The following is a 121,896-nucleotide window of genomic DNA, read 5'->3' on the forward strand; positions in this document are numbered from 1 at the left end:
TAGCGGCTAGCGCGCGGGGCAATTTAGCGCGCGCTATTCCACGCATTACGGCCCTAACGCACCTTCGTAAAAGGAGCCCTTTGTCTCCACCACCTCCACCAGGAGACTATTCCACTCATCCAGCACCTTTTCTGTAAAAAAAAAAAAAAAAAGTGTGATCTTAGATTATTCCTGAACCTATAACCTTTTAACTTCATACGACATTGCATACGTCTGTTTGCATTGTCTAAAACTCTCGTTTCTGATGTATAAAAGTCTTCTCTTTAATTCCCTCTGTTGTAAATCATCAAGATTTTTCTCCGCACCAAAAAAAAAACATTTCTGTAAATCATCCGTATCAGCTTGTAAGGAGCCTTGTCGTTGTACATCCTTCTCCATTTTTTTTTTCCTAATAAAGTCCCCATCTGACCCAGAAACGACTCTTTTCCAAATGGAATATGCCTGCCCATAAACTTTCCAAAGAGAAAATTTTAGGTCTTACCAATATAGAAACCAGAGGCTATAATTCAGGTTCCGCTGTCTGCAAAGAGAAAGCGGGAATCACCGTGATTGCCTTCATCCTCATGACTCCTCAAGGTTTGAGGTGTACCTAGGGTATGTGACACCCAGGACCAATCATTTTTTAACACTCCCCACATGAAAAAAAACCTCCCTGCACCCCCAACCCCCTTGGTATGCCATTGCCTGAGGAAGGGGATTTTGGTCTCCAAAAGTTAGTATTTCTATTTTCTATATATAAATGTTTATCAATACAGCTACAATACTACTTTATTCTAAACCTAAAACAACAAAAAACAATCTCTTTTCTAGCTTTTGCCATCTCTGGGTTCTACTTTCCTCATCTTCTTTTCACTCTCCATTCCATCCATCATCCTTTTTCTCTTCCCCTTCCATTTTTCTCTTTCTGGCTCTACTCCCTCACCCATGCTCTGGCATCTCTAACTTCTTATTTCCTTCCCTCCTTCCCAGTTCCCACCCCAACTCACCCTATGGTGTGACATCTACTTCACTTCCACCATGCTCTGGGATCTCTCTTCTTTCATCTCTTCCTCTATTCTCTTGCATCTCCTTTCCCTCCTTTCCTGGTGGCCTTGTATTTCAGTCTCCTTCCCTCCCCTGGCATCTCTCTCCTCTCCTTCCATCTCTCCCTCCCCCTCCATACTCTAACATCTCCTCTCCTTCCTTTCTCTTCCTTCCCAATGGTCTGACATCTCTGTCTCCTTCCCCCATGCCCTGACATCTCTGTCTCCCTCCATGTTCTGGTATCTTCTCTCTTTTCTTTCCCTCCATCCTTTTTCCCTGGTCTGGTATCTCTTTCCCTTCCCTGGCCTTCCTTCTCCCTCCCTGTCCTCAAATGGGTGCAGCATGTCTCCCCCCCCCCCACCTTTCTCTCTTTGTCATCTCCCAGTCATCTTTCCAGCACCGGGTCTTCCTCTCTGCAGGGTCCCACTATTTCTTGTTTCCACAAAGGTAGGATCCGGCAGAGAGGAAGGCCCGACACTGGCAGAGCAGCAAATTCTGAATGCAGCCACTGCTGGAAAAAGTTCCCGGAATTGGACCATGACACTGGCCTTCTCTCGGAGCACCCTCTTATGGGCTGCACCCGGGGTGAACTGCCCCCCATCCCCTTGGTATGCCACTGCCATTTAGTGTGGCGGAGCTGAAAAAGTTTGAGAGACACTTATCTATCAAGTTAGTTACTTCTCCCATTAAAGGCCCGGTTGAAGAACTAAGCTTTCACCTGCCACTTGAAGTGCAGATTGTCTTGTCTTAAGTGAAGTCTTTCAGGGAGTGCATTCCAGAAGGTGGGGGCTACTCTGGAGAAGGCTCCCTGAAAGATATCTCAACACAACAAGAAAGTTGACCCTGATTCCTCCACAAAAGGAAACACAACCGAAAGCAAAAAACTTGTGGAGGGTTGATGGCCAAGATGAAGGCTTTATTAGAACAAATAAATAATCCACATAAAAACGTCTAGGGCCTGAATCACTGGAAACATATGGATCCAACACAGTCCATGTTCCGGTTGAAGAACTAAGCTTTCACCTGCCACTTGAAGTGCAGATTGTCTTGTCTTAAGTGAAGTCTTTCAGGGAGTGCATTCCAGAAGGTGGGGGCTACTCTGGAGAAGGCTCCCTGAAAGATATCTCAACACAACAAGAAAGTTGACCCTGATTCCTCCACAAAAGGAAACACAACCGAAAGCAAAAAACTTGTGGAGGGTTGATGGCCAAGATGAAGGCTTTATTAGAACAAATAAATAATCCACATAAAAACGTCTAGGGCCTGAATCACTGGAAACATATGGATCCAACACAGTCCATGTTTCGACACTATTGTCTTCCTCAGGGGTCCCTATAGGTCCTATAAGCAGGCTTGTGGATTAAATAATAACAACGAAAACCTCTGCGCTGGTGTCAAAAAACGGACCGTGTTGGGTCCATATGTTTCCAGTGGTTCAGGCCCTAGACATTTTTATGTGGATTATTTATTTGTTCTAATAAAGCCTTCGTCTTGGACATCAACTCATCACATTGTGATGTCCTCTGGAGATTAGGGTTGCTCCTTGGGGAGAGCTTAGTGACCTTGGAGGTGTGTAAGAGATCCTGTTCGTCAAGTACTCCGGACCATTTCCTTTGAGGCTACATGTTAGCCGGTGTCGCATAAACCCGGACACGGGCCAGCATTCAATATTCGGGAATAGCGCCAGCAGCACTTAGCAAAACGCTCACTACCTCCGATTGAATATTTATCCCATAATAACATAAATTCAGCAATACATAAATTAATACACGGTGTGTGGACTGAATCATCAGCCGACTCTAAGGTACCAGGGACAGATGGGGCGAGTTCTGGTTTTTACTCCCACTGCCTCCGTACACACGTAATTCCAATTTACCCCTAAAAGTTCCTTACAAGATTAGCTAAAATCCAAAGGCCTGGCTTCGTCCTGCAGAAACCAAACACCTGACATTGACCCTGGCTACAGCAACACAGCCTGGGCACCTCCACCCCTGTCTTCTCAGCAGTAATGTGAAGAACCGCGGGGGGAGGGGGGAAACTATGGTATGATCTCTTAAAATGTGGAACCCGAGAGCTCAAAATCATCTCTGACTTCCAACTGACCCCTACATGCAATTCCCTCTGTCCGCCTGGTTCCTTGAGCCTGTCAACTATTCCTCGTTCCTCGAAGCTTGGGGTGGTTTTGTTTTGCCATATACAGGTCAACTGATCCTCCCTGTTGTTTTCCTGCTCCGGGGAGGCGGCTGCATCGTGTCGATTGCTGATAAATTTTGCCGTCTCTGGAAAGTTTTTGCAAGGAGGGATGCACGGTTGAGCAAGATAGCGTGTTATCCTTGTAACAAGATATGTTTGCATGTAAATAATAGGCCAGAAAAAACCCAAAAGGTTGTAAAGTTCACCAGCCGTGGCTTCTGAGGTGATTCCACGTACTTGTGTATCAAGGACAGCGAAGGGTGTGGGCGCTTTATCTTTAATATAAAGTAATACAGCGTAAGCCATAGTTCATGTGACACTGGCTAACACTTAGCCTCAAAGGAAATGGTCCTTAGGCTTGATGAGTCTCATCTTGAATCCTTACTCCAGGCAGTCAGCACACCTCCCTTGACATCATGTCTGGTTGGTAGAGGGGTGCCTCTGTACTAGAGAATGACCTGTGGATAAATTTTCCCCCGTCTCCCGCGGGAACTCATTTTCCCATCCCCGTGATTTCATTTCCTGCCCATGCCCCATTCCTGCGAGCGTCGTCCTCATCTGCACAAGCCTCAAACACTTTAAAATCATGTGTTCGAGGCTTGTGCGGTTAAGGCAGAGTGTATGGGAATGGCACAGGGACAGCGGCAAAACTTGCGGGCACAGGACAGGGACATGGGCTCCTGAATCAGGCCCTTGAAGACAACGTTTGGCTATGGGCAGCCAGTGAGCCCACGATAGAGCGGGCATTGAGGATTTGTAGAAATCCGATTGCTGCGTACATATTAGAGCATTCAACCAACAGATACAATGCTAAAGCAGTTCATATAATACAACAAAACATCTTAATGGGTGGCCCAGGGGGCAAGTGCTGTTGAGATATCGTGTTCCCCCAAAATAAGTGTCATATTAATTTTGGGTCCAAAAAACACACTAGGGCTTATTTTCGGGGATGTCTTATTTTTTCATGTACTACAATCATCTCTCCCTTCCTCTCCTCTACCCCCAATTCTTCCTCTTTCATTTTACCTCCCCCCCCCATCATTCCTCCCCTCTCACCCATCCCTTTGTGCAGCAGAACCACACCGACCCTCCCACCGTGAGACTGACATACTTCCGCTCCAAGGCCTCCTAAAGCAGCAGGGGTAGGTCCGATTTTTTTCAGCAAATCAAGCAGCACTAGTGTCGGGGAGGGTGACGGGACAAAAGTGCTCCAACGGGTGATGGGGAGGAATCCCCCCCACTTTACTTCATATGCTTCTCTATAAAGTGGGGGGTTGCACCCCCCAACTCCCCCCAACGGCAGCACGAAGAAAATGAAGTAAACTGGGGGGGGGGGGGTTCCCCACTCAGACCCCCTTGTCGGAGCTCTTTAAAAGTAAGTTTTCCTGTGGCGCGCTGGTACCTTGCGCCGAATTGTCTTCACTCCAATGTCGGCGTGCTGATGTCTCGCACGCGAATGACTATGAACCGTCAGAGAGTATTGAGGACATTTGGGGGGAGGGGGTCGATCTTAACTAGGGTTTATTTTCGGGGTAGGTCTTATTTTCGTGGAAACAGGGTACACTATACACAGGACAAGATGGAGCATGGAAAGTCACTGGGATAAACAGATGGGTGGCTAAGCTGAAGGCAAATTATATGTACAGTTGAATAAGGGATGAAGAACTGGTCTAAGTTACAGGATGTGCAGGAGTGGAAGTTTAATGACCACATCAGTGGCGTAGTGGGGGTGAGAGGCGCCCATGGCGGTGGTGCCCCACCCTCTTCCCCCATCCCCCCGCCTCCACACGCTCTTTCCTCGCCCCCCTCCTGCCATCCATCCGCAACGTTCCTGGCACGAGCAGCAGCTCTTCCCATGACGTCACTTCCTAGGTGTGGATCCAGGAAGTGACGTCGGAGGAAGAGCCGACGCTGGTGCCACAGCAGGTTGAGCGTTGCTGCTCGCACCTGGAATGTTTACAGAAGTGCGGGTGGGGGGTGGGAAATGCTGTTAAACAAGTCTCTCCCGACACTCCCCCCCTCCCCCAGCATCAGGAAGGATGCCCGCTCCCTCCTGCCATCCTCCCGACACTACCCCCCTCCCCCTGGCAGAAGGAAGGATGCCCGCTCCCTCCAACTGCTGCTGTTAAGCAAGTCCCTCCCGACATCCCCCCTTCTCGGCAACAGGAAGGATGCCCGCTCCCTCCTGCCATCCTCCCGACACTACCCCCCCTCCCCCGGCAGAAGGAAGGATGCCCGCTCCCTCCAACTGCTGCTGTTAAGCAAGTCCCTCCCGACATTCCCCCTTCTCGGCAACAGGAAGGATGCCCGCTCCCTCCCGCCACTGCTGCTCTGGACTCTGAAAAGAAGCAGTGGAACTCCATTCCAGGCTGTTCCCCTAGAAATGAAGCCCTGGATGGGACACCAAAAAGCCTTTTGCCATGAGTACAAGAAGGCTTGGGCTGATACAATGACAAGGTAAAAAGGACACATAGCGAAAGACCCAGGCAGGATAATGGGGGAGGAGGGGGGAAGAATCGCCTTACCCTCCCCCTCTTCTCCCCATCATTCAAATCCAGCCCTCATCATCCAATTTCTTGAGGGCCGCAAACAGATCGGTTTTCAACATCTTTAAAGAAAATGCACGAGACCGGGTTGCATGCACCGAGGGAGAGGTTTGGGAGCCCCATCTGGTCCCTGAAACAGGCAGCAAGATGAGCACCCTCGCACGTTACTCCAGCCTGACTCGAGCCCATTTGAATCAAGCGAAGCGCGGCGCTTCAGTGATTTGGAGTGATTTCAGCCACGGTTTTGATCGGGACATTTGGCCTTCATTATTTGCTGGCTCTGCTTTCGTTAAGCTGCAGAGCGGCTCTTTTGAGCTACTCATAAGAGCTTTCAAACCCACTCTGAGGGTGCTCCCACTTTAAATATTGAAATTTTAAGTTCTGTTAGTGCGGAGACCGGGGAATTCAACTGCTGGTAATGCCCTAGGGGAAGGGTGTCAAAGTCCCTCCTCGAGGGCTGCAATCCAGTCGGGTTTTCAGGACTTCCCCAATAAATATGCATGAGATCTATTTGCATGCACTGCTCTCATTGTATGCTAATAGATCTCATGCATATTCATTAGGGAAATCCTGAAAACTCGACTAGATTGCTGCCCTCGAGGAGGGACTTTGACACCCCTGCCCTAGGGCATACCCTACCTGGGGTTGGTTTTTTTTTGCATCTTTTAAATACTTTATCAGGCTTTTTTCTTGGAGCTTTTTTGCACCGACGTTTGGCTAAGCACAAAAGTTTACCGCATGGAACCTATGATGCAATGTGGCTTGGAAGGCAGCTGTTGCAAATAGCATTTGCCATATGCTATGACTCTTTAGTGGTCACAGTTTAGTATTTAGGGCAGTGTGATTGCTGAGCCTGAGAAGCACATTTATTTAGCTACTGTGCTCCATAACACTGAGGATTCCTAATCATAACGATTGATCTTCTGTAGTGGTGCCCTTCTGTACACAGCTGGGGTCATTTTGACCCCCAGCCCGACTTCATTTTTAACTTCAAAAGTTGTTTTTTTAAATTGAAAAGCTTTTCATAACAAAACATTTAAACAGAAGAATATATATCAAAACAATTCTTACAATATTTTTAACATAAGCAAGGGATGCACTTGTAACTTAATAACTTTATTTTTATACTAGTGTTTAAGCCCATTACATTAATGGGTACTAGAATATATGTCTGTCTGTCTTTCTTTCTTTCTGTGTCTCTCCCTGCCCCTGTCTCTTTCTTTCTGTCTCTCTCCCTCCTGCTGTCTTTCTTTCTTTCTGTCTCTCTCCCTCCTGCTGTCTTTCTTTCTTTCTTTCTATCTCTCTCCCTCCCACTGTCTGTCTTTCTTTCTTTCTGTCTCTCTCTCCCTGGCCCCCTTTGTCTGTCTGTCTTTCTTTCTTTCTATCTGTCTCTCTCTGGCCCCCTGTCTCTGTCTTTCTTTCTGTCTCTCTCCCTGCCCGCTGTCTTTCTGGGTGTCTGTCTTTCGTTCTCGTCTCCCCCTCCCCAAAGCAAACCAAGATTGTTCCCTGGCCCCCTTTCCCTCTTCCCCCCACTTCTTTGTGCAGCATCAGCATTCCCCCTTCCTTGTGCAGCAGCAGCATTCCCCCTTCCCTGTGCAGCAGCAGCATTCCCCCCCCCACTTCCCTGTGCAGCAGCAGCATTCCCCCTTCCCTGTGCAGCAACAACAGCATTCTCCCCCCTTCCCTGTGCACCTACCCCTTGCCTGCTCCCCCTGTCCTGCAGTAGCCCTTTTCCCTTCCTTTTTCCTCCCCCGTCCAGCAGTACCCCTTCCCTGCTCCCCCCCTGTCCTGTAGTAGGCCAGCCATTAGTAGGTGCTAACTAACAAGAGACAAACCGCCACCACACGACACCCTTCTGCCGTTCCTCTAGGTGCCAGCTAACAGGAGACAAATGCCACCGCACGACACCCTCCTGCCATTCCTCTAGGCGCCAGCTAACAGGAGACAAATGCCACTGCCCGACACCCTTCTGCCATTCCTCTAGGTGCCAGCTAACAGAGACAAATGCCATCACACAACACCCTCCTTACCACTGTTGAAATCGCTGCACGCACTTCAAGATGCCGCACGCACCACACATAGAACATGGTCACGGAGGCAGGGATCACGCTGTTTCAACAGCGCATGCACGGGTATGGGTTTTATTAGGTTAGATACTGCAATACCATTAACAGTTCATGACCCCTCCCACCCTGATTTCAAATTCCAGGTTCCTTGTCGATCTTAACAGGCAATGTGTTTCCTGTCATCAGCGATAAATATAGCTTTTGAATTCTGTTGTTTTAACCTAGTTTAACATGAGTATACCTATTATACACACCTGGGGTCAAATCGACCCCACAGGTTTATGAACGCAGCATTGTCAGAATTCTTTGTTTTTGCTCAGGTAAGTTCACGTTCTGCTTTATAAACGGTGTTTACAAGAAGACAATTTTATAAACTTTTGTCTGTATAAACTGACAAGAAGTCAACAAAATTCATGAGTGTGCTGAATTAAGAGAAGAAACATTACAGGAACGTCACCGGTTGTGTTGTAGGCCTAAATATGCATTTAATAAACACATAAACGTTTGACTTGAGTGCCGTGACAGTGAGAATTTGCTAAATTATTAAGCTGAAGCAACTTTCACCCCCTCTTCTACAAAACCATGTTAGCAGTTTTTAGCGCAGAGAGCCACGCTGAATGGCCCCGACACTCCTAGGAACTCAATGAGCATTGCGAGCTGCACGGGCCATTCAACGCGGCTCTCTGCGCTAAAAAATGCTGACACGGTTTCATAGAAGAAGGGGAGTCAGCGCTTGTAAGCGATGAGGTCGATAATTTAACGTATGCATGGAAGGCAGCCAGTTTGTTGTGATAGGTTTTAAACAGTTTCTTCTCTTAATTTTAGAACTTTGCATGCAGAATATAGATGGATATAGGATTACCAGATTTTCCCACGTAGAAACCCGGACTCGTGACCCCGCCATGTTCCACTCCTAGCCCACCTTGTTCCGCCTTCATCCTCCGTCCCATTATGCCCCCCAGCCCCGCCCCCACAAGCCTCGTCTTTCTTCTCGGACCTCCGGGCCGTGCCTGGAGGGCCTTGGAGCATGCACGGATACGTATGATGTCATCTGCATATGCTCCAGATGCGGCCAGAGGTCAGGGCTTTCCAAAACCCCGACAAACTACCCGGTTTTGGAAGGAACGTCTGGGCACCCAAACAGTCCTCTAAAAAGAGGACGTGTCCAAGGTTTTCCCAGATGTCTAATAACCCTAGATGGACAGCCCTTGGGGCCCCTTTTAGCCATGGTAGCAAGTACCGGCGTGGCAAATGTGATGCAGCCCATAGGAACTGAACAAGCTGCGTCACATTTCATGCGCGAGAATCATTACCACAGCTTTGTAAAAGGGGCTCGTGGAGCTGCTTAAACGACCATAATGAAAAAAGCCATTTCAGGAACATTTCAAGGCAATCTGCTGCCTTGAGAGATAAGATAGCAGGCCCCTCACCCCCAACTGTTCCATTTAAGCTGAGCGGGAGTCCTCCAACTGCATTGCTGCCAATAGGAAGTGCTGTTTCAATACTGTGTTTTCATTTGTTAGGGTCAGGCAGGTTCCCTGTTCCTCACCATTGAAAATATAATAGTGAAACAGCACCCCCCCCCCCATGGGCAAGATCCTTGCAAGTCATGGTGAGCCCCCCTCAAACACCCCCCCTCAAACCTACTATACCCACCTGTCTACAACCCCAATTGCCCTTATGGCAGTACAGCAGGATTTTGGCTTTTTTTTGGTGGACTCACATTTTTCACTATGAACGCAGTGGTTAGAGTGGCTTATGGGCCTGGGTCCGCCTCGCTATGGTTCACTAGCCTCCCTCCCAAACTATTTAAGCCACATCTGGCAGCTCTACTAGGCTTTCCTGTGCCAGGTGCTGACGTTCTGGAGGCAGATATGTACGTTTTTATTCCTATTTGCATGGAGTGTGTAGGGGTCTATATTTTGTCCCTGCAGTGGTTATCTGGTCACTTAGGATACCTTCTGGGCATTTATACCTGTTTTTTTAGATCGCCTAAGTCACAACGTATAAGTTCCGTCCAGTGCTCCCTCTAAGCGGGCGGGTGGTGTGAGCAAAATTTTTTCCCCGTGCGCTAAAAATATCGGGCGCCAGCGCCAACTCGCCCGATTCTCCTCTCGCCGCGGCCTGCCATCTCCGTACGCCGTGCGCTGTGACGTGACATTGTGCGCTGCGAGGCAATATTTTGTGCGCCAGCGCACGCCAGCGCAGCTTAGAGGGAACACTGTCCGTCTAGGCAGTCTCATCAAACTTTCGATTAGCGCTGCAAGACGACTAAGATTGATCAGCCCACATCCCACCCTAACCACTCCTTGGAAAAACGTCCCTTTTCGCTCTGGACGCACAGCAGCAGTCACGAGGCCTACGATGTCTCTAGATACGTCTTTTAGGTCATCCAAGTGCTGATTTAGGCAGGTTTGTAGACATATTTTCATTTCGATTATGAACCTCATTGCGTCTACGGTAAATTGTAGTGCCCAGTTACAGAACTGCCTCCTGAATATCTGTGTAAAATCGATCTGTACTAATTGGACTGGATTCATTTTTCTTTTCAAGAGAAAGGAAACTGGTAAAACCAGAGGACATAATTTGAGGTTGAGGGGTGGTAGATTCAGGGGCAATGTTAGGAAATTCTACTTTACGGAGAGGGTAGTGGATGCCTGGAATGTGCTCCCGAGAGAGGTGGTGGAGAGTAAAACGGTGACAGAGTTCAAAGAAGCGTGGGATGAGCACAGAGGATCTAGAATCAGAAAATAATATTAAATATTGAACTAAGGCCAGCACTGGGCAGACTTGCACGGTCTGTGTATGGCCGTTTGGTTGAGGATGGGCTGGGGAGGGCTTCAATGGCTGGGGTGGTGTAGATGGGCTGGAGTGAGCTTTGACGGAGACTTCAGCACAGTACTGAGTAGAGCTTTGGATTCTTGCCCAGAAATAGCTAAGAAAAAAAAAATTAAATTGAATCAGGTTGGGCAGACTGGATGGACCATTCGGGTCTTTATCTGCCGTCATCCACTATGTTACTATGTATGTTACTATTTTCCAGTAGGTATACTGATGCTCCAGTGCCCACTGCAAGTCTTTTGGGGCTGTATGTTCCTAGATGGGCCCATTTTGTGAGACTCCCGAAGTTAGAGGTTATTATGGTATGGGAGAATCGCTCTATAGGTCCTGAGTGACATTTATGCCTGGTACTGGATTTTGGATTTTACTTTAGATCGCGTCTTTCTCAGCAGTAGCTGAAGGCGAGTTACATTCAGCTACAGTAGGAATTTTCCAGTCCCTGGAGGGCTTACGGTCTAAGTTTGTGTCTGAGGCAATGGAGGATCATTCCCCTCTGCAAAAGGTATATCCCGCGTAGGAAAATTAGGACCATCCCTCCCCTTTAGAACCACAGAACTCTGGAATAACCTCACATCCCCGCTCAGAGTTTCAAGTTCCCTCCAATCCTTCCGCAAACACCTGAAAACTTGGCTCTTTTCAAAAATCTAACACCTCCCGCTCTTTGGTTCTTTATCTTCCTAGCTCCTTTTCTGTAACCCTTCATTGTAGCTCCTTTTCAACCTAACCCTGTAAACCGTGCCGAGCTCTACGCTTGTGGAGATGGCGCGGTATACAAACCTAAGGTTTAGTTTAGTTTAGTTTAGGATGAAAGTGACTTGTCCAAGATCTCAAAGAGGGAGCCCTGGGATTTGAACCTGGGCTTCCCTGGTTCTCATCCTCCTGCTCGTACCATTTTGGTTCACTAATACAGAAAATGTGTATTCCAAACATGTTTGGGAACTCAGCAGAAAAAAGGCCAGCATTTGTGAAGCCCGGTAGCTATATGTCAACCTATAAAAGAAACTTGACAGGCAAATAATTTTATGGCTGCCAGTAAACACGAGATTTCTGTTGCAGTGCAGTTGAACATCACTGTTCACTTGACTCCACAGAACGATGCTAGGGCTGATCTGCATTTATTTCCAAAATACTGCAAATACTAGTCTTTTTTTTTTTTTTTTTTTTTTAATCTTTATTGATTTTCAAACTTCAACAGTGCAGTACAATTAATTGAACATAAAATATTGCGTAAAACACACTATCAACTTCACAATACATAAAATAATCATTTTCTCCCATCCTTCTCCCAATTATTAATACAATAAGACATATGATGTGATTACAATATTATAATTAAGTAATTTAAATCCTCAGAATACACTTCTGTTTTTATGCATTGTATTATTATGTTGTGCATTATTTTGGTCTTTTGGTACATAATTAGGGTTACCATATGGCTCCAGAAAAAGGAGGGCGGATTGAGACATCCAGGTTTTACCTCTACTGAAAGCCATGGAAGTAAGGAGGACAGAGAAAGACATCTGGAATTTACTTCTAAAGATACAAATGGAAGTAAAATCCGGATGTCTCAATCCGTTCTCCTTTTTCTGGAGCCATATGGTAGCCCTATACATCAGGGGTATGGAACTCCGGTCCTCGAGAGCCATATTCTAGTCGGGTTTTCAGGATTTCCCCAATGAATATGCATGAGATCTATTTGCATGCACTGCTTTCAATGCATATTCATTGGGGAAATCCTGACAACCCGACTGGAATATGGCTCTCGAGGATCGGAATTCCCTAACCCTGCTATAGCAGACTCTAGTCTTTCCTCGTACGAGAGGAGTTCCATCCCATTTGCCATCTTGGTCGCTCTTCTTTGAACCTTTTCTAGCGCCGCTATATCTTTCTTGAGATAAGGAGAGCAGAATTGAATGCAATACTCCAGATGAGGTCGCACCATGGAGCGATACAGAGGCATTATAATATCTTTAGTCTTGTTAACCATCCCTTTTTTTAAATAATTCTTAGGATCCTGTTTGCTTTTTTGGCCACCGCCACATTGGGCGGAAGGTTTCATCGTATTGTCTATGATGACACCCAGATCCTTTTCTTGGGTGCTAATCCCCAAGGTGGACATCAGCATCTGGTAACTGTGATTTGGGTTATTCTTCCCAATGTGCATCACTTTGCATTTATCCATATTAAATTTCATGTGTCACTTGGACGCCTTGTCTTCTAATTTCCTCAGGTCTACCTGCAGTTTTTCACAATCTGCATGTGTTTTTAACAACATTGAACAGTTTAGTGTCATCTGCAAATTTAATCACCTCACTCGTTCCAATTTCTAGATCATTTATAAATAAGTTAAATAGCACCGGTCCCAATATAGATCCCTGTGGCACTCCACTGTTTACTCTCCTCCATTGAGAAAAATGACCATTTAACCCGACCTTCTGTTTTCTATCCGATAACCAATTCCTAATCCACAACTGAACTTTGCCACATATCCCATGACTCTTTGTTTTTTTGGGGGGCTTTTTAAGTAGGACGGGGGAGGGTATTAAAAGCAGTGTCAGATTGGGCTTGGGGGAGAGCTTATGGGGCCAGAAACAGAGAGAGAGAGATGGTGGGTGATGTTCTGAAGGGAGAGAAGTTGGATCTGGGGTGGTATGGAAGAATAGGGAAAGAGATTCTTGAAGGGAGAACTGTTGGGAAGAGAAAGGGAGAAATGGTGGACCTGGGGGGAGGGATGGAGGCACACAGACAGGGGGAGAGATGGGATGGAGGCAGTTGGGAAGAGAAAGGGAGAGAAGTTGGATCTGGGGACAGAAGGGAGGGAGAAATGTTAGATATTTGATATTGCGTTTACATCAAAATTTAAGTTGAAACTTGACCTGGAGGTGGAAGGGAGAGAGAAATGCAGCATCTCTTTTTTTTCCTTCCATCTCATTGTTCAGCATCAAGGGGGGAGGGAAGAAGAACAACAGAAAAGAGAGTGAACAAAATGTTGATCCACGGGGAGAGAGGAGGAATGATGTGGTAATGGAGTAGATAGAAGAAAATGGGAGACTGGGAAAGGAGTGAGATGGGAAATGGGAGAGCTAGGGACTAAGAGGAGATGGAGAGTTGAGAGGTAGCCAAAAATTTAAAAAGAAGGGTGAGAAAGAGGGCAAGATTTGAGTGGACAAAGACGAAAAAGTTAAGAAAGCTGAATGGGAAAAAAAATCAATATGTTGGAGACGGGCATAAGGAGGGAATGGAACGAGAGAACAGGAGAAAAAAATGGACAGCAGACACTGGAAATAGAATTAGTAGAAGATAGACAAAAAGCAGAAAGAGAAACTGGGACCAAGATGATGGGGAAAAAAATGATTCAACAAGAAAAGGTAGAAAAAATAATTTTATTTTCTATTTTGTGATTACAATATGTCAAATTTGAAATGTGTATCCTGCCAGAGCTGGTGTTAGACAGCAAGCGTGAACTAGGACCTAAAAGAGAGGAAAAGTCTCTTTTTTATCTGTTTTGTTTACACCACAGAGCCGGCGTGGGGTTGGAGAGGTTGTAACCCTATACTTCGACTAAGGGGTCCTTTTATTAAGGTGTGCTAAATGCTAAGATGCCCAAAGGAATATAATGGATGCCTTAGGATTTAGCGTACGCTAATCTTAAAATTTTAGAAATGAAAGTTCACTTCGAATAACTTGTGGAAGGTCATTCCATAAGAATGGAGCTAATAAGAAAATAGCAGAATTAACTTTGGGTGTCATTTGCCGAATCAGGTCCTTAGTGCACTCTTGTGCTCGTAGAAAAAAGCGCTCAGAGTTGCTTATTCACGTAGGGCTCCTTTTACTAAGCTGCGAGAGTTTTTAGTGCCCGCGCTACGCAGCTAGAACTAACACCAGCTCAGTGATGGCATTAACGTCTAGCGTGCGTGACAATATAGCACGTGCAGAATTTTAGCGCATGCCAAACCTGCGCTACGCAGCTAGAACTAACGCCAGCTCAGTGATGGCATTAACGTCTAGCGTGCGTGACAATATAGCACGCGCAGAATTTTAGCGCACGTTAAACCCACGCTACGCGGCTAGAACTAGCGCCAGCTCAGTGCTGGCATTAGCGTATAGCGCGTGCTAAACCCATGCTATGCGGCTAGAACTAACGCCAGCTCAATGCTGGCGTTAGCGTCTAGCGTGCGTGACAATATAGCATGTGCAGAATTTTAGCGCACGCCAAACCTGCGCTATGCAGCTAGAACTAACACCAGCTCAGTGCTGGCGTTAGCGTCTAGCGTGCATGACAATATAGCGCATGCAGAATTTTAGCGCGCACTAAACCCACGCTACGTGGCTAGAACTAATGCCAGCTCAGTGCTGGCATTAGCGTCTAGCTTGCGTGACAATATAGCGCGCGCTAAACCCATTCTATGCGGTTAGAATTAACGGCAGCTCAGTGCTTGCCTTAACGTCTAACGTGCGTGACAATATAGTGCGTGCAGAATTTTAGCGTGTGCTAAACCTGCGCTACGCGGCTAGAACTAACGCCAGCTCAGTGCTGGCGTTAGCGTCTGGCATGCATTACAATATAGCGCGTGCAGAATTTTAGTGCGCGCTAAACCCACGCTATGCAACTAGAACTAACACCAGCTCGGTGCTGGCATTAGCGTCTAGCTTGCGTGACAATATAGCGCGCGCTAAACCCATGCTATGCGTCTAGAACTAACGCCAGCTCAGTGCTGGCGTTAGCGTCTAGCGTGCGTGACAATATAGCATTCTCAGAATTTTAGCGTGCACTAAACCCACGCTATGCGGCTAGAACTAACGCCAGCTCAATGCTGGCATTAGCATCTAGCGCGCGGGGCAATTTAGCGCACTCTAAAACCACTAGCGCAGCTTTGTAAAAGGAGCCCTTAAATTCTCATTTTCTCTGCATTGACAGCTTGAGGGGCGTTTAACCACGTCCGCTTAGTTCTACAATTGCCGTTCATTATATCCTTGTGCTCGTTCCCTGAGCCATTCAGTCCTAGAGATGGGAGGTTTGCATCCGGTGCCTGCCCCCCCCCCCCTCTCTCCTGGAAATGGCTCCTGGGCTCCCTGATTTCTGATTAATGCCACCTCAAATAGCACGCGCAATGGGCATGGCTGTTCTTGCAGTCTTGCTTCATGCTTGTTTGCTCAGTGTGGACTTTACCCAGCTCTTGCAATCTATGCTGGCGTAAAGTTCATGGAAGCACAGGCAGAGCTTCTCTTTCATTCCGTGACGAGTTTCAAGTTTTATTCAAATTTATTGCGCCGCCTTATCAGATTTCAAGGCGGTTTACAGAAGGAAAATACATACAAAATACATTAAGTGCAAAAACAAATCTATATAAACAGGATATAATGTCGTACGTACTTATTGAATTTTAATATGTTTAATAGTAGTTTTGTTAGTTATGGTATGTCATGTTATGTATTTATTGAAATTTTAATATGTTTAGTAATAATTTTGTTAGTCATGTTTGTTTCCCTCGATTTTGTAATTTTTAACTGTACATCGCTTATAATTTGGAATAGGCGATTAATCAAAACTTATAATAAACTTGGAAACTTGGATATATATATATATAAATTAATTAACTATATATATTTATATATATATAAGTAACAATACAACAACATGACAGAAACAAAAGGGGAGAGGGAAGAAAGGAGGACGAAGGGAGGAACAGGAGGGAGGGAAGACAGAACGACCAGACGTCGTTTAGAATAAACGGCAACGACACAGGGTCTGGATTAAAATCCCAACAGGAGAATTCTCCGAGCCCCTTGCAAGAGTAATAAGAGTTTTCCAGTGGCAACACTGAAGTCCCTCTAGCTTCCCCCCCCCACCTTTTTTTTTTACAAAATAGTCGCGCAGTTTTTATTGCCGGCCGTGGTGGTAACAGCTCTGAAACTCGTAGAATTCCTATGAGCGTCGAAGCGGTTACTGCGTGGCCGGCTCTAAAAGGCTTTGTAAAAGGCGGGGTTAATGAATAATTGCTACGCAGAAAGGGAGAATTTTAAACAGACGTTCTGCTTTTCACCATACTCTCCAAAACATAGCCGGGAGTATGAGGCTCTCTAGAAGTCTTACGAATTGTCTTGACTGTGTCTGTTTGTCTGACTTGTAACTTCGGGAGCTTTTTTTGCTCAGGATTTCACGTGTTCCCAACCACAGGCCTCCTTTTAGCGCTCACTGGGCTTGGATAAGGAGGAGAGGGGGAGATGTGTAAATGCTCCAGGGCCTCAAGTAGCACACCCAAAACTTGGCAGGACAAGACGGCAATGTGTATGATATATACACATAGAAACATAGAAAGATGACGGCAGAAAAGGGCTATAGCCCATCAAGTCTGCCCACTCTAATGACCCACCCCATTAAGTCTGAGTGCTAGTGACCTAGTTCCTTAACTTGACCCTTGTAGGGATCCCACATGGATGTCCCATTTATTCTTAAAGTCAAGCACGCTGGTGGCCTTGATCGCCTGCACTGGAAGCTTGTTCCAGTGATCTATTACCCTTTCTGTGAAGAAATACCTCCTGGTGTCACCATTAAATTTCCCTCCTCTGAGTTTGAGCCCCTTGTGACCGAGGGTCCTTTGAGAAAGAAGATGTCGTCTTCCACCTCGACACATCCTGTGATGTATTTAAATGTCTCAATCATATCCCCCCCTTTCCCTGCGTTCCTCTGGAGTGTAGAGCTGTAATTTGTTTAGTCTTTCTTCGTACGAGAGACCCTTGAGCCCGGAGATCATCCTAGTGGCCATCCGCTGAACCGACTCAACTCTAAGCACGTCTTTACGGTAATGTGGCCTCCAGAATTGCACACAGTATTCCAGATGAGGTCTCACCATGGTTCTGTACAGTGGCATTATGACTTCAGGTTTACGGCTGACGAAGCTTCTATTGATACATCCCATCATTTGCCTTGCCTTGGCCGATGCCTTTTCTACTTGTTTGGCAGCCTTCAATGTCTGCACTGATGATTACTCCCAAGTCTTGTTCTTCTGAAGTCCTAGCTAGTGTTTCTCCACTTGGGTTGAGCTGTGGATTCTGTGCCTGCAGAGAGCGATATGTCTAAGGGCAGAGGAGTGTGTAAAGGTACTACATGACCCAGGTCAACCCTGATAGGCTGATCGGGCCCTGGTTTCGTTCTATTCCATTCCTTGTTTTTCTTAGAGAAATAAAAACAAAGGCGAAACCCCTCCCCCCCCCCCAGAAGTGACATAGATCAGGTAGTACGGAGGCGTATGTATGGGGAGAGTGGGGCGCAGTGGTTAAAGCTACAGCCTCAGCACCCTGGGGTTGTGGGTTCAAACCCACGCTGCTCCTTGTGACCCTGGGCAAGTCACTTAATCCCCCCATTGCCCCAGGTAATTTAGATAGGTCGTGAGCCCACTGGGACAGACAGGGAAAACTGCTTGAGTACCTGAATAAATTCATGTAAACCGTTCTGAGCTCCCCTGGAAGAACGGTATAGAAACTTGAATAAATAAATAGTGTGACAAGTTTCAGCCTATGATAACCGGAGCTGGTATTGTGATGTCATAATGCCTCATTCCACCAATGCCTAAGAGCCAACCTCATCAGTGATGTCACAATGGCTTCACTGTCTTATACCTGGCTCACTTCTACTACATTTTGATTTCTAGAGTGGCGCAGTGGTTAAAGCTACAGCCTCAGCACCCTGGAGTTGTGGGTTCAAACCCACGCTGCTCCTTGTGACCCTGGGCAAGTCACTTAATCCCCCCCATCTCTGAGCTGTCCTGGGAGAACGGTATAGAAAATTGAATAAATGTATGGAAAAAAAATCAGAGCTTATAGCTTTAATTTAAATTGACATTTATATTCCACACCATTCCTACTACGAGGGATATAAACGGTATTTGCAAAACTTAAAAAAATAAAATAAAACAGAAAAATCAACAATACAAGAAATTTATACAGATTTGATAAAAATACATTTTAAACCAGTTATTTTAAATCAAGTTAAATAGTATAATAAAGAAAGTCCATTTTAAATTATTACTGTAACAATTAATAGATGAGCCCTGCAACTAATCATGTTCAAATACATCCTCATGTCCTTGCCCCCCACTGGTGTTTGAACGACAAGCACAAGAAAAGAGAAAGCGCCAACTCGGAGCTTGACAAAAGAAGATAAGTTACAACGGGGGAAATCGAGTTGGGAGAGAGATCAAGCCCGCGAGTGATCACTCGAAGCCCAAATGATGAAGTTATGACTGTCCCACCAGCGGAAGAGAGAGAGAGATCGCTGGAATAGGGACATCATGTTCGGGGAGATCGAAGGAACCGGGCGATAGAGGGCGACCTGCAATCAGATGGCTGGACACGTTGGAAACGGCCATGGGAATGATCCTGAGGACCTTTCCGGACTAGCAGAAAACCGATTTCTTTTTAGATCCGCAATTCGTCAAGTTGCAGCACACAAAACTCGGGGCCGCGGCTGGAGGAGCTCAGGACATGATGACATCACGTGCATGTGTGATGTAATTACGTCGACGTAAAGGCCCTCCAGATGGGGCTCTGAGCATGAAAGAGAGACGTCCTACGGGAGGCACATCCTGTAGGTAGTCAGCTAATACTGGCACCTCTCATCCTTGCCGGCATCTCACGGCACACCCTGAATCTTGCCGCGGTGCACTAGGATGCCCTGGCAAGCAGTTTGCGATACACTGCAGTGTATGAATGGTGGGATTTAGAGCTGCTTCTTGGCAGCCTCAGCACCCTGAGGTGGTGGGTTCAAACCCCACCCTGCTCCTTGTGACCCTGGGCAAGTCAGTGACAGGTCAAAGGCGCGCGCCGACAACCCAGCGCAGACAACTGAGCGCAAGGTGGAAGTGCGCCGAAGAAAAACAGTATTTTAAAGGGCTCTGACAGGGGGTGGGGGGAACCCCCCCACACACACTTTACTTAACAGAGATCGCGCAGGCATTGTGGGGGGCTTGGGGGGTTGTAATCCCCACATTCCCTAAAAAAGAGGGAAAAAGTTAAGTTTCCAGTAAATGAGGGGGGTTACAACCCCCCAAACCCCCCACAACGCCGGCCGATCTCTGTTAAGTAAAGTGGGGGGGTTCCCCACCAACACCCCCCGTCGGAGCCCTTTATAATACTGTTTTTCTTTGGCACGCTTCCGCCTTGCGCTCAGTTGTCTGCGCTGAGTTGTCGGCACGCCTTTGTCTATGAACCAGGCAAGTCACTTAATCCTCTACTGCCCCAGGTCCATTAGACTGTGAGCTTGAGTAATTTAATTTTTAATAATTTAAATTCCGCATATCCTACAATTCTCTGCGGATTACAAATTATTCAGATACTCAGAGTGTGATCTCTCAAAGGGTAACTAGGGGGGAGGGTCAATAGAGTGGGCAGACTTGATGGGCTTTGGCCCTTTTCTGCCGTCACTTTTCTATGTTTCTATGTTTCTCAAGTGTTTTTCCCTAACTGTCCCGGTGGGCTCCCACTCTAACGGATGTACCTGGGGGCAATGGGGATGAAGTGACTTGCCCAGGGTCACAAGGAGCAGTGCGGGATTTGAACCCACAACCTCAGGGTGCCGAGGCTGTAACTCTAACCACTGCCCCACACACTCCCGCTCGACCTGATTTGTAACCAGTTCTGAGCTTCTTTAGGAGGGCAGGTTAAAAAAAAAAAAAAATCAATCCATCAATAAAAGCATCTAATTTTGAGTCAATGGATTCATCCCAGTTAGGGTTTCATAGATAGTAGCAGCAGCCTTTCTGAGTGGATTAAGAGAGAATATAGATTGAGGTTGGCAGGTCTATGCTATGCGGTTTGACATTTCAGCAGTTTCTGACCTGGTAAATCACAATATTATGTTTTCCAGATTGAGTGATACTGGAGTTAAAAAAGTTGTTTTAGAATGGTTTAAGGCAGTGTTCTCAAACTCAAACCCTTTGCAGGGCCACATTTTGGGATTTGTAGGTCCTTGGAGGGCCTCAGAAAAAATAGTTAATGTCTTATTAAAGAAATGACCATTTTGCATGAGGTAAAACTCTTTATAGTTTATAAATCTTTCCTTTTGGCTAAGTTTTAATAATAATATTGCAATAAGTGGGGAAAAAGGACGGCAGGGCTCGCGAGCGACCACTCATCCCCATGACGTCACCGGAAGTCGTCGGAACATTTATCTACCGACTCCATTTTTGAACTTGGCATACCAATCACGAGCGATTCTTTCAGCTATAGCACCCACTATATACACAGCACAAATGTTGCGAGCAGCTTCTGCGGCCTTAAAACCTTGATTAAAAGCATAAAGAAGGTGGTGTCGAAAATGCTCATTTCTCTCAACTTGACATTCCATTTTAACGATCTGAAAATTAACCAGTGCTGTGGAGTCGGAGTCGAAGAGTCGGAGTCCGAGGAAATTTCGGGTACCTGGAGTCGGAGTCTGAAGTACAAAAAACTGAGGAGTCGGAGTCGGAACATTTATCTACCGACTCCACAGCCCTGGGTAATATATTAGTCTCTTAATTAATATCCACTCCATATTCCTGAGATAAGCAACTTAAAATCTACTCATTGGGGATCTTGACTGGCACTTGTGACCTGGTGGGTAGGCCACTGTTGGAAACAGGATGCTGGACTTGATGGACCTTTGGTCTGTCCCGGTATAGCAGGGGTGTCAAAAGTCTCTCGAGGGCCGCAATCCAGTCGGGTTTTCAGGATATGCACGAGATCTATTAGCATACAATGAAAGCAGTGCTTGCAAATAGATCTCATGCATATTCATTGAGGAAATCCTGAAAACACGACTGGATTGCGGCCCTTGTGGAGGGACTTTGACACCCCTGCAGTATAAGGTACAGTTGTGAAAAATGTTTTATATAACTTGAGGATGGTCCATAGGATCAAAGCTTTCTTTGTATCTAAGTACCTATAATGGTTATCTATTGAATTTAGACTACTGTAATAATGTGTTACTGGGTCTTCTTGAGCAACAAACATGCAGACTTCAGGTTCTGCAGAATGTAGCTGCAAAAAATGAGCCTGGGGGAAACTGAGCCACTCCCTTTTTGATCCGATTGCACTGGTTTCAGTGAAAAGCAAGGACTATATTGAAACTTCTGTTGACATTTAAAATGTTATGTGTTCTGGCTCCTGGATATTTGTCCTCTAACAAAAAACAAAAAGGGAAACAAAAACCAAAATGAAAATGCCTTTGAGCCACAAAGGTGCTCAGAACCAATATATGGTAAGAAAGTGACCAAACCAGGGCAGCAACCCCTGTAAGGACTTTCAAAGAGTGATTTGTGAGAGCGTATGGGGTTTGAATTCTTACAATGGTTTGTCTCTGCCTTCTTTCGTTAGGAAGTTGTTGAACTTGATGTTTTAATTTAATTTAATTTCTTATATACCGCTATACCGTGAGGTTCAAAGCGGTTTACAATAAAGATGCATTAAAGATACAATTAAATAAAAATAAATAAAGATAGGTACTTGGAAGTTCTCTAACTGTCCCGAAGGCTGACAATCTAACTAAAGTTACCTGAGAAAACAATATTAAAAATGGTAAAGATAGAAAAGAAAAAAAAAACAAAACAACATAAATAGAGACAAGATGTGAACATTCCAACAAGAATTCAGTGAATAAATTAAATTAGGATTAAAAAACAAATAAAATGAAAAAATGTTCCATCCAGCATGGGGGGTTCTCTGAAGAAGCCTGTCGGCGAAACGCGTTAGGACCCACCTGTACCTGCAAGTTGGCTTCCTAAACTCTCGCAGCTAAGTTTTGCCTATTTTGAGGATCATAGTTTTCACTTATGCATTGGACATTTTAAATGGACATTTAATAGAAAATAAGAAAAATAGTACAAAAAGACATTCACCGAAATTTAAATACCTTTCTACCGTTTGAGGATGGTGCTATGATGGACTCTTTGAAAGTCCTTACAGGGGTTGCTGCCCTGGTTTGGTCACTTTCTTACCAGTAGTATATGGAAAGGCACCATGGTATTGAGGAAATATTTATCAACTCGATCTTTGCGCTCAGAATCTTCAATGAAATTAACACTTGAGCATGCACATGTCTGGCGCTTGCTCCTCCTCCTGCTGCCCTGTCGAAAAAGCAGCCCCTGCCCTCCCTGCCTGCCGGTACAGCTGACTGGGCCAGGGGATTCGTCCATCATCTGAGCCGTCAGGACTCCCCAAAGCCGCCGCAGCTTCGGGGAAGTCCTGCTGGCTCTGTTGATCGTGGATTCTCCTTCCCCCAATCAGCTCAACCAGCAGGCAGGCAGGGGTTGCTCTTTTTTTTTTTTTTTATGGGCACAGCTGTTGTGCTCACACAGCTACGCCCAAAACTGGGACCCCTGACCCCACCAAGCCCCCCCCCCAAACACACCTTCCAATCCCCCTGCCCCCTCCCACCACTCCAAAACAAAATCCTAGTGGTCTAGTGGACTGGATCAGGTCAACCCTCCTCCCCCCCAGCTTGAGGACCCTCCACCCCCAACACCGCCCGCTGAACCTTTTGTTGACAATCAGGCAGGAGGGATGCCCACTCCCTCCTGCATTGAAGGGCTGCCTCTTCAAAATGGTGGCCCTTCCCCCCTCTCAGTGAATCCTTGGGAGGGGCCTGGGGTGACTTAGGTGCCAGAGCCAATCGGGGCCTTAGACCCCTCCCAGTGCATCACCGGTATGCACTGGGAGGGGCCTAAGGCTCTGATTGGCTCAGGCGCCTAAGGTTCCTCCCCAGGCAACCAACACTGGGCATGAAGAATTACACCTACTGAAACCTGGTATAAATCCTCATAAGAACATAAGATTTGCCGCTGCTGGGTCAGACCCAGTGGTCCATCGTGCCCAGCAGTCCCCTCACGCGGCGGCCCTTAGGTCAAAGACCAGTGCCCTATTTGAGTCTAGCCTTACCCGCGTACGTTCTGGTTCAACAGGAACTTATCTAACCTTTTCTTGAATCCCTGGAGGTTGTTTTCCCTTATAACAGCCTCCGGAAGAGCGTTCCAGATTTCTACCACTCTCTGGGTGAAGAAGAACTTCCTTACATTTATACGGAATCTATCCCCTTTTCACTTCAGAGAGTGCCCTCTCGTTCTCCCTACCTTGGAGAGGGTGAACAACCTGTCTTTATCTGCTTTGTCTTGAATCCCTGGAGGTTGTTTTCCCTTATAACAGCCTCCGGAAGAGCGTTCCAGTTTTCCACCACTCTCTGGGTGAAGAAGAACTTCCTTACGTTCGTACGGAATCTATCCCCTTTTAACTTTAGAGAGTGCCCTCTCGTTCTCCCTACCTTGGAGAGGGTGAACAACCTGTCTTTATCTACTAAGTCTATTCCCTTCATTATCTTGAATGTTTCGATCATGTCCCCTCTGAGTCTTCTCTGATCTGTTTGTGATCCCCTTCTTAATCATTCCAGACAACTGCAACAACCACATTGAAAGAGGAGATTTTTTTGGGGAGGGGAACTTAAGAATCTGGGGATAATTAAGTGCCTGTAATTAAGTGTCAGGTGTTAATTTTCGTTTGAAGATTATTGTTATTAAGCTCTTTGGTTCAGAACCCGAGTGGTCAAGAATGCCAGGGGGACAAATTTTTCCCCGTCCCAACGGGAATGAATTTTCCTGTCCCGTCCCTGCGAGTTCTTTTCCTGTCCCTGCCCCGTTCCTGAAGCTTTGTCCTCATCTGCACAAGCCTCAAACACTTTAAAATCATAAGTAGCAACATTCTAGAGCTCAGATTGTGATGTCATAATGCCTCGTTCCACCAATGCCTAAGCTCCGTCCTCATCTGCACAAGCCTCAAACCCTTTAAAATCCTAAGTAGCAACATTCTAGAGCTCAGATTGTGATGTCATAATGCCTCATTCCACCAATGCCTAAGCTCCGTCCTCATCTGCACAAGACTTAAAACGCTTTAAAATCATAAGTGTCTGAGGCTTGTGCAGTTAAGGTAGAGTTTACAGGAATGGGGCAGGGACAGAGACGGTGACAAAACTCATGGCGACGGGAAAATTGAGTTCCTGCCGGGACGGGGTTAAATTGTCCCCGTGTCATTCTCTACCCAGTCGTCTGAACAGCGTTCCTGAATGCTGATAAAAAGGGCAGAGTGTGGATTAATATGCCAGGAGCCGCAAGTCTGTCGAGCAGTGCGTAATAGCCTTGTAAGGACCACTCCAGACTGGCAAGAGATAGAAATAAAAGTGCTAATCTGTTTGAGCACTCTTAGAAGTAGGGGGTGGGTTGGAATGAAGTGAAAACGCTTCATTACACGTTTGAGTTCTTCCACTTATAACGAGTTACAAAAGTACTTTATACTAATTACTGTTCTTGTGTACTTTCTCACTTTGTAAAAAAAAGTACGCATGTTACAAAGTCATTTTCAATAAAAGTACTGTCTACAATTCAGGGGTAGGGAACTCCGGTCCTCGAGAGCCGTATTCCAGTCGGGTTTTCAGGATTTCCCCCAATGAATATGCATTGAAAGCAGTGCATGCACATAGATCTCATGCATATTCATTGGGGAAATCCTGAAAACCCGACTGGAATACGGCTCTCGAGGACCGGAGTTCCCTACCCCTGCTCTAGATCAGGGGTAGGGAACTCCAGTCCTTGAGAGCCGTATTCCAGTCGGGTTTTCAGGATTTCCCCAATGAATATGCATTGAAAGCAGTGCATGCATATTCATTGGGGAAATCCTGAAAACCCAACTGGATTGCGCCCCTGAAGGAGGGACTTTGAGACCCCTGTTTTAAACTATATCGAGGAGCTGTGAAACTGAGACTGTGATACATAAGTACCAGATTTTTCCGGAACTAAAATCCAGACCGGTGGCCCCACCCAGATCCACCCGAGTCGCGTCCCATTCCCCCCCCCCTCCATCTGTTTGCTTGTTAGGAGGGCATCTGAGCGTGCGCTGGCTTGACAGCGACGACAACGCATGCACGCTTGTGATGTCACGGCTTTGCATCCACGCATGCGCAGATGCTGTCCTGATGTTGCTCCTAGCTGGAAGCTTTTGAAAACCTGGACCTGTCCTCTAAAAGGATGTCCGGATGTCTGGTAGCCCTATACATAAGAAATAAATTATATTAAAATGCATGCTTATGTACCGATTCTTGTCGCACCTACGAGCGCAAAGATCCACCTGCCTCGGAATAGGTCTGAGTTTGCGCGGGACCTTGCACATGGGCCCAAATGTTAGACACCTATTATGGAGGCGCCAACTAGATAAGGCCTATCTAAATTGATCAACAAGCTCCATTAAGCTTTTTTAATCAGCAATAATTGAAACTTAGACGCCTATCAAGAAAGAGCGATTCTGCAATAAGGCGCCTCTAAAAATTTAGGCGGCCTTCAAAAAAAAAGGTTCATAGACAACGGCGCGAAAGACAAAGGCGCGCGCCGACAACTGAGCGCAAGACGGAGGCGCGCGCCGAAGAAAATTACAGTTTATAGGGGCTCCAACGGGGGGTTTTGTTGGTGACCCCCCCCACTTTACTTAATAGACATCGCGCCGGCATTATGGGGGGTTTGGGGGGTTGTAACCCTCCACATTTTACTGTAAACTTAACTTTTTCCCTAAAAATAGGGAAAAAGTGAAGTTTTCAGTAAAATGTCGGGGGTTACAACCCCCCAAACCCCCCACAACGCCCCCACAACGCGGCGCGATGTCTATTAAGTAAAGTGGGGGGGTTCCCCCCCACACACCCCCGTCGGAGCCCTAAAAAACAGTAATTTTGAGCGGCGCGCGCCTCTGCGCTGCGCTCAATTGTCTGGGCGCGCCTTTGTCCCGGCGCGCTTTTGACCTGACACCAAAAAAAATAGGCGCTATGCACGGCAGGCGTGAGCGTGGCTACGTGCTAGGCGCCTCGTTGCAGAACCGCTGCCCTTAAGCGTGCCTAGAGCTGGCCTATTTCTTGGGCGCCTCCAAAATAGGTGCCACTCAGCGTGATTCATTAAACGGCGCCCCATTTGACTTGAATCGTGCTGACCAGCGCCTAACTTTTGGGCGCTTCTTATAGAGTCTATTAGAAAGGTGCTAAGATGGCAACGTGTGTGTTCCTTTCCTGCCTGTTATAAAATCCCTCCCCCCCTCCCCACCACACACCTAAAAAAAGCCTATGAGGACGATGAGGGCAATTTCCAAAAGCCATTTACCCAGATAAATTGGCGGTTTGAAAACCGGCCCCCCTTTTCACCAGATCTAGGAGTTTGTTCTTTTCTTTTCCATGTAATGATTTTTCCTGTAATTATCCCATCTCCCCAGGCCGTGCGGACTTGCAGATGACATTTAAGGTCTGGTTTCCTTTAATTTGTTGCTTTCATGTCTACTGTTCTAAAAGTTGCCTTTTGCTTGACTTTTGTGATAACAATGGTCGTTTATGAACTGTAAATCGTCGTCAAAATTGCTAAATTAAAAACAAGAAAGGGAAAAACTGTTTACCTTCTCTGCAGCAAAGATTCTTACTAATGGTAGTTTAAGCATCTGTGACAGCTAGGATCTGCTGTTATGCTTTGACTGCTTCTGGTCACTCCCTCTCTAGGTTATGCCAAACGTGTGTGTGTGTGTGTGTGCATGTGTACGTGTGTGCGTGTATGCGTGTGTACGTGTGTGTGTGTGTGTGTGCGTGTGTGTGTACGTGTGTGTGTGTGCGTGTGTGTGTGTCTGTGTGCGTGTGTACGTGTGTACGTGTGTGTGCGTGTGTGTGTACTTGTGTGTGTGTGCGAGTGTGTGCAAGTGTGTGTACGTGTGTGTGTGTGTGAGTGTGTGTATGTGTGTGTGTGTGTACGTGTGTACGTGTGTGTGTGTACGTGTGTACGTGTGTGTGTGTGTGTACGTGTGTGTGCAAGTGTGTGTACGTGTGTGTGTGTACGTGTGTGTGTGTGTGTGTGCGTGTGTACGCACGCAGGTGGGTTCTGTATGTGATTATTTCTTTATTTTTAAAATGTATATACCGTTTAAACCTAAAAGGTTTACATATTGTTGCATACATAATTCAGTAAGACAAATCAAATAACAAACATTAACATATAATCATCAGAAAATCACGTAAAGTGCCCATCAAAAGAACAGTCGCAGAGATCAGGTCCTAGAAAAATGCATTAACAAATAACTGTGTTTTTAATAGTTTTCTGAAATTACCCTTGTCCTAACATTTTCGTAATTGACCGACAAGCGAGTTCCACAGCAAAACACCATTTTACTGGTCTCAGCATATTTTGGTCGCTCTTCTTGGAACCTTTTCTAGCGCCGCTATGTCTTTCTTGAGATAGGGAGACCAGAATTGAACGAAATACTCCAGGTGAGGTCGCACCATGGAGCGATACAGAGGCATTATAATAATAATAATAATTTTATTTCTTATATACCGCCAAAGCCATAGTAGTTCAAGGCGGTTTACAACGAAGAAGGACTGGACAATCAGCGAAAATGATACAATGGTACAATCAGAGAAAACAGGTACGAACAGAGAAAATAGGAACAATCAGCGAACAATGGTACAATCGGCGAAAATAGGTACAATCAGAGCAAAATGGTACAGTGAAGAAGGTCAAGACAATCTGTGTAAAGGATCAATCCAAGAATGTAGGTATAACAAAGGGGTACAGTGGAAGTGGGCATGTAGGTAAAAAAAAACAGGGGGTGCAAACAGCAGGTGAAGGTGCGGTTTAATGGGAAGCAGTTTAATGGGAAGTCTTGTTAGCCATCCCTTTTAAAATAATTCCTAGCATCTTGTTTGCTTTTTTTTGGCCACCGCCACACATTGGGCGGAAGCTTTCATCGTAACATAGAAACATAGAAATAGACGGCAGATAAGGGCCACGGCCCATCTAGTCTGCCCACCCCAATGACCCTCCCCTACCTTTCTCTGTGAATAGATCCCACGTGTCTATCCCATTTGGCCTTAAAATCAGACACGCTGCTGGCCTCAATAACCTGAAGTGGAAGACTATTCCAGCGATCAACCACCCTTTTCAGTGAAAAAGAATTTCCTGGTGTCCCCGTGCAGTTTCCCGCCCCTGATTTTCCACGGATGCCCCCTTGTTGCCGCGGTACCTTTTCTTGGGCGCTAACCCCCAAGGTGGACCCTAGCGTCCGGTAACTGTGATTTGGGTAATGTGCGTCCCTTTGCATTTGTCCACATGAAATTTCATCTGCCACTTGGACGCCCACGCTCCCACTTCCCTAAGGCCCGCCTGCGATGTTTCACACATCCGCCTACGTTTCAACAACTTTGAACAGTTTGGTGTCACCTGCAAATGTAATCACTGCACTAGTCATTCCAATTTCCAGATCGTTTATCAATACGTTAAGTAGCGCCCACATTGCCTTGATGGTGTCCTTTGGTGGTTTTGTTGTCACATTAATTTTTATTTGTATTAATTTCCTCTCTTCCATTAAACCATGCCAGCCTCACAAACCCAAACCACCTTCCTCTTTCCTCATTTCCTGCTTCAGATGGCGTTTTTTGGTGGTTTATGGGTATTTACATTTCCTTTATTGAGTATACAGTATTTACCACTATCTTCACCCTACAAAGGTGCATTATAGAATACTATATTTACCCTATATATACATTCATCTTCCATATTTATACCAATTCTAGTTTCTGTGTTTAATTTATCATATACTCAATTTTCCTTTGTTTACCCTGTTGTGTTAAAGATGGGGAGTGGCCTGTTCTTTCCTCCTTACTGATGAAAGTTTCTTTTTTTTTTAGTTCAATTTACAGTGGTACCTTGGAATCCGAACTTAATCCGTTCCAGAACCCCATTCGAGTTCCAAAACGTTTGCGTCCCAAGACAATTTTTCCTATTGAAAATAATAGAAACTGGATTAATCCGTTCCTTGGTCCTACAAACTCAGATTTAACAGAGACAGCAAGATTGCCCCCCCCCTCCCCCGGCAGAGCCAGCAAGATCGGCAACGGCAATTGCAAGAAGTGCTCAGCCCAAAGCCTCCCTCTGACGCGAACCGCCAAGGCGGAAACAAGAAGCTGCGTCGGAGGGCAAGCTGTGGGCTGAGCAACGCTTGCAGTTCCCGTACGTTCGGATTCTGGGGCAAAATTTAATTTAAAAAAAAAAAAGTTTGGATTCCAAGTTGTTTGAGTTCTGGGACTTTCGGATTCCGAGGTACCACTGTATTTATTTATTAGTTAAAGTGGTATGTGGAAAGAATGATCTTTATTCCCTATTATTATATCTGACTGCAACTCACCTTGAGCTACTACTGAGAAAAGTGTTAGCTAAATTCAACTTGCTTTGCCCTCTTTCACTTCCTCATCAACCAACTTTGATCTACAGTTTGAACCATGTGGGGAAAATGGATCCCATTGAGACTACAGGGCCCCAAGCAGTTCAAACTTCTGATTAAGGCTGGCAGCGGAGGAGGAGGAGGCATTGCAGATAAAATAGTAACATAGTAAATGCAGTGACATAGTGAGGGGAGGACGGGGCGGAGTGCCCTGGGCACCGTCTCGATGAGGGCACCAGCACCTCTCCGCCCTCACGCCACGCTTCTGCCTTCCCTTCCCCACTCCCCCCCCGTAGCTCTTTAACTCTGCGCCAGCACGAGCAACTACTCTGGCCTGGCTCCCTCTGAAATCACTTCCGGGTCACGGGGCCAGGAAGTGATGTTAGAGGGAAAGCCAATGCCGGTGTGAGCAGTAGGCCGGAAACGGTGCTTGTGCTGGCAAAAATTTAAAGAGGTACCGGGGGGTGGGAATGGACTGCGTTGACATCTGCACATGTACAGATGACACCCCCCCCCCCCCCAGATGCAGTCCTCAGGTTGGAGACTTCCAAAACCCGGACGTCTGGTAACCCTAGGAAGAGTTGTTGTGTATATGGTGTTTTGGGAGGGGGATAAATATATATACATTTGTGTTCTTAAATAGCTGAGGTAGAAACAGAGACCTGGGGGGAGAGCAAGAAAAGAGGAAAGAGGAAGGCGGTTTGGTGTGTGAGGCTGGCATGGTTTATGGAAGAGAGAGGAAATTAATACTAATAAAAATTAATTTGACCATAAGCCTATGTTCTCACAGATCTAAATATAACCAGCTACTGAAGAGAAAAAACAAACAGAAAAATGAAGGGCCCCGAACATTGCCATGGAAACTGACGCTGGCCGAAATGTTGCCGTCACATTCTGAAAAAGACAGGAGTAGGCAGAACGCACCCCGTTGCTGGGGCAACCAGAGTTTAGCAAGGTTCAGGGCCTCAGAGGCCTACCTGCAGCAAGCAGTGATTCACAGCGCCAGTAAATATATATCGAAAGAGAGAACAATGTGGGGGGGGGAAAACATTGAATTACAAGTTAAAGTAGTTCAAGAAAACATCTTGGCTCCTTAACACTGCAGTTCTAATCCCCCATTTTGTGTGACCTCATGGTGCGTCACTGTGGAAGCAATTTCATAAGGGACCTGAATAGGTAAGCAATGTTTTACTTGCCTAAGTAGGCTCTTTAAAAATTGCCCAGAGGTCTACGGTATGTAAAAAGTTGGCAGACAGATACAAGAAGGCCTATTTATTCTATAGGAGTCCACATGTACATGTCTACAATCTTAGCGCTTATGTAAGTTCTAACTATTCTACATAGTCCCACTTAACTAACATAGCATGCATTTGCAAGGGGGAAAGGGGAATAGAAACAGAGTCTTAGCATGCATGGGGCTCCCATATGCATGCATAACTTACAGAATACTGTAAATTACGCAGTCTCTTCTACCTTGAATGTCCAGCTCTATGACTATTTTAACTACAGGCACCTAAATGTCTATTTTCTGTTTTCACTGAGTCCATATTCTCGTTTAGGTGTTTCCAATTGTTATCCATACAGTTCCCCAGTATGTGATGCTCTTTTTGATATGCACCGATACACTTAGATACATTTCTTGTACGCTTTCTTTCTGGTTTTGTTGATTTTCACAGTTTCTGGGTCTTCTGGTCCACATGGCACCATTCTCCGCATTGGGAAGGAAGGTCGAAACAGGGACTGTGTCAGGTCTGGGTTCACCAACTTCAGGGTTATTGGAGACCACAAATTAACATACCAAGACCACATAACACGAACAGTTAAAAAACTGCACGATCAGGTCATTAGCAAAAGTATTAGAACCATCCGCACTCAATATACTTATCCACTCTCTGTTTATTTCGAAACTCGATTATTGTAATTCTCTACTGAAAGGCATCACCCAAAAACAAATAAGGAGACTTCAACTTATCCAAAACACGGCAATAAAAATCATAACAAATTCAAAAAAGTACGACCATGTAACACCTCTCTTAAAAAAATGCACATTGGTTGCCAATACCCCATCGTATTACCTATAAAATAGCATTACTTTAATTTAAGACCCGCCAATCTAATCCTACTTTTTTAGACTGGTTACTGATCTCTTATACTCCATCCAGAACTCTGCGGTCCTCTGATCAAAAATTTTTTTCAGTAATAGCTGCACCTCAATTTTGGAATTTTATGCCTGGATATATTAGAGGAGAATCTGTTCTAGATAAGTTTAAAACGTTTTTTGAAAACGTTTCTTTTTAAAGATGCTTTTGGAAATTAAAATTCACCAGTCAAACTTATTTTTGTAGGTCTTTTTTTTTTTAAACATTTATGCTTCTGTTTTTAGTCCCTCCACATTGTTTGGCCCTCGATAAACTCATCATCCCATTTTGCTGATCAGAATTTACTGACCATACTTTCCATCAAAGAATTCTATTACACTAGGAAAATTAATTTTTCTGATGTAGCTCGCTGGAATGGTCTTCTTGATCGCTGGAATGGTCTTCCACTTCAGGTGATTGAGGCCAGCAGCGTGCCTGATTTTAAGGCCAAATGGGATTGACACGTGGGATCTATTCGCAAAGTAAAGGCAGGGGAGGGTCATTAGGGTGGGCAGACTGGATGGGCCGTGGCCCTTATCTGCCGTCAATTTCTATGTTTCTATGTTTAGCTCCAACTTTATGGAATGCCATGCCACCTCAACTCCGCCTTGAAAATTCACTCGACAAATTCAAGATTAAACTAAAAATGTTTTTATTCCAAGACACATATCATAGCACTTAAATACTTCTTCTTCAACAGCTAGCAAACTAAATATGAACCACTTTTAAGAAGCGATCCCCTTTCCTGATGATATATCCTCTTCCTCTCTTTTTAATTTGTTTTTTAATGATGTAATTATTAACATCCCTTCCCCCTTCCCCCTCAAGCTCATGTTTGTATTTGTAATTTGTCCATTTAATGTTCACATTTTCCCCTCCCCTTATAGTAATTTATTTTAACCTTTCATTTTTAACATTGTAAACTGGCCAGGTGCTCGGCGATGGTCAGTATATTAAAATTAATAACCTTGAACTTGAACATTGTTATATTTTTCAAAATTTTCGGAGTTCTACCCCCTCTCCCATTGTCTGCAAGTCAGTCTATTTTTTGTTAACATATGAAGCGGTCCAGAGGAGAGCGACGAAAATGATAGGAGGCTTGCGCCAGAAGACGTATGAGGAGAGGCTGGAAGCCCTGAATATGTATACCCTAGAGCAAGGGTCTCAAAGTCCCTCCTTGAGAGCCACAATCCAGTCGGGTTTTCAGGATTTCTCCAATATGCATGAGATCTATGTGCATGCACTGCTTTCAATGCATATTCATTGGGGAAATTCTGAAAAGCCGACTGGATTGCGGCCCTCAAGGAGGGACTTTGAGATCCCTGTCCTAGAGGAAAGGAGAGACAGGGGAGATATGATTCAGACATTAAAATACTTGAAGGGTATTAACGTAGAACAAAATCTTTTCTAGAGAAAGGAAAATGGTAAAACCAGAGGACATAATTTGAGGTTGAGGGGTGGTAGATTCAAGAGCAATGTTAGGAAATTCTACTTTACGGAGAGGGTGGTGGATGCCTGGAATGTGCTCCTGAGAAGAGATGGTGGAGAGGAAAACGATGACAGAGTTCAAAGAAACGTGGGATGAACACAGAGGATCTAGAATCAGAAAATAATATTAAAAATTGAACTAAGGCCAGTAATGGGCAGACTTGCATGGTCTGTGTCTGTATATGGCCATTTGGTGGAGGATGGGCTGGAGAGGGCTTCAATGGCTGGGAGGGTTTAGATGGGCTGGGGTAGGTTTTAACGGAGATTTCGGCAGTTGGAACCCAAGCACAGTACCGGGTAGAGTTTTGGATTCTTGCCCAGAAATAGCTAAGAAGAAAAAAAATTTAAATTGAATCAGGTTGGACAGACTGGATGGACCATTCAGGTCTTATCTGCCATCATCTACTATGTTATGTGTGAAATGTTCTTTTTACCCCTTTTTTATATTTGTAATTTGCTTTGAGACTATGGGCCTCTTTTACAAAGCCGTTTAGCGCGGGCTGCTGCGGTAACAGCCCCAAAGCCCATAGAGATATAAAGGGCTTCGGGGCTGTTGCTGGGCGGCTTTGTAAGAGGCCCTAAGTTATAAGCGTTTGCATCAAATTTGAATAAACATGAAACCTGTTTGGATACAAACTGTTTCATGTTCATATCATTGTTTGTTTATTAAAGACTCGGCCTCTTGTACACCATTCCTGCAGTTTTGTCTTTTGTTCCTTGTTCGACACATCACGGCAGTTCTGTTGGTATTTTTGTTTCTGTTGACCTCAATGTTTTTAGGACCCCCCCCGAGGAAGGCTATATAAAGCCGAAACACAGCCCATGTAGGGTCTGGTCATCGTTTTTGCAGCGCTATTATCATATTTGTTGGAAATAGTTTTTGTGATATATTGTATTTGTTGTATACACCAATAAACTTTGCGATTTTAACTCTTGGAAGTCCAGGAACTGGTTTCACATCTCTTCTCTTCTTATAGAGCGATGGTCAGACCACACTTGGAATACTGCGTCCAGCATTGGTCTCCATACCTAAAGAAGGATATCATACTGCTAGAGAGGGTGCAGAGACGAGCAACAAAGCTGGTGAAAGGTATGGAGAACCTGGATTACGAGGAAAGACTTAAGAGACTGGGGTTGTTCTCCCTTGAGAAAAGGAGACTACGAGGGGATATGATCGAGACATTCAAAATACTGAAAGGAATCGACAAAATAGAGCAGGAAAAAACATTATTTACAATGTCCAATGTGGCACGGACAAGAGGACATGGGCTGAAGCTAAGGGGGGACAAGTTCAAGACAAATATCAGGAAGTTCTGCTTCACACAACGAGTGGTGGACACCTGGAATGCTCTCCCAGAAGAGGTAATTGCGGAATCCACCATTCTAGGATTTAAGGGTAAGTTAGATGTACATCTCCTTATGAGTGGCATGAAGTGACATGGATAGGGGTAGGCTTCTCTTTACGAGAAGCTTGGAGCAATATGGGGACCAAAACTATGCCAGGGTACACCTGGCGGGGCCTCCGCGTGTGCGGATCACCGGACTTGATGGACCTAGGGTCTGTTCCGGAGATGGCGCTTCTTATGTTCTTATGTTACCTAAATGTTAAGCACACCAATACTGAGTTCCACTAGTATTCCTAGAAACACAGAAAATGACAGCAGATATAGACCATATGGTCTTCCAGTTGGCCCATCCACATCATCCGCTATCTTTTCCTACCTCTACGAGATCCCACATGCTTGCCCCATGCTTTTTTGAATTCAGGTAAAGCCTTTGTCGCCACCACCTCCACTGGGAGGTTCTTCCAGGCCTTTACCATACAGTATTTCCTTAGATAACTTCTGAGTCTATCCCCCTTCGACTTCGTCTTACACCTTTCAGTTGAAGGAGACCTCTCTCTTGTTCACGTATGCTGAACAAATATTTAAATGTCATAATAATATCTCCTCTTTTTTTTTGTCTTTCTTCCAATATTGAGGCCTCTGAGTGTGTCACCATATGCTTTATGATGAAGACCACTGACCATGAACATATGAATTACCATACTGGGACAGACTGAAGGTCCATCAAACCCAGCATCCTGTTTCCAACATTGGCCAATCCAGGTCCTAAGTACCTAGTCAGATCCCAAGTAGTAAAACAAATTCTATGTTGCTTATCCTAGGAATAAGCAGTCGATTTCCCCAAGCCATGTCAATAAAGGCTTTTAGGAAATTATCCAAGCCTTTTTTTTTAAACCCCGCTAAGCTAACTGATTTCATCACATTTTCCGGTTTGTTTTAAATCTACTACTTAGTCGCTTCGTCGCATACCCCCTAGTCCTAGTATTTTTGGAAAGAGTAAACAAGTGATTCACATCTACCTTTTCCACTCCACTCAGTGGACCTCTATCATATCAGCCCTTTGGACTGACTCCATCCTGCTCTCCAGAAATGCACACAGTACACTTAATGAAACCTGGGCACCCAGGTTCCATGATAGAATAGGATCCTACACGCAGTCTCAGGGTATTTAAATGAAGGTACTCAACTGTAGAATTGCCCCTTGTCACAGTGTCACCCCAGTGCCTTTAAAGGAAACACTGCAGCACTCAGAAAGTAGGGATAAAGATATGGACAAGACTCTGAGGGGTGAAACACCTGTTCCTAAAGATAGGCCCAGGGCACTGCAGTACCAAAATCATCCTTTAAATACCAGTTCTAAAACTGTCAAAATGCCTAGAACCTGTTCAGATTTTCAAAGGAACTTGACCTTAGGGAAAAGCAAGGAACTACCAGCCCCAGCATGCCCCAAAGTGGGAAGTATGCAAACCAGGGCTGGAACCTCTAGGTCAATCAGCCCAGGTGGGAAGGGCTGTAATCAGCTGAGAAGAACCCAGAAGGTTGCTGGCATGAGGCAGGGTAGCTCAGCTGGTGTGAGTTCTAATGAGCACAGAGTGGGAGAAAAGGGAGTGGCTGCTAGGGAGCAGGAGAAGCCCACACCATTTCTCAGGGCAAGACTGACTGATATGGAGAGGAGTTTACAGGGCTGGAAAGCAGCAAGCCTCCCACTCTCAAGTTTCCTGAGGTAAAAGCCTCTAGTGCTGAATTTGCTATTGATGTTGGGGACATTGAAATGGAGCAAGATTCTATGGCAGAAGTAAATGCCTGGGAAATAGAGTTTGTAGAGTGTGGGGATGGGCTGATGGAGAAGGCATGGAGCTGAGTTAGGAGCTTTCATGCAGTAAAGGTGCTTGCTGATAATCAAGAGGAAAAGATTATGGTTTAAAGCCAGTGTGCCCTGCACCTTGAATTACCAAGGAAGAAGGGTTTTGGAAGCAAGGCAGCAAGACTATTCAAGACCTTGCCAGAACCCAGAGACCAATAACATATTTTTTTTTTACATGATTTGTTTGTTTCACCTTCTGCTAAAGTAGTGTGTTAAGACCCAGCCATTTTGAATTGGGGGGGGGGTTTCTTTGTCTTGTATAACAACTTTTTGAGGCTGCCAGTTTTATTTTGTGGATTTCTATGGGCAGAGATTTTGTTCCATTTATGGGAGGTGAAATCCCAAAGCTTGGGGAAGTAATGTTCCTGGTTTTCCTCCAAGTACTGGGTGAAGAACTTGTGCTGCAAAAAAATTATATTTTGTTATATGTTTGACTTACCTGGTTTGCATTGTTTGACCAAACTGGAAGCAGTGGAAGAGAAGGGGAAGCTTGAACTGAGTATGATGTGTTTTCTTTGTTTTGCACCACGGAGGGCACTATTGTGAAGCTATAAAGAGTGCTGAACTGACTTTGTGCAATAAAGTACATTTCTTTTCCACTTTAAAACCTGTCTGTGTTTTACTGCATTCTCTACTCCACTCTCCAAGCCTCGTCTAACTGCTCGGCCAAGGTCTGGGTGCTTCAGGCAAGGCCCCTAGCTCCAGCCAGTTCAGCCACACCTGGTCACATACCCTGTAGTACCTATTTTTTACATAATATAGTATAGGCATTCCCAGGGGTGGAAAATAGGTGGCATGGGATGAGATGGCATTTACATACATTATTAAAAATGAAGGCAAAGACCATATGGTCTACATAGACTGCCTATCCATGCCATCTACTTTAGAGATTCAATGTACTTATCCCAAGCTTTCTTGAATTCAAATAAAGGCTTTGTCTTCACTGCCTCCACCAGTAGGCCGTTCTATGCATTCAGCACCCTTTTTGTGAAAAAGTATTTTCTCTGGTTATGTCTGTATCTATCCCTGTTCACCTTCATCCTAGGCCCCCTCATTCCAGCATTTCCTTTCAACTGAAAGAAGCTTTCCTCCTGAGCATTTATAGCACATAGGTATTTAAACATCTCTTTATCATATCTCCCCTTTCCTGCCCTTCCTCCAATGTATACATGTTGAGATCACTGCACTGAAGCCTCAAGGCCTTCTGACATGGTGTCAGCATTCTTGGAACCCATCTTGCACTATCTTGGACATGCCCAACTTTTCATGAATTATTTTCCAAACTGTACCTGCCGAGATACCCGTCACTTTGGGACCCATCCCAAGGGCACTCAGTTTATTTATTTATTAGACGTCTGTGTGGACTGTCAAAGGCTTTGCTAAAATCTAAATACACCACATCTAGCGCACATCCTCTATCTGGTTCTCTGGTCACCCAGTCAAAGAAATTGATCAGATTTGTCTGACAAGACCTACCTCTAGTGAATCCATGTTGCCTCCGGTCCTGTAATCCACAAGATTCCAGTAACCTCACCATTCTCTGTTTTAAAAGCGTTTCCATTAATTTCCTTACCACAGAAGTCAGACTTAACGGCCTGTAATTCCCTACTTCTTCCCTACTTCCACTTTTGTGGAGAGGGACCTCATCCGTCCTTCTCCAATCCTCCGGTACCACTCCCGAGACTCATTGAAAAGGTCAGTCAGCAGAGCTACTAGAACTTCCCTAAGTTCCTTCAGCAACCTCGGATGTACACCATCTGGCCCCATCGCTTTGTCCACCTTTATTTTAGCTAGCTCCTCACGAACACAACTCTCCGAAAATTGATCAGGGTCTATTACTCCTCCATCCTTGTTCACGTTGTCTTTGCGGTCCTGCTCCCGGCGCTTCAGCCATGGCCTCAATATCGGGGATAAATACAATATTGGGGATACAATACAGGACCGTGGTTGGACAAAGGAATTGGATGCGCCAATCCCTGACGAACTTTGGAAGGGATTTGGCACCTACAAACTGCAAATTCAGCTAAGTGATTTACTTTGATCTCCAGCTGTTCGCCGTTGGCTCTGCAGGTCTGGCTCAAGTGGCATCTTTGGGAGTGATTATCATTATTTTATTTACCATAATTATTGACTGAAATTTTTTACTGTATTAAGTTTTGGCACTAAATGGCACCTGTTGAGCTGTCCTATGATGGTTTGTGGCTGGCCCCTCATTGGACGTAACACTTTGGAGCTTGTCTTCAGAGCTCACACCCTCACACTGTGGTTGCTCTTTCACCATTTAAAATATTTTGGGTGAATTGTCATCCCACAAGGTCTACAATCCCTAGGCAAGCCCTATCCATTTTGTATTGTATCTTTTAAGGACTTGATTTCCTTTGAGGGCTCCATTTGTTGTCTCAATATTGGGGAAACTAAAAAGTTCCCCCTAACCCAAAAGAACAAGATGGAGGATAGAGAAAGCCGAAGCAGCCAACCAACTTGCTACTAATAATTAGTGCGAGTGAGCACCAGCTGTCACAATCAAAACCCACGAGGGTATTTACTTGTGAAACATCCCTGGGTTACCCAACTGAATTAAACTAGTGCACAAAAAGTGCAAAGTGAGAAATAAACCAAAAAATCACTAAAACACTGCGGAATGGTTCAAGTGTCTCTATCCCCCATCGGGGGTAAATGGCGTCCAAAATCAACCGGGCTGACTCAAGAACGAGCAAAATCAAAAAGACTACTTAGCTTCTCTGTAAGTCCAAAATGCGGAATAACCAGCTTGAAATTGACCCACCCAATGGAGGTTCTGTTTCGAGGGGGGAAAACCCCGCCCCCCCCTTCCTCAGGAACCAGCTGTGAAGTCAAACTGTGCTCTCGGATACCAGCCGAAGAATGAAAGCCCGGTTGATTTTGGATGCCATTTACCCCTGATGGGGGATAGAGACACTTGAACCATTCCGCTGTGTGTTAGTGATTTTTTTTTGGTTTATTTCTCACTTTTATTTCACTTAGCACTTTTTGTGCACTAGTTTAATTCAGTTGGGTAACCCAGGGATGTTTCACAAGTAAATACCCTCGTGGGTTTTGATTGTGACAGCTGGTGCTTTAGGGACTTGGGTTCCCATATGCAAGCTGTGAGATTGAGGGTATCCCACTCGCACTAATTATTAGTAGCAAGTTGGTTGGCTGCTTCGGCTTTCTCTATCCTCCATCTTGTTCTTTTGGGTTAGGGGGGAACTTTTTGGTTTTGGCTGTTTTTGCAGTTTTCCCTATTCTGGGTTTTTGTATTGTTCAATATCGGGGAGACATGCTTTAATTTTAATGTAATTTAATTTTAATTCTTATATACCGCTAATAACCGTGAGATTTCTAAGCGGTTTACAAAAATAAATGCATTAAAAGATACAATAAATAAAAATAAATAAGAGAGGTACTTGGAAATTCCCTAACTGTCCCAAAGGCTCACAATCTAACTAAAGTACCTGAAGAGACAATTTAAGAAAAATAAAGATAAAATATAAAGACAGAGATAGAAATGAATATTCCACCAAGTAATGAATAAATAAATTTAAAGATAGAATTAAAAATAAATAAAAAATAGAGATAAAAAATAAGTATCAAGAGAAATAAAAAATATATATTTAAAGTATTCTCCCCTGCTGGATCGGGGGAGCGGTGTAACTGTGATCAGGTGCTAGGCTGGATTTTTAAATCTACACACATTTCTTCAGTCAGCACCCACTTGTATCAGTGGACTTGGTTCCAGTGTGGATTCTCTCTTTTTTTTTTTTTTTTTTTTTTTTTTTAAATGCTCCCCCTTTATCTCACTGTACCTCAGGTCTAATCCCCGACTCTGTTACTGATTCCCTGTGTGACATGTGTGAGCCATTTTATTTCCCTGCATCTCATTTTTATAATCTGCAGCTCTAGCTGTGTGACCTTAAGGTGAGTCACTTTATCTCCCCGTGCCTCTGTTCTAATATAACTGTTTCTGATGAAAGACCTGCGAGCTGTAACTTGCAAGTGAGTTTTTTTTTATATTTGAACTGCCGGAACAGAGTACAGCATGTACAGCTTTCATTTTGCGTGACCATGTTTATGTCACTTCAGACATTGGTATTCATTTTTCAGAAAACAGGATGCAAAATGCTGCAAACATCAGATGCTTTTTAAAAAAAAAATTTACAAAACTTACAGGAGCAGTTGCTGTTCAGTGAGAGGCTAGAGAAACTGGGCCTCTTCTCCCTTGAAAAGAGGAGACTGAGAGGGGACATGATCGAAACATTCAAGATAATGAAGGGAATAGACTTGGTACATAAGAACATAAGCGTTGCCTCTGCCGGGTCAGACCAGGGGTCCATCGTGCCCGGCAGTCCGCTCCCGCGGCGGCCCCCCAGGTCCATGACCTGAAAGTGTTCCCTACCTAACCTAAAATATCCATACCCTATTCGCTCAATGTCCTGTAAGGTAAACCTCTATCTGTACCCTGTTATTCCCTTTGCTTCCAGGAAATCATCCAGTCCCTTTTTGAACCCCAGAATTGTACTCTGTCCTATCACCTCTCCGGGAAGCGCGTTCCAGGTGTCCACCACCCTCTGAGTGAAGAAGAACCTCCTTGCATTCGTTATGAATCTGTCTCCTCTCAGTTTTTCTGAATGACCTCTTGTTTTAGCTGTCCCTGCTAGTCTAAAGAATCTGTCCCTCTCCACCTTCTCTATGCCTTTCATGATTTTATAAGTTTCTATCATGTCCCCTCTCAGTCTCCGCTTCTCCAGGTAGATAAGGACAGGTTGTTCACCCTCTCCAAGGTAGAGAGAACGAGAGGGCAGTCTCTAAAGTTAAAAGGGGATAGATTCCGTACAAACATTAGGAAGTTCTTCTTCACCCAGAGAGTGGTGGAAAACTGAAACGCTCTTCCGGAGGCTGTTATAGGGGAAAACACCCTCCAGGGATTCAAGACAAAGTAGATAAAGACAGGTTGTTCACCCTCTCCAAGGTAGAGAGAACGAGAGGGCACTCTCTGAAGTGAAAAGGGGATAGATTCCGTACAAACGTAAGAAAGTTCTTCTTCACCCAGAGAGTGGTGGAAAACTGGAACGCTCTTCCGGAGGCTGTTATAGGGGAAAACACCCTCCAAGGGATTCGAGACAAAGTTAGACAAGTTCCTGCTGAACCGGAACGTACGCAGGTAAGGCTAAACTCATTCAGGGCACTGGTCTTTGACCTGAGCGTGAGCGAACTGCTGGGCACGATGGACCACTGGTCTGACCCAGCAGTGGCAATTATGTTCTTTTTTTATAGTTATAGAGTTCTTTTTCTTATCTTTGTAAATGCTAAAACTGTAAACTGACCAGGACATTCCCTGGGATTGGAGGGAGAAGACTAGGAAAGGTTTACTGGCTGATGAAAGGAAGGCAGGAGTTGCACAGAGGAGATGTAAGAAGAGAAGCTGGGTGACGGGGGTCAGAGGATGGGAGCTGGGAGTTAGAGATAGAAGGAGCAAGAAAGGGGTAAAGGGACCCGAAAGGGATTATTGCTTAGGAGTGAGAATCTGGAAGTGTCCATAAGTTTAGGAATAAAGAAGGCTCATTGCTACTATGAATTATTTCTATAGCACTACCAGACACACGCAGCACTGCAGAGTCACAAAGAGTAAGAAAACAGTCCCTGCTCCAAAGAGCTTACAATCTAAACTGGCAAGACAGAGAAATAGGATGTCATGCATACAGTTAAGGGCAACATTTGGAGGACAGAGGAGTAGGGTTAAGGATTGAAAACTTTATGAAAAAGGTGGGTTTTCAGTCTGCTTTTAAACAAGGGAAGGGGCTTGATGGACAAACTCGGGTAATTTATTCCAGGCATGTGTGTGTGTGTGTGGGGGGGTCATCTAGATGAAAGGAATGAAGTCTGGCATTGGCAGTGAAGGAGAAGGGTAACGCTAAGAGTGACTTATCTGAGGAAAGTGGTGGTCATGCTTTGGGGGAGTAAGGGGCTGAGGGTTCAAATCCTTTCATGAATAAATGTCTTATCTATTTTTAAAAGCGAATCGGAGAGAGAAAAGTTAGCCTGAAAGTCACTGGGTAAGTGGCGGCCTAGTGTTTTTGGAGCAAGAGAGTGAGGGTTCGATTCCTTTCATGAATAAACGTCTTTATCTATTTTTAAAAGCAAATCCAGAGAGAGGAGAGAAAAGTCAGCCTGAAAGTCTCCGGGTAAGTGGTGGCCTAGTGTAAGGTGTTCCTGTTTTTGGAGCAAGAGGCTGAGGGTTCAAATCCTTTCAGTGTATAGATATCTTTATGGAGTTGTAAATTTCAATTCAAGGCATAAAGGGAAGGAAAGAAAAGCAGGCCTTTGTTTCCCCCATGGTGGGTCCGAGGAAAGATGGGTTGCTTTCTACCAAATCATTCTGGGTGTAAGTCCCTTCTCTGACCAAATAGTTTGACTTTTAAACCCAAATCGAGGAAGGAGAAGTATAAGGGGGAGGAAAAGTAAGTAAACTTTTGTCAATCCAGTGGTGGCCTAGAGGATAGGTTTGTTACTTTGAACCAAGGAGTGCTTGGTTCAACTCCCCTGACTGGATGCTTGAATTTTTAAATCCAAGTCGCAGAATGAGAGGTAGAAGAGGGAGAAAAATGAATAGCATTATATGAAGCAGCCTGTGGCCTATTGGTTGTGTCTCTGCTCAGCAGCCAACAGTCATGGGTTCAAATCCCCCTGCTTGATGAGTTGTTTGAATTTTAAAGCCAAATCAAGGAAAGAGAAGTATAATGGGGAGAAAAAGTGAACTAATCTTCATTCCAGTGGTGGACTAGAGGAAAGGTTTTACTTTGCACCAATGAGTCCTGGGCAGGGCAGGATTAATTCAGCGAGGGCCCCTAGGCACACAAGTACACTGGGCCCCCTGCCCCATCTCACCCTACCATGCGCCCAGGCGGAAACAGGAAGTTGCGGCAGAGAGAAGCTTTGGGCAAGCAGCACCGCTTGCACAATTACAGTTCCCGTTGCCTTTCTTACCCGTGTTGCTTGCTTGTCTTACTTTCTGTTGATATGGGGGGGGGGGGGGGGGGGGAGGAGGGCTGTGTTGCCGATCGATGCTGGAGGGGCCCATCGCTGTTTGTAAAAAAACAATGTTGATGCCCTCCATCGAGCCCCCTGACCATTTCGGGCCCTAGGCACATGCCTACTTGACCTATTGGTTAATCCTGCCCTGGTCCTGGGTTCAACTCCCATGAATGGATGTTTGAATTTTAAATCCAAATCAAAGCATGAAAGGTATACAGGGAAGAAACCGAAAACACCTAGGGTCTGGCTGACTGGTAGGGTTAGAGGGTGGTTAGAGACTGGGTGGGGTGGAGAGGAGAAGGAGGGATAGATAGACCTGTGTTAAAAGCAGCTTGGGAATGTGCTACTTTTTACTATGAAAAATGGACTACATTTGAATAAAACTACCCTCTTCTCTTGGAGCTGAATCAGCTCTACTCCTTAGCTGAGGCTTGAACCCTCAACCTTCTGTTACTAACCCAGTACTCAACCCTTGAGCCAGCCAGACTTTCACATCAAGAGCTTTTCGGAACTTGTATTTGTCCATCTGAGCTCAAATCCTAATAGTTGACAAAGAAAAAGACTTCTCTTCACTTGGAACAGTACCAGCCCCAACTCCTTAGAGGAGACTTGAACTTTCAGCCTCCTGTTACTCTAACCCAGCACTCAAACCTTGAGCCAGCCAAGCTTTCACAGCAAGAACTTTTTGGAACTTCTATTTCTCCATCTCTGGGTTCAAATCACCACAGCAGATACAAGAACACTTGTAGCGTGACAATTTGGCAGGAGCTGCAAGTGGCTGTCGGGCAGTTTCCGTCCCAAGTTCCTGCCTTGATCTTAGTCCTGAAAACAAAAGCGGTATTAAGAATTGTGGGTTCAAATCTCAAGTTTTTGCTTGACTTTAAAAGGATAGGACCATTCATGTGAGCAATTTGGGTATGTTGTGGTCTTGAACTTTACACTTTTCAGCAAGTCAAAATGAGTTCAACATAGACACAATCTCTGATGATTTTAATCCCATGGTGGGTCACAGAGAGCCCAGATCTCTTCCAGTCCGGCCTCCTGTTCAGTGCCAGCTTTTTATAGCCCAGGGAGGTTCCTGTTTTCTCCATCTTTGGGACTGGCTCTTGCCTGCTTTGAGGATGCTGGAGATTTAGTTAATTACTTCTACCACATTCTCCAGCAATGAATTTCAGAGTTTAATTACACAGTGTGTGAAGAAATATTTTCTCCGAATTGTTTTAAATCTACTACTTAGTAGCTTCAGCGCATGCCCCCTAGTCCACTCCACTCTGTATTTTATAGACCTCTATCATATCACCCCTGAGCTGTGTCTTCTCCAAACTGAAGAGCCCTAGATGCTTTAGCCTCTCCTCATAGGGAAGTCAACCCATCCCTTATCATTTTCTTCAACCTTCTCTGTACATTTTCTAATTCCACTTTGGGGCTCACTTTCAAACTACTTAAGACTTTTTTTGGAGATACAGTGACCAGAAGTGCACACAGTATTCAAGGTGCGGCCATACCATAGAGTGATACAAGGGCATTATAACATTTTCATCTTTGTTTTCCATTCCTTTCCTGATATTTCCTAACATTCTATTTGCTTTCTTAGCAGCCGTCGCACATTGAGCTGAGGGTTTCAACGTATCCTCAACAATGACACCTAGATCCTTTTCCTGGGCAGTGACTCTTAACACAGGACCCAGCGTCACATAGCTATAGTTCAGGTTCCTCTTTCTCGCATGCATCACTTTGCACTTGGTCACATTAAACATCATTTGCCATTTGGATTCACAGTCTCTTAAGGTAGCTTCTGGTAGCATCTGCTCCAGACATTCACCGAGATGGACTTCTGGAGCAGATAGCAGTGACATAATTCAAGAAATCCTGGATCAAACACAGAATCTAAGGAAGCAAGAAAAAAGCATTGATCAGCAGAGCACACTGTGGCAGACGAGGTGGACTTTCTCACAATAACACAGTGTGTGGTGTCTGTCTGCTTCATTACACAATTAGGCTGAACCATTTATCCCCCTACCTGAGCAAAGTTTCAAAATCACTCTAGATGGATTAGGTTCATACTCTATCACATTATATTTAGAGAACACCCTCTTCCCCAATTATGGAACACAAAACAGTTTATCTCAATAATAAACCGATGGTGGATCAATTTAAAAGGGCAAATAAAAAGGGATTTATTAATTCACTTCAGTTCAAAATATGCCGTTTTGCTCTACTGGTAGTTTTCAGAGTCTATTCCAGTCAATGGCCACTGGAGGGCGCCATTGCTTCAGCAATCAGTACTGCATAGATGCTCAGTGCTGCCCTCCTGTGGCAAATATCTAGCATAAAGGCTGAAAAAACCCTGGTGATTAATGTGGGAAATGTAAATCAATCAAAACTGGACACATTTAAGGAAAGGGGAACTGAAACTAAAGGATAAGAATTTGGGACGTTGCAACCCAGGACAGTGGATTACGGGAGATACGGATCGTAGTGAATACAGGAGTGGGAAAATGGAAAAACAGAAATGTAACTGCTAGGAACAGTTACCCTATTCACATACAGCTGCAAGGTGCTGAGGGTAGTAATTTTCAATGTAGAAAGATGCAATGAAATAACATCTCACATCCGCTGGGAACTTTGTAAACACTTTAGCATCATTGGATTGGAAGAGCACTGGGGGACCCACAACCCTATGAGAATTCTTGAGAATGAAGAGGTTATGATCACCTGGGTCATCCCCATTCTGACCAGTAAAAAGCTGGATGCAAAGAAACTGGACACAGTGGTGAAAGAGAAAAACCCCAGATGGGCATTAATCAGCAAAGTGTCTGCCCTTAGTAATAACTCTATAAGCTGCAGGAAAAGAAAGAAGATCCTCAAGTACCAAGAGATATGGTCAGAGTAGTTGCCAGATTTTACTCTAGTAAAATCCGGATCCCTAGACCCCCCTCCCCCTCCACCCCCCAGTTCCACCCATCCCCGTCCTGTTAAGCCCTAGTCCCTCCTCCATGGCACATGCAACGCCAGGGATATGCAGCCACCTAAAATGAGATTTACCATTTTCTGGACAGGCAAACCCCCACAATTTCTGATTTTTTTCATTGCCACTGAGTGTGTAGCCTTCTACAAGAGAGCACATAAGCAACCATACTGGACTTATCTGTGTGTCCTGTAACCAGAGCATTTTTAAAAAAAATTTCTAATCACAAAAGCACTACTTTATGCCCTTGGATTAAAGGCGGTTGTCGCTTATTATTGCATCCCCCCACCCCATTTCTCTGTTCAGCTGTTTGATATGTATTCTCCAGTTGGGTGTCTATTTCATCGCTGAGTTCTTCCTCCAGCCATCCGTGCTGTATTCATATTTGACATGGCCTCAGCCTAGAAGGATCTGAAATTTACAATGGCAAGGCAGTTGTGTTCCATTGGTCCTTTTTTTCATATTCCAGAAAGACGGGAAAAGTTAAAACAAACCTGTGTCATCTAACTATAAATAATTTAAAGAAACAATATAAAATACAAATATTAAAAAAAGGTAATACTTTTAATCCTCCCTCCCCCCATTACAAAGGCTCAGTAGCAGCTGCCGTGCAGCAAATGCTCCGATGCCCATTGAATCCCTATGGGCATCAAAATGATTACCGTGGCCCACCGCGATAATCGCCTTTGTAAAAGAGGCCTTATTCCAGAGGTGGCGTTGGGTGAGTTTAGAGACAGGATGGGTTTCATTTCTTCTATAATGTTTGTTGTTACTGGGGTTGTTTGTTCCTTTTGCAGTTCAAGAAGTATAGATGGAGCCAGGAAAACACAGTAGAGAGTGTGAATGATAAAGTGTAGGATTACCATATGGCTTCTGAAAAAGGAGGACGGATTGAGGCATCCGGATTTTACTTCCATTCTCCTTTTTCTGGAGCCATAAGATAACCCTAATAAAGTGTCCTAATCCCTAGTTTATATTGTACCGCCCGGTCTCTTTATTGTTTCCCTCCCTCACATGAAAACCTCCCTAGTATCGTGATCTCTATTCAGTTTCTGAACTCACTTCAAGTTTGTTTTCAGAGCTGTGCTGTCCAGTCCAACTCATTAGCTGGAGTCTCAGTCCAAGGTCCTGAACACGAGAGATTTGAAGTAGAGGAGCTGGAATTAAAGGCGAAGAAATGCATTGCCTGCTTCCTACCCTTACAACAGAGCTATAAAGTTACCCAGTTCCAGGAAGACTTATGTCACAAGGCATTGTGGGACTTGTCTTAATCTTTTGTAAACCGCATAGAACTTCACGGTATTGCGGTATATAAGCTGTTATTATTATTATTATCCTGAATCAGTCCTGCAGGTCCCATAGGGTCAAAAATCCAGGCCAGGCCCATAATCTCCCTCCTGGAAATGGATATCTTGAAAACTCTGTTATAAGGAGCTTGGCTGGCCAGGGGTGTCAAACTGCAATACTGGAGGGCTGTGTACCTGTCAGGGTTACAGGATATCCTTAGTAAATAAGCTTGATTATATTTGCATACAAAAATAGATATGCTTGTTAACCTACATCATTATGAATATCCTGGATAGTTTGCTGCCTACCAGGACTGCAGTTTGACACCCCTAAAATGTCACCTTGGCTTCCAGGGCTAGGTTACCTGTTAATCAGCCTGGGCCATCAAGGCTGCTGAAAGTTCCACACAAGACACATGGAGCAGGACAGAAAGGAAGTGCTTCTGTCCTAGTGACTGCTCCCGCCTCCCTTTATAGCCTATTGGTTGGAATATCTGACCAATAGGCTACAGGAGGAAGAGAGCTACTTGAAGCAAGGATAAGCCACATCCTGCCTGCAGCTGTCAATGGGGCAAGAGGTTATTTCCCAGGACAGAGAGGTCAGCAAAAAAAGAAGAGATGAAGGGTGATGGAGCTGGGAGAGGGAGATAGAGGGGTTAAGAAGGGATGAAGGAACCGTAAGGGGAGAAGGGCTTGGTGATAGGGACAGAGGCTAGGGGTGCAATAGGAAGGGGTAAGGGAATTGTAAGAGGTTATTTCCCAGGAGACAGAAGTCTGCAAAAAAGAAGAGGTGAGGGGTGATGAAAGGAGAGAGATAGAGGAGTTAGGAAGGAATGCTGAAAGAAACCAATGGGGAGAAGGGCTGGGTGACTTCTCTATTTATGCTCGAGTCCCTTTGAAGGTATAGCCAAGTTTCCAAGTTTATTAGTTTTTAATATCCCGATCATAAAACAAATGTCTGACCGGTTAACAATAAAATTTAAAAATAGAAAGAAATAAGAGTAAGTGCATAGAAATATGTGAAGTGAACATAAATGACATAGACTGACAAACTAGAAAGTGAGGATAAGAAGGGGAGGGAGAGAAAAGTTACATAATTTAAATGAAATGAGGAAGAGAGGTAGGGATAGGACGAGAAGGGTAGGGACGCTTTGTTGAGATATATATTTGTTCAAGAAGAAAAAAAAAATTAAAAAAAATTTAATATTATGACTTATCGAAGGCATCTTGAAATAAGAAAGTTTTAAGGCTAGTCTTAAATTTGGGTAATTGTTGTTCGTCACGGAGATATTGTGGAAGAGAGTTCCATAATGTGGGTGCAGTTATTGCAAAGTTTGTTTTCCGAGTATAATAGGATTCTTTTAGGGATGGAATGAAAAGAAGTTTTTGGTCCGTTGATCTTAGAGTGCAGGGGGAACATTGTGATATTAAAAGTTTATCAAGAAATGAAGGCAGGTGAGAGAGTTTGATTTTAAAGGAGAGTAGGATAATTTTGTAGATGATGCGGTGGGTGATAGGGAGCCAATGAGCTTCTTTGAGAAGAGGAGTGACGTGCTCGAATTTACCTTTTTTATGGATAAGTTTTATTGCCGTGTTTTGTATAAGTTGTAATCGTCGTAGTTCTTTTTGGGGTAGTCCATTGAAGAGAGAGTTGCAGTAGTCTAAATGGGAGATAACTAAGGAGTGAATCAGAATATTGATTGAGTTGGTATCCAGAATAGAGCTGAGTGAACGAATAATGCGTAGTTTAAAGAAACAAATTTTTACTACTGAACTTATGTGGTCGTGGAAAGTAAGCTCTCTATCGAAGATAACGCCGAGTAGTTTAATTTTAGTTTCCATTTGTAGTGGTAGAGATTTAATAGTAATAGTTCCTAATAGTGATTCAGATGTTTTGATAGGAAGAAGTCCACAGGATTTATCGATATTGAGTGAAAGTTTATTTGAAAAGAGCCAGTCGCTTATAATATCCAATTTATTGTTTATTTCTTTTACGTCTGAGATGTTTGTAGTATTGATTGGATGAAGAAGTTGTATATCGTCTGCATAGGCGAAAATTGTAAATCCTATTGATTGTGCTAAAGTGAGAAGAGGAGATAGGAAGATATTAAATAATAACGGAGATAGGACAGAACCTTGAGGTACTCCAAAAGTTTGTGATGTGCTTGAGGAAGTTTCGTTTTTTACGTGGACTTTAGAACTGCGTTCATGAAAGTAAGATATGAACCAGGTAAGAGCGTGACCTGTAATACCGCAGTCTTTTAATCTGGATAGTAGAAGAGAGTGGTCTATGGTATCAAAGGCTGCAGATAAGTCGAGAGAAATTAGTAGAACGGATTTTAGGTGGTCATGATAATATTGTATAGTTGTAATAAGGCCAAGTAATGATAATTCAGTAGAATGTGAAGCACGAAAGCCGGTTTGATATGGATGTAAAGCGTGAGTTTGATCAAAAAATTCTGATAGTTGGGAATGAATAATTTTTTCTGTAAGTTTAGAAATTAAAGGTAAATTAGCAATAGGACGGTAGCTGTTGGTTAAAGAAGAATCTGTATTGTATTGTTTGAGTTTTGGAAAAACCAGAGCTGTTTTCCAAGCAACAGGGACAATGCTTTCAGAGAAAGATTTGGAAATCATTTCCCATATATATGGGCCGAAGAATGAGAAAATTTTTTTTAGAAGTATTGGGGGAATGCTTTCCAAAAGGTTATTATGGGAGTTTAAGGATTGTAAGATAAGGAATAGATGAGCTAGTGAAGGCATTTTGAAATTAGTATAAGAGCTGAAAGGTAGTTGAGTAGATTCGTTATTGGGTTGGGCAGAGAAGATAGGTATTGAAGGTCTGAGGTGTGATCGTATAGTTTTAATTTTTGCATCGAAGAATTGAGATAATTCATCTGCAGATGGTAAGGTTGAGACAGGAAGGTTTTGGGTTTTTTTTAGAATATTTTGAAAGTGACTGAGCGATACTGAAGAGAGTAGAAGAATTACGAGTGGAAGAGATAAGTTTAGAATAATAATCTTTTTTAGTCTGTTGGATGTTTTTTTTTATATAGACAGGCTTTTTCTTTATAGAGGAGGAGATGGCTGTTATGGCGTGTATTACGCCATTTGTTTTCAGCAGACCGAAGTTGTCGGCGGAGAAGAACCAGATTTTCATTGTACCAGGGTTGTTGTTTCTTTGAGGATTGGTTAGAGATGGGTTTTGTTGGGGTTTTTTTCGGATTTGGGTGCCAGAGAGTTTAATAAGGATTTTGTGGATGTTTCCCAAAGAGAAAATTGTTCAGTGATGGAAAGGGAGGAGAAATCTTTAAGATTTAAGTCAAAGGAAGACTGGAGAGCTGAAAGCGTTATGTTATTGATGTTACGGGTGAAAGGGACATTATTTGTTTGTTGGACATGTTTAGAATGTGTTGGAAGATCTAGTTGCCAAGTAATCAAGGTATGGTCTGACCATGGTATAGAAAGAAAATCAAAATTATGGAAAAGATGGTTGATAGCAGTTGAACATAGAATCATGTCAAGAGTATTTCCAGCGGAATGTGTAGGCATATGAATGAGGGGGGATAGTGATAGATCAGTGAGCAAGGTTAGGAGTTCAGAGGTATTATAGTGATTGGGAGAGTTAAAGTGAATATTGAAATCTCCGAGGATTATGGAATCAGAATAGGCGATATTAAAATCAGATATGGTGGAAATAAGGGAAGAAAGTGAGGTTTTAAATACTGGCGGGGGTAAGTAGATAAGAAGAAAGTTAAGAGAGGGGGAGTGTTTTATTGAGAATTGGAGAGTTTCAATGGGAGCATATTGGGGAATGATTATTTGATTGAAGAGGGATTGAGGAATGATATATAACGGCTAAACCGCCTCCTTTTTTGTTTGGGCGGGGTTGAAAGATTGCTTTGTAGTTTTGGACGATACAAAGTTATTCAGAGTAGTGAAGACATGCAACGTGACAAACACGCTCGAGAAATGGCTGTGACATGGCAAATGAGGTTTAATGTGGATAAGTGTAAGGTGATGCATGTCGGAAACAAATCTTATACACGAATACAGGATGTCCGGTGCGATACTCGGAGAGACTTCCCAGGAAAGAGACTTCAGAGTGTTGGTCGAGTCGATGAAGCTGTCCGCACAATGCACGGTGGCAAAAAGGGCGAACAGAATGCCTGGAATGATTAAGGGGATCACAAACAGATCGGAGATTATCATGCCGCTGTACTGGGGCATAGTATGCCCCCACTTGGAATACTCCATCCAGCACTGGTCACCATACTACTCAAAAGGGTCCAAACTAGAGCGACTAAAATGGTTAAGGGGCTGGAGTTGTCGTACAGTGAGAGATTAGAGAAACTTGGCCTCTTCTACCTTGAAAAGAGGGGACACGATCGAAACGTTCAAGATAATGAAGGGAATAGACTAAGTAGATAAAGACAGGTTGTTCACCCTCTTCAAGGTAGGGAGAACGAGAGGGTACTCTTTAAAGTTAAAAGGGGATAGATTCCGTACAAACGTAAGGAAGTTCTTCTTCACCCAGAGTGGTGGAAAATTGGAACGCTCTTCCGGAGGCTGTTATAGGGGAAAACACCCTCCAGGGATTTTAAGATAAAGATAGATAACTTCCTGCTGAACCAGAACATACGCAGGTAAGGCTAGGCTCAGTTAGGTACTAGTCTTTGACCTAAGGGCCGCCACAAGAGCGGACTGCTGGGCACGATGGACCACTGGTCTGGCCCAGCAACGGCAATTTTTATGTTCTTAGTCCAGCACCGATCCTTGAGGCACTCCACTACTCACTTTTTCTTCCTCTAAATTCCATTAACCACTACCCTCAGGCATCTGTCTCTCAACCAGTTTCTAATCCAGTCTACTACTTTAGGTCCCACCGTCAGCCTGTCAAATTTATTCATGAGGAACTGTGTTAAAGGATTTGCTGAAATCTAAGTAAATTACATCTAGCATATATCTGCGATCCAAACCTCTGGTTAAAGAATTCAACCAGATTCGTTTGCCACAGTTTACCTTAAGTAAAACCATCTTGCCTTGGATCTTGTAGCCCATTGGATTCCAGTAAGTTCACTATCCTTTCCTTCAGCAACACTTCCATTATTTTTCCAATAACCAAAGTGAGGCTCACTGGCCTGTAGTTTCCCACTTCATCTCTGTGACCACTTTTGTGAAGAGGGACCACTTCAACTCTTCTCCAATCTCAGGGAACATCTCCTGTCTCCAAGGATTTACTGAACAATTCATCTTAGAGAACCTGCCCAAACCTCTTTTTGATCCCTTAATATCCTGGGGATGGATCCCATCCAGTCCCATGGCTTTGCCCACCTTCGATTTTTTTCAAGTTGTTCATAAACACATTATTTCATGAGTGTGGTATCCACTCCATTCTCATGTGTAACTTGAAAATCCCTTCCTTATTTATATTTATTAAATTTGATATACTGCCTTTAGGCAGGACCAGCAAAGTGGTTTACAAGTAGCATGCTAGGAAAGGAAAAAATTATAATCAGGCAATGACCTAGGATCCTGACATCCAGAAAATCTCCAAATGGCCCCTGCAAAAGAGAGGTTTTTAAAGCTGATTTAAATTTTGGAAAGGAAGCCTCAACACACAAGAGATAGGGAACGAATGTTTGAAAGGAGAGAGGCAGCAAATAAAGCAGCATATGTGAATTCAAGTTGGGCTCAAATAACATTACAACAAATTTCTAGACTGCATAACCATAAGTTCTATGCGGTTTACAGAAAACATAGGTTTTATGGAGTACAGAAATAACTAATTTGTCAAAAATTTAGAGAAAAGATAAGTTTTCAACAACTTCCTAAAGTGCTCATATTAAATGGAATTCGTTAAAAGTAATCGGAAATATTTGTCATGATATGCTGCCTGATAAGCAAGGGTATGCTCATATTTCTAAACTAAACTAAACCTTAGGTTTGTATATCGCACCATCTCCATAGTTGTGGAGCTCGGCACGGTTTACAGGAATTGTAATGAGAAAGGAACTCCAAGGAAAGGGCTAGATGAAGATCGGAGGAAAGAAGGATGTTAGAGGGCTAGGATGTCAGATGAGGGGGGAGTGTTAGATTTTTGAGAAAAGCCAGGTTTTCAGATGTTTACAGAAGGGTTGGAGAGCACTCAGGTTCCGAAGAGGGGAGGTAAGGTTGTTCCAGAGCTTGGTGAATCTGAAGGGGAGGGAAGTCCCCAGTTTTCCTGGGAGGGAAATGCCTTTTAATGAGGGGAAGGATAATTTCGATTTTTGGGTAGGTCTGGTGGTATTAAGATTTGAGGAGTTCCAAGAAAGTGGAATTAATGGAGGAAGGATGCCGTGGAGGATCTTGAAATATATTTCATACTTTTGCAACCTTTAACCGACAGAAACACAAACAGAGCATGATATCTTCTATTTTTCTGTGGTTGAATATCAAATCTGTCAACCAGGTATCGTGGGGCAAGTCCAAAAGCTACCCTATAGTACAAACATCCCAATTTAGATTATTTGAGCCTCGATCGGAAGCCAGTGCAGTTCGATGTAACGAGGCGTTGCATGGTAAAATTTCCTCAGACCGTAAATCAGTCAGACCACCATATTCTGCACCAAGGTCAATCTAGCAAGATTTTTCTTGGTGCTTTTTAGACTATATTACAATAGTCCAGTAGGCCCAAAAGTAATGATTGAACAAGAGTTTTGAAAGCAGCAGCCTCAAAATAGGGTCTAATAGTATGTAATTTCCACTGTGTCAATCTGATTCTTCATAGACATTGGTCAGGAATGACTCTGAGTATTTTAATTGTGGGACTTAATGTATAAGATACTGAACTGATCTTAATTGTTGGTTCAAAAAGGATCTGTTGAGATGTTGCAAAGAAAAATTTAGTTTTACCCTGTAAGACAGTGACTACAAATGTTTTGGATAAGGCATATGGTATGATGAATGAGATTAACGAAAGAGGGGAAGAATATAACACGTGAAGCCATATTTTTAAAGCGCTTAGATACCCAAGGTTCCATGTCTTACATTTCTGCAGCTCCTGTCTTTCCTCTCCTTATACTTCTCCCTGGAACTCTGTTTATCAGGTCTATACCCTTCTCCTCTACTGCCAACTCCACCTTTCCTCCCTTCTATCTTGCTGCATTGTATGCCTGGAGCAGACTGCCTGCATCAGTAAGTCAAACTCTGTGTCTGGCAGTATTCAAATCTAGGCTAAAAGTCCATTTTTTCGAGGCTGCTTTTTAATGCCTATCTCCTACTCAGTTGTAAAGTACCCATGTCTGTTTCATCATTCCCTTTGTGAGAAATTCCCTAACTCTTGTGTCCTGTTTTATTTTAATTATATTGTAAGCTCTTTTTAGCAGGGATTGTCTTGCATGTTTAATGTACAGCTCTCTAGAAATAAGTAGCAGGAGCAGCATTTCCACAGGACATAGGGGGCCCTTATGCCACCGTTCAAGGAAGGGGTGGGTCCCTTTTGTTGCTATACTATCTCTGTGGGGGATCTTCTGCAAAAGGGACATAGTGAACCATTTCTGGTTTTAGTCCATTACATGCACACTAACCCGATTTCAGATTTCCTTAAGAAAAATAGAAACTACGTACTCTTAACCATTGCCAAGTGATTGGACTCTTCCACACTGAATTTATCACAAGGTGTTCTGCAACTTAGAAAGTTGTATCCTACAAGAAGGCCAAGTGATTTTTCTTTTTTTTTTAATATGAAGTAACATTTCTTCCAGCTCACCAGTCAAAAGTGCCTTCCTCAGGTAATATGCTGCTTGCTTCACAGTCTTGAGACAACAGCGATGAGCATGAATAAATAAATGAGCAAACAAGTCTTAGTTTTTAAAACTTTTTTTTAATATATTTAATCAGGGCATCGTGCTCAGGCCACCTTAAAGGCATTCTCATTGGCCTAGCCTAAACACAAGGACCCTTGCGCACAATGATGGAACTTCTAATAACTTCAAAAAGAGGTCCAATCAGCGGAGCTGTGATGCTGTCTCACTAAAGCCCACAGTGAATTTATAAGTCATCACAAAGACATCATACCATACTTTCCTCAATGACAGAAAGGATAGAATGGCCAGAGAAGGAAATCCAGAGCAACAATCCAAGATTATACTGTTTGGGTTTGTTTTCCAGACAGAGTAGAGTTCTTTTAATAAAAACAAAGAATAAAAAGTTGCTTGGAAAATGATTTTCTACAAGTCTGTTGGCAGTAGCAGAGACATGATAATTCACAGCTCCTCTAAGCAGTTAGGCTTGGTTTTACCACAGGAAGAGTAGTAGGGGCTGAGTGATAGGATAACCCAGAGGAGTAGAGGTAACCGATAAAGGGCTAGATTCACTAACTCTGATCCGTGTGCAATGGGAGGCAAGCCGACCGATTCGCCAACCATCTGCATGCAAATGGGGGCGATTGGAGGCACGCCCCCCAACCGACTGCATGGATCGCTAAAGCCCTGACAGTAGCGACAGGAGAAAACAGCCTTATTCCTCCTTTAGGCAATTTCCATGAAATTTTTATGTTCTAGCTCTCAGAATAATAGTTGAAATTAAAAACCAAAAACCAGAGCATAACTGGTCCTACCTTTATTTACCCACAAACAACAGGGCCAACATCAGCAAAATAAGGACTAGAAAAACAGGCATGTTGTGTGGGTGCAGGAAGCAGGAGAAGTGGTATGTGTGTGGGCTGATTAACATGCTTTCTCCCACCTGTTTTCTCCCACCTGTTGCCCTCTCTACTAGAGAATGACACGGTGACAAAATTCATCACCGTCCCCGCAGATAACCACGGGAAACCATCTTCATGTCATTCTTTAAGGAGAGAGGGAAGAATCAGAGTATGAATGGCCACAACCACTGACCCACAAGCTTTGCTTTGAAGAATGCTGATGTAGAAGGACTGAGGTTGAGATAGACACTAAAGAATGACAGTCTCTGGTATCCAGAGCAGATATTGTGATGTCATAATGCCTCATTCCACCAGTGCCTAAGAGCCAATCACATCAGTGATGTCACAATGGCTTCATTATCCTTGGCTCACATAAGAATCAGAGTATGAATGGCCACAACCACTGACCCGCAAGCTTTGCTTTGAAGAAGGACCGAGGTTGAAATAGACACTAGAAAATGACAAGGGATTATTTCCCACGGTTATCCACGGGAACGGTGATGAATTTTGTCACCATGTCATTCTCTACTCTCTACCCCTTTGAACATGGTCATCACAGGAAAAGCCCAGTAAATGGATGTTCTCACCATTCAAGATGGTAGATAACTAAAGTTATCACAGTTTCTGGTCAATGACTGCCTTTCTAATCTCCCCCTACCCCCCAAAAAAATCCTGTTGCACAGGTTAGACCAGGTCCCAGAAACAGTTAAAGGTGGCAAGGCAGCCTAAAAGTCCAATTTTGGAGTGAGGCGCTTATAGCACTTAGCAAATGTCCTCCCTAGTCGGGGGTTCTTTTCATCCTATTACTTATTTAATAGTAGAAGAGCTGAATTCTCATCAGGCATGGCCAGTTCCCAAGGAAAAAACACTAATCTTTAGACAAGTCTTATGAATTTAACAAAAAAAAATAAATAAATTCTTAATTTTAAGATGAAGCTAGACATTTCTCTTTCTTGATGCCTTCGAGACCTAACTGTCCTTTTTAAGGGCAATTGAGTTCAACATTATTTATAGCAGCCCCTCCTATAGTTTTTTCCTTAATTGTACTCTTTTGACTATTGTAGTTCTTGCCTTTTTACCTTTTGTTCCTGTTTGTCTTTGTTTTTAAAAAGTCTTTGAAAGTTGTTATTACTGTTTGGTGATGTAATGTTAGATTAAACTTGTGTTTTAGCTAAAGTATGTTTTATATTTTTATGAATTTGTACACCGCCTAGAAGGTTGATTAGGAGGTATAAGAAATTTTAAATAAACTTGAAATGGTAATAAAGCAATGTCACTCTTTTTTGTTCATAGCGATGGAAAAAAATAAACTTAAGTGAATTTAAAAATGTTTGAACTTATTTTCCTCTGTGTCGATAAAAGATTTTATGGTCTTTTAAGGTTTTCTGTCTTACCCAAATGGGCCTACCACACAATTTTGTCCTGGATATAGTCCCAGGTCCGTTCTACTCTTGGAGATGCTGGACAAAGTTCTTTATTTACTTGGATTTAACTCGCATCTTTTCTGTAGTAGTTCAAAGTGAATTATATTTAGGTACATTAGTTAGTCCCTATCACCAGTGGGGCTCACCACAATCTACAGTTGTACCTGAGAAAAAGGATGTTCCAGCTGCTCATAACCAGTAACGAAATGTCCACAGATCCTGTTCTAAAATACTAGTGAAATTGGAGACATCCTGATTTGGACATCTAAACATTGATTTGTATGTCCTTTCTAAAATATTGCAGTGTGTTGCAAAATCATATTACTGACATAAGCTAGTTGGATGAGATTTGACTGCTCACACTCTTTGCTCTATTTTAAAAAAGTAATCAAGCAAACAATAACCTAGCAGCCTTTTTGACTTCTCCTACCTGCACTCCAGCCAGAATAGACTGAAGAGCTCAACCCACAGCTCAGAGTCTGAATTTCTGATGCATTCTTGTGGTATGAAAGGGAGGCTAAAGTATGAGAAATAATTATCGTATATACTCAAATTATAAACAGGGATTTTTGTGGCCCAAAAATGGAGGTCTCAAGTTTATATTTGCGTCTTGATCTTTCTTGCTTCCTCCCTCCCTCTCTGAAGATTACATATCTCTCTCGTTTGCTAATCAGCGCTTCTGTTCCTGATCCTGCCCGAGTGGCATTTCGGTGCTACCACCTCCCCACCCGATGACTGGCACATCTGTCCCTCTCCCCCCAGCTGACTGGCGCAGTTCTTTTCCTGGCAATAGCTAAGGCCAATGCTGTGTGTTGGGCCGGAGCGGGGCCTTGCACATTTGCACATGATCAAGGCCTGACGGTTCCTGCCCTCTCCAAGAATCTCGGAAAGAGGCCTTGAACAGGAAAAGAACTGTGCAGGTCAGCCAGGGGGGAGGGACTGATGTGCCAGTCATTGGGTGGGGAGGTGGTAGCACTGAAGTGCCTGTCGGGCAGGGGTAAGCGGTTTGGAGGTGGTAGGGAACAGAAGTGCTGGTTAAGGGGGGTGATGTAATCTTAAGAGAGAGGGTATTTTGATTTATATTAGCAAACATTATATAAGGGGGGGAAAGGGTTGGTATCTGAGGTTAAAGTATTGGACTATGCAGAATTGTCTTTGTTAATGCATGTTAATTTTAGTATTTATTCTTATTTATTGTATTTATCATATACTGTAATTATTTTTAATTGGTTTCAGCTATGCTATACCTTAAGTGCCTTATTGCTTGACCTTCTTTATGTTGCGTTATATACTAAAACTTTTCTGTTTTTAAGGTTTATGTCAGGGAAGCAAAGAGGTTAAAAGAAGACATTGTAAAGTTACATAAAGCATTAAAACTTATGGCAAAAATGTCTAGTCTGGCTTACAGTGATAACCCAAACTTTTAATCTGTTTATATTTGAGTTAATTCCCCCTTTTTTTTTTTTTTTTTTTGGGGGGGGAGGTTACCTGGTTTATATATTTGAGTATAGAAGGTATGACAACCCCGATCTTTGGAGCTTCATGAGGCCTATGTACATCATACTGACAGCATCAGCTGGGATGGATTTGCAGTACCTTTTTAATTGTAAGAAATTTATCACAATTCAGACAGGCTAATGATTGCTTTTTCTAGATGGGCAATGCCATGGACTAGGTATTACTGCTATTGTGAGATTAACTTGCACAATTTGAAATGTCCATCTGGAAACTCTACTGATCTTAGTATGGGTTCATTCACTACAGAGCAACGATTCTATGACCATTTTGATCGTGGTGCTTTCTTTTGTTTTTTTTGGTTGTTGTTTTTGCGCTGTACAAGTTAAATCATCAGTGGGGCTCGATTGTGTAACATTGTCACTACATAAAGTTTGAAAAACGCAAAGTAAAATTTAAAAAGAATAAGCAAGCAAGCAGAGGGATTTGAGAAAGATATCACTTTAAATGCCATTCTCATGTAAGCCAGTATAGAAAGATACAATATACATTATATATATATATATTTATATATCAGCAAGGTGAAGAAATACATATCAAAGACTAATCACATTGATGCATAGTAGCATACAGTTCCAGAATTGTTCCAAGGCTGCAGAGAAGATACTGTGCTAAACTAAACACCTCTTTCAATATTAAAATTAAGGGGAACCCTCATCTGAGTTATAGGCTTGCGATGGATCGATTGCAATTACGTCGAGTTTTGATGCAAATGTCCAAATTGCTCATTTTTGCAGTGGGTGTGGAAAACTGGGAGTAGAGGAAGAGCATTCCAGTTGGGCAGGTGAGAGGCAGGAAAAGGGGTCACCAACTCCTGCTGGCAGCAGCCTCCATTTTCCTTTTGTTCAATGAATTTTGCAGCAGGAGTAAAAGAAAGCTGGAGGCTGATTTTGGCATGCTATATATAACAATGCCTTAAAACAAACTAGACAAAAATGGATCCTCGCTACAACAGCATGCAACATGCCATACTGTGATGTGCCTAAGGACAGGTCTGTTCCAGCAACTACTGACCGACGTGTGCTATAACGGCAGAAGACATCCTACCACTCCCATCACTCGTTACTCTAATGTTAAAAAGCTCTGAAGGCTACTCCCTGCTCAGAATTCAAGATAAATAACATCAAACAGGTAGAAAAATGCAAGGGAGTGTTTACATCTCTTGGACTTGTTTGTGCTTGAGCCACTACGCCCAGCTCCAGATCTGCTAGTCGCTATTTGGCTCCATACCTTAGGCTTAGCAAATCTGACTCAGAAACCACTATCTTGCTGCCCGCTCTCCACTCGGATGAACAAGCTGCCACGGCCCAAAATTGTCCAGCCCTAGCCTGGCTCAATAACTTTAGACACCCCACCTTTGAGTTTCCCTTTGTTGGCTCCTTCATCTGCTCTGCAATTTCTTCTCTGACTGAGGTGTAATGTATGCATGCATGTACATTCAGAAATACATGCTGGTTGACATCTATGATGTCTCTATCTGTTAAATAGATGCTTTTATTGGGCATGCCTAATAAAGGCCCTTCACCGAATTCAGATTTTATCCATCAGTATTAGTTGACTTTTGTCTGGATCATGCCTTTATTTATGAATGGCAGAGAAATGGATAACTCTCTATTCCACCACCCCTTCAGACTGTAACAAAAAGCCCAGCCCTATAAACTCACTCATGACTCCTCCATCCATTTTCACAGGTGGTCAAGGTTTTAAGCTCTGTCATGGTGATTTAAAGGGGAAAGAACGGGCTTAGGATCTCTCACCCAGTGAAGTATGCAGGGGAAAGAAACCAAAGTAACGGCAGGGTTCGGAACATAGGAGAATGATGTTCCCTACTCAGCCCTTTGACCTTCCAAGAGTTCCATCTAGGAAAAACAGCCCTGATAGAACGGCTAACAATACAGATAAAGCCAAAAGTTGTCTGCAGAGAATATGGGACCAGTAATCATACCTTCAGTAGAGAACTGTAACTTGAAGCATGCAGTTTCTGGCTCCTACAAATTACCTCACATCCTAACTGGATCCCACAGCACCATCCTCACTGATATGACAAAGCACAAACTCACCAGCTGCTACTCCCCCAACAAGATAATGGGTGATGCTGCCCAGAGCAGGGTCATGCCCAAATAATGGCTGAGCAGTACATCTTCTAGAGTAGAGAATATGGAATAATACAGAGGGGAGTAAGCTGGCTAGTAAAAACAAAATAGCCCCTATTAAGGTAAAACCTGCCGCTTTAATGCATACAAAGCCCTGGAATTATACTTTTCAATCTCTTCTTGTGTATGTATTAAAAACAAATGATTCAACATTGCACTTGAAATCTTTCATTTTTGTTGGCCTAGTACCCTCTACCACCTATAACTAGGTCACCTTTGGTGTGCCTGCCCAAGAAATACATTTTGCTTTTATTAACCAAGTAGTTTACACAGATTGTTCAATTTTATGTTTTTTTGCCCCTGCATTAGTTCAAAATTGTATCCAGAAACCCCCCATCACCAAAACCAAACTACTTCCTGGTCAAGTTTGTAGAGGTGTGCTGGGAAAACATTGCTGTGTGCACATTTAGGGCTGGAGTCACGGTGCAGCCAGGGACTATAAGAAGGGGTTGGTGACTGCTGCTCTTGTCGCAAAGGAACCCGGAGCTGTTGAAGGCTGAAGACAAGAGATCATGGAAAAGCATAAGAGAACAAATTGCTGAAAAAAGCACAGTTACTTACCGTAACAGGTGTTATCTGTAAAGAGCAGGCAGATATTCTCACATGTGGGCGACGTCATCCATGGAGCCAGATACGGAAAGTGAACTGTCACTTTAAGCTTTGTGAAGCTTCAAGACTGCCCACACTGCACATGCGCGAGTGCCTTCCCGTCCAATGTCGGCTTGTGGTTCCTCAGTTCCATAAGCAAGCTAAGAAGCCAACCAGGAGAGGTGGGAGGGATGTGAGAATATCTGCCACACCTGTTTCGGTAAGTAACTACTTTACCTAGGAGAAGCAGGCAGCATATTCTCACATGTGCGACTCACTAGATTATTGAAATGGGATGGAGAGACAATTGGCTTTTAGGAAGAAAATAAATTCTGTAATACAGCTTGGCCGAAATGATCATCTCATCTGGAATAGGATTCTAGACAATAGTGAGATGTCAAAGTATGAATTGAGGACCAAGTTTCTCACTTGGAAAGTGGTCTTCTTGATCTCTATCACTTCTGCTCGCCGAGTGAGTGAACTTCAAGCATTGGTTTGTGACCCACTTTTACAATATTTATCATGACAAAGTGGTCCTCGGAACGCATCCAAAATTTCTTCCAAAAGTAGTTGCAGAATTCCATTTAAATCAATCCATTGTTATTACAAAAGGCCTGCATTGTTGGGGAAAATGTATCATGCAGCAATGGATTCAATCTATTCCCCCCCCCCCCTCATTTTGGCAGTGGAAAAACAATGCACCAATTGGTTTGGGAGGCCAAGGATGTGGGTCTTACATTCAAGCAGAAGAGATTTTGGTTCATCTGGGAACCTTATATTTTAGCCCTTCCCGCTCGTGCCAGGAGCTTAGTTCTTATAGTACAGGTTGGTGTGCGATGGTGGGGAGAGGGGGGAGTAAGGACAGTATCCTCCAGGGCCCATAAGAGTCCAGGACCCTGGTGTGATGGATAGAGCTTATGGTTGAGTGATGGATATTGGGGATGGGTGGGAAGGGGATTGAATTATACTTTGTACTGTAAAATGATGGTTGATTCAGTATTCTTCTCTTATTTTACTCTTGTAAAATAAGAAAAAACAAGAAAAACAACAAAACCCAATCCATTGTGTTTCCAGTATTCTTCCCAAAGCCACAGCTCTTCATACATTGGACTGTAAGCATGCCTTGGTTTACTACATTCAAAGAACTAAGCCACACAGATCTTTATCTCAACTGTTTGTCTCCTGTTTGGGCCTATCTGTAACCAAACTATTTCCTCAAGGTTGGCTTCCTGGGCTGCAGGTTGAGGGTCATGTAACAGCACACAAAGTCCAAGCTATGGCAGCCGTAGTAGCTTTCTTACATTCCACTCCCATTGAGGAAATTTGCAAAGCAGCTACTTGGTCCTCAATTCATACTTCACATCTCACTACTGTCTAGAATCCTACTCCAGATGAGATGGTCGTTTTTGGCCAAGCAGTGTTACAGAATTTATTTTCTTCCAACTCTCCCTCCAACATGCATTGTTGATGCCATGTGACCCATAACATGCATCATTTGTCTTGCTGAGATGCTTTGGAGAGTGGACACTATTGCAAAGATAAAGTAAGGTGTCCTGTCTTTGTTGAGGAATGAACGTCCATCGAAGCCTAGTGTGCAGCAGGGCTCCTAGGAACTCTAATATCTGAGTAGGTTGAAGGTGAGACTTTGAAAGTTGACTTTGAACCCTAGTAGTTGAAGGAAAGTGATTGTGAGCTGATTTGCTGAATGTACTGCTTGAGGTGTTGGAGCTTTGATTAACAAATCGTCCAGATACGGTAATACTTGCATCCCGTGAGACCTTAGAGCGGCTGCAACCACCACTAGGCACTTTGTGAACACTTTGGGAGAGGAAGCAAGGTCAAATGGAAGGACTTTGTGTTGAAAATGTTGATGGGCTATTCGAAAACAGAAACTTTGTGATCGGGATGTATGGATATGTGTGTGTAGGCCTCTTTGAGGTCTAGAGAGCACAGCCAATTATTTCATTCTAGAAGTGGGTATAGGGTCCACAGGGATAGCATGCGCGATGCGGGCAGTCTCGAAGCTTCGTTAAGTTTAGTGACACTTCACTTTTCACTGTTCGTACCAAGCTCCATGGACGACATCACCCACATGAGAATATGCTGCATGCTTGTACTAGGATAAACAAAGCTACATTTTCAAACCTTGCTCCCACCTAGAGAATGACATGGAGACAAGATTTTCCCTGTCCCCACAGGAAGTCAATTTCTCTACCCCAGCTCCGTGAGTTTTGTCACTGTCCCTGACCCATTCCTGTAAGTGCCACCTTAACTGCACAAGCCTCGAACACGTATGATTTAAAATTGTTTGAGGCTTATACAGATGTGGACAGAGGTTGCAGGAATGGGGCAGGGACAGGAAAAGAACAGGATGGGAAAAAAATTTGTCCCCATGTCATTCTCTACTCCCAACAGTCTATTGTTGCTCAGTGAGACTACCATGTTATGCCATAAACAGAAGATCACAAACTGACCTATGGTAGAGCCATTTGAAAGCGTTTTGTAGCATTTTATAAATAACTATACACTTCAGGTCATAATATTACTAAGACTCAGACTGAAGAGCATCGTTGCAGTGTAAATCTTCCCTCTCTTATCTTCTGAACTTAGGGAATTATTATCTAGACCCATATCAGAGGGAGAAACAGTGCCTGCTAGGTGGTTTTATGAGAAAATTTTGCAAAACTTTCTGTCCCCAGTTAGTAAGCCCATTTATTGACATGCTTAATTTAGTGAGACTGATTTACTTCCATCATGGGTGGCGTGGATCACTATTTTACCAAAAGCAGGGAAAGACCCATGAGAATGTGGCTCCAATCAATCAATGTTACTATTAAGGATATGTAAGATCTTTGTTATAATCCTTGACTGAAAGAATGAAAGCATTTGTGCCACATATTATACAACAGTGTTTTTCAACCTTTTTACACCGGTGGACCGGCAGAAATGAAAGAATTATTCTGTAGACCGGCATCGGTCCATGGACAGGCGGTTGAAGAACACTGGGCTAAGTCGTGGGCCAGACCTGCCCATCTCTACCCCAGATCCTGCCCCCATAATAATACTAATTGCACCTTGCACATCCCGTGCCTCATCTGGAAGCCTTCCCTCTGACGTTGCAATGTCAGAGAGAAGGCTTCCAGTTCAGGCGCAGGACGCCCGTAGGAGCTACTGCCCGTGGCTTTGTGCACTGAATCAGTTAGGAAGAGGGAGCTGGCTCGAAGATAATGCCGCATCGATCGCACCGTGAACCGGCGGTTGAGGAACACTGTTTTGGGCCTGATGCATGTGCAGGCTCTGTGGACCGGCAGGAAATTTCTGTGGACCGGCACTGGTCCATGGACCAGTGGTTGAAGAACACTGTTATACAAGATAAGGAGAAATTAGGTTCTTACCTGCTAATTTACTTTCTTTTAGCTTCTCCAGACCAGTAGAGGTTAACTTTACGAATGGGTATATATCTAATCATGACCAGCAGGTGGAGACTGAAAACAAAAACTTTGGGACAGTATATCCTAGCCCCTCCTCTCTATTTCCCTCAGTCTGCCGAATAGCCAAGCAGAACCAAGAACTGGAAAACAACAGAGAGAAAAAACAATACTCCGAAAGGAGTAACAAATAACAAACCCAAAATGCTGTTGGAAAATGCAGAGGAGAAATTCCCGAAGGAAGAATGTCCCCACAGCTCGCCAGCTAAGCCAGCCGAGCCACAGCCGCTGTTCTTCAATTCTCCCCGGCCCTAGAAAAATACTAGAACCCGCAGCAAAAACCAAAAACTGCCCGCGCAACAGCCCCAACAACAACAACAACAGACAGGGTGGGGACCTCTACTGGTCTGGAGAAGCTAAAAGAAAGTAAATTAGCAGGTAAGAACCTAATTTCTCCTTCTTTAGCACTCTCCAGACCAGTAGAGGTTAACTTTACGAATGGGACGTACCAAAGCAGTCCCTCTCACGGGCGGGACCCCCGAAGGGCCGATACCAGTACACGCTCACCGAACACCGCGTCCCGACGCGCCTGCACATCAACCCGATAATGACGAACAAAGGAATGCAAGGAGGACCAAACCGCAGCATTACAAATATCCACTGGAGGCACGAGCGACGACTCAGCCCAAGAAGCCGCCTGACCCCGAGTGGAATGAGCCTTGAGAAACTCCGGAACAGGCTGCTGTTTCAGAAGATAAGCGGAAGCAATCGTCTCCTTGATCCAGCGCGCAATAGTAGCCTTAGAAGCGCCCGCTCCCCGACGAGGACCCGCCAGGAGGACAAAGAGATGATCGGACTTCCGGAATTCCTGGGTCCGCTGCACATAAGAGCGAAGGACCCGACCGACATCCAACTTGCGCAGCTGCCGTTGCTCAGAAGAGCCCTCCCGACCACCCAAGACCGGGAGAACCACCGATTGATTGACATGAAAAGGAGAAACAACCTTCGGCAGAAAGGAAGGAACAGGCCGCAAGACGACCCGCTCCCTAGAAAACTCCAAGAAGGGAGCCCTACAAGAGAAAGCCTGCAGCTCAGAAACACGCCTAGCAGAAGTAATGGCCACCAAAAAGACCGCCTTCAAAGTAAGGTCCTTCAAAGAACAGTCGTCCAAGGGCTCGAAAGGCGGACGCACCAAAACAGAGAGAACCAGATTAAGATCCCAAGAGGGAACCGAGGGCCGTAGGGGAGGCCTAAGCAACTTGGCCGCCCGCAAAAACCGAATCACATCAGGAAGAGCCGATAAACGCTGACCTGACACCAACCCTCGAAAGGCCGACAGGGCCGCAATATGAACCCGGAGAGAAGACCAAGCCAGGCCTCTATCCAGGCCATCCTGCAAGAACTCCAGAATGTTAGGCAGATAAGCGCGAAAAGAGGTCACTCCCCGCGCCCGACACCATTCCTCAAAGAGACGCCAAACCCGCACATAAGCCCGAGAGGTAGAAAGCCTCCGGGACCCCAACAGTGTAGAGATCACCTTGTCTGAATATCCCTTCTTGCTAAGGCGACCCCTTTCAAGAGCCACGCCGTAAGACAGAAGGGAGACGGGTCGAACATGGGAATGGGACCCTGCATCAGAAGGTCGTCCGAGAGAGGCAGAGGAAGAGGATCCGCTACCAGGTGCCTCACCAGATCCGCATACCACGGATGGCGAGGCCAATCCGGCGCCACCAGCACCACCAAACCCGGATGGTGAACAATGCGAAGAAGCACTCTGCCCACCAGCGGCCAAGGAGGGAACACATACAACAGCCCCTCCGTTGGCCACTGCTGGACCAGAGCATCCAGACCCTCGGCCAGACCGTCCCTGCGACGACTGAAGAAGCGGGGCACTTTGGCGTTGCCACCCGTGGCCATCAGGTCCATCAGGGGCTGCCCCCAAGCCTGCACTATCAACTGAAACGCCTCGGCGCCGAGACACCACTCTCCTGGATCTAGAAAGTGACGACTGAGGAAGTCTGCCTGAACATTTTCTACTCCGGCTATATGAGAGGCCGAGAGGTCCAGCAGATGGGATTCCGCCCAAACCATGAGCAGAGCCGCCTCCTGCGCCACCTGAGTGCTCTTGGTGCCCCCCTGACGATTGACCTAAGCCACCGCCGTGGCATTGTCCGACAGCACTCTGACCGACTTGCCCAGCAACAGGGAGTGGAAAACCAACAGCGCCAGACGGACCGCTCTGGTCTCCAACACGTTGATCGACCAGGCGGCCTCCTCCGCGGACCAGGTGCCCTGAGCTGAGTGACCCAAACACTGAGCCCCCCAACCCAGGAGACTCGCATCCGTCAGGAGCACCGTCCACTGCGGGAGATCCAGACCCACCCCCTGAACTAGGTGAGGGGTCTGGAGCCACCAACGCAGACTGCAGCGCGCCAAGCCTCGCAGGGGGACCGGAACATCCATCCCGTGCCTCTGGGGAGACCACCTCCGGAGCAGAGCATACTGGAGAGGACGCATGTGGGCCCGCGCCCACCTCACCACGTCCAGGGACGCCGCCATCGACCCCAAGACCTGGAGGAAATCTCGCGCCCGAGGACACCGGGACGCCAAAAGCAGGCGAATCTGAGATTGCAATTTGCTCACCCGGCCCTCTGGGAGGAAGACCCTCCCCAAGGAGGTGTCAAACAGCACCCCTAGGTACTCCAGACGCTGAGCCGGGACCAACCGACTCTTGGAAAGGTTGACCACCCAGCCCAGCGACCGGAGAAACTCCACCACCCGAGCAGTAACCCGGGAGCTTTCCTGCAACGACTTTGCCCGAATTAACCAGTCGTCCAGGTAGGGGTGTACCAGGATGCCCTCCGACCGCAAGGCTGCCGCGACGACCACCATCACCTTGGTGAACGTCCGAGGAGCCGTGGCCAGCCCAAAGGGAAGCGCACAGAACTGAAAGTGCCGACCCAAGACCGCAAAGCGCAGGAAACGCTGATAAGAGGCCCGAATGGGAACATGCAAGTAGGCCTCCGTCAGATCGAGAGAAGTGAGAAACTCCCCCGGCTGAACCGCCAGAATGACCGACCGCAGAGTTTCCATACGGAAAGAGGGAATCTTGAGAGCCCTGTTGACCCCTTTCAAATCGAGGATGGGCCGAAAGGTCCCCTCCTTCTTGGGCACCACAAAGTAAATGGAGTACCTGCCCGTGCCCCACTCCGGAGGGGGCACCGGAACAACTGCCCTGAGATCTAGCAAGCGCTGAAGGGTCTGGCGAAAAGCCTGCGTCTTCCCCGGAGTCTGACATGGAGAAGCGAGGAAAAAAAATCCGGCAGAGAGCGGGCGAACTCCAGGGCATAACCGTCCCGCACCACCTCCAGGACCCACTGATCGGACGTGATCTCGGCCCATTTGGGGAAAAATTCGCGCAGCCGGGCCCCCACCGGAACCAAAGGGGGCGCCGGCAAGGCGTCATTGTGCAGGACGGGAAGCGGGGGAACCGGCGGAGGGATTCCCTGCCCCCCGACGGGCCCCCCGAAAGGGCTGCATGCGCTGGAAGAACCGACCCCGGGAAAATCCCGGAGACTGGAAAGAAGCAGCCCCACGCCCAGGGCGATTCTTGCGAAAATCCCGCAAACGCCCCCGGGCCGCACCCCCCCGAGACGCCGGACGGGCACGGTCCTCCGGCAGACGGGGAACTTTCGAGTCCGACAAAGTCTGAATCAACTTATCCAAGTCCTCTCCAAACAAAAACGACCCCCGAAAGGGAAATTTAGTAAGCTTAGCTTTGGACGCAGCATCCGCCGCCCAAGCGCGCAGCCACAACACACGTCTTGCGGCCATGCCAAAAGCCATAGACTTAGCCGAGATCCGCACCAAGTCATATAGAGCATCTGAGAGGAATGAGGCCGCCATCTCAATCTTCGCTACCTCCTGATCCACCAGAGACCAGTCGTCAGACTCTCGATCCAAGACCCGCTCCGCCCACCGAAACACGGCGCGAGCGACCAGTTCCCCACAAATAGCCGCCTGGACCCCAAAGGCAGAGACCTGAAAATTTTGCTTAAGGATGCTCTCCAATTTGCGCTCCTCAGAGTCCCGCAAGGCAGAACCGCCCTCAACAGGCACGGTATGCCGCTTGGAAATTGCCGAGACCACCGCATCCACGACTGGCGAAGCTAACGTAGCCCGATCCCCTTCCGGAATGGGATACAGGCGAGCCATGCTGCGCGCCAGCCGAAACGGCGTCTCCGGCGTTTTCCACTGCTCCAGAATAATATCCCGAATATCCTGATGCATAGGAAAAGAACGGGAAACGGAACGGATCCCCCGTAACAGGGGGTCCCCCACACGCGGAGTCTCCGGCGGCGCGTCCTCAAAACGCAAAACCGAAGAAACCTGCTGAATAAGGTCAGGCAGCTCATCTTTCTGAAAAAAGGCGCACCACGGACGCCTCGTCACTGGAGAACGGGAAATCCGACAACCCGCCGCCAGCTTCCGTCCCCTCCAGAGAGTCCTGGAACTCCTCAGAAGGGTCCAGGTCCTCCTCCAGACCGACCCGTTCCTCCGACCACAAATTCTCGTCCCACGACACCCGCGGACGCTTGGACAAGGGAGGCGGCGGAGGGGACGTCACGCCAGATGAAAGAGGCAAAGCCGCAGGGAGCGCGGAGGAAAACCCACCCCCCGAAACCCCCTGGGCGCAACCGGGACCCCCAGCCGCCTGAAAATAGGCTCTGCATAAAGAAAAGAAAAATTCAGGAGAAAAAACCCCCCTAGGGTCCCAAGGGACTCCCTGCCACAGCAGGGGACCCAGCAGAACCTTGCCCCTGCATAGTCAAAACAGGGGGAAGGTCACCTGAGGTGGAAGACAAAATGGAGGGGCCAGACAGAGAAGATGGCGGTTTTCCCGCCAAAAAAAGCTCCCTCCATAGCCTGAAGCGGCTGAGAAACCTGAATAGTCTCAGCCGCTAAAGCAGGCAAGCCGGCATCAGCTGTCAAAAAATCAGCTGAGAGGGAATCCTTCGGGGAATCCCTCCGTGGGCGGTTGTGGAAGACCGGGCTTCCCCACTGCTCCAAGCCGACTCGCGAGGCACCATCGGCGGGGAGCTCTGGGCGCCTGCAGCCGCTGCCGACGGAGCTCCACCACCTCACCGACCCAAACCGCCGAGTTCAGGCCGGCCGCGAGTGCCTCGCGGCTGGACTAAAATTGTGGCCTACTCCCCCGGAGAAGGGCACAATTGCTCCATACGCGACCTAGCTATAAAAAAGTGCTGGTTACATGAAAAAATACAGTAAAATACAGTTTTCTTAAAGGGAAACAACCCTTCAGACCAGCACTACCTCAGGATTTTTTTTTTTTTTTTTTTTTTTTTTTTTTACAGAACAGACTCCACAGGCTCTCGAAGCAATATGCCTTGCTTGACTTAGGGGGCAAGGGATACTGCTGAGGCTCCTCTAAAAAAATGTGGGGAGGTGGAGGAAGTGGGGGGAGGGACCCCGCTCGTGACCCGCCGGGTTTAACACCCCCGAGGTCGGACGAACCCCCAAACAGAGTCCGCCCAAGCTCCGTCCGGCTAAAAACAGGGACAATAAACCCCCTAAACAAATTCCAACAGCCCTACCAAGGGAGATGGGTACAGATCACTCAACACCTGCTGGAGACTGAAAGAAGACTGAGGGAAATAGAGAGGAGGGGCTAGGATATACTGTCCCAAAGTTTTTGTTTTCAGTCTCCACCTGCTGGTCATGATTAGATATATACCCATTCGTAAAGTTAACCTCTACTGGTCTGGAGAGTGCTAAAGAAAGCGGGATTTATAATGGGACATTTGGCTTCTGATAGTATTAGGAAAGTGTTAAATTTGCATCCCAAAGTTTGCAAGCCCCGATTATAGCTTCAGCCATAGATGCAGAAAAAGCCTTTGCCAGAATTTATTGGCCCTTTCTATTTGAGGTACTGCAGATAACGGGTATGGGTGGGTTCTTCCTTCAATGGATACAAGCCTTTTATAAGATCCCTTGGCTTGTCTTAAAATCAGGGGGGAATACTCAAGAGGTTTCATCTTGGAAGGGAGACCAGGCAAGGCTGTCCATCTCCTTTACTATTTGTGCTAGTTATGAAACCAATGGTGCAAAGAATTAGGCAACACAAGGGGAATAATATCAGCACTGCCAGAATCCCTGTGCATGCTCAGGAACCTTCATAGGTTTTATGAGCATAGGTGAAAGATTGATCAACCAAAGTTCTATCTGGAGAACATCATCAGAAAATGTTCTTTGCAACACCTGACAACAGGAAAATGCCTGGAATGATATTTGGGTTCTGGCCACTCCCAGGCATTCCCTAGATTCTGATATGGATCCTGCGAGTCACTTGCTCCCTCTCATACTCTGAAGTTAAGGGGGGCCAGTACTCACCATAAAAGGGTTGGTGGAAGCACCCATTGCCTGCCCCAGGGGTCTCTGTGGTGGCTTATCTATTGGAAAACCACTGCTAAAGCTGGTACCTAGTGAAAGAGAAAACAAAAAGCAGTGTGTATATAAAAAAAGGAAGAAGACAGCATAACACTAGCATTTTTCTTACATAAGAACATAAGAAGGTGCCTCCGCTGAGACAGACCAGAGGTCCATCTTGCCTAGCGGTCCGCTCCCGCGGCGGCCCATCAGGCCTATTGCCTGAACAGTGGTCCCAGACTAATTTTGTAACTTACCTCTAATCCTGTCCCTATAACCTACCTGTGATTCGGATTCCTATTATATGAGTAAAGGTGGGCATTGGTGTATGAACAATTTGGATTTGTTAATTTTAAGTATTTTTAAAATTGAGGCTCTTGACCTTGATTACTTTTTTTTTTTTTTATACAAACAAATGTGAACACTTGTTATCACAAATAATATTAAGGATTAAAATAATTTTTGTCCTCGTTTCTAACTTCTAAAACACGATCCTTGTTAAAGGGATTTTTGTGTGTTGGATTTATATCCATTGGTTTGTATCTTATATTTTAAAGATCTATATATGCATTTTATTTTAATTTTTCAATAAAGTCAGTTTGTCTGTTTAGATACTATAATAAAATCAACTTAACACAAAATTTGATAGTAAACCCTAACAGATCCCAGTGGCCATGTTGGGCAGTCTGAATGTGAAATCTTTCTTTGTTAAGAATAAATTTTCTTCCTTATATCTGCAGATTACCTGTCTCCTCTTGGTTATCAGCGTATAATAATTTTTTATGAACCTTTCCTCCCGGAGCTTGTCCAAACCTCTTTCAAATCTTATGTTGGTCACTTTGACTACATCCTCTAGCAATAGATTCCAATGCTTAATTAACCTCTTGTGTTTAAAAATAATTTTATGATTTGTTTGTGATTTGATAGCTATTATTTTCATGTCGTGTCATCTCATTTTTGTATTGTTTGCCAGGTTAAAACGATCATTCCCTATTAAACCCTATTCAATTTTATGAACTTTAATTATTAGCCCTTTCTGTTGTCTTACCTCCAATCTGGAAAAACCCTAAGCCTACTTGGCCAGTCTTCATAATGAAGATGAGCCATCCCATTTATCTTTTTTTTCTCCCCCTTCTCCGAACTCTAGTCACATTATATCCTTTTTGAGAAGGGGTGACGAGAACTGGACACACCAGAGACCTATACAGAGCAATAATGGTAAGTAGAATGTTAGATTAGCCATAACTGGGGGGACAACAGCTATGCATGCTGTTTATTGTTTATACATGGAAACAAGAGTACAAGACTCTCCCCAACTGATCACTCCCAATAAAAATAAACCCACCAACCAGTTCCTCCTAACCCTATTATGTATGGAAGTACTGAACTTCTCCAGACCACATTGTCTCCTTGGGACAACTCTACTTCACTTGTTAAGACTGTAAACCTGCCTTTGCTTGACCTACATTGAACTATGCTTTTCCAAACTATGACTTGTCTGTTTATTATCCCATAATACCAACAGACTAAGACCTTCAGTGATCAAGAATTTCATCTCTTCATAGTTAATGCCATGCTCGAGTTGGGCTGCCACTGGACATTAGTGCTCCAAAACCTAAAATAATAGTGGTTAACAGCCTTAGTTTAATCTATTTCTCCTTCATTGTAGACATTTATGAAACACTCTTTAAGACCCTACTTCATATTTTCACATCCCATTTCTGTCTAGAGTCCAATTCCAGACAGGATGATCAGTTTGGCCAAACAGTTAAAAATACACAAACAATTAAGCACAGTTACTTACCGTAACAGGTGTTATCCAGGGACAGCAGGCATATATTCTCACATGTGGGTGACGTCATCTACGGAGCCCCAGCGCGGACAGCTTTTCAAGCAAACTTGATTGAAGTTTCAAGTTTGCTACACTGCACCACGCATGTGCATGCCTTCTTGCCCACTAGAATGTGAGAATATCATGCCTGCTTGTCCTGGGATAAATTCTCTTTTTAGTCGCCAACTTCCCTCCATCCCATGCCCAGGTTTCAATTTTTCTAAACTATACCAGATCCCATACAACAGCACATCTCTCTAACACTTATTCCATATATCCTTGTCCTCCAAATCATTTCTTACTCATCACAGCACACAAATTTTTGATTACCACTCTGCTCCTCTCTATATGCAACATCTCACCCCCCCCCAAGCACAGTACCGGGTAAAGCTTTGGATTCTTGCCCAGAAATAGCTAAGAAAAAAAAAAAAATTAAATTGAATCAGGTTGGGCAGACTGGATGGACCATTCGGGTCTTTATCTGCCGTCATCTACTATGTTACTATGTTACTATCTCTAAAACCAGTCCCAACCATACAGGTCTCACTTCTCGTCTTTCACACCATTAGGAAAATATGCCCTTGCTAGATTTTCTTAGCCGTTTAAAGACGATGCGTTGTCTTGCTTCTTTCTGCAGTGACTCCTCACCATTATGCTGCTGGCTGAAGGCAGACTGCTGAGCAAAGGCCTGTTGTGGATGTTGTTGCAAGGTATGGTGAAAACCTCCTGTGACTGCAGCAAAACCTGGCACACTGCTCGTTCCATAGCCAACACCTGGAGGGAGGGAAGAGAGAGCTGAGCACACGGAACATTGCACCCAGACCAGTATCTGCAGTCTTATTTTAAAATGTTGATTTCATGCCACATAGTTTTAGCATGCCTGTCTACAGGAGCTTACAATAGGAATCTGAGCATACAAGCAACATGGCTGTGCCAAGTGCTCATTGGAAGAGAGGCTGGAATTCAGCAGATCAAAAGCCAGCATGCTGTTAAATATACTTTGGTTTTACACGAGGAGGAGGAGGAGGAAGAAAAGACGGCTTCTCCAAGCCGCTGATGCTGGTACCCTTGGAACCCACCTGCTACTGTGCCATTGGTCTGAAAGGGGTTTGTGGAAGGTAAAGAGACTGTGGCAGAGGCAAACGGATTGGTAAATGCTGAGAAAAGGAGAGGAGAAGGAAAAAAACACAAATTTAAATTAGACCATATATGATTTGTCCACTCTGAACACATCACAAATTTGTACAGGATTGCAGCCTGAGCAGAAATCAGGTTTATCATCATAGAGAAGATCTCTTAATTACATAACTCCCAAACTTATAGGGTTTATGACGTGTGCTTGACTTTCTCTCTCGTTACACTTAGTGCAAGTGACACCGGGTCACCATGGCACTCATTTAGAAAGCAGTTTGATATTAATTCTGTTGCATTGATTATCCAATGATGGTAACCTGCTTATTGAGATTTTCAATAGTTCTCTTTTAAGGAGACAATACCTCCATAGGATGTTCCTGTGCTAGCAGTAGGCAAGCTAGTCACCTGACCCACTGTCCCAAAGACACTGTTGAGAGAGAAGGGAGTGTATTAGTCTGCTGCTGAGACAGAATATACATTGACAAAACATAGCCCCCTGAAGGTCAATAATGCAGGGAGGATGCTGGAGTTTATTTACTAATTGCTTTCTAAAGTCTACTCTTTTAACAGTGGTCAAACAGAGAATACAAGGCGTTTTGACTTCCTGTTTTACAGTGAAAAGGGACATGAAGCTCACATAAAGCTATTCTCATCTCTGGGTTAAAGAGGGAGAGAATAGAAGGACTGTGGCGTCCCTCCTGCCTCTGCATTGCAGCAAAGTAGTACAGTACCTGCTGTTCCCTGGGCTGAAGACATTGCCAAGGTCCGATATGCCACTAGGGTAGGTGCCTGGATCTTTGCTATTACTGAAGCCAGTTGTCACCTGACTGCTTCCTGCAGAGAAGAGCAAAAGAGATGAAAAGCTGAGTTTCTTTTTCAGGGTTGTGTTCAATACATAGTCCCTAAGATACATATGGAACAAAACTGGATGCCAGATGCAGTTGTGACAGCTGAGCTAAAAGGGCTATTGCAGGGAGCATTTAAACTTTTATATCCTGGTTATCCTACACATTTAACAGAAGAACATGTGGTGCTCCCAATTTCAACAACTTTCTTAAGACAGTCTTCCATCAGAAATCAGGGCCACAGTTAGGAAGAGAAACCGCCACCTGATAGGTGAGGGAAAACACATTAAGCCAAAGATTGAAAGCAAACAGAAGAAACATATGATGTTGAAGAAAGAGAATCATAAGTCCCCCAAACAGGCAGGGATGGAGACCAGGTCTAACATATCAACAGCAAGTGAGAAACAAGACATCACTGGACAGCAGCAGGGAAATATAAAAAGCTGAGAAACTACATGAATTATACTGACAACAATCATTCCCAACTAAGTCAAATTTCTGCAAAGAATTACTTATTATAACAGGAGTTGCCATTCAGCAGATTACATTTAATTGGAAAAATTGGAATAGATTAAATTATAGTTTTTGGTGGAATTCATTATGTCATATGTACAAGATGGAAAGAATGTTAGCCTTGCAGAAAGGTAATTTTAATAACTTTCAGGAGGTTTGGAGGCCATTAATAGAATATTATAACGAGTAATTATTGGATTATCATTTTTCCCTAATAGGTATAATTGCAAAGTAGGGGGGGGTGGGATTTCTGATTTGATATTAAATGATTAGATTAATACGACAGAATATATAATATATTATATGACATATGTACTACATATGAATTAGTAGGGTTGGGAGGGAGGGTTTAAATATTATGATTTAAGTTAAATTGATAGAGAATCAAGTGATATTGTATAAGTTCAAATGTTATTTTATGATACACTTGTTGTAAGATGTAAAATGAATAAAGAATTAAAAAAAAAAAATCATTCCCAACTCATTTGAGTTCCAAATACCTGCAGAAGCATTTTCCAGGATATCTTTAGATCCTACAAATCCCTTTCTCCTTGGATGGTTTTAGGCTTCTAACTAGTGGCCATACTTTACTATTTTCTTAAGGAATTTAAATCTTGCCATGGTGTCAGCCTTTTGGTAGCAAACATAAGTGAAACCTGAAAGCATTCTCCAAGTTTTAAGGGGGGGGGGAACGCATACATTTTCTGAATCTATAGTTTGAGCAAGTAAGCAGGCAGTTGCAGCCTTGCTGCTCACTTGAATCTGATGTTTTCTCTAGACAGCAGGATTGATGATGGGCGATATTGCTATACATCACAAAGACAGGACAGTTCTCCCACAGCTCAGAAAGATACAGAAATATTTCCCATCATTTTGGGTGCCACAGGTTTGATTGAAAAGAACGTCCAAACACACCCAGATAAACTGCCTATATACATGTTACATCTTATGCACTCCAGAAGCTCTCTCTGGTATTTGCGAATTCCGTATCTACGGATTCGCTTATTCACAGTTTTAAACCTAAAAATACATTTTCTTTTTTCAGGCTATTTTAAGCCCTGTAAGCCCCCCCTTAAGCCTTACTGTCTAGCGGGTTTTCAGGGCAGGAGCGATCTTCCCATGCTCCTGCCCCGTGCAGATCGCTCACAGGAAATGGCTCGCAAGACTACAGGAGCTCAAGGCAGCCATTTCCTGTGAGCGATCTGCACGGGGCAGGAGCGTGGGAAGATCGCTCCTGCCTGAAATCCCGCTAGACCACCAGGTAAGGCTTAAGGGGGGGGCTTTCAGGGCTTAAAATAGCTGGGGGATAGGGGCAGAACCGGCCCGAATATTATTCGTGGTTTTTTAATATTCACGGCCCGGCTCTGCCCCTAACCCCTGCGAATATGGAGGGGAAAGTGTACGACAGTGAGCGTTAGCAGTAAATTTGAGAAACTGGGATCATATTCCACATGCCCTAGCTTAGGAGCAAGATTCAGTCCTGTCATGATATGAGCAAAGCTAAACCACTTGGGCAAATTGCCCTCAAAACTTGATGTAATCTTTTGAACACTTGAGGCCCTTCTCATGCACAGCAGTTCCTTGAGCTCCTGAGTTAGTTCCAGAGCTCAAGAATAAATGCAACTCTTGAAAAGGTGAGAAGGATTGCATGTCTGATCAGTTTTGCTGTGTAGAGAAAACAGATTACAGGCGAGCAACCATGCTGTTTTCTTCAACCAGCATAATTGAGTCAGGGACACAATTGGATGGCTATCTTAAATCAATTTCTTGATATAGATCTCCTTTCATGTATAGTGCTCTCAAGCTCAAGACTGCAGCTCTATTTATTTAGTATCCCTAAACAGTAGCTAGTATATTTGAAAGGTGCGAGATGAGATATCTCAGAGACAAACTGGCTAGCAAAGCACAACCATAGTAGATGATGGCAGATAAAGACCCGAATGGTCCATCCAGTCTGCCCAACCTGATTCAATTTTTTTTTTCTTCTTAGCTATTTCTGGACAAGAATCCAAAGCTCTACCCAGTACTGTGCTTAGGTTCCAACTACTGCAGTCTCCGTCAAAGCTCACTCCAGCCCATCTACACCATCCCAGCCATTGAAGCCCTCCCCAGCCCATCCTCAACTGAACGGCCATACACAGACCATGCAAGTCTGCCCAGTACTGGCCTTAGTTCTTCAATATTTACAATTATTTTCCAATTCTAGATCATCTGTATTCATCCCACGCTCCTTTGTCACCGTTTTCCTCTCCACCACCTCTCTCGGGAGCGCATTCCAGGCATCCACCACTCTCTCCATAAAGAAGAATTTCCTTGCATTGCTCGAGAGTCTCCCACCCCTGAGCCTCAAATTACGTCCTCTGGTTTGACCATTTTTCTTTCTCTTGAAAAGATTGTCTTTTATTGTAGACTAAACCAAGTAATAATACAATGTAAATGTGTGAAGTGAGGACCAGGTAGCTGTTTTACTAATAAACAGCATCCAATGAAGTAGACTTGAGAGCATCTGCAGTAGCTCTTATTTGATGAGACTTCACTCTGGAAGTGAGAGGATTACTACCTTGCTCATAACAGAACTAGATGCATGATGCCAGCCAATTTGTTAATGGTCTTTTCTCTATTGGAATGTCAATTCTGTTGACATCAAAAGAAAGAAGCAGTTGAATAGGTTTTCTGACCGATTCTGTTCTTTTGAGGTATTAAGAAAAAGAGTCCCATTTACACTCTGTATGGAAAGATCTCTCACTTTGATTGTTACACGAATTTGGATATAAAGTAGGAAGTGCAGGTACAAGATCATTCATCTGAAATTCCAAAAACTGAAAAGCTCTAAAAACCGAAATTTGACGTTAGCCAGAAATAATCAATTTCCCCGACATGACACATGCTGAAACCAACACAGGTGCATGCTTTTCTCTTGACCTCCGCACAATTCAGGTCAGAGGGCTGGAAAGTGGTAAAGAGCTGCAGATTCCACTCAGGGTGGCAGTGAGAAGAAGAAGAAATGGTTGGAGGGCTGGAAAGTAGCAAAAAAACCTGCAAATCTCACTCAGGGTGACAGTGAGAAGCAGAAAAGGTCAGAGGGCTGACAACATTATCATTGTGAAACCCAAAAAGTTTCCAAAAAGCAAGATATGCTTGGTCCCAAGGATTTTGGATAAAGGATCTTATATCTTTACTATTTTCTTGTTTATGTGGACAGGAGCTTAGCCACTTTTGTCAAAATCTTGGTTATGATTAAATTAAGTGTAAGATTAATATTTATTCTTGTAGCTGAAGTAATTATCATTTAGAAAGAGCATTTTCATACGAGATAAGGTAAGATAGGATAGGATAAGAGTCCATTGGCTTAAATAAAACCTTTCAAAAGAAATGTAAGGATGATGTTAACCCCCATGTCCTATGAGACCTTTTGCAATTGTAGTGTGATATGAAACAACCTCCTTAAGAATCCAGAAACAATCATCACTAACATTGGTTGTTCATCAATTGAGTGCAATAGCCTGAAAGAGCATCAAAAATGCACTGTGACAAGATGTTTGAAGGATTAGACAATAGAAATGTTCAAGATTACCGTACTTGAGAAGGACCCAGTAATCCATGGTAATTTGCTCTCATGGGTATAGGAAAACATAAATCTCAACAGGGTATTTATTTTGAGAGAGCACTGTTTGCAAGAAGGGGATTTGAGTTTTAAAAAAAGGCTGTTTGATATAAAATTCTGATAAAGGGTTTATTTAATTCACATTGTAAGAACATTTAATAATAATTTCAAGTGTTTTTTCATAATTGAATGTATTACATGTATTTCACTTGATGTAAGAATTTAAAAAAAGAATAAAAAATATTTATTAAAAAAAAAAAAATAAAAAAAGGCTGTTTTGGTTAAGTGGGTGTGGCTGGCTTTGACTGGGTTCTATCCTGTTGACGCAAGCTTAGCAAAAATAGAACATTGCACTTATTATATCTGTCCTTGAAGCAAGACGGCAACTGTCCTTTATGATATCCACAGTCTCCTATACTTTATCTCCAACTAAGGCGTGAACATTTTCAGATAAGACTGAGGCATCTAACCAGGCAAGACATCTCATTGCTATGGCAGAAGCCAAGAATGTTCACTAGCTTCTGTTAAGATGTTGGCAAACTCTGACCGTGCTTGAGGTGATAAAGGAGAAAGTCAGCAACATTTGGAAGATGGTATTGTAGCAGACAAAGTTTATGAGAGCAATGTTGGCTAAAAGCAATACTCCCTGGAAGTTCACCTTTCCTAAATGATCCATGAAGCATAGATCTTTACCAGGAGAGATTAGAGCATTCCCTGCACTTTTTGTCTTTCATGGCATCCTCTACTACAGAAGAGTGAAAGTGTGTTTAACGTATTTATTTATTGGGATTTATTGGGATTTATGAAGAGATCCACCTATGAAACAAATCTTTTTGAAATTGATTATATATGGCTATTTCATTAAAAAATGAATTTTGGTAAAGTATGTTTAGTATTTTTTTTTCTTTTAATTTCAACGTCAACTGCTGTTAATTGCTAATTTTAAATTTTTATGTTTGAATTGAGTTTTTTTTTTACATAGTGGTTCTTGTACAGAAATATTAAAGATAAATTATGATAAATTTCACACCAGTTTTAGAAGAGAGATTTATTAAGCTATTTTACATTTAATAGGTTATTTTAAGATCACATCTTTACACATTTTCTATCATTGCTATGTACCATTGATTATAGTATTTTATTATGTACAAATGATTTTTTTAAATTAATATCGATATCCATATGTTTTTATTACTTTCCGATTGTCAGTATTAAAGATTTATTATGACAAATTTTATTGAAGATGTAAGTTTTTATTTACTGTATGTATCTTCTAGATCTCCAATGCAGCCTATATAGGTATAATGTGGCCATGTAGGGTTGTTATGTTTCCCGGTCATGGGTATTCATTGGTTGAATAAAACCTTTTTGTGAATGTTCTTCTAGACGTGTCTGTCTGTCTTTTGAGTACCTATAATTGGTTTTGGAATACCACAGTAATCTCCATAAGGAAAGAATTTAATGCCTTGAATAAGTGAGTTGCAGTAGTCCAGAAAATTGATAATAAAGGCCTGTGTCCAAAAGAAAGTAATCTGCACAAATATAGATTTCTTGTGATAATTTAGAGCCATATCATTCCGAAGGTCCAGATCAATCAAAAACTGTGTATCATCTGCATAGCAAAACCAGATAAAACCTAAAACTTGAACTAAGCTTCCTAAGGGAGACAAGTAGATATTAAACAAAATGGGCAAAGTGCTGAGCCATAAGGCACATACCACAGAAAAGTTATAGATCAGAACGAGCATTACCCCCATTACCTGTGGCCATATTAAAGGCGCTCCCCAGGTCAGCCAAGGGCATATATTTATCCGCTGCGGCTGAATTAGTCCGCAGTGGTGCTTCAAACACTCCCAGTCCGGTGCTGGAGGACTTGGGGAAGTTGGCAAAAGTGGCGAGATGAGAGGATGGTGCAGTTACTGAGGCGCCACCTACAACACAGGAGGTTTAAATTTAAATTAAAAATTGGATAGTGTATTTGAAAAGGCAGAAGTTATTATGTCCTGGTATTTCTCTTTATTTCAGCTTCCAGCTCACTTTGAACCTTCATTTGTAACATGTCTTCCCTTCCACTTAAACTAACCATTACAGTGACAGCACTGCTAGGGCACACAACACATCTTCATCCTGAATTCAGAACATAGGTGCCTTTGCATCAGCAATATATCACTACTGCTTCATAAGAGGCACCTACTTCACCTACAGCTGTGAAAGCAGAATATCCAGCTCTAGATGGCCTAAAGAGCAGAAGCTGGGCTCTGCAATTGAAGTTATATATCTGTGGGGATGCGGAGGCGGCTTAAGTATGGCTAAGCCTACTACCCGGTCCTTGGCTCTCTACAACCCCCTATCTGCTAATAAGGACAGGCCATCAGAACTCCATAAGTACTGTATAATGGTTTATTTAGCACTGAAAGGTAAATAAAACAGTAAGCAGGAGTAAAATCCTAACAAAAGTTTCTGAGAATTCCCATCACTAATACTGATGCATAACGAAAGATAATCTTAATCTTGTTTCTGTAAATATACACAGGAGTCCTTACTTTAGCTGTTGATTTTCACTAACTGTAAATCTGCAGAAGGGTGTCTTTAAGACTCTGATCTCCTCCTCTACTGTAGTGTAAAACAGCTCTCTCTTCAGTTGGTACCAAAGCAATCAAACTCCACTGAAAAAGAAGAAAAAAAGGGAGGAGAACAGGGAGCTTCCCTGGCAACAAACCATATTCTGTTCTGCTCTGTCACATATGATAAAATAAAATGATTAATAAACATTTAACAATTTAATACTGAACAGCAAATTACGTACATGAGTAGCTAGGAACCAACCTAAGTGCAACTAGTTGGAACTAGAGACATTCCCAAATGTCTCAGCATCTTAGATGTCCCAAGACGAATACTGGCAACGTCTGAGCAAGAAATCAGGCAAATCAAAAATCCGCGCAAGGTGGGCTTTACAGACTCCTGGTTATATTAACAGAAACAAGATTACCCCAGATTATTTAAAAAAAAAAAAAAAAAACCAGAAACAAGATTATCAAGGTAAGAACCTAATCCTTCATTCTGTTCCATATAAACAGGAGTCCGTACTTTAGCCGATCAGTGTTAGTGGTAGAGGGTGAGTAAACCTCCAACGGATGTGGATGAAGGTTGTAGGTCATTGACTAGGCATATTAGTGAACTTTTATTAACCAGGAGTTTGAGAGCATTGCTTTCTAAGGCATTTTTGAACCAGAGTAGTAGAAGATGTTAATGGCATAGTGTAGCACCTTTTAAACAATGCAGTCGACCATTTAGGATTATGCGACTTGGAGGCTGAGAGAGAGGTCATACAGTGATTTTGCCTGATCTTCTGCATTGTTTTTTTCAATGTGATCACCGAAAAGTTAGTCTCCCATACAAGGATAATTTGCAAGGCGGTCTTGAAAAGCGAGCCCCAAGCCTGATTCACAAAGCCATGCTTGTTGTCTCATTGCAATGGACAAGGCCGATGCTCTGCAAGTTACATCCAAAGCATCAAAGATGGATCTTGACATGAATGTTCTGGTCTCAATGAGATCATGCAAAGTTTGCTGGATATCAGGAAGCTGGACGACCTCTTGAAAACAAACAACTACAAGAGATTTATGCTGCAATTATGGCTTATTAAAAAGCCAGGAGATGACTGCACCCTGTAAAGGGAATTCAATTTTGATGAAGCCACTGGTGTATGCAGGGGAGTCTTTTATTTTTTCAACATGAATTCCTTTATGAAGTCATGGATTGGGAGTTTAAACATTCTCTTTAGTTGCTCAAAGTCAAATGTATCAAAAACATACAAGGATATTTTAAGAATTTTATGGATGTTTGGGAGCCACTGGCTAAATATTGTGAAGAGGAATAATTAATTTAATTTTATAGTCAAGTAAACATACACATCCTGGGGGGGGGAAGGGAAGGGAATATAATTGGAATTGGAATTGATTCAAGGATTTTCATGAATAATTTCATGAAGGTTTTATTATATTTGTTTATTAGCTGGGAGGGTGGGGGAAATTTCATTATGCAGTAGTATTTGTAAGTTTTGTTGCGCTTATTATGTAATGTGCAAATATATGAATCATTTATTGCGCATTTGTAGTTTGAAAAATCAATAAAGAATTTTTAAAAACCCAAAACAAAACAAAAAGTGCAGCTCATGGTTCTGGTTCAGATTCCAAATGATAGACAAAATTTTTTTTTAAAAAAAGTGGGAACAGCCGTAGAGCTATGAGCAGAATCAAAGAGAATTTTGTAGAACATACTGTTGATCATTATTGAGGGGAACCAAAATCATTCAAACAAAACCAAAACATATAAATCATAAACAAACTATGGAGAAAAACAGACCTCAATACTGTGACTCTCGAGTCAACAAGGTACCCATAAGAGCCTGTATCATCACTGGTAAAAAAAACCCACAAACTCCACAACATGAATATATATCAATCATGCACACCAATATTTTTTAAAACTTTTTCTTCAGTAAGTGTTTTGATGAATTCCCAGGCTCCACACCAGTAAATCGATGCATACAAAACCGCAGGATACCAGGCAAGGCTTACCTCTAGTGTAGCGCATAGAAGCAGCGAAACAGGTGGACCCCTGTCGGGAGAAAATAATGGAGAAACAAAACGGTTGCGTCCTTTTGCAAGTCTGTTCCGGCCACATGAAATAAGTAATTTGAGATGGTTGGCATTTTAGAACAGTGTCTAAGAAGTGTTTTGTAAGTGTTTCACGCAAATTCCGGCATTGATTTAAAAACACTATAAATGGTTGTAGCCATTTATAGCTACAACCATTTATAGTGTTTTTAAATCAATGCCGGAATTTGCGTGAAACACTGTTTCGCTGCTTCTATGCGCTACACTAGAGGTAAGCCTTGCCTGGTATCCTGCGGTTTTGTATGCATCGATTTACTCAATACTAGAGATGCTGGTATCGCTTGGCAAGGTGAGGCATGGGAATCCTTCTTAGCCTGTTTACTAGATGGTGTAGATGTAGGTACAGAGGAAGTTGACGCTGAATGATGCGGCAATTGTGGTGCTGACTTCAATGTGGTGTTGACAGGTATAAAGGACATCCATGATTAATCTTAAGGTCCAAAAAGTTTCTCCTGTTGCAGACGTCAAGCCTTCAAAGAACGTTTTTGCAACTTTGAACAACGTTGGAAAGAGTCTACCTGATGCTCAGGACCCAAGGCACTTAAGACACCAATTTTGCAGATCAGTAACCGATATGGCCCTATTGCACCAGGAACATCTCTTGAAGTCGGTAGAAGATTTCAACATCGAGGGAAAAACCACCGATGCGAGATCAAAGGAATCGATTTTTCCTCCGAAAGTCAAGTAAATTTGTGACCAAAACAAAGAGTTGATGCCACTGGCTGGAAAACCAGCTGAAGGCCCGAAAACAAAGAAGTAAAAATTTTGAGAAGAACTCCCAAGAAAATTAAGTAGTATCAAAGAAAAATAATTTTTTTAAATAAATTCAGTTTTAACTCTTGCAACAAGTGTACAATATTCAATCAGATAAGTGATTTGTACAAAAGAAAAACAACAAGGGAAGGCACAAAAGAAGAAAAAAGTACTGCAATTGAAGAGATTCCAACGATACACATCTTATCTCTGCAGAAAACTAAGAAGCGATGGTCCTATGAGTCGATATCGAGTGGGAAGGCACTTGCGCATGAGCGGTAGAGGGCTCTGTGGATGGCATCACTCATCTGTGAAAATATGCTGCCTGCTTGTCCTGGAATAATGTGGGAATATGAAATGTAGACTTCTTTTAAACCTAGAGAGCAAAGACAAATCATTCTTTTCAAAAAGAAGTAAGAGTTCCCAGAGAAAGCATGTGAAATCTCTCCACTAAATATCTGTTGAGCGCACGGAGATCTCTGTTTTTTTTGGAATCAGAAAGTATCTGGAGTAAAACTCTCTACACCCCTCTCCTTTGGTGGAACTGGTTGTAGTGCACTGAGGTGAAGAAGGGCTGAGAGCTCCTGGTGAAGCACAGATTTATGAAGGGCATATTCTGGCGAAACTACTTGAAGGGCTCATTTGGATGAGGATGAGCGATGATGATGGATAATGTTGGCTATGTTCTCTCTAAGAAAGTCAAAAAGACTGCAGAGACTTTGAAGGAAGAGACATTTGCTGTTTTTGCTGTCTCTTGTTGACAAGGGTGCCTATGAGTAGAGAGGCGTGATGAGGGGGCAGGCTGAGAAAAACACCTGGATGGATAAGGTTGTTGTTGATAAGGAGCAGAGTACTTTCATGACTGCTGTGTAGATGGAGCAGATTGTACTTTGGACAGTGTCATCATACAATTAGTATGCTTCTTTATCTTTTCAGTAGCTTCTCTCTATTCGGTCTCCAAAAAGATCATCCCCTTTTCATGGGATATTTGACAAATGGTCTTGGACATTGGGCTCTATGTTGGAAACATGGAATACATAGTAAATAGAAACTGATGTTCTATATGAGATGTCAAAGGCATCAAAAGCAGACCTCACCATGTATTTTCTAGTTTCACAAAAATCTTTGGTAAGGTGCTGGAAAGCTTCCTGTTGGTCTGAAAGTATTGCTGGAAGTTTTGCAGATGCTAAAGACTTTAGATTAAAAGTCATATGGAAATTATAATTCAATATACGGTTAGTGAGCATGAATGACTGAAACACTCACCTGCCAAATCTGAGCAAGGTCCTACCTTCTCTCCCAGGGGGAGTGCTAATATAAGAATGTGAACTATGAGCATGTTTCAATGCTGTTTCTAGTAGACTGGTGCTGTAGTTGTGGTTTGTCAAAGATTGTAGATTGAAGTCCATATAGTGTGTCTAACTTTCTAGAAGCTACTGGGACTTAGAAGATTTTCACAGTTTTAAAGAGAGCTTCCTTCATTAAGTTGTGCAGAGAAAGCTTCAAACAGTCAATGGACCATTTGACATAGTCCAACGTATTCAGGAAGAGTGAGACCCATTTGTCCAATGAATTCTGTAAAGGAGAGACTTAAGTTGGGGATCTTCTCCTAGGGAGAGGTGGTGAAGGATCTGACAGGATTCCATAAGATTCATATTTATATTAAAACAACTACAAACAGTACAAAATACAACTCTCAGACTGATATACTCGCTGAAAAAATACGACCAAATTTCCTCCGCAATCCAAGACTCGCACTGGCTCTCAGTACAAGCACGCATATAATACAAATTCTACTGCACCCTATACAAAGCCCTGAATGGAGACGGACCAAGCTATCTAAACAATCACCTAATCAGGAACACATCCAGACCAAGGAGAACAAAGGCATACTTTACCCACCCCCCAGTCAAAGGCATACTAAGCAAAAAACTATTTGACAGACTATTAGCAACCCAAGCAGCAAGACTAGACCACCACCTCTCCAATCTGATGACCACAATGCCCAACTACAAAACTTTCAGGAAAGAATTGAAAACCATGCTATTCAAGAAATTTGTCAATTGATCTAACTAAACCTTCCTGACTCCCCAGATCCTAATGCATTTTCCAACTATCAACCTTGTTATCTCTCTGGGAATGCCCAGGCCAATTCTTTTGTAAATTGCCTAGAACTGAAAGGTATTTGTGGGATACAAGACACCAATATAACGTAATGGAATTCTTCAGCAAAGACATCGATGTCAGATGTATGGAGAAAGATCCGAGTCAATGTTCTCGTCTTGATGTGATGTTGTCTAGTAGAAAGAGATGTGAAATGCCAAGGGGAACATCGTGAAGAGCGCTGAGACTGTGAAGGAGATGTGCATCAATTTGCATTGAGAGTGCCTCAATGGAGATGTTGAGTGTCAAGAGGAGGCTCAGAAAGTATGCCTGGATGAAGAGACATGAGGCGAATGATGTCGAGAAGTTTGACATCGAGAAGTTTGACATCGAGAAGTTTGACATCGAGATGTGGAAGATTGACATTGAGGTGTTGAATCCCGACTGAAGATGTGAATGCTGCAAAGCAGCATCTGGCTGAAATGTCAGGCTGCACTGAAGCTGAAGCGTGCTGCATCAAGGGAGGCAGAGCTCAGGACTGTAGCAAGGATGCCAATTCCTGCTTCAATAGGACAATTTGGTCCTGCAGGGAAGGACTTTAATTTGGTCCTGCAGTACCAGTATACTCAAAGGTACAGTTGGCTCAGATCAACATTGAGACATCAGGGATTTAAATGCAGGACGATGCTCAGTTGGAGAAAGCAGATGTAAGCGATGGAGATCACTCCAAAACATCAATGCTTCTGAGGAGCTGAAGATGGTGAAGAGGTGGGAGCTCTTAGATTTTTTCCAGAGGTCCTACAAGGTCCAACTCATATAAGAGCCAGAAGAATCTCTGGAAATAACCAGTGGCTGAACGGCTGCCGGCGTCAACATCGATAGAGGCAGCGCTTGGACTGATAATGGGTCTGTAGACATAGACTCAAAGAGTTTTTCAAACTGGATTTGACAAGCCTTTTTTGCATGCAACTGCAGAGGTTACAAGAAACATCCCGATACTCAGGACGAGATACTGCACACACCAGTTGTGAGGATCTGAGCCTGAAATGGTCCTGTTACATCAAAAACACTCCTTGAATCCACTGGGCATCAATGGAAAGACTGCCACCAAAAATCACATGACTCAATGGTAGGGGAGGTTAAGTAGAATAATATCTGAAAAGGAGTCAATGTTCCCAGCTGCATCAGAGGCTCAAAGGCCTGAAAAAATATGGAAATTAAGAGAAAAGTATATAAAATGTAAAACTATGAAGAAAAAAACGTTACGGGAAGGCACCTAAAGTGAAAAATATTTACCACACACAGGAGTATTTGGGATTTTTTTAAAATTCTTTATTCAGTTTTAACTCTTGCAACAAGTGTATAATATTCAATCAGATAATTCGTACAAATCACTTGACATTCTAACAATTATTGTCAATGCATATAAAAAAAGACCCCTTCCCCACCCATCCCATTAAATCACATAACATACCTCCCCATCCCCACATTAAATATAGTCCTATGTAATAAAAAGGTGTCCAAGGTGTCTAATCATTAGAATATGCAATCAATGGCCCCCAAATCTTTTTGAAACTATTATATTTTCCTTGCTGTATAGCAAGCACTCTCTTCATTTTATAAATATGACAAACTGAATTCCACCAAAAGGTATAAACACAGCTTCTTTGTGCTCTGTGAAAAATGAAGAACTGAAGGTTCCATGAGTTGACATTAGATGGGAAGGCACACGCACGGTATGGACACCGCTAAAGTTTTAAAGTGACCATACACTTTGGTACATGTCCATGCCAGGCTCCGTGGATGACATCACCCATATGTAATCCGTGGATGATATCACCCATCACCTGCTTGTCCCCGGAGAAAGAGGCAATAAGGTTAACAAAAAAAAAAAAAAAAGAAAGAGAGAGGAGGAAAGGAGCATAAGGAACATCCTAGTATACATACAGGACTACCAGCAACTGGAAACCCTGGCAGCAATGCTACCCATCCCCCTCCAAGTTTCTGGCCTCCAGAAAACTATGGTATCCCTACAGGACTTTTATAGAAGAATACCCAATGAACAGCTAAGTAATAACAATGAATATGCATGAGATAAGGTATCTGCTATGTGCAAATTTATTTACACTAATTTGTATCAAGCATATTCATGTGGTGATCCAAAAAACTAGACTAGCACCTGTTCCACCAGGAAAGGATTCAGACAGTGTAAAAGATTTTGGAAGCAATTATTTGGGAAGGGGATATTCTATAGAAAGGTGGATTTTCTGGCCAGTTTGCTACAAGGTTAAGGATGAAGGAACAGAGGAGAAAGTTGCAGAGTATTATAAAAAAAAACAACAGAAGGAAATCAAAACTATCAAATCTTCCTTTCTTTAAAAAAAACAAAAAACAACTTACCAAAGCTGTAACTGTTCCCAATACTCCGACTGCCTGGGGGATGAAGGTTGGCATGGTTAAAGGGTCAAGAAAGAAAAATAAAAGTAAAATTAGACAAAAAGTAGTAGATGAACCAAACAAAGAAAAGCAAACCCACTATCTGCTATAACTGAGGTAAGTGTACCTGTGGTATTGGCATGAGGGGGGAAGGAGACCTGGGTAGCTGCTGTCACTGTAGATCCTCCAAATGTGGATGTTGCAGGGCCAGTGAAAGCATCAAAGTTGGCAAAGTGTGCTGCTGCATGACCTACAGTTGGAGAGGAAAAAAGCACATGCTTATATCAAATATTTAAAAAACACTTGACGTCCCTCCACCAGACATTCCTACTACTCTCCATTTTGCTGCATGACTGAAACCTGAATGTGCAGCCCAGTTTCCATTTTCATCTTACCTATAATGGTTCTATAAATCTTTCAGCTCTTTCAGACCTCAGCTCCATTCTCTTGACTCACTTGCCTCTCTCCTGCTATTATTGCTCCTCTTTCCCAACTTATGGGGCCAAAACAAAAAGCACTAGTATGTGTTTAACATGGTTTTACTGGCTGAGCAATGGAGAAACTGTTTCAGTGTCTGTGTTAAACTTGTGCATCAACCATTATCGCTTACTGCATTAAAATAAAATGCATGATAATGCAGTCAATATTAATTTAACAGCCATGCAATAATAATAAAAAAAAGTTAACACATTCTGAACAGGAAACTTTTTTACCAGGTTCCAGGTAGCACAGAAAGTTTGGTTGAGAGTTGTGGGTATCTAGAGGCAGCCCTTCTTTCCCTCCAACACAATCTAATGACCCATCACCGATATTTAAAATAAAATATCTGGCTAGTCTAATGCTCCCCCACACTCTCTCCCTACTCCCAAAATATTCATTACTGTTCAGTAGCACCCCACCCCCACCCGACTAGACAATTTTAAAAAATTAAACTCGTCTTGGTGGCTAGTGAGAACCCCCCACCCCACAATCCCTTGCCCAGCTCTTAAATGAGGTAGACGTAATGTCCATAAGCGCCTACCTCTGTCGCCTGAACCTGCGTGGCCTATCATGGGATGTACAGGGAAAGGTTAGTCTAGCTTATTCCTTTGGGTACATTCCATTTTTGAACATACGAATAGCCACACTGCGGCCGGCCAATGGTTCACCTAGCTCAGTATCTTATTTCTACAGGTCACAGATACCTGGCAGAAACCCAAATAGCCGCAACATTCCATGCTACCAATCCTAGGGCACGAAATGGCTTTGCCCACATCTGTCTCAATAGCAGACTATGGACTTTTCCTCCAGAACTTATCCAAACCTTTTTTAAACCACAGCTTAACTATTTAAGCAAAACGCTCACTCCTGGACTTAGCCACTAAAGTTCTCCTATCTTTGGCATTCATGCAGGGACCATCTCCACTAAACTCTCTATTTCTCTTCCATCACTGACTCAAGCTCAACTAGACTCTATCCTCCAAATCGGAATTCTTTTCCTATCTCCAACACTGTGGAATTCTTTGTCGCTTGCCTTGCATGCTGAATCCTAATTTAATAAGTTCATAGCTGTCCTCAAGACTCATCTGTTCAGTCTTGCATTCCTCCTGACTAAGCTGCAGACCATAGTGGGCCCCAGCAGATGAGGAAAGTACGCTCAATTTTTCTTTTTTTGGCCATTATTAAATTGTCCTTTGCTGTCCCTTAATGCTATCCTGCCTGGTATTCCTATTTCTTGTTCTGTCCGATTATGGCATTCTGCCTCAACTAGTTTCTGATTTAAGTTTGAAAAATGATTTGCTATGGTTTCCACTAAAAACAGTATAACAAATATCTAATAAACAATTTAGTCTAAGAAAGGCTCTCACCGCCAAATGCAGGGAATGCCCCAAAGACTTGCTGTGCAGGCTGGGGGGCTGCAAAGGGATCTCCTCCAATGTCTGCAAGCAGGTCAAGGCTGGCTTTCTTGGTGGCCACTAAAGGTGGTGGCTGCTGCTGGGAGCTATGGTGCTGCTGCAGACGGGCTTGAGACTGGCTCCCTACCTGTAAATAAAAGATGAGCGACATCCTCCATTATAAAGAACAAGAGAATCACAGCACTAATGGCGTTCCTTCCCACGGTACCTGGTTGTGAGAAGACCTTCAACTTACCTGGCCATGAGCAGGACCTCCTGCAGACTGTGACTCTTCCACCACGGAACGAAGTGGTTTCCCTTCTGAAGGAGCAATTTGTCCACTGCTAAAAGAGATTTTTGCAGGCCCTGCCTTCATCTGATCTGGTGAGACATACCTGCAAAGAGAGGATAAATGGTTATATAAAGACTCAATAGGGAGAGGCAGAACCAAAGCAATTTCTGTTCACAAAGGGAATGGCATTGTTACTCATTCAAAGGAAGAAAGAAGTGGGAACAATACCAGAGTATTTGAATAAATATAACTATTTAACCCTCCTAAATCAGAAAAAAATATATATATATAAATAACTATTTAATTCCAATACTGTGGTATTGTTCCCACTTCTTTCTTCCTTTCAACTTTTTTTTGTGTGAGAAGTTCTGTTCCTGTTTTTGCTGCTACATTATTACTCATTCAGGCATGCTCAAATTGCTTCACAATAAGATCTTTACGACATCTCCTGGCCATACAGCAGCTAGGAAACAGAGTATACCAACCACCCTCTCCGTAAAGAAGAATTTCCTAACATTACTCTTGAATCTACCACCCCTCAACCTCAAATTATGACCTCTGGTTTTGTCATTTTCCTTTCACTGGAATAGATTTTGTTCTATGTTAATACCTTCGAAGTATTTGAACGTCTGAATTATATCTCCCCTGTCCCTTCTTTCCTCTAGGGCACTGTTCTTCAACCGCCGGTCCGCATGAAATTTCTGCCGTTCTGCGGAGGGCAGGCAAGATTGCTGCTGCTAAACCCAACAGGAAATCTTCTTTCTGCCGTCAATTCTGATGTCGAGAGGACGTTCAGGGCCAGCCAATCGCTGCCTGGCTGGCCCAGAACGTCCTCTCCGATGTCGTAAAGAAGATTTCCTGTCAGGTTTAGCAGCAGCAGCAGGGCGGTAAGAGCAGGAGAAAGGAAGGAGGGAGGCTTTTTTTTTTTTTTTTGCCGGCAAGGAGGGAAAAAGGTAGTCAGGCAAGCAGGCTGGCTTTGGCCAGGGAGGGAGGGAGAGAGGTAGACAAGCAAATAGGCTGGCTTCGGGGGTGGGACAAAGTGTGGAAGGCAGTGAGAGGGACATGGGAAGGAGGCACTGGGGAAAGGGGTGGGATTTTATTTCTGATTATTACATAATATATCAAATATATCAATATTTGAATGAATTCACAATAAAGATGATTTTATGTATTATTGAATTGGGAGGGAGGGAGGGATGGGGGATTATTATATTCAATAAGAATGATATAAATTTAGATTTCTTACATAATATTTTAACATTATAGAATACTAATTTTCTAATGAAATGTTAAATTTGATGCTAATATGTGAGTCAATCAAGTTTGTATCTTTAAGTTTTATATGAGTTTATTTGATACACTTGTTGTAACATACGAAAATGAATAAAGAATTATAAAACAAAAATAAAACATTTGTCGGGAAAAAATATTCCAAATAAAAACGACGCAAAACTTTTCCAGGTGCCTATTCCTGTAAAGTAATAATAAACATTCAAATACACCATAGAATTTACTTACGAAAGATACATAGCCATGTTCTGTAGGGCATGGAGCCCTAATATGACAATTCTAGTAAATGCACATGCCCAATTTCAAAGGGGAAGCACCGAAAGATCAATTACCCGATTACAGTCAGGTGAAGGGTGAAACGAGAGATAATATATCAGAGTCTTGCAACAAAGCTGAGATTTTAAGTTTTTAGTTCAATCTTCTAACTAGTGTGTGGCACCACCTCCCATCCACCACTCTCTAGAGAAGCACCTCCCAAAAAATGGAACACTTACTTTACCCCCATGTGCTCAACTAAAGAGCCTGCTGCTGGGTTTTCACTGGACCTCCTCCTCCTACTAATCATATCTATAGTGCTACTAGACATACGTAGCGCTGTACATCAAAACATAGAAAAGACAGTCCCTGCTCAAGAGTTCACAATCTAGTCATCCCACCCTACTCAAAGTGTTTCACTTTGTTAGTACCATCTCTTCTTCTCGTATTTCTCCTGAAGAAACTCCTTCACCTTCTGTGGATCCCTGGAATCTGGAACAACTGAGCTACGAGAATCACACAAGCCAAGCCAGATCTTCCTGCAAACCTAATACACAAGAAACAAATTTAAAAATTAACTCTTAATGGACTACTTAAAAGCTTTTTACATTCAGTGCACTATTCAATTTACATTTTTGTTCTCTGATCTTAATCATCTTGCTTGTTTCTTTCCTGTTCTAATTGTATTTCTTAGATTTATCAATTTTTTTAGCTTATTTTCTCATCATAAAGAAGGTACCTATGTTACCTGTCCACCAAACAACTTATGTTTAAAGAGTTCTACTCACATCAAGTCTTTATGAGTGAAACTTTGAAAAGGTATTTATTTCTATGCATAAACAGAGTTTTACGAATAGAAATTAGGCTTTTTAAACTTGTCCAATACATGCAATTACAGATTTTTCAGAAAAGTAATCCTGGGGCGAGGCTAGACAGACTGTACACAGATACATATTTCTAAAAGCATGAACTAAAAAATAAATAAATAAATAAAATTAAAAAAAAAAAAAAAAATATATATATATATATATATATATATATATATATACACACACACACACACACAGTATATATATATCCACACAAATGGCGCAAAGCTGTGCACACACTCCACCCCCACGTCAATTTTTAAAAGGAAATTTCATTTTAACCTTTTGAAAGCAGGCACACGTTTCAAAGCTGTTCCCTAAGAATGAAGTTGAATCCAATGGTGCTTTTTGGAACAGATGCTTATTCTATACTTGTACTTCCACTATACATACCCCATATTGCTTAATTCTTCTCTCTACACTAAAGCCACAAAGAAGAGATATATCTTAATGCTCCAAGCAACAAATCCAGTATATCTGCATCTGCTTATCTCCTGCATGTACTCACAGTAGTTCTACTATTTATTTTACAGTGTCTACTAACCTCATTTCCTCGGGCCTGTAGAAAGTTCACTTCCTGTTCAGTGAAGGTGGTCATAGAGATGGATTTCACTCTGTGGGGGGGATTCAAGCCTCTCCTAAAATTAAAAACAAAAGCACAGAAAAACAAAAAACGTCAAAGACATTTGTGCCATGCTGTTAAAAATAGATGTTTTGGTCAGAAGGCAGCACTGGGACACTAAGCCAGTCACATGCTAAGGAACTCTAATGAACTTGCTGATGGATGCGAAAGTTTCTTTAATAAATTTTGTAGGGATAACCTGTTCTAGCTTTTACAATATAGTTTTTATTTCATGCAATGTAATCTTTAATGTTTCATTCATTTAAATTTTTTATTCAAACAATGTTTTAATCTTAAAAAGGAAGGATTATGTATCAGTTTCTTTCTTTTAAAATGGGCATTTTTCTGACATTCCTGTAAGAATTCTCAGCCTCTTTTTTAATTCTTTAAGTTTTGTATTATGTTTATTGTCACTCAGTCAGGTTTTATTAAGTATAAAATGCCACAGGGGGCGCTAAGGAGTCCAAACAAGATGGAGGTGCAAGGCTTGTGCTCCCGCCCTCACCAATCTTTTGAGAGCAATCTTACTGCTTTATTGGCTTAAATATTTTGCTTCTGATACCCTACGGAATGCCTTCCACCAAACTTGACAAGATTGAAGTGGTGTTTGCAGCAAATCTCTCTAATGCAGTGGTCTCAAACTCGCGGCCATATGCGGCCCGCCAGGTACTATTTTGAGGCCCTCGGTATGTTTATCGTAATCACAAAAGTAAAATAAAACAGTTTCTTGATCATATGTCTCTTTAGCTATAAATTACAATATTATTATTAAGACTCAGCCAAAAGGAAAGATTTATAAACTATAAAGTTTTACCTCATGCAAAATTGTCATTTCTTTAATAAGACATTAACTATTTTTTTCCCGAGGCCCTCCAAATACCTAGAAATCCCAAAATGTGGCCCTGCAAAGGGTTTGAGTTTGAGACCACTGCTCTAATGCATATTCATTAGGGCTAGCCGTCCTCCAGGATAGGATTGGAAACCACTTGGAGTACAGGCTATAGTGGAATGAGTGACACAGCCTCTCAGAAGGTTAAAAGTAAATAAAAACACAACATATGCTTTAAACGAATGGTCTCTAAGGCCTGTGCTTGTCTCTACTACATATGTGTAAGCCAGGGTGAGCATATGCTGTAGGGATGTTTCTCCCTTTTTTTGGCTGTGCTCAGTTTATCTGACTGCCTGAACCATGTCCTCCTTGTTCTGTACCACAGGACCCGACTCTTAAGGTGGTTCTGTGAGAGATGTTATTGAGGGGAACTGGCAACTTCCTATATAGTCCATCACAGAGTTTTTCCTAGTACTCATAAGGATGGCAGCAACAAGTACACTAATGCTTGTAGTACTGTTATTCAGAGAGATCCACAGAAGGATCACCTTCCCAAAAGGAGGCGGTAAGGCAAAAATGGTAAGAGCATGAGCTAAACATAGAGGTGATTAGATACAAAACACTGAAAAGATGCAAAGGGCCCGATTCTATAAATGGTGTCTAGGTTAGGTGCCGCTAGGTGCCCTAATGACGGACACCTAGCAACGCTTAACTAAAATCCATATGCAACTAAAAGGAAGGAAGAGGGCATTAACTTGAGATATAGGAAGGAAGGGAGAACTGTTGGGCACGAGTGTGTGAGTGAGAGATGGTTCACATGGAGAAAGGAAAATTGGGGAGAGGGAAACAGAGGAGCGAGGTAGAGATGCATGTGGAATAGAAGGATGAGAGGGAGAAATGATGGATATGGTGGTGGAGAGGGACCAGAGGGACAGATTAAAGGGGATGCAAGGGGGTGGTCTGTTGGACTCATGGATAGAGAAAGATGTATGGGGAGGGAAGGAGAAATGTCACACTCGGGGGAAGAGGGAGAGGGCAGAGAGTAAAAAGTTGAACTCATGGAGGGAGAGAGATGTATGGAGAGGGAAGAAAGGAGGGAAGGAGAAATGTCACACTCGGGGGAAGAGGGAGAGGCAGAGAGTAAAAAGTTGAACTCATGGAGGGAGAGAGAAAGATGTTGGTTGGGGAAGAGAATGAGGACTGGAGGAGAGGAAGCATGCAGGAGGCAGAGAGAATGAGATGCTGAACTGGTTGAAAGGAGGGAGAAATGATGGATGTGGAAGTAGAGGGAGTGGGAAAGATGCATCCTAGATCTCTCTTTCTCTCTCTTTTTCCCCACTCCCTTTGCAACAGGGGAGGGAATGAGAGAGAGATAGGAAGACATGTTGCCAATGGTGGCTGAAGACAGAGGAAGAAAAAGTTGGACTCGTGGAGGAACAGAGAAAGATGTTGATTGGGGAAGGGAATGAGATCGGGAGGAGAGGAAGCATGCAGGAGGCAGAAAGAAAGAAAAATATTGGATGCATAGTCAGAAGGAAGTACAACCAGAGACTCATGAAATCACCAGACAGCAAAGGTAGGAAAAATGAAAATGAAATCACCAGACAGCAAAGGTAGGAAAAACGATTTTATTTTCAATTTAGTGATAGAAATGTGTCAGTTTTGAGAATTTGTATCTGCTGTCTATATTTTGCACTATATTTGTCTATTTTTCTATAATTGTTAGTGAGGTGACGTTGCATATTTTAAAGTCATCTGCCTTGACCTCTTTGAAAAAATACTGAATATAAATGATAATTAACATTTTTTCTGCGTACAGTGTGCTTTGTGTGTGTTTTTTTTTTTTAATTTTGTGGTTACTATTATGTATTAATCAGATTATATTGTGTGTATTATTATGGGGATGGAGTCAGGGGCAGAGCTTGAGCAGATCTGGGGCTCGGTTGGTATTTGTTAGGCTTATGGGGTACTTGGCTTGAAGAAGTTGAGAAATGCTGCCCTATATTATAGCGTTTTCTTGGATTTTTGCAGGTCAAGTGCATGGCCTGCATTTTTTATCATTAAATCTTAGTTGCCAATTATCAGATCATTCTTCAAGCTTCATTAGATCCTGCCTCATGTTATCCACAACCTCCAGGGTATCTACCCTATTACAGAGTTTGGTATCATCTGCAAAAGACAAACTCTACCAGAAAGTCCTTCCATAATATCACTCACAAAGATGTTAAAAAGTGCTGGCCTGGGGGGTCCTGGGGAGCCCGACAATAATTAAGGCTTGAGCCTTTAGCTCCTCTCATCGCTCATCTTTACTTATCAAACTTGACTATTTACTTTTTTGTGGCAATGATGATTCCTCAGTTCACCCTCAACTAAATTAAACAAAATTGAAGCTATCTTCTCAATCACTTCCAGTGCAAAACATCTCAAAGCTGTCCTGCTGTTACCAACAAAGTCAGATATGAGGAAACAAGACTCCAACAACATGGCTGAGGTATCAGCTCAACTTTGTCAGATTTCAGAGATTCTGACAGAAAGCAAATCTGATATTTAAAGATACAAAAAGTGAAATTACTAACCTCGCAACTTGGATCACAACAATAGATGCATGCTTTGGCATGTTAGAAAAGAAAATTGTTCAGATAGATGAAGTTATAACCAATCAGAGGAAAATCAAATAGAAGATTTTTGCAATGGAAATCGGCAAATCTCTTTTTTGAGAAATGGCTGGCAACAGTACTCAGCATGAAATTTGACAGGCTGATGAAGATGGAATGTGCTCTTCGAGTTCCTGCCCAACAGGCATTGAGCACTGATAAAACTCAGACCAGTCTTATTGAAAATCCTCCGCCTCCCTCAAGTGTCGGCTATATTGGAGCACATGAAAGTACAATGGAACATCAGCTGGCAAGGTCAGTCAATTAAGATTGTTGCTGGTTTCACCAAGCCTACCGCTGACAAGGTCTTGGATCCACATTATGGTCTATTGTCACCAGCAAGAATGAAAATAGCTCATAGTATTGGAGAGATATGTAGAAGAGCAAGACACTTTCATTCATACTTGAATGTTTTGTCTGATCTTTTACCTGTTATTGTGTCCAGAGTCATGCAAAGGGTAACAAATGTTTATGAAGGTGGGTAATGGGGGAGGTTTGTCCTTCAAGCCTCCTGTGGGCTTTCTTTCCCCTTCAATTTCATGGTTGGATGGTTTCACAGGGTGAGAGGTTCATGTTTGTTTGTGGGGTAGATGGGGAGGGGGTAATGAATGGATGTGTTTATGGCTTTTTAGATTTTATTATTATAAATGCTAAGTGAATTGTTCTCTATAGGATGTGTACTACATTTACTGTTCATTATTGGTAGGAAATCTATTTCTCTTGCTCAAAAAGGTTGTATAACCTTTTTAGGTTGTGTATCTGTTCTATGTAACTACCTGTAATGGCTCAATTTTGTAATATTTAGTCTTTTAAGGCTAGGTATAAACAAACCAATCAAGCACAAAAAATTTCTATTACTGTAAGAATCACAAAGCACAAGCGGTATTTTTTTATTTTTTTACAAGAAACCAAACTGACTTATCAGAATCCCTCAAATTAAAAAGAAATTGGGTTATCCAATGTTTTGCTTCTGTTGCCTCAGTTTGCAAATGTGGGATGACAATACTGATAGCCAAGAGTTATCCTAGTCTTCAAATTCAAAAAAGGACCCTGGATTCTTGTTAAAATATCCTTGGCCAATCAAATCTATACTTTAGTTAATATTTATGGGCCCAATATTGATGATGGTGCCTGCTTTAGGAATATTCCCAAAACCATTGTTTCCCTAACCTCTGAACACCTCATTATAGGGGGTTATTGGAATATCATGTTGGATAGTATATTAGATCGCAAATCTAGTGCTAAATTTCATATTACCAGAGCGCATCCAGTTTTACATTAGCTCATTGCGGATCATGCCTTATCAGATATTTGGAGACTTACAAACCCTAAAACAGTGATTCAACCTTTTTTGAGTCACTGACCCATTTAGGAATCTGATGAAAGCTATGGACCCCCTTCCCCAGAAATATTCACAAACACAACTTTGAATGCAATGAATATAATGTACTTTATTTATCGAGATTTGATTGTCTCTTACGTAAATGACATATACAAAGAATGATTAAACTTTAAATTAAACAATCTAAAAAAAAAAAAAAACCCCAAAAAAACCCCACTCCTTTTTAATGCAAAAAGTAATGGCCACTCATAGAAGATTAGGTTTTACCTTTGATAATCTTCTGTTAGTCCCTGGAGGATTCCATACACTAGGTGTTCAATCCCAACCTGTAGTCCAGGTGTTGCAGAAATCCACAACTTTTCTGAGCCTATGCTCCATCCCCTTAGCCTAAGAGCTACCGGTAGTAAACAAATCCAGTTAAGTCCCAAAGCCAAGCAACATATCTGAACATATCCATGACAAGGGGGGGTACGGAGGGAGAATCCTCATCGACAGAAGAAATTCATGATCTGGTTTGTTCTGCAAAATATTAAAAAGTGATACAAAGGCAACTCAGAAAAAACATTGACGAACGATGTGGAACTAACTTGCAGTGTGCAGCAAGCACTCCAAGAAAGGCCTTCAGAAATGTGCATACTCATAGAAACTCCCCATAGGATTCAACAACTGGCTAGAAAATCTTCAAGCCTGTGATGAGTAACCAAGGCAGAAAGAAGCAGGCTACTCCAAACAACTGAGTGAATACAGAAAAGGCTGGTCGTTTGAAATCCTTCAGGGACTAAGAAGAAGATTACTGAAGGTAAAACCTAATCTTCCATTCTGTTACGTCCTTTCTGGATTCCATCAAAGCCACATTAGCTAGGGAGGGACAGAAGAGCCTGCCCTCAAACCCAAAAACGGCATCAGAACACGCTGCCACAACTCGGTAAAACTGGGCATGCCAAAACAACTTGGTAAAACCACACAAAAGTATGAAAAGAGGACCAAGGAGCTGCCCTGCAAATTAGAATGAATCGCGCAAGATACCCTCACAAAGCAGCCACACTTCTTGTTGAATGTGCTTTAAGCGAGATCAACAGCTGCTTGCCGCAAATGACGAAAGTCACAGAAATGGCCATTCAAATCTATCAAGGACTTGGACACCTGCCCACCACGGTGAGGCGCAGCAGTTAGAACAAAAAAGAAGAAGTGATCAGACAGCCTGAAAATAGCCCTTTTCAAATAATAGAACAAGGCCCTCCGGACATCCAATTTGTGGAATAACTGATCTTTGTGCTATGAGCCTGTTGGATGAAATGCAGGCAACCTAACCTCTTGATTGACATGGAAACCTTCAGCATGAACACGAGTCCTTCAGCAAGAAGGAAGTTACAGAACTGAAGAAAACTCCCGCGTCCGTAATACGGAAAAAAGGTTCCCTGCACGAAAGAGCATAAAGCTCCAAAATACACCGTGCCAAGACAATGGTGGCCCAAAAGACCGTCAGGTCCAGAAAGCACAGTTACTTACCGTAACATGTGTTATCCAGGGACAGCAGGCAGATATTCTTAACTGATGGGTGACGGCACCGACGGAGCCCCGGTACGGACAATTTTAGAGTGATTGCACTCTAAGAACTTGAAAAGTTCTAGCAGGCCGCACTGCGCACGCGCGAGTGCCTTCCCGCCCGACGGAGGCGCGCGGTCCCCAGTTAGGATAAGCCAGCTAAGAAGCCAACCCGGGGAGGTGGGTGGGACGCAAGAATATCTGCCTGCTGTCCCTGGATAACACCTGTTACGGTAAGTAACTGTGCTTTATCCCAGGACAAGCAGGCAGCATATTCTTGACTGATGGGTGACCTCCAAGCTAACAAAAAGAAGGATGGTGGGAAGGTTGGCCATTAGGAAAACAAATTTTGCAAAACAGATTGGCCGAAGTGACCATCCCGTCTGGAGAATGCGTCCAGACAATAGTGAGATGTAAAAGTATGAACTGAGGACCAAGTGGCAGCCTTGCAGATTTCCTCAATAGGAGTGGAACGGAGGAAAGCTACAGATGCTGCCATAGCTCTAATTCTATGGGCCGTGACAGAACCTTCCAGAGTCAGTCCGGTCTGAGCATAACAGAAAGAAATGCACGCTGCGAGCCAATTGGACAGCGTACGTTTAGAAACAGGATGTCCCAATTTATTCGGATCAAAGGACAGAAAGAGTTGAGGGAATGATCTGTGGGGCTTAGTACGGTCTAAGTAGTAAGCTAAAGCCCGCTTACAGTCCAAAGTATTCAAAGCCTGTTCTCCAGAGTGAGAGTGAGGTTTCGGAAAGAAAACAGGCAGAACAATGGATTGGTTGAGATGGAATTCAGAGACAACCTTAGGGAGAAACTTTGAATGTGTACGCAGAACCACCTTGTCATGATGAAAGACGGTAAAGGGTGGGTCTGCTACTAGTGCATGGAGCTCACTGACCCTCCTGGCAGAGGTGAGAGCAATCAGGAAGAGAACCTTCCAAGTGAGAAATTTGAAAGAAGCCGTGGCCAAAGGTTCAAACGGAGGTTTCATTAAGGCTGAAAGAACCACGTTAAGATCCCAGATCACAGGAGGAGGTTTAAGAGGTGGTTTCACATTGAAAAGTCCTCGCATGAATCTGGAGACCAAGGGATGAGCTGAAAGGAGTTTCCCATGGACTGGCTCATGAAAAGCAGCAATAGCACTGAGGTGGACTCTGATGGAAGAAGACTTGAGACCAGAGTCAGACAAAGAAAGAAGGTAATCCAACACGGTCTCCACAGCAAGGGACGTAGGATTATGATGATGAAGAAGACACCAGGAAGAAAACCGTGTCCACTTCTGATGGTAACATTGCAGAGTGGCCGGTTTCCTGGAGGCATCCAGAACAGAACGAACGGGCAGAGATAAAAGAGTATCATTTGAAGTTAGCCCGAGAGATACCAGGCTGTCAGGTGCAGAGACTGGAGGTTGGGATGCAGAAGGGTCTCCTGATGTTGTGTGAGCAGAGAAGGAAATTGTGGAAGTAGAATAGGTTCCCTGGAACTGAATTGAAGTAGAAGGGAGAACCAATGTTGCCTGGGCCACCGTGGCGCAATCAGAATCATGGTGGCCTGTTCCCTCTGGAGCTTGAACAAGGTCCTGAGCATGAGAGGCAGAGGAGGGAAAGCATACAGGAAGAGATTGGACCAATCCAGGAGAAATGCATCCGCTGCTAGACGGTGAGGAGAGTAGAGTCTGGAGCAGAAGTGGGGCAGCTGATGATTGTGAGGAGCTGCAAAGAGGTCTATCTGAGGAGTGCCCCACTGAGCGAAGATGGACTGCAGAGTAAAAGGATCGAGTGTCCACTCGTGAGGCTGGAGAATTCTGCTGAGCTTGTCCGCTAAGGAATTCTGTTCTCCCTGAATGTAGATAGCTTTTAGGAATAGGTGGTGATCTGTGGCCCAAGCCCAAATCTTCTGGGCTTCCTGGCATAAGAGGCGAGAGCCCGTCCCACCCTGCTTGTTGATGTAGTACATCGCAACTTGATTGTCTGTGCACAGTAGAAGGACCTGAGGAAAGAGAAGATGCTGGAAGGCCTTGAGGGCATAAAACATCGCTCTGAGTTCCAGGAAGTTGATGTGATGTTTCATTTCCTGGGCTGTCCAAAGTCCTTGAGTTTGGAATTTGTTCAAATGAGCTCCCCAGGCATAAGGGGAGGCGTCGGTGGTGATGACAAGTTGATGAGGAGGTAGATGGAACAAAAGACCTCTGGAGAGATTTGAGGATATCAACCACCATTGTAGAGACTGATGGAGAGAGGATGTCACAGATATGTGTCGTGAGCAAGGGTCCGTCGCTTGGGACCACTGGGTCGCTAGGGTCCATTGAGGAGTGCGTAGGTGGAGACGTGCGAAGGGTGTGACATGAACTGTGGAGGCCATGTGACCCAAGAGTATCATCATTTGCTTGGCAGAGATGGAACGTTGATGAAGCACCTGCTGACACAGAGATTGGAGAGTGTGAAGACGGTTGGACGACAGAAAAGCTCTCATGAGGACTGTGTCCAGCACCGCTCCAATGAATTGAAGTCTCTGAGTGGGGATAATATGAGATTTGGGTAGATTGATCTCGAACCCCAGAAGTTGTAGAAACATGATGGTCTGGTTGGTGGCCTGGAGTACTATCTGAGAAGAATTGGCCTTTATAGAAACATAGAAACATAGAAACATAGAAAAAGCGGCAGAAAAGGGCTATTGCCCACCAAGTCTGCCCATTCCAAGTATCCCCCCCCTGAGTTTACTCCCTTAAAGATCCCACGTGAGTATCCCATTTTTTCTTAAAATCTGTTACGCTACTGGCCTTTATCACCTGGGGTGGGAGTCTGTTCCAATGGTCCACCACTCTCTCGGTGAAGAAGTACTTCCTGGGATCGCCATGAAACTTCCCTCCCCTGATTTTCAGCGGATGCCCTCTGGTGGTTGAGGGTCCCATGAGCCAGAAGATATCATCTTCTGACTCGATGCGTCCCGTGATGTACTTATACGTTTCAATCATATCTCCCCGTTCTCTTCTTTCCTCAAGTGAGTACAGCCGCAACTTCTTTAGTCTTTCTTCATACGTGAGATCCTTGAGCCCCATGACCATCCTGGTGGCCGTTCGCTGAACCGACTCGATCCTCAGCACGTCCTTTCGGTAGTGTGGGCTCCAAAACTGCACACAGTACTCTAAATGAGGCCTTACCATGGCTCTGTACAACGGCATCATAACCTCAGGTCTCCTGCTGACGAAACCTCTACGGATACACCCCATCATTTGTCTTGCCCTGGAGGAAGCCTTCTCCACTTGATTGGCAACCTTCATATCCTCGCTAATGATCACTCCTAGATCGCGTTCCGCCGTAGTTCTAACCAAGGTCTCACCATTTAGTACATAAGTTCTACAGGGGTTTCTCCTGCCCAAGTGCATTATCTTGCATTTTTTAGCATTGAAGCTTAGCTGCCAAGTTTTTGACCATTTTTCCAGCAGTAGTAGGTCGTGTGTCATATTATCAGGTAATAAGCATCTGCCTACTATGTTACAAAGTTTGGCATCGTCGGCGAACAGTGATACCCTTCCTCTAAGTCCTTTCGTCATATCTCTTATGAATAAATTGAATAGGATCGGACCCAGGACCGATCCCTGCGGCACTCCACTGATCACGTCCGATGCTTTGGATGGGGTACCGTTTACCACCACCCTCTGAAGTCTACCGCTCAGCCAATCCCCAACCCATGTAGTTAGAATGTCTCCTAATCCCATCGATTTCAGCTTGTTCAGTAATCTTCGATGAGGGACGCTATCAAATGCTTTACTGAAGTCCAAATATACCACGTCCAGTGACTCTCTGGCGTCCAGTTGTCTGGTAACCCAGTCAAAAAAGCTAATCAGATTAGATTGGCAGGATCTACCCCGGGTGAACCCGTGTTGGTGTGGATCACGCAGTTTTTCTTCATCTAGGATTGTGTCAAGATTCTGTTTAATCAGTGTTTCCATGAGTTTACACACTATAGACGTGAGACTCACTGGTCTGTAGTTTGCTGTCTCTGTCCTGCAGCCCTTTTTGTGGAGTGGGATTACGTTGGCGGTTTTCCAGTCCAAGGGGACCCTTCCTGTACTTAGGGAAAGATTGAAAAGAACAGATAATGGTTCTGCCAGGACTTCCCTTAACTCCCTGAGCACTCTGGGGTGTAGGTTATCCGGTCCCATGGCTTTGTTTACTTTGAGTCTTGAAAGTTCGCCGTAGACACTACTGGGCGTAAATTCGAAATCCTGAAACGGGTCTTTCCGGTTATCTCCCGTCTGCAGCTGTGGACCAGCTCCCGGCTCTTCGCGGGTGAACACTGAACAGAAGTATTGGTTTAGTAATTCTGCCTTCACAGAGTCTGATTCTGCAAAGTTACCGTCCGATTGCTTCAGGCGAACTATCCCATCTTTGTTTCTTTTTCTGTCGCTAATATAGCTGAAGAAAGATTTATCCCCTTTCTTAATTTTCCGTGCTAGCTCTTCCTCCATTCGGAGTTTGGCCTCTCTGACTGCTGTTTTGACAGCTTTAGATCTGTCTAGATAGTCCTCTTTTGCCCCTCTCTGCCTAAATGTTTGTAGTCGATAAAAGCGTCTCTTTTCTGTTTAACTAGGTCTGAAATTTCTTTACTGAACCATTGGGGTCTTTTGTTTCTCCTGCGTTTACTTACAGTCTTTATGTATTGGTCTGTTGCTTCGTGTAGTATGGACTTCAGAGTCAACCACATATCCTCCACATTATCAGTTTTTGCTTGTTTATGTAGCTCCTCATGGACGAACTCTCCCATGCGGTTGAAGTCTGTGCCTCTAAAGTTGAGAACCCTTGTTGCTGTGTTTGTTTTCGGGAATCCTTTCTTGAGGTTGAGCCAAACCATATTATGGTCGCTGGAGGCCAGTGTTTCTCCTACTGAGACTTCCGTGACGCTATCTCCGTTGGTGAGAACCAGGTCTAGCAACGCCTTGTCCCTGGTGGGTTCCAATACCAATTGCTTGAGGCGTGCGCCCTTTATGGAGTTTAATATTCTTCTGGTGCTACCCGTAGTCGCGGAGAGTGTGTCCCAATCTGCATCTGGCATGTTGAAGTCTCCTAGCATTACAGAGTCCCCGCGCAGTGTGATATTCTCTATGTCCTCGATTAATTCCATGTCTTTGTCCTCTTGTTGCCTGGGAGGTCTATATATCACACCAAGGTATAGGCATCTTTCATTTCCTCTGGCCAGGTTCACCCAGAGGGATTCCCCAGTGTATCTAACATCTGTGATTCTGGTGGTTTTGATGCTTTCCTTAGTGTATAGCGCTACTCCTCCTCCCAATTTACCCACTCGGTCGCAGCGAAGTAGGTTGTACCCTGGTATAACCATATCCCACCCATGTGATTCCGTGAACCAGGTTTCAGATATCGCTATCACGTCAAGATCAGCATTTGTTATTTCAGTCTCTAATTCTAGAATCTTATTGCCCAAGCTGTGCGCATTAACATACATGGCCCTCCATTTCTGTGAAGAGTTTACTTTATGAGTTAGTGTGGCTCCTAAATTATCAGTGATATTGCTCCCTGAATTAATGTGGATGTCATTGGTACTTACCTTAGACTTGGTAGTGTGAGTGCTACTTGCCTCCTCAGGGTGGTTTCTTACTGCTCTGGGATATAAGTATGTACCCTCCCCCAACTTACCTAGTTTAAAGCCCTATGGAGTAGGCGGGCCAATCGATGTCCAAATACGTTTCTACCTCTTCTGGTTAGGTGGAGTCCATCTGGTCCTTGTAGTCCCTGGAGCGTCTCGCCGTGGTTTAGAAATCCAAAGTTCATTTCTCTGCACCATTCTCGGAGCCATTCGTTAGTTCGTTGAATACGCTCTTCTCTAGCTCTGCCTTTGTTTCTTACTGGAAGAATTGATGAAAAGACCACCTGTGCTCCTATCTGCTTCAACTTCTTTCCCAGCGCTCCAAAATCTCTGGGTATGTTCTCTGTGGTATTTCTCGCAGTGTCGTTTGTGCCTACATGGATGAGAAACATGGGAAAATGATCATTAGGTTTTAGAATTTTGTCTAGGTTAGTGGTAATATCCTGGATCTTGGCTCCAGGGAGACAGCAGACCTCTCTTGACTGCAAATTAGGCCTCCAATCGTGCAGGTAAGGAAACACCTGAAGGTGGTGGGAACGTAGAAAAGCGGCCACCACAATCAGACATTTGGTGAACACTCTTGGAGAGGAGGCCAGACCGAAAGGTAGCACCTTGTATTGGTAATGACAATGGTTGATCATGAAGCGGAGGTACTGTCTGGAGGCCAGATTGACCGGTATGTGAGTGTATGCTTCTTTGAGATCTAGGGAACATAGCCAGTCGCCTTGATTGAGAAGAGGATAAAGAGTAGCTAGAGAAAGCATCTTGAATTTCTCTTTTACCAAGCATTTGTTGAGATCGCGAAGATCTAAAAAGGGTCTGAGATCTCCTGTCTTTTTGGGAACTAGAAAGCAACGGGAGTAAAATCCCTGCCCCTTTTGATCCAGAGGAACCTCCTCTATGGCGTTCAGAAGAAGGAGGGATTGAACCTCTTGAAGAAGGAGGGAAGACTGAGAAGTGTTCAAAGCAGACTCTCTTGGCAGACTTTGGGCAGGAAGAGTCTGGAAATTGAGAGAGTAGCCGTGGCGGATGATGTTGAGGACCCACTGATCCGAGGTGATGATTTCCCAACGGCTTATGAAATGAGTAAGGCGTCCTCCTATGGGCTGCTGAAGATGGGCAGAAGGAGGGAGACTGGCTATGTCCTGGAGAACCAAGTCAAAAGGGTTGAGATGATTTCTGTGAAGGGGGAGGTTTCACCTGCTGTTGCTGCTGTGGTCTAGCAGCTTGCCTCTGTTGTTGCCTCTGACGCCTGGGTTGCTGCTGGGTCTGAGGTAAAGGACGAGCCACAAATCTACGTTGATAGGCCGATTGTTGGCGAAAAGGCCTAGTAGGTGGGGTCTTCTTCTTTGTCTTAAGGAGAGTGTCCCATCGAGTCTCATGAGCTGAGAGTTTCTGAGTAGTGGAGTCCATGGATTCTCCAAACAGCTCATCCCCCAAACAAGGTGCATTGGCCAGTCGATCTTGATGATTGACATCGAGTTCTGAAACTCTGAGCCAGGCCAGTCGCCGCATAGCTACCGACATAGCCGTGGCCCTAGAGGTCAGCTCAAAGGTGTCATAGATTGATCTGACCATGAACTTGCGCAGTTGTAAGAGCGATGAAGAAGTTTGGCGAAAGGCAGATTTTTTACGGTCAGGGAGATATTTCTCAAAAGATGACAAAGTCTGAATGAGATGCTTAAGGTAAAAAGAAAAATGGAAAGCATAGTTCCCTGATCTATTTGCTAGCATCGCATTTTGATACAACCTCTTGCCAAACTTATCCATGGCCTTACCTTCTCTGCCAGGAGGGACAGAAGCGTATACACTAGCCCCCGTGGATTTCTTTAAAGTAGATTCCACCAGTAAGGACTCATGGGGGAGTTGCGGCTTGTCAAAGCCTGGAATAGGTATGACCTTATATAAGGAGTCCAGTTTGCGGGGAGCTCCTGGGATGGTCAAGGGTGTCTCTAGATTTTTGTAAAATGTCTCTCTTAATATGTCATGGAGAGGCAGTTTGAGAAATTCCCTTGGAGGCTGGTCAAAATCCAGAGCATCAAGAAATGCCTTGGATTTTTTGGATTCAGCCTCCAAGGGAATAGAGAGAGATTCACACATCTCTTTGAGAAAAGAGGTAAAAGAAGTTGCATCAGGTTTAGAGGATGGATCCAAAACAGAAGGATCGTCTTCTCCTGATGAACACTCTCCCTCTGAGAGAAGAGGGTCCTCCGAATCGCCCCACAGATCAGGGTCCCGCACTTGAAAACTGCGGTCCCGGGATTCCGGTGTGGAGGGTTCTAGGTGTCGAGTTTTATGCATCGACTTCCCAGACCTCTGTGAAACGGTACCGGGAGATGTGATAGGCTGTGTCGGCGCCGATGTTTGAACAGCCTGGTGTAAGGATCTCGGTTCCGGCGCTAAGACTGGCATAGATACCGAGGAAGTGGTATGCATCGGTACCGACAAGGTGGATGCCGACAAAGGAGGCTGCTCCACTGTCGGTACCGGAGGCTCAGACCGGACCGGGACTGGAAGGCTCGGTGTCAGAAGGGCAGGTAACAGCTGCTGTAGTTGTTCTTTAAGCTTGCAGGACGGCGGCAATGCGCTCGTCCAGTGAAGGCACCGGTACCGCTTTTTTCTTCTGCGGTACCTTGGGTGCCGCTCTACACTCCGAAGAGGAACCCGATGTCGAGGGGCTTACCTTAATCGGAGCGGAGCGCTTCCGCAGGTGCCTCGAGATCGGCAGGATTGGGCTCGCTGCCACTGAGACCGGAGGGCGCTCCAGCGGGGAAGGCTTCTTAGCCGGCTTACCTGAAGGGTGCGACGCCGGCGCGGTGTCGACGAGACAGGTGCCGACTGCGTCGGGGTCGAAGTGGGGACCGGTGCCGCCGAATCCGACATCTCGGTACCAAACAATAATCGCTGTTGGATTTGTCGATTTTTTAAAGTTCTCTTTTTAAGAGTGGCACAGCGGGTGCAAGTAGACGCTCGATGGTCAGGACCAAGACACTGTAGACACCAGTTGTGCGGGTCTGTGAGTGAAATTGGTCGAGCGCACCGCTGGCACTTCTTAAACCCGGGTTGAGGGGGCATGAATGTAAAAACGGCTTCAGCCAAATCGAAGGCCGAGGCCTCGATGGTGGCAACAGGCCCCGCTGGGGCGAAACCGAAAAAATGAAAGAAAAACGAATTAAGTTTTTTTTGTTTTTTTTTTAAACAAAGAAAAGAAAATAAAATGAGGGAAACAATATTTCCCAACGAGTTTACGCGAGCGGGAAGGCGAAAATAGAAAAAAGTTTTCAACAGCCGTTGAAACGTGTGTCTTCTTAGCTCCGCGGAAACTAAGAAACTGGGGACCGTGCACCTCCGTCGGGCGGGAAGGCACTCGCGCGTGCGCGGTGCGGCCTGCTAGAACTTTCCAAGTTCTTAGAGTGCAATCACTCTAAAATTGTCCGTACCGGGGCTCCGTCAGTGCCGTCACCCATCAGTCAAGAATATGCTGCCTGCTTGTCCTGGGATAAGAGAAGCATCCTTCAGTGGTTCAAAAGCAGCCTCTCCAAAGCCCTGCAAAACGATGTTAAGATTCCATGAAGGGAAAGTAATATGCAAGGAAGGACACAGACAAAGCACCATCCTTAAACCTGGTCAAAGCAAGATGAGCAGTAAGCGAACTAGTGCCTTTGCGCGCTCGAAAACACAAAAGGTCTGCAACTAGAACCTTCAGGGGGAGCGACTGGCAGACCTTTTATCTGAAGGAAAGCCAGCACTACCGAAATGGGAGCCTTTTCAGGCTCCACCTGAACCCTAGCATACCACTGAAAGGGACTATAGCTGAACTGCTTCAACTAATAGCCAATCTGTCAATCAAATCAGGAAAGATTGCGGAAGACAGGAAGGTGGCGAATGTTACGCCAATCTTCATAAACGGTTCGAGGGGAGATCCAAGTAACTACAGACCGGTGAGTCTGACCTCGGTACCAGGAAAGATGGTAGAGGCGCTGATAAAAGACCGCATCATTGATCAACTTGACGGACATAATCTGATGAGGACCAGTCAGTACGGCTTCAGCAAAGGACGATCTTGCTGCACTTCTTCGAGGGAGTAAACAGGCAGATAGACAAGGGTGATCCGGTCGGCATTGTATATCTGGATTTTCAGAAGACATTCAACAAGGTTCCGCATGAACGACTACTTCGGAAAATTGAGAGCCATGGAATAGAGGGTGAAATACTCACGTGGATTAAAAACTGGCTAGCGGATAGGAAACAGAGAATGGGGGGTAAATGGACAATACTCGGACTGGAAGAACGTCACCAGTGGGGTGCCACAGGGCTCAGTGTTTGGACCCGTGCTCTTCAACATATTCATAAACGAACTGGAAATGGGTACAATGAGTGAGGTGATTAAATTTGCAGATGATACGAAGTTATTCAGAGTAGTGAAGATGCAGGGGGATTGTGAAGATCTGCAACGCGACATAACCACGCTCGAGAAATGGGTGGCGACATGGCAAATGAGGTTTAATGTGGATAAGTGTAAGGTAATGCATGTCGGTATCAAAAATCCCATACACGAATACAAGATGTCCGGGGTGGTACTTGGAAAGACCTCCTAGGAAAGAGACTTGGGAGTACTGGTCGACAAGTCAATGAAGCCGTCAGTGCAATGTGCGGCGGCGGCAAAAGAGAGAACAGAATGCTAGGAATAATTAAGAAAGGCATCACAAACAGATCGGAGAAGGTTATTATGCCGCTGTACCGGGCCATGGTACGCCCTCAACTGGAAAACTGCGTCCAGCACTGGTCGCGTATATGAAGGACACGGTACTACTCGAAAGGGTCCAGAGAAGAGCAACTAAAATGGTTAAAGGGTTGGAGGAGTTGCCAAACAGTGAGAGATTAGAGAAGCTGGGCCTCTTCTCCCTTGAAGAGAGGAGACTGAGAGGAGACATGATCGAAACATTCAAGATAATGAAGGGAAAAGACTTAGTAGATAAAGACAGGTTGTTCACCCTCTCTGAGGTAGAGAGAACGAGAGGGCACTCTCTAAAATTAAAAAGGGGATAGATTCTGTACAAACGTAAAGGAAGTTTTTCTTCACTCAGAGAGTGGTAGAGAACTGGAATGCTCTTCCAAAATCTGTTATAGGGGAAAACACCCTCCAGGGATTCAAGACATGTTCCTGCTGAACCAGAACGAACGCAGGTAGGGCTGGTCTCAGTTAGGGCACTGGTCTTTGACCTGGGGCCGCCGCATGAGCGGACTGCTGGGAACGATGGACCACTGGTCTGACCCAGCAGCGGCAAATTCTTATGTTCACTGTTGGAAAGCCTCCCAAGCTTTGGCATAAAAGCCATAGTAGAAGGTTTCTTCAAGCACAAAAAAGTAGAGATAACTACCTCTTAATAACTGTGCTTCAGCAAGGCTGAGCACTCAAGAGCCATGCAGTAAGACCAGATCGCAGAGGGTTTTCCATGGACACTGATCCCTGACTGAGATGATATTGATGAAGAGAGAGCAGGAGCTTCTCGTCCTGCTAAAGACGAACGAGATTCACACACCACGGGTGACAAGGCCAAGATGGAGCCAAAAGAATCATCAGGCTAGGATATGTTGCTATCCAGCAGATGACCTGACCAACCAGAGGCCACAGAGGGAACACATACAGGAGCTTATGAACAGGCCAGGGTTGCACCAAAGCGTCCAGCCCTAGGCTTCCACACTGCGTTTTTCAACTGAAAAAGCACTTGGTATTTGAGTTCTCTGCTGAAGCCATCAAGTCCAGATGAGGCTGTCCCCAGCACTGAACAATCAGACTAAATGCCTTCTGCCAGAGGGACCATTCTTCCAGGTCTAGAATCTGTCGGCTGAGGAAATCTGCCTGAACATTGAGATAGAAGATGAGCTGCCGCCCAATGAAACAGCATGTAAGCTTCCTGGCCTAGGGAGTGCTTCTCAGGCCCCTTTGACGAGTTATGGACGTCACCACTGAGGCGTTGTCAGAGAAGACAAACTGCTTTTCCTACTAGAATGGGCTGGAAACAAGTAACGCCAGCCAAATTGTGAGTACCAGACGACTGATTGACCAATGTTTCCGATGATGAATCCACTGCCCCTGAATGGAACATTCCCCGCAGTAAGCACCCCAACCTAACAGTGTTTCCAACGATGAGTCCACTGTCCCTGAATGGAACGTTTCCTGCAGTAGGCACCCCAATCCGAAAGGCTAGCATCCATCATGAGTCATCCAGTCTGATATCCGAAGAAGCCTGCCCTGACAGAGCGCCTCCCCCTGAAGCCACCAGCTCAGGATGCTGCAAGCTGGCTCCGTCCAGGGGAGCAGCATCTGAAGGGGATGACACTGCAGAGACCACCGAGAGAGAAGGCACTCTAGTAACGGGCGCATATGCGCTCAGGCCCAGGGAACCACCACCAAAGAGGCCACCATGAACTCTGGAACCTGAAGATACAGCTAGAAAAGCTCCGAGCTGCTACTGAACTTTCTGTCTGTGAGCCTCGGGAATAAACACACAACCCTGCCTGGTAATGAAGAGAAGCCCAAGATACTTCAAGGACTGAGAGGGCATCAAATCACTCTTCTTGAAGTTGACAATCCACCCCGTCTGCAACTGAGACACTACTGTCTCCACCACACTTCAAATGAGACAGAGCCCAGATCAATCAGATGTCCCAGGAAGGGTGGATTTGGATCCCCTGCTGGCGGAAAGCTTCCACAACTACAATCACTGACAAAAATGCAAGTGCTGTCACAAGGCCAAAGGGCAGAGCTGTGAACTGGAAATGCTGTTGCAGAACATGGTGATGCTCCAGGTAGACTGTAATATGGAGGAAAACTTCTGTGATCCAAGGACACCAGAAACTCTCATGGAGAGACAGCAGCTGTCACCATGAACTCCATTGCCATTCAGAAAAAAAAAAAGGAATTTGCAAGAAGCAGGAGCCCGACTTCAGATCTACAATGCGTCTCCAATCCTTTCCGATACGATGAAATATAAGGAATATCTGCCTAAGCTCCAATTCGTGTTCTGGAACAGGTTCTAGCATCCCGATGTCTAAGCGGCACTACAAAGTATCGCGGACCTTAGACTCTGTTCTGGTCAACTTGCTGGAATCCAGAAATCAATCGGGAGGCAGGCAAAGGAGGACTAACTAGTGTCCAATTAAAGTTGAGTCCACTCCTGAAAAAACTGCGAAGTCAGCATTCGATGAGTAAAACCACACCCAACCCCTGGTTCATTGGGGCTGTTTAGGCACAGCCACTGTACAAGAACCTGAGAATGCCTGGAATTAGAACCATAGAACGCGGGCATAGCCCCTGGAATGACTCTGGGAGGAAAAAACTGTGTATCACCAACGACACCTGCAGGAGGAACGAAGAGTACTATAACCCCATCCCGACATCCAATAAAACTTGTTCACATGGATCAATTTAAAGTGGTGCTCAGCAACACCTGTGTAGAAGTCATTCAGAGCTATACCCACAAGAAGCTGGCCCTTGAGGGGGGAAAAAAAAAAGACATCTGCCTAAGGTGATCGATGAGGCAGTGTCCCCCAGTCCAACGACGGATCCAAAGAGTCTGGCGAGCAGATGCTACACCAGTAAAAAAAATGTAATAAGAACTCGAATAAGATCATAAAAAAGTGCCCGGCTCCTAATTCACCCCAACCATCACCAGCAGAGAACAGGCATGCACCTCCACAGAGCACGAATTGCGCAAGCTGGAGTGACAGGCACGCACAATAAAGGAAACAGCCACCGCCACTTTCCCACCTGAAGATGCCACTAGAAAATAATGTTTTATAATATAAAATCCACCCTGCGATCCTGAGAGTCCTTAAACCACACTCTCCCATCACTATGGAGGGCTGTGCGTTGGACAACCAGAGCCACAGCGGAATCTACCTCAGGATGTTCAAACCTGCCAAAAATCTGGATCCAGGCAATAAAGCAGAGACATAGCTTTAGAAAGTCAGAATGAGCTTTCTGGGGCATCACACTGTTCTGAAATCAGGCCAAGGATCTGTGGACTGAATGGAAAAAAGGGCAAAGAAGAACAATTCAGGACCAAAGCCAGAAAACTGTGAAAAACGGACTTTTAAATCATTCTACAAGCCACCCACAGACTCGCACGGGAAGGGACCCTGGGTACTTCAATAAGGTGGCACACAGCAGGCTGGCTCCACAGATCTACCGGAGCTTCTCTGTGAAGCTGCAGTCCACTTCTAGCAACTTGCTTGCAGAAAAAAAATTTGGAGGAGGCAGGAGCAGTTATCTGGGAAGGAGGTGGAGTAGAGAATGACAAAGGGAAAAAAATGTATCACCATTCTTGCCCCGTCCCCACAAGCTCAGTCCCCGTCCCTGCCCCATCCCCGCAAGCTCAGTCCCCGTCCCGCAAAATGTCAGATCCCATCCGCACAAGCCTCGAATAGTTATGATTTTAACTGAAAGGTTGCTCCCATATTCAAAGTTAACTGTCGATATGCCAGGAATTTCTTCCGTCTGGCTTGCGTCAATTTGGATACATCAGGAAATATTGAAACTTTGGAACCGTGAAATTCCGCATTCTCAGTCCTATAGAATAAACGGAGAACTGCCTCTTTATCTTGGAGAAAAACAAAGGTTACCAGTAAAGTTGCTCTAACAGTTATTTCTTCTTGAATTGATGTTTCCAGCATACCAGTGAGATCCAAGTCTCCTGATACAATCCCTTTGCCTTTCTCTTCTTTGGGAATATTCAAATAGTATAACTTTTGAAGCGGTGGCATATTATTTTCAGGAAATTTCAACACTGATTGTAAAAAGGAATTGAACAAATCTCTTGGAGTTTGAAGTTTAGATACCGGAAAATTCAACAGTCTAAGATTTAAGTTTCTATTTGCATTTTCCAGATTTTCCATTTTTCTAAGCAGCAAAGACTTTTCCTTTAAATGTAAATTCATAGAAGCCTTTATTTCTGACACTGATTTTTCTATGTTGTCCGTTCTATTGGACTGTTTTTGGAGTTTCTCTTCCAAAGTTTTAACTTGTAAATTAGTATTCTGTGTTGAAGAAAAAAGTTGAGAGCATACCTTATGTATTGACTCAAGTCCACTCCAAATCGCTTCCATATCGATGACTTCAGGTTTTACCAGAGGAGGGGGGGGCAATGATGTTCCGGGGAATACCCCATTAGCTCGCTGCTCCTCTGTCCCTGCTTCCTCACCAGCAACTGCTCCTCCGTTCTCCGTTGTCGACTGCAAAAGAGTCGGCAAGCCGTGAATAACTTCCGGGGTCAGGGGTAAGTTCAGCAGCGTCAGCGGAGAACTCGTCTCCGGCACCTCCTGCGCCGCCGACGGCGTCCCCGACATCCTCCCGGGCCGCGGAGGAGCTCCAGGACCCACTGGGCTAAGCGAAATTTCGCTCTCCAAGACCGAGGTCTGCCCCCCTCGGTCAGCGGATGCACCCGATCCAGCCGGTGTGGCATATGCTGTAATTGCCAACTGTCTCCCCGTTGAAATACCAGATGAGGCTGGAAGAACGCCTCTCTGTTTGCCCCTACGCTTGGGCATATTTAAGGTAAGAACTTCTTAAATGAGAGAAAATCGCCAAACCAAGCGGGAGCAGCTTTCAAGGGTGACTTACTCCGTCGCCATCTTGGATCTCTTTCAGTTACGTTTTCCCTGTAAATGCTGTCTTACCTATCAGAATGTTAGATATATATTTTATGATCCGGACCAGTTAAATTTCTTTTTAGAGGGTAAGACGGAATTTAGAGCTCCAGATCCCTCCATACAGTCCTCTATCCAGGCAGATAGTTAATCCAACCGTACTCTGTAATCTGTAACTCGTATGAGTATTTTTTTTCCTTTCTTTTAGACCCAACTTCCCTTGGAGGTGATGGACTCTCTCTCTTCAATATGTGGACTATGATTGGTTATATATGAGGAATTATTATATATAATTTAATATAATTATTTTCTTTTTCAATTGTTAATTTCTTTAGATTGTTGTTAAACAATTTGTGAAAAATATAAATAAATAATAAAAAAAAAAAAAAAAAGAATAGTTATGATTTTATACTGAACTTATTTTATTAAAGTATAAAAAGAGACAATATTCTGTACAATTGTCATTTTAAACACACAAATAATACAGAGCAAGGATCAACAAAACCCCTGTCTCCCCTTCCTTTCACAAATATTCCCTCCACTACACAAACCAAATTACTACAGAATGCTACATAGAAAAATCAAGCTAACAGAATACTTCAGTCACACATGACAGGAATAGTGTTAAGGGAGTGCAACTAGGGCAACTGTCCCCTGGTCAAAGAGAGTGAGCCCTAAACCAGCTGGAAGGTAAAGAAGCACAGCCTGGGCTTTGCGGTCTCCAGTTAAGACTAATACCAGCTCTAGCAGGATACATATTTCAAATCTGAAATATTCTAATCACAAAATATAAAATCATTTTTTTTCTACAATTTGTTGTCTGGTAATTTTATTCTTCAAATCACATTGGTCTCAGGCTTTAGTTTTGAGTTCCTTCTGTCTTCATTGTGGCATGGTTGGCTCCTGAAGGTAAAATAGGCGCAAGAGGAGCTGGGGAGGAGATGCCGAGTCTGACAAGGGTGCAATTTTTTAACCACAGGAGCAAAACTTTTTACCGCTCCTGCAGGGTGTTAAAAAGTCTTGTTCCTGTTCCCGCGGGGCGGTAAAAGGTCTTGTTCCCATCCCTTTGGTAAACCAGTTGCAAATGTCTCCATTCCTGTGCATTTACTGCGGTGACCACAGTTTACTGCGGTAAACGATCCCCATGTCATTCTCTAAGGTGGAGTTCAAAAGATAAAAATTGACAGCATTCTGCAAACTATTTGCAGGTTCATATGCAAAACCCTAGCATTCAGGACCACTAGATACATTGCACTAGAACAGTGTCTTGCAAACTTTGCGAGCTGGTAGCACACAAAATTGGGGGCCATAGCTCGAGGGCATCCAGAAGTGCGTAGACATCAATGTGATGATGTCATCACATCGACATACAAGTGCAAAGGCCCTCCAGACGGGGCCCTGAGACGCTAGTGAGGGGGATGCTGAAAAAGAAAAGGTGCGGAGAGGAGAGATGCCAGGGAGGAGGAGAGGTGCCAGCTGACTGCCTACAGGATATGCCTCTCGCTGCAAGAAGCATGTCCTGTAGGCAGCCAGCTGGCGACTCTCCTCCTCCATGACATCTGGCGGCATACCTGGGATCTCATGAGGCACACAGTTTGAAATTCTCCGCACTAGAAGTTGTCATTGTCATATTCCCGAAACCTGGAAGAGATCTCTTATTAACCAGAAATTACAGACCCATTTATTTCTCTTATCAATTATGGTTGCAAATTTTATTCCAAGCTTTTGGCTGATAGATTGGCCAAGTTAATGCTTTTACTTGTTTACTCTCAATGTGGATTTATTAAAGGTAGAATGACCTCAGATAATACCAGAGTTCTCTGCCATGTATTGAAGACTGTCACTTGTACTTTGATACCCCAGTGTGTTATGTCACTGGACACTGAGAAAGCATTTGACTGCAATGATTTTGGTTGAGAGATTGATATAGTAAAACTTTTGTATTCCTGTCACACGGACAGATTGAATGTAGATGGATATTGTATTTCATCTTCTTCCTTGACCAGAGGTACCCACCAAGAATGTCCTCTATTGCCTTGATTATTCAATCTGGCCTTGGAGCCCTTATTAATGGCTATACGGGCATATTCTAAAATTCAAGGTATTAATGTAGTCCCCATGCAAGTGAAGGTATCTGCAACGGACCATACCTAACTAGGAAACAACAGAGGTCCTTCCCTGGAATATTCGTTGTAGGAAAGCCATGATTGAGCCCTTTCACTTAACCTGGCCTAAATATTTGGATATTCATTTTAAATCCACTTGGAAAGATACCATGTGTCATAATACCGTGTTTCCCCGAAAATAAGACTTATCCTGAAAATAAGCCCTAGCATGATTTTAAAAGATGCGCCTAATATAAGCCCTAGTTAAGATCAACCCCTAAAGCCCTTCCCAAATGTCCCCGACACTCCAAGATTCCATCCCTGATACTAGTGCTGACCAATTCGTTGAAAAAAAAAAAAAATCAGACTCGTCAGTTCAGTGATCCCCACCCCAAGTGAGACCTGACATACCTCCACTCTGAGGACTACTAAAACAGTAGCGGCAGGACTACTAAAACAGTAGCGGCGGCAGTACTCTGAACAGACTTGCTTCGCAACCTTCCCCGCCGGGGCCTTCCCTCTGCCACATCACTAAATCCAAATCAGCTTCTACCATTAGAGCCTCTAGATTTGGAAATTTGTTTTGGGTATTGGTGTACAAACCTTTGTCCCGTTTCAATAATGGTATTTAATGTCTTGCATTCTTGAGAGTTATTAATGACCTTGGGGCATTTTTGACCCATCCCCAGCAAATTTAAAGCCCTCTTCCGTACATTTGCCAATTTGTAACTAAAAACACTTTATTCCTTCTTTGATAGATGGGCACCATCGCTACGCTCTTGGAAAATCATCCCAAGGTCATAAGAAGGATCAGGCTTTCAGCCAATTCCTAAAGTAGGGTACGGTAATCAGTTACGCATAGCCCCTCTAGAAGCAAGTTCCAAAGTGTGAGAGCTTACTCCTTGAGAGAACTTCAGAGGTTTCAAAAGTGCGTAGAGGGATAATTTATTAAGTACTCTGGTCTATTTCCTCCGAAGACCTTACTGAGTACAGACAGGGTTTCAAATCAGGTACCGATAGTTCATATCTCTTTTGCAGAAAGATGTAATGCGGGCGACTCCACCTGTCATTTTTCTCACCTGCTCTATACATTCTGAATTGTCGCTGGCGCAAACTCTTTGTGGCCAAACCAATCTACAAGGTATTTTTGAGCAATCCGGCCATACCACCACCACACAAATCACAGGGATCACATTTTCTTTCTAGCTGTGTGCAAAGAGCTTTTCTGGTTGATAACAAATGAGACTCAAGCTTCGTCTGAACTTGAAGAGATCAAAGCAAATGAATGGGTTCAGCAGCATCCCGAGCTTTCCAATCGGTGATTTTAGGGGCGATTCACAGTGTCAGGCTTTGGTCATCCACTCAAGAAGTTTGTATCTTCATGCTCTTTTTTTTTTTTTTTTAAAGCTGATGGAGGGGGAGCAATCAATTCATGCAAGCAAGGAGGACAGATCCCGGAAGTGTGGGCAGGAATAGCTAAATACAGGGCCAATTAGGGGGGGGGTTTCCCCCTGCGGATATTTACGGTGTTAGCAATACTGTTAGAATTGCACGGCTGTCCTAGGGACTCCACAGCATCAGCCCTATTAGCAGAGACGAGGATTAATACTCCTAGTAGCCAATACTCACAAGAGGCCGGAGCAGGAGGTGCACACGAAGCTTCCCACGGTGATGTCAATGTACGTCACCCCGCGCTGCTCGCACTCAAAGCAGTGGCGGTTGGGCAGGCTGGAGCCCAGCTCCCGCACGCGCCGGCCCCACACCTCTTCCTGCTCCTTCGCGGGCTTCTTCGCCATAACGGGGAGGGGGATGGAACCCGGGGAACCGTTTCTCGACGAACCTTCACTCGCCCACCGTTTCCCTCAGCAGCCGCGAGCCACCATAGGGAGCGGGGGGGGGGGACTCACTCGCCCGCACGACCACCCACCAATCACCTACCAGCGCTCACCTCTCCCCCAACCAAGGGGCAGGGAGAAGGCGAGAAACAACGCCCACTCGCACGCCTCGGACACCAATCCGCGCCACGCGTAATCCCGCCCCCGCCCCCCCCCAAGCAACGGCAGCCAATCCGTGGGCGCGAATCCGCCTTCTGCCGCGCGACCACCGCCGCCGCCAATCGGACTGGAAGGGCGGCCCAAAGCGGCGGCCAGTCAGTGGGGCGAAAACCGTTCGCCCCGCCGCGAGATCGACGCTATCCGATGCGCGAGACGCCGCCGCCAGCGGCCCGCCAATCGGCTGAGACGGACGAGGGGGCGCGAGACGTCAGAGACCGCGTAACAGCGCATTTCCAACCGCCACAAGCTGGGGGTTGCTTCGACTATATCACAGGGGTAGGCAATTCCGGTCCTCGAGAGCCTGGAGCCAGGTCAGGTTTTCAGGATCTCCACCATGACTATGTATGAGATGGATTGGCATGCACTGCCTCCTTGAGGTGCAAATCTATCTCATGCATATTTATTGTGGATATCCTGAAAACCTGACCTGGCCCTCTAGGACTGGAATTGCCTATCCCTGTGCTATCATAAAAGAGCCCGTGCCTCTCTCTAAAAGCAAAGTAAAGAGAAAAGCTCATGTTTTTGAGAGCTTCTGGAGTGACATGTTTGCTAGTTTGATTTTATCTGTACTGTGCTACATGCTGTTAGGTCTTAAAAGGCGGTTTTGAACCAAGTGTACTGTCACTTTTAGCTAATTGGGGCTGGAGGCAGGGTATTTAATAGAAACTCTTGTCTAAAGCAGTGGTCTCCAACCCTGTCCTGAAG

General features: G+C 44.1%; 1 protein-coding gene across 2 annotated transcripts; it reads right to left on the reverse strand.

The window, feature by feature from the left end:
* Positions 1 to 60,111: 60,111 nt before the first annotated feature.
* AGFG2 (ArfGAP with FG repeats 2) lies at positions 60,112 to 121,367 on the reverse strand. 2 transcript variants are annotated; one of them, XM_033924835.1, is made up of 14 exons: positions 120,767 to 121,367; positions 95,327 to 95,420; positions 94,345 to 94,460; positions 92,333 to 92,471; positions 92,050 to 92,224; positions 90,330 to 90,452; positions 90,167 to 90,199; positions 81,992 to 82,162; positions 76,001 to 76,103; positions 75,632 to 75,696; positions 75,215 to 75,292; positions 74,784 to 74,909; positions 72,269 to 72,357; positions 60,112 to 62,337 (listed from the first exon to the last, which is right to left on the reverse strand). In XM_033924835.1, exons 1-14 carry the CDS (start codon positions 120,931 to 120,933, stop codon positions 62,278 to 62,280), a joined length of 1,539 nt encoding a protein of 512 aa, XP_033780726.1. In that variant the 5' UTR covers positions 120,934 to 121,367; the 3' UTR covers positions 60,112 to 62,277. The 2 variants fall into 2 exon arrangements, with proteins under 2 accessions (XP_033780726.1, XP_033780728.1); XM_033924837.1 differs by lacking the exon at positions 81,992 to 82,162 and having other exon boundaries at positions 120,767 to 121,365.
* Between the last annotated feature and the right edge of the window lie 529 nt (positions 121,368 to 121,896).

The sequence above is a fragment of the Geotrypetes seraphini genome, chromosome 16, assembly GCF_902459505.1.
Source record: "Geotrypetes seraphini chromosome 16, aGeoSer1.1, whole genome shotgun sequence".
Lineage (NCBI taxonomy): Eukaryota > Metazoa > Chordata > Amphibia > Gymnophiona > Dermophiidae > Geotrypetes > Geotrypetes seraphini.

Coding starts and splice junctions, on each gene's coding strand:
- AGFG2 (XM_033924835.1), bottom strand. CDS start 120,933: ATGGCGAAGAAGCCCGCGAAGGAGCAGGAAGAGGTGTGGGGCCGGCGC. Junction 94,461..95,326: donor TACAGGCCCGAGGAAATGAG/GTTAGTAGACAC, acceptor CTTGTGTATTAG/GTTTGCAGGAAGATCTGGCT. Junction 90,200..90,329: donor CCCTCATGCCAATACCACAG/GTACACTTACCT, acceptor TTCATCCCCCAG/GCAGTCGGAGTATTGGGAAC.